Source organism: Acomys russatus, chromosome 14 (genome assembly GCF_903995435.1).
Source record: "Acomys russatus chromosome 14, mAcoRus1.1, whole genome shotgun sequence".
NCBI classification, from domain to species: Eukaryota; Metazoa; Chordata; class Mammalia; order Rodentia; family Muridae; genus Acomys; species Acomys russatus.
Window position 1 is genome coordinate 52,010,891 of NC_067150.1, and position 144,179 is coordinate 52,155,069.

The window sequence follows — 144,179 nt, forward strand, 5'->3', positions numbered from 1 at the left end:
TGGGGCTGTGGGTAAAGTACTTCCTCCTTTAGCAGGAGGATGAGTTCAAATCCCCAGGACCCATGTAGAAAACCAGACAGGCTGTGAGCTGTAACCCCAGCTCTGGGAGGTGGATTCTGGAAGCTTGCTAATTTAGCTGAATCACTGAGCCCCAGGTTCAATGAGAGATCCTCTGGAGAGAGAGAGAGAGAGAGAAAGAGAGAGAGAGAGAGAGAGAGAGAGACAGACAGACAGACAGACAGACAGACAGACAATAGAGTGAAGAGTGATCAAGGATGACACAGGATGCTAACTTCTGACTTCCACATGAAAATACATATTAACAATGTCATTTTTTTTTTCTTATGTTAAGGAATAATGTTCAGTGCTGGTGGCATCTGAGAATAGCAGTGGCTACTCAGGAGGGTGGGGTGGAGGGAGGGGTAGACTGCGTCCAGTTGAGCAATCAGGGAAGATATTGTTAGAGAAACACACTTGGGAAGGACTCTGGCTTTATTTTTTTAAATCGCCTTTTAATTGAAGCGTAGCACAAATGAGGCGGGTGTGGTGGTGCCTGTAATCCCAGCACTCAGGAGACAGAGGCAGGAAGATTAGAAGTTCCCAGCCAGCCTGACCCACATCTCAAAACTGGTCTCAAAACAAACAAACAAATAAGCTAACAAACTAACACTTAAGAGGGCACATGTCCCTGAATTGTGACAAACCGAGCATACTGATTGTGTGACAGGCACCTACACATGGGGGTGCAGACTTTCAGGGTACTCCTGTGCCTCTTGGACGTTTCCAACCACTCTTGAAGAATAGAATCTTGTTAGGTGAATGCAGACAGAGAGGAAACTCTTAGATAGTTGTCTCTGTGGACACTGGAAGCTGTGACTGAAAAATGGGCCCAGGGCAGTTTGCTTCCAGGGCCAGGTGGAGAAAAGGCTTAGTCTGTGCTGCAGAGCCTTGGGTGGCAAGCAGTTAGATTTTATTCACAAGCTGTTGAAGAGTCCCCGTGTGTGTTTCTGTTTACTTTTTCTTTTGTTTCTTCTTCTTCTTTTTTTTTTCTAATTCCCTTCTCCCTTGCCTCCATTACTCCTCCTTCGTCATCTGTGCCTTAGTGTGTGCCTCACCTTGAGCTCACAAGTCTCCAGCCTTAGTCATCTATGGCTGTTTGAATGAGACATTACCCATAAGTCTCAGGTGTTTGAATATGTGGTCCCCATTTGGTAGCAGTTTGGGGAGGATTAAGAGGTGTGGCCTTGCTAGAGGAAGCACATTGCTGGGGGACATGCTTTGAAGTTTCCAAAGACCCAAGGCATTTGAGTTGGCCATCTGTGGTTCAAGCAGTGAGTTCTCAGATGCTTCTCCAGACATAATTGCCTGCTACTTGCTACACTATTATGGCCTCCAACCCTCTGCAACCATGAGCCCCAATAAACTCTTTCTTCTGTAAGTTACCTTGGTTGTGATGTTTTGTCAGTAAAAAACAAAACAAACAAACGAAACAAACAAGCAAACAAACAACTAACATACTATCCTGAGTGCTATCTACAGGCACACACTCCCACCCTGAGATTCCACCTGAGGAGTCTTGAGCAAAGGGGGTTACTGTGTAAGCCTTTTTGGTGATGGATAGTTGTTTTGTTTTGTTTAGTTTTTGTTTTTTAGTTTGCTTTCTGTTGCAAAACAAGTTGGGGGAAGTAAGGGTTTATTTGGCTCGCAGGCTATAGTCCCATCATTGGGGGAGGTCAAGGCAGAGACTGAAGGCAAAAATCTGGAGGCAGGAACTGGAGCAGAGGCCATGGAGGAAATCTGCTTACTGGCTGCTTCCAAGCTCTTATCTTCTACAGCCCAGGCCCACTTGCCTAGGCAAGACCCTCCTCCGCCAACTAGGAATCAAGAAAATGCCCCACAGACACAGTCACAAGCTAATATGATGGGGGTAATTCTTCAGCCGAGGCTGCCTCTTCCCAAGTGTGCAAGTTGACAACCAAGATGGACGTCAGTTAGTGACTTGCTGTGATGGGCAAGGTGACAACCAGAAACTGGGACAGTGGTGGGGACCGTCTCTAGGAGCCCGGCATGAGATAATGCTAGCTTTCTCTGCAGCAGTGAAGACAGAGGAGCCTGCCACCCACAGACAGCTGGATCACAGTGACCTAAGTCAGAACAGCTGTGGCCCTTCACAGGGAGGGCGAGCCAAGGGGCCCTAAGTGTAACCAAGAAAAATGTTAGCCATTTTCTCAGGTGTTCATTATTGACTTTCTGCTGAGGACTCAGGGTCTCCGAATACTGTATCCTGAAGATTTTCTCATCGTTTTTAAAAAATACAACCTAGGGCCACTCTGAGGGAAAGCTGAAGAAAGACAAAAAGAGCCTTTGTGAGAAGCGTGGGCTGTTTGTCTTTTCATGTGGATGTATGTGAGAATAAATATTTTGCTGGGAGAATCTCACTCCAAGGAAGATTTTTGAAGCCATGCTGTTAACAACATTATTGGGTTTTGTTTCCACACAGTTTCTTCATCCTTCCTTTAAATGGTTCTTATTGACTCAGGCTTCTGAGTCGGATGAGCTAATAATGCCTTGGATACTTACATCTGTGTGTCTTCAAAAAGGACATGGCACTCCCCCCCCCCCCCCCCCCCCCCCCCGAGACAGGGTTTCTCTGTGTCGCCCTGGCTGTCCTGGACTCCCTTTGTAGACCAGGCTGGCTTCGAACTCACATTGATCCACTTGCCTCTGCCTCCCGAGTGCTGGTATTAAAGGCGTGCGCCACCATGCCTGGCCCAGACACGACACTTTAAAAAAATATATTTTTCATGTATTCTTTGAGAATTTCATATTCAATATATTTGTTATATTTATCCCTAACTTCTTCTCCTTCCAATTCTTCTTGGTCAATTTCTTTTATCACTTTGGCTACTGTTCTCTTTAACAAGGACATCTTTTCCATCATTTCCTTCAGAGCTATACCCTAACACCTAACACATGCCCTGAATTATACTACAAAGTTTGGGTGATAAGTGTGATTGCTTTTTAAAGAAAAGATCTAGTTTTAGGTGTATGCTTTATGAGTGTCATGTTTATGCACCACCTGTGTGCAGTGCACACGGAGCACAGAAAAGGGCATCCCTTGGGGTTAAAGAAGTTTGTGAGCTGCTATGTGGGTTTGGCGAACCGAACCATGTCCTCCACAAGAACAGCCAGTGCTCTCCTTCTCCTTCTCTTCCTTCTTCTTGGGCTTTTGAGACAGAGTTTCTCTATGTAATATTCCTAGCTGTTCTGGACTCATTTTTGTAGCCCAGGCTGGCCTCGAACTCACGAAGATCCTCCAGCCTCTGCCTCTGAAGTGCTTTTAACAACTGCTCAAGCCATCTCTCCAAGCCGCAAGGCATGCATTGCACCCCTAGCTTGTTAACCGTCCATCTGCATAACCAGCTCCCTTTTCTTACAGGCTTGTTTGTCCTAGAGTTTTCCATGTGTGTGGCAGTGAGATTTGGGGTTCTGGGGTTCGTGTTCTAATGAGGATCCTGGATGCAAGCTGGTTTGTGTGTAGGTAATCTGGAACTTGACGGGAGGAAGATAATTTTACCCTATAAAGGGCTCGCGAATGGGAAGAAGAGGGCAATCTAGGGAAATAAGAACCGGTCTAGGCTGGATCTCAACTTTAGGCGCCGAAAAACTGAAGTTCCCTAACTTTTCCTCCAGAGGGGAGAGGAAGGGTGTTATGAAGTTTAAAAGGGAAGTCCCGCCCTCTTCCCGGTTTATGATTGGTCAGGACCGACCCCACCCCAGCCAGGCGGTGGGCCCGATTGGCTGCTGGAAGGGACCGGGTCGAGCGAGGCCCCCAGGGCCCCAGGTGGCAGGTGGGGCGGGCCCGGCGCGCTCCGGGGCGTCCGCTGCTCTGGCTCTCGCGCTCGCAGCCCACAGCCCGCAGCCTGCAGCCAGCAGCCCACAGCCCGCAGCCCGGTGTGGGATCCAGAACCTTTGAGAGCTGTGGCCATGAAGAGCCTCAAGTCCCGGCTGTGGAGGCAGGACGCGCCCGCCCCCACGTCGCCCTCATCGCCCACCTCAGTGGCCAGCACGGTGAGCAGTTCTTGTGGCGGGGACCCTCTCTGTTGCGCCCCTCACCGAGGATCTGAGCTTCCTGGAGGAGTCCCACATACCCTCTCCCTTTGACTTTTGCGGGGTATCCCATTCCTACTCCTTTCCACGGGGGAAGGGGACCCCTCTCTCTGTCTTGCCGTGGTGCCACCCTGCTCTTCGCGTGTCCCTATCGCGCTAGGCGCCCGCGATTCCGGAGACCAGGTGGCCCCGGTCTTCCACCCGGTGCCGCCCGTGCGGACTCCGGACCCACCAGGCTCCGTGGCTTCCACTCCGGCCAGAGTTGGGAGAGACGTTACGTGTTCTCCGCTGGAGGGAGGCTGTCACAGGGGAAGTCTGGTTCTCAGCCAGGCTGGGCGAGAATAGGGATCTCGTCTGCAGACAAAGCCCGGCTTGTGTTTGACCCTAGAGGTGATTGTCCTGTTGGCTGAGTAAATCCCACCTATGGGGCAGGTGGGTGCGGAACACGGGTGCCGAGCCTGGCCTCTGGGTGCGGGCGGAGAGAAGTGGAGCTGCACAGCTTCTCTCTGTAAATTGGCAGAGAGAACAGAAATCTTGGGAAACATCCTGACTGCAGATGTTAGAACTTGGATAATTTGGCAGGTTAGAATGGCCGTATCATCAAAATTCTGTTATTGAGGAAGTTCCACTTTAAAAGTCTTACAGAGTCAAACACAGAGGAGAGGGAATGTGCAAACTGCCCGATTAGCTGGTGGTCGTAATTAAAATGGACCTTTATAATTTTATATATTTCACCAAAGGCTAATAAGCTTCTTATAAGAATACAAATTAATCAGTGCCTGGTTTTGAATTAATTCAGATCACTGTCTCTCTAAAGGATCACCCTTACTTAGTAGTAGTTTAGTTGGCCTTAAAGGAAACTGGAGAAACTAGACTTAAAAAAAGAAAAAACTAGGAAAATGATTCTGAGTCTGGGTGTGGTGATGCCTGTTAGTAATCCCAGCACTTGGGTGGCAGAGGCAGGAGGATCACGAGTTCAAGGCCAGCCTGGGCTATGTAGGAAGTTGGAGTCCTGGCTTATAGGAGAACCTGACTCAAAACAAACAAACAAGCAAGCGAGCAAGCAAGCAAGCAAACAAGGTGGGAGAGGCAGGGACTGAGAAAGAAATGGTAATAGAGTCAGAAGGCATGGCCTTTGGTGTTTGACCATGCCTGAATGTGCTTTGTAAATTCACAGGAAAAAAAGTTTTTCTTTCGCTTGACTTAAAAACTGTTTGGCAGGAAAATGTAGTGTAGCCATGGTTACAGATCAGCTTCTTCCCCAACATAGCAGAAGAGCTGCCTTTCTCCAGACTCCCCAGGTTGCTTTGCACCAAGGATTTATGTTGTCACTTGGAGGTTTATGTCCCTTCGTTTCACTCCTGTTTTCTAGAAGCTTCGAGACTGTAGCTGTTAGTGTTGTCAGTGTGCGCCTTGGCTTGGTACACTCATGAGTTTGTCTTCAACACACACCACACCGAGCGTTCTGCCATTTCTTAAAATAACACCGTTAACACTCAAATGCATGGTGTAAAAGCTGTTCTCTCCGAAGCAGCAGACACTTCTCAGTTTGTTGAAGTGCAGAATATACTTTGTAGGGGTTTTGAAATGAGAGTAGCTGGATGAAATGAAAGTAGCCCGGCAGGAGCCAGCCACCCGTAGTGTCATGTGGGTGAAGGGGAAGGACAGACCCTGTAGCTTTTCAGCAGGGATAGCCCAGAATCTCTGGTTTGGGGTGTGTGTGTGTGTGTGTGTGTGTGTGTGTGTGTGTGTGTTCTGTTCTGACTGATGGGCCCCCTGTCTTCATCTCTCCTTTTGTCCTTAAACTTTTTTGGATAAATCCAGCACATGACTTAATGTCTGTCAGGAACAAAAATATTTACAACGGACTATCAAAGCATCAGTCTCTTATCTTTCTCCTTCAGCCCCACCTTCCTCAGAAGCCACAGGGTTATTATACACAGACACACACACACACACACACAAACACACACATAAACATACACACACAAGCACATACACATACACACGCAAACACAAACACACACACAACACAAGCATACACATACACAAGCACACACACAAACATGCACACATACAAACACACACGCACAAGCACATACACACACAAACACACACATACACAAGTGCACACACACATAAACATGCTCACACACAAACATACACACATACACATAAGCACACGCACACACACACACACACACACAAACACACAAAAACACACACACACACAGTTTTTATAGAAATAGCAGCACGGGTGTCTGATAGGTAAGATGCAGTGTCTCCAGGTACTTTAATTTTTAAATTTTGTTTATTTATTTGTGTTTGCTTGTGTATGGGCACTGTGTGTCACAGTGTGTATGTAGAGGTCAAAGGACACTAGCAGGAATCTCTCCTTCCATGTGGATCCTGGAAATCAAACTCTGGTCAGTCTTGGTGGCAGAGCCCTTTACTTATGGCATTGTCTCACAGAACCTCAGGATACTTTCAATCTGTATTTCCTTTCTGAGTGAACTCGACTCTTTTTTCCTTGTTCTTCTGAACCTCCTTCATCTTTGCTAGAAACAGTTTGTCCTTTCTACCTTTCTGTGCGTTGTTGATTTGTGTATGGACTTCACATCCAGGAAACTGACACCTTTCGTACAAACATCTAAGATTAATTCTTAGTTATTTGTTATGATTCTTTATGGTCATAACATTCCCTATGCAGAAAATTGTTGTTTTTATACAATTTAACTTTTGGTTTTATGACTTTATGTTACATGTTGGTTTCTTAAATGGCAATATTGAACAACACAAAACTCTTCCAAATTTCTTGTGGTGTGCTTTTTTATTTTTTTACTTTGTTACATTTATTTATTTAGGCAGGATCTCACTACGTAGCGCTGGCTGCCCTGAAATGCACTCTGCAGACCAGGCTGTCTACATAGATAGACCATTTGCCTCTGTCTCCCAGAGCGCTGGGATTAGAGGTGTGGGCCACCCCACCTGGCTCAGTTTCATTTTTAAAGATTTATTCCCTGTAATGTAAGAGGGTGTACAGCCTGGTTTCTTTTTCCTGCCCCACCTCCAAGCTTCGAGTCTCCTAATGTGAGTCTTAAAACATTCATTTAACTTTCATGGCAATGATCATAATTGACTCTGAGCAACTTAGATATGTTTGTAGCGTAGCTGTCTTTGCTTCCATCTCAGCTTAACTAGCTGAGCAACAGACTGAGAGATGTAAATGTGTGAGTGTTTTATGGTGGTGCGCAGTACACAGCATCACTCCCTGCCAAGTATAGTTATACGTAGAAGTATGTTTAAATATTCTCAGCAGCAGCAGCAGCAGCAGCAGCAGCAGCAGCAGCGTTAGATCAGTGCCAATGGGTTAGAATTCACTGACTACGATGTGCCTCTCTACATAGTGGGAAGTGCACTTGACAGCGGTACATGTTGGTAGTATCTATTTGAAGATTGATTATTTATTCTTCATATTTGGAGATAGTACCATCTATTAACCACTAGCTTGGAAATCTCTGTGTTATATTTGTTTGTTCTCAGATGAGGTCTTACTTGATAGCCCAGGCTGGTCTGGAACTCACTATGTAACCCAGGCTGGCCTCAAATTCATGGCAATCCCCCTGCCTCTGCCTCCCAAATGTTGAATTAACAGGTGTGAGCCACCACACCTGACATATGTGCATTTATTTTCTCTCTTTCTCTCTTGGTTTTTTTCTTTTTCTTTTTAATGATTTTTTTCCCCCCATTTTTTGTTTATGGTAGCAGGGTTTCTCTGTGTAGCTTTGGCTGTCCTGCACTTGCTTTGTAGACCAGGCTGGCCTTGAATACACTTTCACCTGCTTCTGCCTCCCTGAGTGCTGGGACTAAAGGAATGAGCCACCATGCCTGTCTGCCTGTCTGTCTGTCTCTCTCTCTCTGTTTAAAGATTATTTATTTAATTATTTTACATTCATTGGTGCTTTGCCTGTATGTGTGTCTGTGTGAGGGTGTCAGATCCCCTGGAACTACACATTTATTCTTAATATCTAAATTGGAGCTTCAGCTTCCCAATGGGGTCATTAAATGACTGGCAATACTGCATCAGATCTATATCAGTTATGTGATGTACAGTAATACTAGGCTTGCTCATTTTCATGGAGTTCAGATTAGGACATTTGAGTAATAAAATTAAGGGACTGTATTTCTAGATGAAGTAGAGGTGCTGAAACAAATACTGTGGCATCTTTTGGCAGGACTATCTATCCCCTTTACATTTTATGTGTCTTCCGTGTTATAATTTATTAAGGTCTTTAAAAAACATTAGGCATATGTATGTGAGTTGTGTGGTTGTGGGTGTAGTGTCTGTAGAGGCCAGAAGAGGGCATCAGATCCCTTGGTGCTAGAGTTAATGAGCTGATATAGGTGCCGAAAACCAAACTTGGATCCCAAGCAAGAGCATCAAGTGTTCTTAAGTGCTGACTGCAGCCTGGTTTATTAAGTTCTTGATTGTAAACGTCATTTTGCTAATCTTTCTCTAGGCTATTTGTTATATAAAATTGTGGATTTTGTAAGTCAACTAAGTATCTTCTGAAGCATCTTGCTAGTCTCGGTCAGTACCTGTCCAAACAACTGATGTTTCTAAAGGGTTAAAGTTACAAATAGAGGAACTTGGGAAAACAAAAACCAAAAACCAAAACAAAAGACAAGCAAAAAACCAAACCAAAACCAAACCAACCAACCAAACAAACAAATCAAAACGCACTCCTTTTTGTTCCTGTCAGGGCTATTAGCTCCTGTGTATTAGAAAGCAGAAGGGTCTAAACAGGCATTTGTTTTAGTTGTGGTTCTGAGGATGAAGGCTTCCTGTCTTAGGCCCTGGGGTTTGAGTGTGTCTGATATGATGCTGATGTTAACACTGCTGTGACCTGGGGATAATGTGAATAATCAAGAGCGCAAATTGTTACGCTTATCCTAAATTTGGGATAAGCACAGTTTACTCACTGTCATTACAGAGCCCAGCCTTTAATGAAAAACGTTTACCTTAATTGATGCTTTGTTCAGACAGCTTATCATGTGTCCCCATGTTACTTCCTTGTGGCCCTGGAAGGAGGTTACGAAGGAAGAGGCTCTTTTTTTTTTTTTTTTTTTTTTTTGAGCTTATGGAGATGGCTCAGTTGGGGGAAATGCTTGCTTTGCAGGTATGGGGACCCAGAGCCCCAGAACCCAGGTAGGAAAAGCTTATAATCCCCATGCTGGGAGGAGGAGCCAGGCAGTTCCTTAGCCACTGCTGACCATACATACTAGCCCACTTAGAAACTCTAGGCCAATGAGAGACCCTGTCTCAGAACAAGAAGGGCCGTTGCTGCTGAGGAATGACAGTCCAGCTTGCCCTCTGATTTCACATGTGATGTTGGGTGCACACATGCATCCACAGAGCTCTTTTTTTTATAATTCAGCTTCAGGCTGAATGCTGCCTCAGGTTCACCCGGAAATGGATCCATACCTGAACCGCAGACTCTTTTCCCCACAGTGTCCAAGCTCTTTTTTCTTTTAGCTTTTAAGATTTTTAATTATACGTGTGTGTGTGTGTGTGTGTGTGTGTGTGTGTGTGTGTGTGTGTGTGTAGCACATATGAGTTTATGTGCTCTCAGAAGCCAGAAGTGGGAAGTGGGTGTCAGACCCAGTGAAGCTGGGTTTGCAGATAGTTGTGAGTCACCTGACATGAATGTTGAGAACTGGACTAACATCCTCTGGAAGGCCAGTCAGTGTTCTAGCCACTCTCCCTCCAGCCTCTTAAGCTCATATACACATATATACTTATGTATATGCATATATGTACTATATATACATACGGATATGTATATATAGTCTTTAAAAAATCATATATGTATACAGTGTATCTTAGTCACATCCACTTCCACTCTTCCCTTTAACTCTGTCCACATCCTCTCAATGTGTTTTCATCCCTGCTTCATGTCTTTTCCCCCATAGTCCACAGACTTGAGTGATAATTTAGGACTTTAATTACCTTACTACGCATACACATTCAAAAGCATCAGGTTAGAAACTGGAAGTTACTTTATTTTCTAAATCTCCACGTGCATGTTTTCACATATGTGAGGGAGCATGTGTTGAGTGTATGTGCTCATGCCTGTGGAGAGCCGAGGACAACATCAGATGTTACAACTTCAGGAGCGCCCTTTGGAGACAGGATTCATACTGGCTGAATCGAGTCCCAGCAATCCTCCTGTCTCCACTTTCCCAGGGCTGGGATTACAAGCACACGCTATTCTGGCTTTCTATATGGATTTGAGAGCTCAAATTTAGGCCTGCAGGCTTGCAAGGCAAGCACTTAACCACCCTAGCTATCTCTCCAGCCCATAGTCACATTATCTAGTCTTGAAAAACTATGGAAAACATGAGTTGGGATCAACAATGGGTTAATAATTATATCCTCTTTGGAGAATTAGATAATTCCAAGGCAGGGGCAGAGGGAGCAAAGATTGGACTCACTTTTCATATGGGAATAGAAGAATGCTATCAAAGATTGGACTTTGAAACCACAATGGCGAGGCCCTCCTCCCCAGCAGGGATGGGGCCTTTTAAGCATGATAAGGTCAATGGACTGCACTTTAACAATGATTTAAAATAGCATCATAGCCGGGCGTGGTGGCGCACGCCTTTAATCCCAGCACACTTTAATCCCAGACAAACCACTGTGACTTCGAGGCCAGCCTGATTTACAAAGTGAATCCAGGACAGCCAGGGCTATCACACAGAGAAGCCCTGTCTCGAAAAGCCAAAAACCAAACCAAAATAAACAAATAAAATAACATCATTAGTCACCTTGGAAGATGCTAGGGCACAGATAGATGCATATCTGGTTTTTTTTTTTTTTTTTTTTTTTTTGAGACAGGGTTTTTCTGTGTAACCCTGTCCTGGAACTCCCTCTGTTGACCAGGCTGGCCTTGAACTCATAGAGATCCGTCTTCCTCTGCCTTCCAAGTGCTGGGATTAAAGGTGTGCACCACCACTGCCTGCCTACAGACAGACATTCTTTTAAGCTAGAGAAAATAAAGACAGATAAAATGTTTCTGGTTCTTTCCCTTTGTGAACTGTATCTCAGCTTAACAACATCCCTGAAATGGAAAGCCCTTACAGCAGATGAATAAGGGCTGAGCTAGTTCATCACATATTTTGTTTTAGCTAATGAATGAGAAAGGGGTGATGGGCTTCATGTCTTACAGTTTTACAGTTCCTAATGAGTTAACGGATTTCGAGTCTGGATAGAGTGACCATTAGGGGCTACCAATGTCTCAATAAAGAAAGACCAGTTATTTATGTTCAGTGCCACACTGGATTTCCAATAAGAAGAGCCACACCCAAACACAAAAGCCCTTCACATTTATAGCCAGTGTCTTTAGAAATACACAGGACAGAGGATCATGGGAAGCAGCCATCAAAATTCTGCTTGTGTGAAACTAAGTTTGTTCATAAAAGGGAAGAGATGCAGGAGGAGCCTAGAGATCCCAAGAGATGTAAGGGTTTAGAAGCCATTATTAACCAATCGAAATGGTGGACGTTTGGAGCCCCTGAGTAAATAGCCGTACACCACAATTGTGGAAGGGTAACCAGCAGCTGGAAACTGCATATGGAATCCTTTAACAGATTTTAGTGTGACAGTGGAGGTGATAGGATTATGAAGACTGTCTCAGAGAGTATTTAGAAGAAACACTGACAGAAGAAATGATAGAAGTCTAGAGTTTGCTTCAGAATGTGCTGGGGTGGTGAGAGGGCATACAGTTGAAGTAGGATTGGTCATAACTTCGCAACTGAACCTGGCGCTCATAATGAATGCATTTGCTTTAATGGTCTTATTGAATTTAGCCAATGTTCTAAATGTTAGGTCTCAAAGAAACCCAGACAAGCCTCACTCAATTCCTGTGTCTCCACCCATCACTTCTCACCCAACCCTGTATCCTAAACCTCTCCCCTCCTAGGGGCTGGGCTTCTGTCCCTCCACCCCCACCCCCCCACCCCCCAGCTTCTCTTTCCTATATAACAGCCATTTTGGCTTTGCACTCTCTTGGTCCCTTGGCATCTTGGTCAGCTTGCCCCCCATCTCTCTCCTTCACCCTCATCATCCAGTCCAGTCTGCTGGCCTTGATCAGTCTACAGCCTTCCAGATGCCTCTGGCTAAATTCTCCTTCATACCTACAATAAACCTTCTCATTCATACCTTAGAGTGGTCAGGTTCTCATTTTTCACTCACTATAAAGTTTCAATAGTAAAGATCTAGTCATAGCCTCCAAGAATTTGAACATAAATTAGACATAAAACCCTAAAAAGAAATAGTGTCAGGACCCAGGCAGCACTCGTGAAGTAGAGGCAGCCAGATTTCTGTGAGTTCAAGGCCAACCTGCTCTACAAAGTGAGTCCAGGACAGCCAAGGCTACACAGAGAAACCCTGTCTCAAAAACCAAAATAAAACAAACAAAAGAGATAGCATCTGAACTATGACAGAGGTCTGTTTAAATCCGGGGTTGAGGAGATGCCTTGCCAGTAAGTGCCTGAAAGTGTCAGGACCTGTGTTTGATCTTCAAGCCCAGTCATGGTACATGCTTGTAATTTCAGCACTGGGGAGGTGGAGCTGGGGATCTCTGGGGCTGGGTGGGCAGCCAACACAGCGGGACACGTGGTGAGTCCCAGGCCCCTGGGAGTCTCTGTCTCAAGCAACTAGGTAAGGAAGGTCATGTGAGGTTGTCTTCTGAATTCCGCTTGCACACGCATGAGCATGTACGTACCTGTGCACACTCTCTTTCACAGTCTGTGCACAAGAGGTCTGCAGGCATTGCTGTAGGAGCATAGATGTGTAGGGTGGGTTCAGAGGAAAGACTGCAAGCTTAACAATTAGAATGGCCTTTGAGGCAGAAGAGCAGTGTGTGTGTGTGTGTGTGTGTGTGTGTGTGTGTGTGTGTGTGTAAAGTTAAACAGCCCTCTGAGGGGGCAGTAGGTTTGGAAACCAGCTCTGGTGTCATAGTGTTGGTGAAAGATAAGTATTAGCATTTAAGAATTTGGGGGGCAGTGGGGTGTGGTGGCACATGCCTTTAATCCCAGCTGTGAGTTCCAGGCCAGTGTGGTCTACAAAGCGAGTCCAGGATAGTCAAGGTTACACTGAGAAATCCTGTCTCAAAAAACAAACAAACAAAAGAGTTTGGGAGGCAGGAAAGTGGCAGGAGGCTATCTTAGAACATATAGGAGTTGTTTTGTTTTTTCCTTAAAAAAAACTTGAATTAAAGTTTTTAATTATTTGACACTTTAAACTGTTTTTTTGGAGAAATCTTGGTAGGGCTTTGGAGTTTTTTTTTCCTCAGAAATGATTACCGTAGCGACGTAACAACCTCGTCGCTCTCTCTCTCTCCTCTCCTAGAGAGAGCTAAAGATGAGCAGAATTAAGTTGTCAGCCATGCTGAACTTACAGTGGGGTTTCGGGAAAAGAGAGCTAAGAAGATAGGTAAAGCATTGCGGCATGCGCATCCTTTCCCCATCACAAGAAGCCTTTCCTGCTCCCCATCAGGGCTAGGCAAGTATTTGCCCTGCCTCCTAAGGGTGCTAATGTTTCCACAGGCATGAGCAGTCATGGGAGATAGGCCCACGTGGTTTCTTTAGGGAACTTGCTCTCAGAACAGATGGCTGGAGAGTGGGATGGCTGACTCACACTGCCTTGCCCCCATCCCTAAATGGTAAGGCAATGAAAGTTCTTGTTAGCTGTTCCATAGTTAAACAATGGATATATGTTCTTTTAGAGCTAGGAATTCAGTAAACCAGTCAACCAACCAGCCGAACAAACAACCAAACCAAACCAAAACCCAACCACCCCAGACCAGTTGGATGGTTTGTAATCACAGAGGGTTTTGTTGAGAGTTACATATGGTAGACGTCACCATTTGGAGATGCCCCAACATGGTGCCCCAAAGAGGAGCTAACATGTTAGTACGGCCAAAGATCCTGGAAAAAGAGGCTGTGACGAGCCTGTGTGAGGCCCTATCCTCAGTACCAGGAAGCTCCTGCCTGTAAGGCAGGCTTTCCTTCCCACAAGTTCATGCGTGTTTATTGAAGAAGACAAAGTATAGTTGAAAATAAACAGCCGAATAGGAGTCCGTTTACAGCACCGTTATGGTGACCTGGTGGACAGAGCTGGGTCCAGGACAACCAGGGCTATACTGAGAAACCCTGTCTCAGAAAAGCAAGAACAAAAAGTTAAAGCTGGGCCTTTGTACCTTGAACTGTATGAAAGTGGGGAGAGGAGGCTTATCTAGCTAAGCCTGGCCTCAGACTATGTAGTGGAGGCTGGCTCTGAACTCCTAAGGCTTCTGCCTCCAGCCCCCAAGTGCTGGGATTCCAGGCAGGTATAGCTGCTCCCAGCAAGAGGTCTCGGAACTGTGATTCATTTTATGATTCATTTCTCTTCTCTTGATAGATTTTTAAAAAAAAAAGATATCTTAATTTTTTTATTATTTATAACTGTGTGCCTATGGATATGTGCGTGTGAGTTTAGGTGGCCGAGGAGGCTAGAAGTATAGCATGCCTTGGAGCTGTAGTTATTTCAAGCCACCAATATGGGTGCTGGGAACTGAACTTGGTGCTCTGCAAGAGCAGGAAGTCCCCACCCCCACCCCCCCAGTTTTTGAAACAGGGTTTGTCTGTGTGATAGGCTCTTGCTGGACTCACTTTTAGACTCAAGAAGATCCACCTGCCTCTGCCTCTGCCTCTGCCTCTGCCTCGCAAGTGCTGGGATTAAAGGCTCGCACCACCACGCCCGGCTCAAGAAGTGCTTTTAACCACTTCAAAACAAAGCAAAAAACCAGCTAAGCAGCCAGCTAACTACCCAGCCCACTGTAAATTGTAAGCAGAAATCATGGTGAAGGACAAGTAGGTAAGTGAGGAAAGTGAAGGCACTTTTCAGTCACAGCAAAGGCCTATCGTGAGCCAAAGGCTGGCTGTCTACAGCCTCTGGAAGCGCTGAACAGCGGGAAGGGGCAGCTAGCACGCTGGTGCTTCAGGAGCAAGCTCTGAGGCCTGGGCAGCTTGACCGGAGTCTTGCCACTCCTGGTAATTGGTTTCATGACCTTTGGCAAACTACTTGCACATATTTGTTTCTGAATCTGGAAAATTCCCAACTAGTAACTGTTTTGCCAGGCAGTTGTGAGTGTTAAGTAAGAAACGGTATAATCAATCAGTGCTGGGCCAATGCTTGGTACCCGTCCTGTGGGCACCTCTTTCCTTGAGAGACTTTGTCACAGTCTGCAGCAGCAACCACTTGGCTCTGTTGCCTTTCCAGTTGTCCATATGCAAACACCTTTTCAATCTTTTCATTACTAAGGAAGTCAAGCACTTGCAGGCTCTTATGTAGCCTGGACCTTCCAAAATTCACCCACATCTGCCTCTGGTAGCTGCGTGGAAGGAGGTGACTGCAGTCCCTTAGTTATCAGTGACAGCGAAGTAATATTTCTCCATCCTTCAGTCTCCTAGGTTGAGCACTGGGAGGTGAGAGGCTCCCAGCTTTGTGAAGGAGCTCTGTCAAGATAAAGCAGCAAGTATGTGATCCAGGGCAAGCTACTGGCCCAGGGTGGGGCGGAGGCGTGGGAGCGGGGAGTCAGTCAGGTGTCCCTTTATTCTGAGCTGCTCCCTGACTCTCAGTGCACTCACAGTGCTATCAGAGTCTGCCTGCGTCTTCTTAGGAATATACCTAAGAAGTAAACTGCATGTCCATTAAGTGGTCTCTTCCTCCTTTCTCTTCCCTGTCCCCTGGCAACCACCAATCTGCTGACTGAACCTCTTAATCTGAAGCTTAACAGAGGTGAGTGGAAGCCGCCCAGGAAAGGGCAGAAACCATCCAGAGGGAGAGGCGAAGGCACAGAGAGGAGAAACAGAGGGGAGTGAGGGAGCTGGCAGTCAGATCGGCAACCCAGCATTGTTGGATCCTAGAATACTACCCAGAAGGTTGTGTGGGAAGTAGGCAGTGTCTTAAAAGACGCCATCTTTAAGAGTGTTGCACTTGGGGTTAGGATAGAGTGACGGATTGGTTGTCAAGAGCACTGGTTGCTCTTCCAGAGGACCTGAGTTCAGTTTCCATCAGGAGATCTGATGGCCTCTTCTGGCTCCATGGGCATCCAGATGGCCTGGTATGCCTGTGGTGCACAGGCATACATGCAGCAAAACATCCATAGACATAAATATACGTCTATATGTTATCTAGCATCTGTCTGTCTGTCTACCTGTCATCTGTCTCTCCAAACACATATATGTAAGTACACACACCGTTACCTCTATTCAAACACAAAAGAAAGAGTTGCGCTTGTACTGTGAACGCAGAGGTGGGAGTCCCATGTTCAAGTGCAGTTTTCATGGGTGGATCTTTGTGGACGCCCTGATGAGAACGGATTTGAGAGGATCAAGCTTGTGGCAGTCCCGAGCTGTTACAGACTGTTGCAGACTGGAGCTGGTGAGGGCCCAGAGCATGCAGTGCTGAAGAGATTGGAGAGATGGTCACCCAGGACCCACACAAGAGATTCACCATCCAGAATCCCACCCACTCCTCACCTGAGAGCTTCCCACAGTCCCCGTGTTTGAAGCTGGCCTGTGACTACCTGGTAATTGTGCTCTTAGCTGGGTAGAGACCTGATGTGTACCCACGCATCAGCAGCCCAGGTGGTTGTTTAAATAGTCTTATCTGTAGTCAGTTGAGATGAATGGTTCAGTGTGCTCTTAGGGTTTGGAAAAATACCCCTGGCAGCTGAAGTTAGTAGCTAATAGTCCCTGTAAGCTGGGGTTTTAGCAGACATGTGCTCAATTTCTTCCATTTCTATGATGAAAAATTGAAACTCAATTAAGGAGACTAGCACAGTGAAGTAGGGTGAGTTTGCTGGTTAGGTTCAGAAGTTGATATGTGTACGTGTGTGTGTGTGTGTGTGTGCGCGCGCGCACACCTACATGTGCATGGAAGTCAGCAGGCAACTTGAAGGAGGTGGTTCTTTCCTTCCGTGTGATTCAAGGGATTAAACTCAAACTAGCAGGCTTGGCACCAAGTGCCCTTACATGCTGAGCTCTCTCACAGCCCTGGCTATATTTTCTCTACACATGAAGATGTATACAGAACATATAGAGTTTATATACTATTTTTCATTGAACCATTTGGAGGTAAGATATAGAATTATATTTCAGCATAAATACTATAGCACATACCACTGGAGTAGGCCAGCTTTAGTTAAAGAGATGACTCAGCAGTTAAGAGCACTGGCTGCTCTTCCAGGGGGCCTGGGTTCAATTCCCAGCACCCACATGGAAGCTCATAGCTGCCTGTAACCTCAGTTTCAGAGGATCTGACTCCCTCTTCTGGCCTTTGTGGGCATTGCACACATGTAGTGTGCAGACCTGCATGAAGGCCAAATGCCCACATACATAAAATAAAAATAAATCGTAAAAAAAAAAAAAAAAAAAAAAAAGAACAGGGCGTCTTAAATATCTCCAGTGTGATGTGCTGTATGAAACTATAACTCAAAGATGAGGACATATAAAGGAGGTATAGATTAGAGTCTCAAGATGAATGAGTTTTGTTCTCAGGCTAGCTTTCGAATCCATCCATGCTAAGGCACAATGCGGATGGCTTCTACCATGCCCGTGGGACAGTCGTGCTGGCTGGTAATGTGTTTTTATATTGATTCCCCTAAGGCAATATAAATACCAGGATGCTCACTTAGGCAGGAAATTCTCTGTCGGATGCCAAGTCAAGGGGTGCTGGTGTTCCCCCAATCTACACAGTAGTCCTGATTACTGACAGGGACTAGTGAGAAGAGGGTGTTGGTGTCAAGCAGATGGCCTCAGGATATGTGTGAGCTTTGAAGCTGGCTCCCCTCTGGCCGGCCTACCTGCCTGCCTTTCTTTCATTCATATTTTCTCTCTCTCTCCCTCTCTCCTCTCTCTCTCCCTCCCTCCCTCCTTCCTCCTTCTTTCCCCCTCTCTCGCCTCTCCTTCCTTTCTTTTTCTTTTTTCCTAATGTCATGCTCCAGACCCTATTCCTGCAGCCCTCTTCCCTGCAGGTCACACCGAAAGATCTGAAACTTGGGATGGAACTTTCAGGAGACTGCTGTCTGAGAGCTGTATAAACACCACACTCAGGGGCTCTGTTCCTTTACTCTCTGAGAAGTAAATGCTTTCCTGCTGTGGGCTGATGTACGTGTGTGTGTGTGTGTGTGTGTGTGTGTGTGTGTGTGTGTGTGTGTGTGTTTGTTATATGTATATATTCTCATGTGTTAGAGAAGTGTGTGGCATGACCTCACTTTTTTTTTGTTGTTGTTGTTGTTGTTTGTTTTCAAGATGTATTTATTGAAGCTGAGCACAGTGACCCACACCTATAATCCCAGCACTTAGGAACGCAGAGGCAGGCAGTTCTCTGTGAGTTCAAGGTCAGCCTGGTTTATAAAGCGAGTCTAAGACAGCCAAGGCTAAACAGAGAAACCCTGTCTCAACAAAACAAAATAAACCCAAAAAAACAAAAAACCAAAACAGAAACAAATGTATTATTTATTTTTATTTATATGTGTATGTTGCCTAGGGAATGTAAACAAAAAATTCAGTGTATGTCTCTAAATATCTAAATAGATATATAAACTATTGAAATATTCAGAATAGCTCAAATGAATCTGGAAATTAGATTATTGTGTCTCATATTTTGACCATTAAAATAAACTTTCTACTTAATAATTTTAGCTAATAGAAGCTCATTTTCTGTTGGTTTATTTAAGAAGGATTTTTATAAAAATAAATTTTTCTTTGATGTAAATTATTCTATCGCTTTATGTCTATGAATGCGTCCCACAGGAGTGTCTGGAAGACAGAGTGGCAACGACCCACCATGGGGTGCTAGGGATTTAGATTCTCTTCAAGACCAACAAGCAAGCGCTCTTAACTGCCGAGCCATTTCCCCTGCATCCCTACTTTGTGTTTTTGTTTACTTTTTTAAGCAAAAAGAGAATTTTAGGAATGGCCAAAACCAGTGCCTTTGAGCTTTACCATCAGCTCTAGTGATCAGAGACAGCCTAGAGTGGCTGAGACCCATGGCAAGATGGAAGAAAACCTTGCTGTGGCTCCAAGCACAGTGCCTAAAATGCTCAGGTCTAGGGCAGAGCACTTTACTTGGGTAACCCTCTGATGTTTATCTTGCACCTGACCAGAATTTTTTAAAAAAGATTTATTTATTTATTATTATGTATACAGTGCTCTGCCTGCATGTGCCTATACACCAGAAGAGGTCATCAGATCACATTATAGATGGTTGTGAGCCACCATGTGGTTGCTGGGAGTTGAACTCAGGACCTTTGGAAGAACAGCCAGTGCTCTTAACCTCTGAGCCATCTCTCCAGGCCCCTGACCAGAAAATTTAAGGTATATAAAAGGAACATTTTGGAAGCTGGGCAGCAATGTGTAGAGAAATGTAAGCATCAGCGGCCAATCTGTCAACTGTTCGTTTTTTTTGTCAGGCATGTCTGAGGCCTGGATTGGCTCAGCTCTGAAAGTAGAAAATGGCGCTCACACCCTGAGGTAAAGTGAAGAGTGCCTAGATCCAGAAAAAAATGTTCCTGGGCTTTAGTTCAACCCGCTTTTCGTGTGGAGAATAGCACAATTTTTATTTCTCTGCAGAGCTGGTTTCAGTGGTTGACTGAACAAAGCCTGCTTGATATGGAACGAACTTCATAAAGGTGACAAAGGGCACATTTTTCCCTCCACTAACTTTCAGCACAGAGTGGAACACTGTTTGATGACGGGTTTTATACTTAGGACCGTCGGAGTGTCGCATTCCATGGTGTCATTCATAGCTGTCAATATGCTCTTTCAACTGGTTGACACTAATGGGCACAGTCCGGGCTCATTTAATTGAGAATGAGTCATTGGACCGACCTGAAGATTTGCCAGTGTTTAAGTTATAGTTCCTTTGGGAATAATAATTCCAGCAAAGATTTTAGGCTTTTTTTTTTCTTTTCTTTCTTTCTTCTTCTTCTTTTTAATCTCAACTCTTTATTGCCTACCCCAATGTCCTCCTGTTATTCCTGGGAACTATTTCTAGCCCCCTTGCAAACGGCCTCTCTCTGAGTATAGTGCCAGCATAGCTTGCTATTATAGGTAGGTTTTTCTTTCTTTATCTCACTGGCAGCTCTAGCTAGAGGTGAACCACCTGGGGACCACAGTGGTGTTCATGGCCTACCAGGCACTGCTTTCAGATAGCTTGTTGTATTTGCTAGCCGCAGTATGCCAGGGGTTTGTGGTGGTTTGAATAGGAATGGCCCCCATAGGCTTTGAATGTTTGGTCGCTAGGGAGTGGCACTACTTGACAGGGCTTAGGAGATGTGGCCTTGGAGGAGTGGGAGTGGCCTTGTTGGAGGAAGTGTATCACTGGGCATGGGCTTTGGTGTTTCAAATGCTCACACCAGGCCCAGTCTCTCTCTCTCTCTCTCTCTCTCTCTCTCTCTCTCTCTCCTCATCTCTCTCTCTCTCTCTCTCTCTCTCTCTCTCTCTCTCTTTCTCTCTCTCTCTCTGCTGCCTGCTGATGCAGATGTAGAGCTCTCAGCTCTCTCTCCTGCAGCGGGTCTGCCTGCATGCAGCCATAATGACAATGGACTAAACTTTTTGAACTGTTAGGCAGCCCCAATGAAATGTTTTCCTTTATAAGAGTTGCCATGGTCACGGTGTCTCTTCACAGCAATAGAAACCCTACCTAAGGCCCTGTTCTTTTCCTCCGTCTCCCTCCCTTCTTTTCTTCTCCTCTTTCCTTACACTCACTCCCTGATAGGGATGGGCTATCTCAAACGAAAGTCTGTCAGCTGAAGCCCTCTTTGTCCAGAGACCTGCCCGTCCATCCCCACTTGTGTCCTTTATTGTGGTTTTCTGTAACGACTTTTAGGCAGGATGCCCTACAAATGGCCTGGTTTCCATCACGCTCCTTTCTTTACCTTCTCTGGTTTTCACAGCTAGAATTGGGTTGAAGTTTGTACTAAGGAAATTGTCATTTTTGTCATTGGTTCAGAGTTTTGTGGTTCTGGCCTCTCCTGAGATACGATCTCTCTCTCTCTCTCTCTCTCTCTCTCTCTCTCTCTCTCTCTCTCTCTCTCTCTCTCTCTCTCTCTCTCTCTCTCTCTCTCTCACACACACACACACACACACACACACACACACCTCTATAGGGGTTTGTAGATACAGCTCATTTTTTAGGGTGCTTTCCTAGCATGTACAAAGCCCTGGGTTTGATTCGCACCACCATATAATTCCAGTGCTGTAATGTGCACCAGTGACCTCAACATCACAAATCCCAAATCATCCATGGCTACATAGTGCATTTGAGGCCGGCCTGGGCTGTATGAAACCCTGCCTTAAATACACGAGCGCGCGCAGACACACACATACATGTCTCTGCCATAAATAAATAGATAGATAAATAAATAAATGTGTGTATGTTTCCATTCACTCCAGCATCCTTTTAAATTCAGATCAATCTATTCCTTTTCAGTTTCTTCTTCTTCTTCCTTCTTCTTCTTCTTCTTCTTCTTCTTCTTCTTTTTTTTGGAGACAGGGTCTCTCTGTGTAGCCCTGGCTGTCCTGGACTCACTCTGTATGTAGACCAGGCTGGCTTCAAAGTCACAGTGATCCGAATGCCTCTGCCTCCTGAGTGCTGGGATTAAAGGTGTGCTCCATCACACCTGGAGACATACATACATACATACATACATACATACATACATACATATATATATATATACATATATATATATAATTTATTAAATGTTTACAATCTTATGATTTGAAGGGACCTTACAGTTTTCTAGAACAGTGGCTAGGTGACCTTTGAGCTTTTTGACTGCAGCCCCCAGGGTGTGATGTGGAGGTGATGGATGACTCTGTCCCTAATGCCCGCCCAGGACCTGGGATGAGGTGAGGACATGTGCTCATGGCTAGTGAAGGTTCCTAGTCATTTTGTTTCCAGCGAGAGGCTCAGGAGTCTTAGCTCTACTCAGATGAAGGCTAATGGACTGGGCTGACAGACTCAGAGGCTGGTAGCTCCAACTACAGACTTGTACTTATCACTCTGGGTGTTAGTGCCAGGCTTACTGCTCAGCGTGACTGACATCGCCAGAGGCTGGTGCTTGGAAACTACTGAGATCCCTGGTTATACACAGCAGCTGTTGGTACCAGCTAGCACTTTGGTCCTTAATACCAGCTAGCATCTTTGGATTTTGGGACCCTTACAGACCTAACCCCTCCCCCCCACACCCCCAGCCTCCAAAGCTGGGTCTTTGACTTTCAAGACTTTTGTAGGTCCTTGGAGCCTTCCAGCATCCGCAGCCTGTAGTCTCTCATCACCTCTGTCTTTGTTAGCCTGGACTCTGGGCGCTTGCTTTTTTTTATATACTACTGCCCTTTATTGTAAATGCCGTCTTTGCCCAGGCTGACCACTGTTTCAGCCACTGGCTTAGCCTGCACTATGTAGGGTAAAAAAAAATCACAAGCAGACAAAAATAAAAAGTAAAAAAATCAACCCACAGAAACTTTCTTGGTGGTGGAATGTTGTAATAATCTAGGGCAGCATGGAAGGGTGTCTCCCTACTGATGCCAAAAAACCAAAATAAAACGAAAACAAAAAACCAACAACAACAACAAAACAAAAAAGCCAAATGAAACACAGCCTCCCAAGTCACTGGTCCGCTGCTGAGTTAGTCGGGCAACTCAGGCTCCAGCAGGAGGGAGAATAGCTTCAGGTTTATCTGTAGTTCACCCAGGCTTGCTTTGCCTGGTGTGGCCTCCTAGGCCTCTGGGGTGGTCTGGAATGGTTGCAGCTTGGGTGAGGCCTCCTGAAGGAGCCAGGACTTATTTGCTGTGGGCTTTGCAGCTGGAATGCTATTAGAGTAAGCACAGAGTGTCCCGAACACCCAGCTGCCTTGAGGGGGTCTGGCTGAGGGACAAGGGAAGTGGGCTCCCATGTTATCTGAAAGCCTGATTGGCTCGTACTTGGCAGTTTCTCTCATTCATAGAAAACGAAAAATACTGAAGGAAAAAAAAAGCCATTATAGGGAGCTTGCAATAAAGACTTAATGAAAGCCTAACATAAAACTAACAGTCTCAATGTTTCCCAGGACCAACTCTTCCCCTGTGCTCTAGAAAGACTCCCTCTGATCCACTAGGACAACTTTCATGTAGCCAAAGGGGATATTAGCCGAGTGGGTCTCTTCTAAATACACCAGCCCTTTTAAAAAGGGTTTTGTAGAGATGGCTCAGCAGTTAGGAGTGCTTACTATTCTTGCAGAGGACCCTGGTTTGGTTCCTGGTACCCATGTAATGGGCTTATACCCACCAGTAATTCCAGTTCCAGGAGATCTGGCTCCCTTGCCTGGCCTCAGGCACCTGCACACATGTGGTGTACACACACACACACACACACACACACACATACACACACACACATACAAATAAATCTCTTTTTTCCCCATGTAAAGATCGGTGTACTCTTCTCTGCCTCCAAATAGACCTGCAAGCGAGAGAGAGAGATGAGAAGAGCAGGAAGGATTGTCCTCTTCTAACTGGGTTGATAATGTCTGGGACCATGCGACAAAGAGTGTGGCTGGCCTTCGGCGGCTGAGAGAGTTTTCTGGATCACAGTTAGTAAGGAAACAAAGACCTTAGTTCTGTATCTTCGAGGAACTCTGTTCTGCTAGCAGCCATGCGACCCCGAGTAGATTTTAGATAGGAGCTCATCCTCACTATGCCTTTTTAGCCTTCAGGAGACCAGACCTCAGGCAGAGTGTGTCCATCCTACCTAGACTTCCGACCTACAGGACTGTAAACTTATATATTTGTAGTCACCTGTTATACGGCATAGAAATTAATATGGGTAGCTTTCATACAAGTGTATAGAGAGATCTGTAAACAAATCTTTTAGGTTAGAAAATCAGATTAGAGGAAGGTATAGGCATAACTCTAAAAGAGTCAGAAAAATATTGCCCATTGACAAAGGCATGAAAAGATCCACAGATGATCAGAAAAAAATGTGGCAGGGTTAGAAAAATGTAAAAATTTTCTATTTCTCTGTTATAATGCATTTGTAATTAAGATAGATTTCTGTTAGTATAAACAATTTGTATAATTATAGGAATTTTATTTGGAGATTTATTACTATATGAAACACTTGCTAGAGGTACATATAAAGATACTATATTGATGATTTAATATTGTTTTATTATCAATAAGATAATTGGTACCATAATCTGTAGGTAATAAAAACCTTGCATTTAGAATATGGGCCAGTTCACTAGACTACCATTGAAATATATTTAAACACATTTTAGCACATTAAAAAATTAATTTTGTGTGTGTATATATAATTTTATGTGCCCACATGTCTGTTAGTCCATGGGTCACATGTTGGAAGGCAACTCACACAAATTGGTTTTCTCCCTCCACTATGTGGGTCCTGGAGATTGAGCTTTAGGCTTGGCTGCAAGCTCCTTCATCCGCTGAGTCATCTCTCCAGTCCCCGATGAGATGGCTTTTACTGCCCAACGTTGGTATGGAGGATACACAGGCCTGTACCTATTTTAAAAAGACATTCCATGTAGGGCTGTAAATGGTAGCTGGAATTAGCCATTTTATGGAAGCGTTAAAGCATGCTGTAGCTTCAGGTCGGCCCTGTTGATCATGGCCTTTCCTCATGAACAGCTGAGGATGTGGAATGGAAGTTTCCTGATTGCTCTGCATTGATTGAGTTCTAGCTGGGGGAACCTCTGGACATTATGGGTGAGGCTGAGTCAGGAAGAGGAAGGAACTGCACTTAGGACTTATTACAGACACTTTAGGGTGCGGTCCTGTGTACACCCTAGAAAATGCAATGTCTCATTTAAGTCCTGAGGCTGTCCTGGAGTTTTGTTTTGTTATGCTGGTTCTGACCTGGCAGACATACTTTGTTGTGGTTGCTTCTGACTGCTTAGATTGAGGCTGCCCCTTGAGAGGGACCGTGCTTCTGTGCTCTGAAGAGGACCCTATCTGTCCTCAGTTTTGCATGAAACTTACTGATTAAAACTAACATTCCTGGGCTAGAAAGATGGCTTAGTGGTTAAGAGCCCTTGCTGTTCATCCAGAGAACTAGAGTTCATTTCCCAGCATCCACACCGAGTGCTTCACAACCTCTTGTCACTCCAGGGGACCCTCTTCTGGCCTCCTCAGGCACGACACACACACACACACACACACACACACACACACACACACACACACACACACACTAAAGCTTCAATAAAGCAGAATACAATTTGAGTTTGCATAATTACTTCTTAATTATGAGATTTAGGTAAATATTAGTGACAAGAATATTAGCCACCAGAGGGTTTTAAACAAAGGAGTGGCATGATTTGGGTTGGGCTTAAGAAAATATTTTATGAGGCTAGACAGATGACTCATCTGTTTGTTTAAGGCCCTTGCTGCTCTTACAGAGGACCGAGGTTCCATTCCCAGCACCCACATGTGGATCACAGCTCTCTGTAACCCTAGCTCCAGCAGATCTTCCATCTGTACCAGGCATGCAATGCACACAGTGCATATACATGCAGGCAAAAAATAAATACATCTAAACACATAATAAAAAGAAAATACAGTCTGGCAGTGGTGACACATGCTTTTAATTCCAGCACTCGGGAGGCAGAGGAGGGCAGATCTCCATGAGTTTGAAGCCAGCCTGGTCTACAAAGTGAGTTCAGGACAGTCAAGCTACACAGAGAAACACTGTCTCCAAAAACAAAACAAAACAAGACAAAACCAAAAGAAGAGAAGAGAAAAGAAAATACTATACTGTGTGTAGAATTAACCTGTAGAGGAGACAAAGAAGAAGCGAGGCCAGGGAAATCAGTTAACAATTAATGTAGTCAGGCCGGGCGGTGGTGGCGCACGCCTTTAATCCCAGTACTCGGGAGGCAGAGGCAGGTGGATTGCTGTGAATTCAAGGATAGCCTGGTCTACAAAGTGAGTCCAGGACAGCCAAGGCTACACAGAGAAACCCTATCTCGAAAAACAAAAACAAAAACAAAAAAACCAAAAACCAAAAAACAAACAAACAAACAAAAAAATCCCAACAACAACAACAAAATTAATGTAGTCCAGGATGCAGAGAAAAGAAATGGTATGAGCTGGTACCATCCTTACTGCCATTCGATAATATGTTGGTTTTATTCTATGCTATTTTTAAAGTGTTCATTTGCATATTTCCATATATTTTCACTTGAAGTAATGAAAACGGTTGAGATGGTGATTAAATATAATATACATACAAGTTTAATTAAAAACTTATATTTTGAGCTGGGTGTGGTGGCTCCTGCCTGCAATTCTAGCACTCAGGGAGTCAGAGGCAGAGGCAGGCAGATCTCTGTGAGTTCAAGGCCAGCCTGTTTTACAAAGTCAGTCCAGGACGGCCAAGGCTACACAGAGAAACTCTGTCTTGAAAAAACAAAACAAAACAAACAAACAAACAAACAAGTCTAAAGGAGCAGCAAGCACCTCTGATTTAATGCCTATGATATGCTAATCTGCATACGTTCTGACACTGCTTCCAGAGGCTTCCAGGACACTGAGCCCTAGAACCTCTTAGCCAGGGCTCTGCTGGTTCAGAATGGTAACAATAGAAAAATACACAACTGTCTAGAATTCAGAGTTGTTCATTATTTTCCTTAAATATTTCCCTTAAACTTTAAATAATAATTAAAAAAAAAATCCAGACATGGTAGCTCATACCTATAGTCCCCCAGGAGCAGAGGCAGGAAGATCTTTGTGAGCTAGAGGACAGCCTGGTCTACACAATGAGTTGCAGGCCAGCCATGGCTATGTAGTGAGACCCTGTCTTAAAAAAAAAAAAAAATAAAATAAATATATATATATATATGTGTGTGTGTGTGTGTGTGTGTGTATTATAAAATACTGAATAGAAAAAAATAACATGGTGGATATGAAAGCTAGCCACACCTGACAACACCAGAATGTTGTTAGTCAACATGTGAAAACCCAGTGAGCTAAAGCTCCTGTTACACAGAGAACCCTACACCCCGTGGCCAGCCAAGACCATAACACTTGCCACCATCAGACAAGAGGTTATGAATGTCAGTACTTATGTTCTGTAATTGTGATACTCAGATCAATATAGGTATCTACAGCCCCATACTAAAGTAACAAGGACATTGAACTTTAGGCAATTTGAAACAGCAATTTGAAAGTAGGTTGAATTCTTTGGCATTCTCTGCTCCTCTTTTATTTTATTCTAATTACATTGTAAAATATAGAATAGTTTGATAGGGAAGAGCAAGAAGCTGGGCTACTCAAGGCACGTTAAGTGACTTGGGAATCACCGTTTGCCTTACGTCAGGCTTCTCAGTCTTACCTGCAGGTTCCCTTTGAGGATGCTCGTTACCTTCCACAGCTGTGTCCTCAAGTGCGAAGAGGAAGGTTTCAGGTGTGAAGAGCTGAACTGTGTTCATGAGCAAGTGTGTGCTCCCAGCTCCACGCTGCCTGACGGTGGCAGTGCGTCCTTACCCAACAGCTGTCTTTCCATCCACTAAACTCCCCTGTTTTGTTGTTTTTTGAGACAAGGTCTCTCTGCAGCCCGGGTACACCCGGACCTCACCGTCTAGCCTAGGTGGGTGTCACACTAGTGGCTGTTCTGCCTCGATTTCCCAAGTGATGGTATCCCAGGTGTGTGCTGTCATACCTGTGTGGAGCTGAATTTGGAAAGTCTGTCGTTTGGGTGAGGGTGTTTGTAGTAAGGTAGGAGGAACACGCCTGGCCTCAAATTGATGAGGGAGCCTGAGAGGGCCTGGGACAGCCACCCTATAAGGCCTCTTCCAAGCCTCCCAGCTGTAGCGCTCTGGCCATCTTCTGTCTTCAGACTTAGGGCTAACGGCCATGGTGGCTTCTACCATTATTAGCTTTCTGGAAGATTTCCTGTGTGGTTCTTTGTGTCTAAGATGTACCCTGTTTTTCTTATGGCAACTGAATAGTTTTTTTAATCCCTTCCTAGTGAAGAAGCCTGGGCAGCAATGCTCACTGTAGAAAATGTGGCAAACCCAGAGGATCTAAGGAAAACACATCTCTTGTCCTATACCTTACAGCTGTGAACTCAATGTTACAGTGCACTGTGGAGTATTTAATCTATTAAAATTGAGGTTGTACCTATCCGTCCAGTGTGCCAGGCTCTGTGATCTTAATCCTAGTTCAGATGAAAAGGAAACTGAAGCCAATTGAAAGAGAATTAGAGAAACTACTTAGTGAACATGCACACACACACACACACACACACACACACACACATTTGGTTTTTTTTGTTTTGTTTTTTCAAGACAAGGTTTCGCTGTGTAGCCTTGGCTGTCCTGAACTTTGTAGACGAGGCTGGTCTCAAACTCACAAAGATCTGCTTGCCTCTGCCTCCTTGAGTGCTGGGATTACAGGTGTGGGCCACTGTGTCCGGCTGTGAACTTATGTTTTTAAGATCTGAATTTTAGAGGGATTTGCTTGCATGGTAAATCTGCCGTTAGCTGTTGAGAAAGATCAGTACTAATAATTTTCAGTTTTCTCTGCTTCTTATAAAGTTGTAAAAAGTTTTATTAGGTGACACCCAATGATTGCCAGGAGAAGGCTGCTGCCTTAGCTCCATCACAGAGGCACTTGTTCAGGTTGAAAGGACAGTGTGAAAGGTGATGTGTCTCCTCCAGGAAGGCAGTATTGGCTGCCTCCTTTTACCATCACAATAAATTCACCTTCGTTTTGCTTAATCTAAGACTCAGTCCTGGCTGTGTTGTTAGGGGTAGCATCTTGTTGAAATTTTGCTGATGCGTTAAACTCCATCTTATTAATATGTAATGAGAGGTGGGGGTGCTTCCTTCAGAGCCTAGGGGAGAAGGAAGCTTGGGTGGTGAGGTGGATGGATCCCTGAGAGTCACGCTTTGTAAAGTGACCCTGTCAGCGGTGTGCTCGCTCCATCTTCCTTTCTCTGTCTCTGCGTGGCTGGAGCAGGGGTCCCTGAAACTTGCCCCAAACACCCTTCTCTCCTCGTCCAGGTACAGTCTGTAGTGCTCTGCTCTTGGTCCCCATGTCTTGGTTAAATGATAATTCAGGAAGTACATAAAATCAGGCCAGAGTCCACCACCTGCGCAGAGAGTGCTGACTTAGCTCCACCACAGAGGTGCTTGCTCAGGTTGGACGGGCAGTGTGAAAGGTGATGGGGTCTCTTCCCGGAAGTGTTGGCTGCCTCCTCACATAGCTGCTCAGCAGCCTGTGTTCCCTGAAACAATGTAAAGGACTCCGCCTTTCTGATGTGACTGACTCTTCAGGAGCCAGCGTGGTCTAGGGCGGAGGAATCAGTGTTAAGATTGAAATGTCCGCGTTTCCATCGGAGAGGCCCACACATTTACCACAGCCTCGTTCCTATAGCTGGACAAGATGATCCCCTAGGAAGCCCAATTCTGTCATAAGCAAATGTGAGCTATATTTAAAAGTCTAATGTCCTTTACTATCACAAGGGAGAGTTCTTAGCTACTCTACACATCACTGTGCAGCTTGTGGGGGGAAATAATTACTATTTTGAAGTCACTAAATTTGCTAAAGGCCCCTCGAGGCTTTTTTAAATTGAGGAATTTGGGTCTCCTTTCTCAAACACATTTTTTTTTTTTTTTTTTTTTTTGCATGTGTATGTGGGATGATATGAATGGGGACGCCTGGGTAGGTGAGTGGTGGGTGTGCATGCATTTGTATGCATCTGGAGGACCAAGGGTGACGTAGGGGATCTTCTTTGACCACCCTCCCCTTTGTTTACAGAGTCAGGGTTTGTCCATGAACCTGGAAGTTACTAATCTCAGTCAGCAGGTCCTGAGGCAGTACCTCTCTTCTGTCTCTTGAGTGCAGGGATTACAGGCAGAAGCCATGCCTCTCTGGCATTTTACTTGGGTTCTGGGGAATTGAACTCTGGTCTTTATGCTTGCGTAGCAAGTGCTTTATCCACTGAGCCATCTCCCTTCCTCAGGAGTCACTGTTTAAACAAATAGATGGAGAGTTGTTTGAGGCTACCCTCTACTATCTGCTTGGGGTTGCTTGCTACAAGGAGAAAATGGTAACGGAATAAGAATCACATTTGAGGCTGTCCTGGGTGTGCCTCGGTTTGAATAAGTGCAGGCCGCACACCTTCCATGAAGCTCTGAGGCAGACTGTTCAGCTTGGCATCTGTACCACTGCTGACTCCCTGCAGAAGAATAGAATCTCAGGGGAGCCTCCCAGCTCCCAACCACTGTTCTCAACTGAGTATTTATTATAAGAAGCACACTACTGCGCTCAGAAAGATGGTTCACTGCTGTTAAAGAGTGTGTGTTTGTAACACACCTGCAATAGCATAACGCTCCCCTGAAAGAGCCAGGCTTAGCAAGAATTCTGTAAGTTCAGGACTTGTGGATTTTAGCTCATCCAGTGATTCAACAAGTATTTAAATTCCTACCATAGGTTGACAAGTGCTAGATTCTGGGGCCAAGGGTGGGGAGCAGAGCATGTTCCCCATAGACAGACAAACGTGGAGGACAGAGTCACAGTGCTGCACATCTAAATATAAGGCTACAGCTCTGTGGGACAAGCTGCTCTGAGAGATGCTCCCCACACCATGTAGCAGGGAGGGAGGCCCGGCCTGGTCTGCAAAATCAGGAAAAATGTCACTGAAAAGGGTAAGCTGAGGTCTCAGCAACAAGTTAGAGCTGGGCTGCCAACGGGAAGCGGGCTCCGTTCTTAGGAACTCCATGTGGGGAGTTCCATACTTTAAAAATGTCACTGTGTGAGATAAAGACGGTGGTGCTGCCGGGGTGCACGCATGCACAACTAATACGAATCTTAAAAAAGAGAGCGCGCGCGTGCAAGAGAGATTGCAGGGCTGAAGGACACCCATCTTTGAGCTCGCCGTTCAGAGGTCAAGAGGACAAGACTGTGAAGAGCCACCAAGGCCATGTGGAGGGTTTTGGTTTTGAGAACAGTAAGAGGTCATTGAAAGGTTGTGAGGTCAGCGAAATTACACTCAAGTTCATTTGTTGGCATCAGGGCAGTAATCCTTTGTGCTATCTAACGAGCGTCTTGGGGTGCTGGTAGTGATCCCCTCTTCCATCAAGCCTGCATTTCTTCTGTATTACTTTGGAGCATCAATAAAGTACAAATACATTGACTCCGGTTCGTCTAATGAGGGAGGCATCTGGTGTTAGCTTCATCTAACAGCCGGGGAACCTGCTGCCCAGAGCATTAAATGATTAGACCAAGGCCAATAATGAGCGACCGAGCAGAGAGCTCCGTCTAGCTACGTATGCTGCCCAGTTTGTGTTGGAAAATAAAGGATATTCACTCAAAAAATGTCTATTATTTCACAAGGCCTGACCAAGTTATTCACCCAGATAATTCATGCAGATGCACTTTAGAGGCCACTAGAGGGAGCCAGAGAGATTGTTATTTTAATAAAAACTGGCAGTTTCCAAGTAGGTAGTATTTATCTATCAGCACTTCTGTTAAAGTCATATTAAGAATAATTAAGTGAAATGTGTACATACTATGGTCACATTTTGAGTTAAAGGTTTAATGTGTATTGAGGTATTGAAAAGTATGGAAGATCAGTAACAAAAATATAGCATTAATATGATCTTTAAAAATGATTTATTTGTAATTATATATATGCGTCCAAATGTGGGGATGTGCATGTGAGTGCAGTGCCCACAGAGGCCAGGGGCATCAGATCCCTCTGGAGCTATGGGCGGTTGTGAGCTTCTTGATGTGGGTGCTGGGAATCGAACTCAGATCCTCAGCAACAGCTTACACAGTCTTAACTGGTGAGCCATCATCTCTCCAGCCCCTAATATTATGATTTTCATGGCAATTTTCCTTTCTCCTTTTCTTGTCTTTCACCATCTTATTTGGAACATATAGGAGTATTTTCTTTATTCCTACTGTGAATGTACTATTACATAACAAAATTACCCTTACATGAAGTTTGGAAAGGGAGCTGAAGGCTTCCAGATGATTTATGGAGTGTTTAACATGCCTGAAATGCATCACCCATTATTTTGATTCATCATTAATTTGCCTCAAAAATATTTTTTTTTTCTTTTTCATTTTGAAAAGTTGCACTGAGGGCATCACTTATGTGGATCTGCAGAGCCTGGATTTCTGTGGCATAAAATTCAGACTGCCTGAGTAGAGGGCAAAGGTATACTATTTTAGATTCTTGTGCATCTATAAGGACAATCAGAGTGTAAAAAAACAATCTGTGATGAGAAATATGTTCCCAGCAGAATTCAGCCATAAGGTCTTGAGGTAGGCTGCCACACCTACCTGACTGGGTTCTTCGGCTTGTGTGCAAAAGCTTTATCCTGAACCATCTCTCCATTCCCCAAGTAGCCACATTTATGGACCAATTAGTTAATCTTTACCTTTTTTTTTTTTTTTTTTTTTTGACAGAATGACATAGAAAAAAATGAGCTTGGGGCTAGCCTTGGGTCAAAGTTTTAACTGGCATTTGGCAGCTGTGCAATGCTGACAGTCACTGAGCCGCTGCTGGATTCTTTCCAGTGCAGAGTGAAGGCACTAATAAAACTGACTTGGTTATCATTAGGAACCGTGCGAGGTGCTGCTGCTGTGATACTGTGCAGTGACTAAAGCAACGTAAGGGAGAAGAGATTTATTGTTACTTACAGTTCAAGGACACTGCCCTTCATGGTGGGGAGGTCAAGGCATGAAGCCTGGAAGCAACTGTTATGTTACATCCACAGTCAAAAGTGTGTGACGAATTCCTGCATGTGAGTGCTCAGCCTGCTGTCTCCATTCTTACACAGGCTAGGGCCCTCTGCCCAGGGGAATGGTGCCACCCACAGTGGGCAAGTCTTTCCACCTCAACTAGTATAATTATAAGACGCTCCCCAAAGACATTCCCAGAGATCTGTCTCCCACCTTCCATCCTTGATGACTGACACCAGCCATCTGCTCCAGCTTGGGTTAATTTTTGCCAGGGCCTCACTTCAGCAACCAGTTGAACTGATTTACCCTTTGAAGAACCTGCATTTACCGGTTTATCTATTATTGTGCTAATCAACTTTGCTGTAGTATAACCCCAAATCCTGGAGGGCTATCACTATATTCTGGCTTTGGCTGTCTTATAGAGTTGCTAAGACCCTGTGGTGTTCCAATAAGAATGGCCCCCACAGGCTTATACATTTTAAAGCTTTAGGGAGTGACACTATTTGAAAGGATTAGGAGGCGTGGCCTCATATGGGAGGAACTGCAGCACTGGCAATGAGCTTTGAGTTGTCAAGGGCCCAAGCCAGGCCCAGAGTTTCTCTCTTCTTGCTGCCTGTGGGTCTGGATGTAGAACTCTCAACTTCTCCGGCATTGTTTCTGCCTACATCCCACCATGCATCCCACCATGATAATAAAGGACTAAACCTTTGAAACTGTAAGCCAGGCCCAATTAACTGTTGTATTTTATGAGAGTTGCTGTGATCAGGGCATCTCTTCATGGTAATAGAACACTGACTAAGATTGACCTCCAACTGAAGAAGTTTCCCCTAAGACGACCTTCCATTTACATAGTTTGTGCAGAACTCTGGGCTGGCTGGAACTTGGCATCCTTCCCCCAGCTCCTGATGGGTGTGGAGAAATCCATCACTGAGGGCAGGGAGCTTTGAGGTTAGACATCAAAGCATGGTGTGCACGCTCTGCCAGGGATGGGGTCAGCAGTGCAGAGTAGTTCCTAAGCTCTCCTCTGGACCACAGATCCAACGTTCTTCCTCTCTGCATTTAAAATACATCTATTCAAGCTAGGCGTGGTGGTGCACACACACCTTTAGTCCCAGCACTCATGGAGGCAGAGGCAAGTTGATCTCTGTGAGTTCAAAGCCAGCCTGGTCTACAAAGCAAGTCCAAGACACTCAAGGCTACACAGAGAAACCCTTTCTTGAAAACAAAAAAAAAAACAAAAATACTACACAGAAAGACCCTGTCTTGAAAAACCAACCAAACAAACAAAAAACCACAACCAAAAACAACAACAACAAAAAACCACACACACACACACACACACACAACCAGAAATACATCGATTTCTTCCTGCAGGAAGCCCTCCAAGATTTTAAGTCACTGGGATCTTTTTTTGTTTGTTTTTTTTTATTTTTTTTTTTTTTTTTGAGGGGGGCTATCTTGGCATTTAACCTTCATTAACATTTTACACATTGACGCTGAGAGATGAAGCACTTGGTGCTCTTTTTGGTTCCTGCCATCTATGTTGGATGACTCACAATCACCTCTAATTCTGAATCCTTAGTATCAGACCCCCCCTTGTGGCCTCTGTGGGTACTGCACATGCATCCACATAGCCACTCATACACAGATATATGTGCACAGATGCACAAATTGAAAAATCTTTACAAAATATCTCTTATGTAGATAGATTTAGATTTTTCTGGAGCCAGAAAACATGGAAGGAGAAGGCCAGGTATAATCTGTTCCCCATCTGCTCCAATATGCCCTGGTGGGGCAGGGGTGGGATGGCCACCGTGCTGTAAATGTTCCTGTAAACAAAGAGGAGGTGGACAGCACATGGCAGCCCAGGTCCCTGCAGCTCTGAAAGTCTGCTGGGCACAGGTCACGATGCTGTTTTCCGTGTCTTGGCAGTGCCCCTAGGTCATTCACAGTATGGTTCTGTGAGGTCTTTTATTTAGGGTTATCATCCTTGTCCACGTTGGACAGAGGATTGGGGGACATATCCTTTCTGACTGGGAAGTGGAGTAAGGTTTGGGCAGCTTTCTCGGGCTGCTTCTTGCCGGAGAATATTGGAGCAACATCAGTTCAGAAGTTTTAGTTTGATTTATAGGTCTGATTTGGCCTCAGTTTTGGGTTTGTGTTACTTGGTGGGTAACAGACCCTTGTGGAGAGTTAACACATGGATTGATTTGATCCAGGCTAACAAACTAGGTGTGCTTGGCTGAAGACAGTGCATTGGGTACCTAAGACAGACATGCAAACTATGACCCACTGCCTGTAATATAACCTGTTAGTGGAGCCCAGGAAGTGATATACTGTGTTAGTTACGTGATAAAACACCATGGCCAAGGCAGCCTATAGAAGAAAAAAGTTATTTGGTCTTATAGTTCCAGAAGGACAAGTGTTCATTGTGGGAGGACAGAGGGACGGCAGGAAGCAGCAGGTATGGTGACAGGAGCAGGCAGCTGAGCGCTCACTTGGGGAACTGCAGCACAAAGCAGAAAGAGTGAACTGGAACTGGCCCGAGGCTTTTCATCTCAAAGTCCACCTCCAGTGTGGTCCGCCTCTAGCAACGCTGCACCACCTAAACCTCCCCAGAGACAGCATCACTGGAGCCATATGTTCCAGTATCCTAGACTACGGGGGACATGCTGCACACGCTGTCTGGGGCTGTTTTTATTTTTAATGGCTGAATAGAGAAGCTGCAGCAGAGACTGTATCTGTGAAGCTTAAAACGTTACACCAAGGAATTTGCCAGGCGATGGAGGATTGTCACAGAGAAGGGGAGAATTGCCTGTGCACCTTTGGGGAAAGAGGAAGAAGTGCTTTGTCTATAAGGGTTTATCAGCACACTATATTGTTACAAATAACTATTGAGGTGTGTCTGTTTTCTTCTTTTAAGTTGGGGGTGGGGCTGGAGAGATGGCTTAGTGGTTAAGAGCAAACACTAGCGTAATATCCTCAGTCGGTGTGCCCAGCGTCTGTGCTGTGATGCTCATTCCTGCCTGTAACTCTGTCACCCTCTTCTGCCTTCCTCTGAAGACGTAAAACAATACTTTATATGCAACTGGTCTGTAGGCCATTGCTTAGTCTGGACTCTGTTCTGTGCTTGTTGTGCTGGTCCAGGCCACTCTCATGATGACAGTAGTGCAGTGGGACCACGGGGACTAGACCAGCAAACATGGTGGCACTGATATTTCTGACACTAAAAAGTACTTGATTGTCTGGGTGGCTGCATGACTGGGTGACTGCATGGCTTCTTTTCTTTCATCATCTCTTATTCTCAGGGGTCCGCCTTGTCCAGTGGGCCGGTGATAATGTAAGACAGCCACGGTGGTGGCCGCATGTCCCTTGAGGCCTCATGTTAGAGTCCCTCGGGTCATTTCTGCTGCATTCCGTTGGTCAAGTAAAACAAGTTCCCAGTGCAGCTCATACTCAGTGGGCGAGGAGATGTATGCCAGGCCCTGATGGGAGGAGCGGGAAAGCCACTCTTCACAGGGATTAGCTTACTAGAGGGGAAGGAAGCAATTGTGTGTCACCATCCACCACTGTAAATGACTTGGTTTCCTTATATCTCATTTACTAGGGAGAAAAGAAAGCAATCGAACCCAAGCTAAGAGGCGTGTCTCAAAGTTTAGCAGTTAACTTTGCACCTAGAAGTTCTTCTCAGACAACTTTGAAGAAGCAAGCTGTTATAAATGCTGTATTTTTAAGGTAGATGTAAATATGACAGCAGGCCATACACTTTAATTTTCTTTTTTCTTTTTAAAAAAGATTTATTCATTTATTATGTATACAGTGTTCTGTCTGCATGTAATGCCCGCAGGCCAGAAGAAGGCACCAGATCTCATTACAGATGGTTGGGAATCATGGGGTTGCTGGGAATTGAACTCAGGACTTCTGGAAGAGCAGGCAGTGCTCTTAACCTCTGAGCCATCTCTCCAGCCCCACTTTAATTTTCTTATATGTGTTTCTTATGAATGCGTGTATGTGTTCATGCATATCCATGTGTGGAGGTGCACATACATGTGGAAGTCAGAGGTGGACGGCAAGGTGCTGTCCTCAGGCACTTCTCTGCCTTGTTTTATTTTAGTGCTTGAAACTGTCTCTTGCTGAGTCTATTGTTTGCCAATTATCTGGGCTGCTTGCCCCCTGCCCTCACCCCACCTCCTACCCCGCCTCTGCCTCCACAGCACTGGGATTACAGACACAGCACCTGGCTTTGTTTTTTAAGATGGGTGCTAAGGATCTGAACTCACTGCACAGCAAACCCTTTATTGATTAAGCTGTCTTTCCAGCCCTGGTCACATACATCTAAATATGTGAGGCGTATGCTAAGACTCCCAGGGACAAATCCTCTGTAAAACAGCTATGCAGAAAGAGCCAAACATTTGGGTAGAAATATTGACTCAATGTGTGAGAAGAAACCACTTTTTTACAACTATCTCTTTTCCTGTGATACTTTTTTTTTTTTTTCCGAGACAGGGTTTCTCTGTGTAGCCTTGGCTGTCCTAGACTTGCTTTGTAGACCAGGCTGGCCTCGAACTCACAGTGATCCACCTGCTTTTGCCTCCTGAGTGCTGGGATTAAAGATGTGTGCCACCACGCCCGGCTTCTGTGATACTTTTAATGTTTTCATTTAAAAATATATATTGGCTGGAATTACAAGGCTTGCTTTCAGCTTCATTCTTTTTAAAAAGAGTTTAGTTTTAATTATATTTGTGTGTGTGTGTGTGTGTGTGTGTGTGTGTGTGTGTGTTGAAGGTGGGTGTGTGCATGTCAGTGCAGTGCCCATGGAGTCCAGAAGAGGGCATCAGCTCCTTTGTAGCTGCAGTTTCAGGCTGTTGTGAGCTGCCTGTCTTGGATGTTGGCAACTGAACTTGGGTCCTCTGCAAGAGCAGGTCAGGATCTTAACTGCTGATCCATCTCTCCAGCCCCTCCACTTGATTCTTGAACAGTCTTTTGATTTCTTGGTACTGTATTTGTATTTCATTGTGGCATCTTTGCAAACTGTACCAAAAAGCAGCATGTGGAAGAATTAGACATTGCAATAGCCATTTTATTTGTTTGTTTTTACTGTGACCCAGTTTGAGGCTGTTTAGCTAGTGTTTGTGTTTTGCCTTTCACTTGGTGCTTCCTAAAACTGGCTAGTATTTGACACTGGCAAATACTCCATATATTTTTGTTGTCTGGTGGTGAAAGGGCGGAAGGTTTTAAAAGCCTCTTATACCCAGGCAGCAGTGGTGTGTGCACACCTTTATTCCAGCACTCAGGAGGAAGAGGCAGGGGGAGCTCTGTGAATTTGAGACTAGCCTGAAGTTCCAGGGCAGCAAGGGCTACAGAGAAACTCTGTCTTAAAACAACAGAACCAAACCAAACCAATACCCACCCCCACCGCACCTCGCCCCCCAAAAAGCATCAAAACAAAACAAAACAAAAAACTTTTGGTTTTTACTTCTATATTAAAAACAAGCAAACAAATAAGAAACTGCTCATAGGTTATTTAAGGCATTTTAAAGACTCTAATTTGAACATATTTTCTCAAAGTATTAAGTAATTTGCTTTTTTCAATTATCAGTTGCTAAATGTGTTAAAGGGGACACTGAACAAAATCTGACCAGCCCAGTTCTGTGTACTATAGTATGTTCTGTTTAAGATGCATGAGAGAATTTGCCTTGGAATTCGGGGGTGGGGGGTGATTCCGAGAGGTGGAATAAGTAACAAAGTAACAGCAACAACAAAACCCACAAACAACCCAAAAGCCACTTACTTGAATTGGAGAGGTACTGTGCTAGCTAATTTAGTTAGTCCACACAAGCTAGAGCCACCAGAAGAGAGAGAGCATCAGCTGAGAAAATGCCTCCAGAAGATGGGCTGTGGGGGGGGAGCCTGTAGGACATTTTCTTCTTTGGTGATTGATGGAGGAGGGCCCAGCCCATTGTGGTGGTGGTCCTGGGTTCTCTAAGGCAGCACGCTGAGCAAGCCAGAGAGCACGCCAGCAAGCAGCGCCCCTCCATGGCCTCTACATCAGCTCCCGCCTCCAGGTTCCTGCCCTGTTTCAGTTCCTGTTCTGACTTCCTTTGATGATGAACAGTGACGTAGCAGCTTAGCTGAGTAAAGCTTTCCCCCCCATGTTGTTCTGGTCATGGTGTTTTATCACAGCACTAGTACCCTAACTAACACAGGCACCTTCCAGTCTTGATTGGTCTCCTCACTTGTTTCTTTGTTTTGAACCAAGGGCCTCATACACCCTAATTAAGTGTTCTGCCTCTAAGCTATGTCTGCAGCCCTCTTTCTACTTTTCATTGTCCTAGCTAGCCTTAAATGCCTCCTGTAGCCTACGCTGGCCTTGAACTGTGTTCCTCCTGGCTCAGCCTCCAACGAGGTATAATTACAGACCTGCATACCAACCTGGCTGCTCTCTATTTTTTTAAATAAGCTCTTTTGAAGGCCCAGACAGTGCTAATAAAGGAGCACATGCCTGCCTCAGGGAGGGGTGGACAGTCTGGTATTTAAGCAGCAGCCTAGAATAGAATCGAGCCAGGAGGTCGGAAACTCTTGGCAGAGTGCTGCTTTCTCTTGATTCTAGTTCTTTACAATCATTTTCTTTCAGATTTCATGGCCACTTGAGATCCTGAAGAGGTCAAGCTTGTTATTTAAATCATCATTTTTGCCTATGTCTTTATTTCTATTGTCCACGTGCAAGTGTGGGTAGGTGCACAGGTACATGGGCATGTGCACATGCCTGTGCACTTATGCTTATGTGTGTGGAGGCCAGAGGTTGATGTCAAATATCTTCCTCAGTTGCTCTCTGTGCTGCTGGTTTTTATGTCAGCTTATCAGAGATGAGGGACCCACCATTGAGAAAATGCCTCCATAATAATTGGCCTGCAGGCAATCTGTAGGTTATTGTCTTGACTGATTATTGATGTGGGAGGGCCTAACCCACAGCAGGTGGTGCCATCCCTGGGATGGTCCTGGTTGCTATTTGCAAGTAGGCTGAGCAAGCCACAAAAGGGGCAATCCAACAAACAGCACTCCTCCATGGCGCCCGCATCAGTTCTTGCCTCCAACTTCTTGCCCTGCTTGCGTTCCTGTATTGGTTTCCTCAGTGATGGACTGTGACGTGAAACCGTATGTTGAATAAACCCTTTCTCCCCAAGTTGCTTTCGGTCACAATGTTTTGTCACAGCAGTAGAAACTCCCTGCACCCCATTCTTTGAGGCAGGGTCTCTCACTGAAGCTGCAGCTCTCTGGTTTGGCTGGCTGGCTGTGAAGTCCGAGGGATCCTGTCTTTGTTTCTCCACCACTTGGAGGACGGGTGTGCTACCTTCCTGGTGTCTTAAGTGGATGCTGGATCTGAACTGAGATCCTCGAGATTGTGTGCAAGCAATGTCCCCAGTGCGCATGTCCCCAGCCCTGCCTTGACAGTAAGTAGAGAAAGTCGGTAAAGTGGGTGAAATCTTAGTGCCTTGGTCAGAAAAAAGATAAGCAGGAACAACGCCCTTCCCTCTGTTGCTCCGGTGAGTCCTGATGGCATCCTGCTGGGTGTAGGGTGGCAGGATAGGCAAGCAAGGTACGGGCCATCAGGTGGGCAAGCAGGAACAAGGAAACAATCATAGCGAAGAGTCCCGGGCTGAGACAGATGCTTGCTTGTACAGTGTTTGTCTTCTTAGCTCACTCTTTCTCTTCTGTCATGTCAGCTCTAATTTGCTGTTATATAAGAGGGGGGCCAAATGACCTCTGGACTGAATGGAACCCAGGAAATATTTCTAACCACCAGCCCTGTGAGCTGTAAAGCAAGTCTTGCTGTGCAGCCTAATCCATGAGGAATGTCCACCCCCGTGAGCCCTGCTCTTGGCTGCTTGCTTCTGAGAAGTGGTGGAGCCTGCCTTCAATTAGACAGTTAGAGTCTGCCTAAACTTACCTGTTACTTAGCATCTTCATATATTTTCCACTGGAGAGAATTTTATTTACTTGTCTCTATAGTGTCCCCCCACCCCCTGAAAGGTTTTACCTTGAGAGTGTAAGATGCTACTGTTTTGTTTTTTCTTTTTTTTAGTGTAGTTGAACATTTTTGTTTGTATTTTTAGGGATGACATAGATGAAGGAGGTTATGACATCTAGTGTAAACATTTCAAGTGGTTATTATTCAATATAAAAAAAATATTGAAAGTGAAAACAGTATGTCAGGATAGGAAAGAAGTTTTGATGTGAGTTTGTGTATATGTGCTTATGTTATGGTATGTGGTGCAGTGTATATGGTATAGTTGCAGGTGTGTGTGATGCATGTGTGTGTGTGTGTGGTGCTTGTGCATATGTATGGTGCATGTGTGTGGTATACATGCAGGTATGTGGCGCATGTGTGTGGTACATGTATGTGTGTGTTGTAGGTATGTGTGTGTGTGTGTGGTGCATGTATGTGTGTGTTGTAGGTATGTGTGTGTGTGTGTGGTGCATGTATGTGTGTGTTGTAGGTATGTGGCGCATGTGTGTGGTACATGTATGTGTGTGTTGTAGGTATGTGTGTGTGTGTGTGGTGCATGTATGTGTGTGTTGTTGGTATGTGTGTGTGTGTCTGTGGTGCGTGTGTGTGTGTGTGGGTAGTGCATGTATTTGTGGTATATGTGTATGTGTGTGTAATGCATGCACTGAACCTGGAGCTAGGCTAGCAATAGTGAGCCTTTGTGCTCTGTCTGTCCACACCCCACAGTGTTAAGGTCACAGGTATGTGAGGCCACACCTATCTTTTATATGGTGCTGGGGATTCAAACCCACGCCCTGTGCCCTCAGTGTACCCCCTGAGCTTCCTCCTCAGCTCCAGGATGAAACGTTTGAAGACAATTCTGACATGTCCAAAGAGTGTCGTGAAGGGAGTCACTTAGTCTCTGCAGAAGTTCCTTTAGGAAAATGTTAATGCTAAAGCTGGGGAGTGCACACTTTGGGCCTGGGTGCCTGCCTGCCCCTCCATCATGTGTCTCCCCTGGGACACCTTCAGCTTCCTTTGGAATATACCAGGCTCCATCAGCAGTGGTGCCCTGTCTGGAATGCAAACCCGCATGGCTGGTTCTCATCACTCACAGCTCACTCTCCTCATGCCCGGCCTCAGAACAGCCTTGCCTGAGTACCCAGCTGTCCCACCCAGCTCTTCCCCTTAGTTCCCTGTGCTGCTCCAGAGCTCCTCGCTCTCCTGGTTTACCCTTTGTTTTTCCCCATTAGAGCATCTCCTTCAAATTGGAGGGAGATTTGGGCTTAGCGTTCCCAGGGCCATCCCTTCATACAGTATGTATTTCAGAAAGGTTCACTTACACACACACACACACACACACACACACACACACACACACACCAGTTTCCCCCCTTTATTTTGCTGTAAAGGACATCACATCTGAATTCAGTATGTTTGTTTATTTATTTGAGACAGGTTCTCACTATGTTGCCCTGGCTAGCCTAGAACTCACTATGTAGACCAGGCTGGCCTCAAATTCACGAAGATCTGTCTGCCTTTGCCTCCTGAGTGCTGGGATCGAAGGCGTGTGCCCAAATGAGGTTTAAATTTATATGAGATATTTGTATTTCTACATCGAGATTTTCCCCCGTTTGCTCAGGGAAGTGGAAATAGCCTAGCTAGTAGAAAGAATACTGGTCAGGAAGTGCTAAAGGTTTCTATGTGTTCTGTAGCTGCTACCCATGGCTGCCTCAGAACAGAGGGAATCCTGGAGGGAGGACCCAGGGCCAGAAGATGTGTTGACAGTCTCCATAGAAGCTGGACAGGACTGGGAGCGCTTCCTGTACACCCCAGGAGATGAGCCCACCCTGCGCATCTCTTTACCCTGACCATCCATCTGAACCTCTGGCCGTTCTCTTTCAAATGAACGAGTCAGTGTGTCCAAAGGGCAGCCACTTTGCTGGCTGCTCTGGCTGACTGACCAAGTGGAGGAAGGGACTGTGGAGACCGTGGCTTGTAGCCAGCCTGCCAGGAACACAGGCCATTGGGATGGCAGTTGGCATCTGTCGTAGTCTGTTTTTTTCTGTGGCTATAGAAGAATACTCGAGACACAGTGGTGCTTTGACTCAGTGCCAGAGGCTGGGGACTTCAAGAGCATGGAGTCAAGATGGCGAGGGCATCCTAAAGCGAAAAAGGAGGAGAGAGCAAGTGCAAGGGCGTGACCGCCCACACCTCCTAACATGCAGCTCTACTGGTGACTAACCCAGTCCTTCCAGAAGAGCTTAGCCCCTGTCATTGGCAAACCACCAGTCACACTGAAGACCAAATTGAGGGTGAACAGTTACACCTGCTTAAACCACAGCATCTGGGAGGTAGGGGCCGATGGGTTCTTAAACCTCCGAGAGCCAGAGCTACCTCTAAAGGATTAGCTACAGGACACCCAGGTGTCACCTGCTTGGCACGTGGCAAACTCCCCATGCATTTGGGCATAGAAGTGTTCTGTGGGGAGGTTGAGAGTAGCAGAGGAGGTTAGCTTTGCTTTGCTGCTCTCATAGAGTGCTGCCTTAAAGTGATGGCCGTGGGCTTCTGTATCCAAGTGTTAGAAGGAAAGGGATCCGAGAGTGTGCATGAGAAAGCCATGGCATACCTGGGAATGGGGCCCGAGAGGACAGCTTGGCTGAGTCAGCGCTCTCCTAACCCCACACAGATACTGGGGAGCAAGGCTATTATTGTTGGCCCTGACAGAAAGACTTTTCACCAGCTCAGCCCCTCACTGGCCCCAATTTGCCTGTATGTTAAAATCCTCCTATTTCTTTAAGTCTAGAGCTTTTTTCCCTCAGGAATTTCTATCCTAATCACACAGATTAAAAAACAAAAGAAAACAACAACAACAAAACAACCCTCCAGATTTGTCTTTAAGCAAAGATACAGATGAAATGTTTAATAATGGTCATTTCTGATGGTGGCTATGATATTTAGTTCTCGTTGCAGTCAAAACAACCTGAGGCTGTCAACTTATAAACAGTCTATGACCAGATAGATACCTGGAGGCGGGGCTGGGGATGGGGGGTGGGAGGGGAGGGAGGGGACACCCCCCACATGCCAAAGAATTTTCTAGCAACTCTCAATTGTGCATTGTGTAATTTAACTCAGTCTGACAACTGAGTACCTTGAGATAGTACCAGCTCCTACAGGCTGAGACAATCAACTTAGGCGGTTGGCTCAGACTTAAGAGCTTCATACTGCGGGGGGGGGGGGGGGGGAGAAGGGAGAGGGAGGGAGGTGGAGTGGGGGAATGAGGGGGTGGTGCATGCCTTTAATCCCAGCACTCTGGAGGCAGAGGCAGGCAGATCACTGTGAGTTCGAGGCCAGCCTGGTCTACACAGTGAGTCCAGGACAGCCAAGGCTACACAGAGAAACTCTGTCTCGAAAAACAAAAAGAAAAAAAAAAAAAAAAAAAAAAAAAGAGAGAGAGAGAGAGAGAGTGTTTCGTGTTATGGTTGGCTCCATCCCTTTTAGCTTAGCAGGTATCATATGGGCAGGAGTGAGTGAGCAGTGGGTGCACCCCTCGTTATTTTCAGGATGAGGGGCCCCTGGGAGAAGAGAAGAGGATGGGGATAGTGAAGGCCTTTAAAGGGGCCACCCTCAGTGATCCATTTCCTTCACTCACCCTGTCTGAGGTGCTCACTGCCTCCAGATAGCCCAGTATGTGTTCATTAATGGACAAATCAAATCAGTCACCTCTCCAAGGTACCACACCAGGGACTGTGCTGGGGCCCAAGCCTTCAACTCACGAGCTTTTGGGAACATTTGAGAACCAAACTGTAACAGGGAGATTATGGGTAATCTCCCTTTTCGTTTGTAAATATGGATATAATTGAGGGTTTTCTGTACTGAACATGCATTTCTTTTATTGCTGCTTTGTTTTTGAGACAGGGTTTCTCTGTGTAGCTCTGATTGTCCTGGAATGCACTATATAGACCAAGCTGGCTTTGAACTCCCAGAGATCTGCCTGCCTCTGCCTCAGTACTGGGATTAAAGGTGTACATCCCCACACCTGGCCAACTATACATTGCTTTAAAAATGTTTATATTTTATATTATTTCTGAAAAAGTTGTAAATTTGCACTAAGTATGAGTGAGGTATCCATGTTAAGACCTGGGAGATACTTACTTTGTGTTGGCTTAGTGCTTGTATTAGTTGCTTTTCTGCTGCTGTGATGAAAACACCAGGACCCAAAGTGACTTATCCAAGGAAAAGTTATTGGTCTTACAGCTCCAGAGGGAGAGTAATGGCAGGGGAAGCTTGGCAGCGGGTGGCTGGAGCAGGAAGCTGAGAAATCGCATTCCCAATCCATGTACACTTAGAAAGCCGAGAGTGTGAACTGGATGTGGAGTGAGGCTACACACTCTAAAAGCAGTGTGAACTGGTAGTGGGGCAGGGCTATTCACTCTAAAAGCAATGTGAACTGGAAGTGGGGCAGGGCTATCCACTCTAAAAGCAATGTGAACTGGAAGTGGGGCCGGACTATACACTCTAAAAGCAGTGTGAACTGGAAATGGGCTGAACTATACACTCTAAAAGCAGTGTGAACTGGTAGTGGGTGGGGCTATATACTCTAAAAGCAGTGTGAACTGAAAGTGGGCCAGACTATACACTCTAAAAGCAGTGTGAACTGGAAGTGGGCCAGACTATACACTCTAAAAGCAGTGTGAACTGGAAGTCGGCCAGACTATACACTCTAAAAGCAGTGTGAACTGGAAGTGGGCCAGACTATACACTCTAAAAGCAGTGTGAACTGGAAGTCAGCCAGACTATACACTCTAAAAGCCTGCCCCCAGTGGCTTGCTTCCTCCAGCAAGGATCTGTAAATGATCCATAACCTCCCTAAATATTGCTACCAAATGGGGACCACATCTTCAAATGCTGGAGCCTTGGAGGACAGAATTGGCCAGTTAGACCCACCCAGTGAACATGTTGTTTTGTGTTAGAAGGGTGTCTTTATTCTTTAGAGTGAGCTGTAATTTGGGTTTACTGTAGGTGTTTTGGACAGCTGCATTTGGAGTTGATCATCTCCTTTGCAAAGCAGCACAGTAACTAACCACGGAACCGGATTTGCTGGGGAAGATTCAAGCTCTTATTTTACAAGTCCAAAGACCCAAGTTTAGCCCCCCAGTGCCCATGAGGAAATACTGGGTGATGTGGCATGGGCCTGTTACCCCAACAATGGACAGTCAGAGAGGAGGGGCCCTGGGGTTCGCTGGCCAGCCAGTCTAGGAGGTGGGTGGTGTTCCTGAGGATGACACCAGAGGCTGTCCAACAGCTTCCAGACAGTGCACACGTGCAAACACAGATAAACACATATGTGCATACACATGCGCCTACAACTTAAAAAGAAATATATTTGTTATACTCTATGGTAAACACTGATGTTTCTCAATAAAGATGGGCTGCTTGATTTTAGGGGTGTCTCGGGGTTACTGTTACTGTGATAAAGACCACAACCAAAGTGACTTGGGGAGGAAAGGGTTTATTTCAGCTTACACTTCCTTATCACAGTCCATCACTGAAGGAAGTCAGGGAAGGAACTCTAGGTAGGGACCTGGAGGCAGGAGCTCCCGCAGAGGAGGCCATGGGGGATGCTTCTGCTGTTAGTGATGCGTTGTAGTGCTTCCCTGCTAGCCAGGTGATGAAGCAGGCGTGCGCACTGTATGCAGTGTTCGAGGTGGAGAGGCCAGCTCAGATCACACCCAGCAGTGAGCCTGGGCAGAGCTTTTACAGCTACGATCAGCTGGCAGACACGCTCACCAGCCTTGTTTTAAAAAGTTATATTTGTTTATATCAATCATGTTAATTGTATCTAAGATATCATATTTATTTTTGAATTATTGCTGGGCCAAAAATCATAACATAATATAAAATCACTCCACTATAAACTGTATCGTAGAATCCTATCATCATTAAGAGTACAGCTCCGTGCAGTTCCATGTTAAAGGTGTCATGTCCAGGAGCCTGCTGTGTTCTTAGCCTACAGGACTGAAGCAGAAACTCACCCTTTTCATCAGGCAGTCCCTCCCCCACCTCTACCTGACATCTGAAAATCACCATTTGGTTTTTTTTCTTGTTTGTTTGTTTCTATGAATTTAACTATTTTATTACTATGAAGGTGGCCTTATATAACAACTGTGTGTGTGTGTGTGTGTAAGAGAGAGACAGAGATGGAGATAGAGAGACAGACAGAGAGGTGGAGGGAGGAGGAAAGAGAGAGAGAGAGAGGGAAACAGGGAGGAGAGAGCCAGAGAGAGAAGAGGAGGCTGACTCATTTCACTCAGCACAGTGCTCCCATGGGACATGATTGCCTTTATTGTTAAGAACTGCATACTATTCCATTTCATCATCATCAAGGACGTCCGCAGCTTCTGCTGCTGGCTGTTGGGAGGGATGCTGCCGTGGGCATGGGGTTTCTTTTGAATTGATGCCCAGCGTGGAGAGGCCGATGCTCTCTAACCTCCTCTTCTTTTCTCTTTTGATACTAGTTATTCTAATGAGTATAAGATCACATCTCAACGAACTGATTATCTACCCACAAAAGAATGAGGCTAGACTCTTACACTACACTCAGTTGGAAAAACAACAACCCCCCCCCCCCTCCAGCCGCATTCACATGCTTACAGACATAGACACAGGCCTTATTACTGTAACCCAGGAGAAATACAGGAGAGACTTTCTCACATATGACACTAAAGCAAAAACTAGCCAAAAGAGTCCCCTCCAGTGTAAGCCCTCTGTCCAGTACAGGAAGCAAGCCGCCGAGTGAAAAGGCAGAATGCTTGTAAATTATCTGCCTCATAAAGGCAGATTTTTATTGCGTGCATGCATGCACAGTGCACATGTGGAGGTCAGAGGACAACTTGCAGGAATCTGTTCTCTCCTCCACCGTGTGGGTCCTGGCATTGAACTCAGATGCCTCTACCTGCTGAGCCGTCACACCAGCCCAAATAGGTCCTCTGTATTAGTTGAGATGCAGTTCTCTGTCCATTCACATGGTGTGTGGCACTGCCTTATTTTCATATCACTCGCCCTCCTTGCATTCTAGAGATGGGATATGTCAGTACTTCACCATAGCACTTAATCAAATGTGCTGCTGAACGTGCTTTGCCCTGATCATTTTGGCTGTGTTCAAAGCATGTAATAGATATCTTATTGTATCTGAACATGACATAATGTAGAGTTTTTTTTTTAAATGGGGCTTAACAATTATACAGCAACATTACCACACCAGCACCCTCCATTTTTTATAATTGCTTAGTGTCCTCCAGTGTCTAGTCAGTAGTCACACTCCTAAAAGAATGTGTTTTCTCAGGGACTGACATTTACTGTCTGTGTGTTCAGCTATTAAGATTCCAGTGTGCCTTTAATCTATCCACTTCCATTTTGCTTGCTGTATTTTTTTTAGATTTATCTTATTCTATGTATATGAGTGTTTTGCCTGCCTATATGTATGTGCACTATGTGTGTACAGTGCCCATGATGGCCAGAAGAGGGTGTCAGATCACCTAGAACTGGAGCTACAGTTGTGAGCTGCCACATGAGTGCTGGGAATTGAACTCAGATCCTCTGGAGGAGCAACAAGTGCTCTTAACCTGAGCCGTCTCTCCAGCCCTTTTTCTTGTATTTTAAGAACCCATGATCTTCCCTGTGCTGATCTTCTTCCTCCTCCTCCTTCAAATTTCTATTTCTGTGTGTACTGGGGAACAGTTTATAACTGAGCCTCAGGCCCTCAATTACAAAGCAAAGAGAAGCCATCTGCTAAAACAAACAAACAAACAAAACAAAACAAAAACAAAAACAGCTCACATTGCGACACCCCACGATGCATCTATGGTTTATTATATTCCTCTCCCCCTGTAATTCTTGTAAATTATTAGCTTAATAAAAAAAAAAAAAAGATTTGGCTAGGTTTTTATTTTTAAATTTTCCCTTAGACTACTTTAAAGGTGGTGGTGTGCTTGGCCACCAGAAGATGCAAGTGTGGGAGGTCACCTTTGTGTGGTGCCAGGTCCTAAGGATCCTGGCCCAGAGACACTGACTGAGTGAAGATTGAAGATTCTGTCCCCAATACCCATATAAAGATACTCTAAGGGCTCAGTTGGCAGTGTTTGCCTAGCATGCAACAGCCCTCCCCCCTGCCCCCGAGTTAGACTCCCAGTACTCCACACACTGGGCATGGCAGCACACACCTGTACTCCACACACTGGGCATGGCAGCACACACCTGTATTCCACACACTGGGCATGGCAGCACACACTGGGCATGGCAGCACACACCTGTACTCCACACACTGGGCATGGCAACACACACCTGTACTCCCAGTACTAGGGACGTGGAGGCAGGAGGGGCAGACGTTTAAAGTCATCTTGGGCTATATAGACTCCCAGGCCAGCCTGGGCTGTGTGTCTCAAAAGAATAGAACAAACCAAAGAAGGTAAACCACCCTAAAGTGACATAGGAGAGAAGGAGGGAGCACTTGATTTTGTTTTTCTTTTATTTTTCCTTCTTTGTTCATTTTTTTGTGTTAGTGTCCCTGGTGAGGAGCACTCGTAACTGACCAGTCCCTTCCACTTTGGACGCTACCATCTGCCTGCCCCACCAGCAAGCTTTTCAGATGCACCCAGTGTTTGATTTTTTAAATTTTATTTATTTATTTATTTATTTATTTATTTATTTATTTATTTATTTAGCAGATGGCTTCTCTGGTGTTTCTCTTTGCTTTGTAGTCTAGGGACAGGAGGCTCCAGGTATAAACCGCTCTCCTGGTGCACACAGCAAGTGGGGAGCCCAGCTGGGCCCTGAGCTCAGCTTTGTTCAACCCCAAAGGTCCAGACTGCAGCTGATAGGTTTCTGAGGGGCCCATCGAGGTCTGCCAAGCTAGAAGAAAAGGCAGACCCAAGGTGCATGGCCCAGGAGGGGGGAAGGCCAGGAGAATCGTCTTTCAACTGGAAGCTCTGTGGACCTACTCGCAACTAGCTGAGACACCCACAGCTTCCCACTATTTCTCAGGGCAGCACAGACCCTGCCCAGTTAATAGGGAACGTTAGGGGGTAGGGGGTGAGTGGGTAGGGGGGAGGACTCAGGGACTGCAATTCTTCAGGCCCTGATCAAGAACCCAGTGGCTGCCAGATTACTTATTTAAAAGTCAGTTTCATGGCTTCAAGATAGAACAGAGACCCCTGCTGTGTCATAGAGTTGGAGGGGCTCATGAAGGCACGGGTGGATGTAGGCTACAACGACAGAGGTGGTGTGGGTGTCAATAGGGCTGGATGATGGTGGCATCTGGGGCAGTCATCTGCATGAAGGCACACAGCCCATCTCCTGAGCCAAGAGCCCCTTCTCTCTCTCTCCCCCCCCCCTCCTCTCTCTCTCCCTCTTTAAATTTTCTCTGCCTTTGCTGGACTATTTCTAGAAAGAATACGCTTGCTTTCTTATCCAAAAGGCCAGAGCCTGAGTTTTAGCCCAGATCTTCCCTGAAGAAGAGTGAATAGGCTGGGCGGAGTCTCTGGGGCCAAGTGACCCCTTCGTATCTCATGTGGTCTGAGAGGAAAACACCCCATTGTTTCCAAAAGAATCCATCAGGGTGTGTGACTGTATATGCTTTATAATTAGAATATGGGCCTCATGGTTTACATTGCAACCGGAGGGAGCTAGCTTCTCGTTGGAGTGCATGTAGCTTTTCAACAGGCAGCGTGATCTATGGTGGGACAGTCACCTCCTTCCTCTAAGCTTTGGGGAATGTGTCACATTTCCACAAAACAGGTTTCCTGAATATGTCTTTTTAGAGTATCTATAAATTATTCTCATGATGTTGTGGCATGTAGAACACAGTAGACAGACAGACAGACAGACAGACACACACACACACACACACACACACACACATCCTGGCCTGGAGGAGGGAGCAGCCTAGGCACTGTGTAGAATCTTGGTATTGCAGGGATTGCTGAGGGGTTGTCACCTTATCCTTCTCACATAGCTATGTTTATAATGAAGCTTGGCTTTGGGACAGATTTGCTTCCTTCAGTTTTAATCAGTTTATTTTACTGTTTTTGCTTTTATTCATGAATCCAGATCATTTGCCTTTCCACTGAAAGCCAGTCTCACAGGCAGGGCATTAAGCTTGGAAATGCAGAGAACTGAGTGTTAAATTTAAACTTTTAAATTAAAATGCTGTCTTGGCAGTGACCTCGTCCCTTCTTGTTTGACATATGAGGAGACAGACTGGCAACAGTTGTAAGCTGAAACCTGGTTGTAGGCAGAACTATCCTGCTTGGGGTACTAACATTCAAGGTTGAGAGAGAGAGAGAGAGATAGAGAGAGAGAGAGAGAGAGAGAGACAGAGAGAGACAGAGACAGAGAGAGAGACAGACAGACAAGATAGACAGACACACACAGAGAGAGACAGAGAGACAGAGTTTCCTTAAATGAAAACATGACACATTTGCTTTAAATAGGATTTTATATTCTGTTTGTCCTGGCTAGTCTAATTCCATGATAGATGGCCCTAAGATTGAAACCAACTTTAAATACTGTTGTGTTGAACAACCAGATTTGTCTGTGCGCCTCCTGGTCTCTTCGTCATACACTTGCACTGACTGTACTGAAGTGGTCAGCGTGTTTCACAATGCGCTTGAGTCATTTCCTCAGGAGACCTGAGTTTAGTTACTCAGAGGGAAGGCATGCATTGACAACAAGTTCTCAGCCGGTCTCTGTCACTCAGCTGTCAGGTTCTATGGAATCTAAAATAGAACTGCCCTAATGTGATGCAGGCCACGCACTGTTTACTGGTCGCTACGGAGGTGGCCAGGCTTGTGCACGGCTGTGTCCAGACTGTAGGGTGGATGAAGCAGCATTTGAGGTGACTTCCAGTGGAGTCCCTGAAGGGGGACAACTTTGAAAGGCAAGAAAGTAGGAAGGAGGAGGAGAAGAGGAGGAGGAAGAGGAGAAGAGGAGAAGAGGAGGAAGAAGAGAAGAGGAGGTAGAGGAGGAGGAGAAGAGGAGGTGGAGGAAAAGGAGAAGAGGTGGAGGAGGAGGAAGAGGAAGAGGAGGAGAAGCTACATACCTGACTTGGGCAGCTCTGCATCCAGTGACAGGCAGCAAGGAGGAGGAGAGCTTTTCAGCTTTTTCAGCTTTTCACGATCCAGAAGATGTAGAAATTGTCGGAGATCCAAGCTTTGTGCAGCCCAGCATATGAGGGCTGAGTGCCTTGCTAGGAGTCCACAGAGATTTGTGACTCAAGGCAGGCTCGTTCACTGCTGCCACACGGATCAGAAGCCTGGCCATGAACTGTTGGCACAGAGTAGGTATCTTGTGGAACAGCGACCTGCACACAGGCTTCCCGTGTGTTTTAAAGTGCCCTGTTTTATTATTGACAGTCTCTGTGCTGATGATCTTCTTCTGGTTTTCCACAGTGATTAAGGCAGCTGACAAAAGCTTTTGTTTTTCTGGCCTTGTGAGGGTGGGACTGGGAGGAGGGAGGGGACTGAGATCAGGCTGTAAGTGATTAAATAAAATAATGAAAGAAAAGAAAGAAAGAAAGAAAAAAAATAAAAGCACAGGATAGAATGTTAGTGACTGGGCAGTAGGACTGTTAACTGACTCTGGGCCAGAACTGGTGCTTAATGAAGTCGAACTTAAAATTACTCATATGAGTCTTTAATCACATGGATTTCTTCTCCTCTCCTTCCCCCCCCCCTTGGTTTTTGAAGTCTTTCTTTGGGGTTTACAATGGTTTGTGAGCTATGCAGAGCCTTTTCCTACCCAGCAAGTATCCTGGGGATCATGGCAACTGAATAAACTAGTCAGTTTGGGGCAGGTGTTTGTGCAGCGAGCAGGGCATTTGACAGCCAGTGTCTCTTCCCCCTAAACCCACAGCCACTACAGCCGGCAGCGAGCCCCTCAGCCATGCTGGGCTGTTTTGCCTCTAAAATGAAAGTAAAATGCGGTTGGGGTTTGAGTCAGGAGGCAGGCATTGCTCCGTGTCGGCAGTTCAGACTTTTGAAGTTAGAATAAGGCAGACTAGTAACTAAATTTAACCCCAGTTTGTCATTTCTGAAGTCTGTGGGTGTTCAAACCAGGGCTGTTAAAATACACCTCAGGAATGAGCTAGAAACTGAGTTTTCACATTTGTCTTCATACTCAATTTTTGTATTTTCTCTTTCAAGTTCTTTGTGAGTCTGTAGAATTTGCTATAGAAACTTAGGATGTTGGTGCTTTCTTCTTCTTCTTCTTCTTCTTCTTCTTCTTCTTCTTCTTCTTCTTCTTCTTTCTTCTTCTTTTCTTCTTCTTCTTCTTCTTCTTCTTCTTCTTCTTCTTCTTCTTCTTCTTCTTCTTCTTCTTCAACATTTAGAGGGTTTTGTGGACAAAGGATTGATTGACTTTGCCAATTATGTGAAATGCTTAGATCTTGTAGAGTTACAGAAATCACACTGATTTTATTTAGCAGTGATGGAATTTAGCAGTAATATTTTATTACATTTTAAAAAGCTTTATGTATACACACGTGAGAGTGTCATGGCTCTCCTGCTGAGGACAGAGGTCCTCTCCTTCCGCCTGTGGGACATGGGGACTAAAGTCAGGTTGTCAGACTTGGTGTCTAAGCCATCTCACTAGTCTCAAGGTGATACCTTACAAGATTAAATCTTATATACTTAAAATTTTTCTTTGTTTTAGTAATTTATTTTAGTTTATGCACATTGGTATTTTGCCTACATTTGTGTCTATATGTGTGAGGATGTTGGATTCCCTGGTACTGGACAATTGTGAGTTGCCATGTGGTCTCTGGGAGTTGAACCTGGGTCTTTTGGAAGAGCAGCCAGTGCTCTTAACCACTGAGCCACCTCTCCAGCCCCAGATATTTATATTTTCAATCCATGCTCTGGCACATCTATGTACTGAGGAAAGAGCCAAGTTATTAGCCTCATGGTATGATCTCAGAGCAAAGCCAATGTAACCTTGATGGGATTGTAATATATATTGTGTGCTGCTGCTTCTGGTTTTGAAATTCTCTTCACCTTCCCTTTAAGTTTACTTGTACTGTTTCTGCAAAATATATACAAAATCTGCTGGCAGTGGTGGTGCATGCCTTAGGAGACTGAGGCAAGAGGGTAGCCTCAGGTTGAGGCCAGCATGGGCTCTATAGGGAGACCCTTTTCTTAAACAACAAACCAACAAACAGATAGGACTTGAGAGTCTTTCCTCTTTAGTTTTCTTTTCTGCATAAAAGTTTCTTTTTATCCTACTGTGCAGGTATCATTCCTTATTCTACTGAGTATTGTGTGTGTGTAGTTGTGTTTCTAACGACACCTTTGGAATAGGAGGAGTTACAAGTGTGCTAGAGAGTCCCACTGCTCCTAAGGGTGCTCAGAGGTAGTAACCAGAGACAGCTGTGGAAGTATGAGCCCCGGAGGGACAGGGAGCTGTCAGAGCCAAGCTCTACCACTCTTGTCATTTGATGCTGGGAGTTCGACTCTCTCCTCTTAAGACTTGTCAGAGTTGTAGTTCTCTGGGTGGCTTGAGGTGTTGTGCCTAGTTTGGGGTGGGTGTTCAGTAATTATTACTTTTCTTTGTCCCAAAGGTAGCTGACAGGACACTGAACATACAAAATACACATTTTCTCATAAGTTTAAGGTAAATAGACTTTGCATGGTCATGATTTGGGATTTACATCCGGAGGCAGAAGCAGGCGGATCCCTGTGAGTTTGAAGCCAGCCTGGTCTATGTAACGAGTTCTAGGCCAGCCAGGACTATGTAGAGAGACCCTGTCTCCAATAAGTTAGTAAGTAAACAAACAAAAACAAACAAACAAACAAATAATCTGCTATTCTGGTGAAGTGAGCAAGGCAGTGGGAAAGGAATTTGGGGTGCATCTGAAAACTGATAGACTGAGGGCTTCCCCCTTTTCTTTCCCTTCCTTCTGAAGGAGAGCTGACTAACACATCATGCCATGTCTCCTTTCTCCTTTCTTTCTTTCTTTCTTTCTATTTTTTTTTTTGTAGCACTCAACAGAGTGGAATAAATACGATGACCGGCTGCTGAAGGCTGCTGAAAGGGGGGATGTGGAGAAAGTATCCTCCATCCTTGCCAAAAAGGGCGTCCATCCAGACAAGCTAGATGTGGAAGGCAGATCAGTGTGAGTATGCCCTTGTCACAGAGGTCAAGGTGGAACCTTGGGACCCACCGCCTGTGAACTGTGACTATCCCCGTTGTGACTTTAAACGGCTGACCCAGAGTTATTTACGATGACTACTTTAGACACACCAGGGAGTGTTGTCATTCAGTACTGTCCCATGTCCAGCTGCCTAGGTAAAGCCCAGCCTGTGCTATTTGGGGTATCTTCACTGGCAACTTTTCTTCAGTCCTTATCTTATTTCATCTTTGAAGCAGGCAAGTAGAAGAAGCAGGGAAAAGTCTGTAGGACTTAAACAGCTTGTTCTGACCTCAAGCGTCCTGCAGCTGGGATGTGGCCCCATTCTGTAAAGGACAGTGGCCTTTCCTCCGAGCCTCAATTTGACTTTTTAATTTAGACCATTAGTTTCAACAAGACCGAGCAGAGCAGAGAGGGGGGTGGGGTACCTAGTGGGCCTTAGAGAGACCCAGTGAGGGAGCCCATCCTCCATGTTTGTGTGAACCGACTCCCATCTTGCTGTGTGCCTCTGAGCCAAGAGTTTCTTCCCCTCCTGTGCTAGGTCTGCAGCGTTTCCTTTCTTGTTGAGCATAGGAGGCAGCTGGGTGAAAGGGCAGATCTTGATTCTGTTAAGACTCTAATTCCAGCCCTGGTAACCATAGCTAGGCTTCCAGCACCAGAGGTGAAAAGTCTCATTTCCTAAACTCCCTGTCTTTGCCTTGCAGGGAAATTTCCCCCTCCCTCAGTCTTATAATTGGAAGCCAGATGCTAAATATAGAAGTAAATATTAGAAATTTAATCACTAATGTTTGATGTCAATCATGACTTTGGAATGTTTACTATTTCAATAGAGCAAAAATATGATTACAAATTCAGTTTTAATAGCAATAAAGCTTGAAACTGTTGGCTTCACAGTCTTTCTGTTTTATCCAGAAGCATTCTGGTTGGTTGGTTGGTTGGTTTTCACCGAGATAGGTCTCTCCATGTAGCCTTAGCTGACTTCACCAAAATGACCTCAAACCCATGGACACCCTCCTGCCTCTGCCTCTCAAGTGCTGGGACTAAAAGGAATGTACTTTTTAAGTACAGAAATAAATTATTTTTAGTCTTCTCCTATTTTTCTTTCTTTCTTTTTTTTCTTTTTTTACAAACCTTATGCTGTTTGATGTGGCTCATGGTACAGATGGTAAAATAGAATCTCGGTAAGTGAGCTGTCTTTCTGCTCTCTTCTTTCCTCAGTGCTAAGATGTTGAGCGGTAAGCCCTGTGTACTCCCGTATTTTTTTCTGTGTTTGGAATGGGCAGCTGCTTGGGTATCTGGAGGGCTCTCTTTGGTCAAAAGTTCAGTCATGGCGCTATCTTTGCCAACTGAGCAATACAGAATCAGCGTCATTTGGTGAACAGGTGAGTCCTGTTGATCTGTCAGGTTTTCTTTGTAGGAGGTAGCCTTCCTCCTGGGACTCCAGAGGCAAATTTCCCCCTATTTATTTAAATGTATGAGCTATATCTTCTTTCTTAATGAAAGCATTTTGTATTTAGTTAGCTTTAGTGTGTGTGTGTGTTACAAATATATCTTCTATGTTATCTCTAGTGGTAAAACAATTTTAATTTGAAAATTTTTAATTTCAATTTTGAATTTTTGTTTTGTTTTTTTGAGACAGGGTTTCTCTTTGTAGCCCTGACTGTCCTGGAACTTGCTCTGTAGATTGGGTTGGCTTCAAAATCATAGAAATCTACCTCTCAAATGCTGGGATTAAAGACATGTGCCACCATTGTCTGGCTCAATTTTGAATTTTTTTTTTTCAAGACAAGGTTACGCTGTGTAGCCCTGGCTGTCCTAGACTCTGCTTTGGAGACCAGGCTGGCCTTGAACTCACAGAGATCTGCCTGCCTCTGCCTCCTGAGTGCTGGGATAACAGGCATGTGCCACCACCACCTGGAAATTTTGAAAATTTTAAGGAATTTTATTTTGAAAATATTTTGTTTTCAATTTTGTATTTTTATTTTTGAAAAGATTTATTTTGTGTGTGTGTATATATGTGTACATACATCCGAGTATATGTGTGTGTGTGTGTGTGTGTGTGTGTGTGTGTGTGTGTGTGTGTATGTATGTATATCAGAGGCATATAGGAACTCACAGAGACCAGAAAAGTGCATTGGATCCCCTGGAACTGGTGGTACAGGTTGTTGTGAGCAACCATATAGGTGCTGGTAATTGAACATGGGTCTTCTTTAGAGCAGTAGGTGTTCTTACCCACAGAGCCATCTCTGTAGCCCCCAGGTTCTGAAATTCTTTTAAGAAAAGAACCCACAAGTGTTCTTGAACTCACTGTGGTTCTAGAAGGACAGGGCATGACGGTGCTGGATAGAAAGCAAACTTAGTGGTCCAGACTACTCATGTCAGGCAGCACACAGTTGCCTGCCACTCCAAGGGATCCAGCACCCTCTTGGCCTCCAGACATCCTCAAATACATGGGTGTACACATACATAGACACACACACACACACACACATACACAAAGATACACACACAGACATATACAGACAGACATACGCAGACAGAGATATACACTACATACAGGCAGACACACAGATATACACACACAGACAGACAGACAGATATATACATTTGGACATACACAGACATATACACACAGAGACATAAACATAGACAGACACCCAGGCATTATACATACAAATATATACAGACAGATACACACACAGACACACACAGACATGCACAGAGACATAGACACACACACGTATACACAGATACAGGAAGACACACATAGACATACACAAAGTCACACAAACATACAAAGACACAGATACATACAAAGAAACACATACATACATACATACATACACCACATATATTTTAAAAGAAGAGGTTCTCTTGGTTGCAAAGGAGTATTTCTGTAAAGCTCTTCCTCATATGTCATGTATAGCCCTGTACATATGTTTCCATGATTGACATGTCTTCTTCCTCACACACGCCTGTGCTATTTATAGCTCAGCAGCCGAGGCAGTGCTTCTGGATTAGCTGGGACCCCTGCCCTCTCGTGTACTGTCTGTGTCGTGTTGGGCTACTTTGAAGACCACAGTCTTTCAAAGTTTGTGAGCTGAGGAGTGAAAACAAACGACCCTGAACTGGCACTTGTGCGGTCTTAGGAGGTTATGCCCCCTGGTGTGGGGAGGTGCTCTGGGTCTGATTGACTGCTTTCATGTCTCAGGAGAGTGAATGATGCCCATAGCCCAAATCTGTTGTCCTCCCAAAATGGAGAATGAATTTGTCTCATAAGACTACCTCTTCTCCTCGGTCTACTTTAAACTGTGTGCAGCTCTGCTGTCCTTACGGGGCTTGGTCTCTAGTTTGCATCTCCTCTGCCATAGGATTACTAGAGTCACGTGATGACCTGATACCTGGAAATGAGCTTGCAAGCTATTGTGGGTTTTTGTTTCTTGGCATTTTACTTCTTCAGACATTTGAGAGTAACTTTTGATACTTGTGTCTGGGGACAGAACAGAAAGTAAACAGACATATTAACTTTACTTTTATTGAGTTTGCAGTTGAGTGGGAAAAGAACTACAGGCCACAAAGAGAATCAGTATTGGACTTATATGGTATAAAAACGTTACTTCAACAGAGACTGGTGAGGGCAGGCGTGGGCCTCCAGGAATATGAACTCCTGCTGTGGCCAGAGAAAGTCTCCTGCTGAGAGTGAGCCCAAGGGAGGGTCTTGTACGTTGATGTCCTCCTCCTGACGTCTTCAGGGAGGTGTCTTCTTGTCTTGTCCAGGACCCCCCTTTACCCGCAATGCCCGTCTACACATGGGTTTGGATTTGGGTGAGTTCTAGTCAGTACCAGCTCTTAGCGCACACACATAAAGCTTCTAAGTGTTGGCTGCTTAGTAAACTACTAGATGCGGAAAGAGAAAACGGGACATCTGTTAGCTGATGCTCCAAGTACTTGAACGCTTAGAGTTAGCTTCTCTTTTTAAGGAAAGGTTTTATTTTATGCATGTGTGTGCACACGTGTAGATGGGAGCCTGTGGAGAGCAGGAGGAGGGGCGGGGCCTTTGAGTGGGGTGAGTGGACTGATCAGGATATCAGGAGCCCTCTGGAAGAGCAGCCAGTACTCTTAACTGTGGGTTCCTCTCTCTAGCCCCAAAGTTAGCATCTTAAGGAGGCTCGGCTTACCTTGCTAGGGAGCTTGGTCAACAGAGCTTCTGTGAAATTTCAATCACATGGTGGGAGGGGCGAGGGGAGAAGAATTCAATGTTGACGTTTGTCCCTGTGGAGGGAGAAAGCATGGGTTAGGTTCATAATTCTGAAGAAAGTCTCTGATCTGCTTTGGTCTTAACCCTCTTCTGTAGCTTTCCTTTTTGGGGGGGAGGTTAAGGGTGGGAGGGGAGTCAGTTTCAGTATATTTTAAATCAAACAAAATAGCCTTATAGAAATGTTCCACTGTGGGTGCTGGAAAAGTGGCTTAGTGAGTGAACACTTGCCACCCAATACCAGAGTTCTCATTACTGAACTTATGGCAATGCGGGCTGTATGTGGCAGCGTGCCTATCATTTTCTGAACTCTTCTAGCTCAGAGAGTAGAGATGGGTGGTCCCTGGGCAGGCTACCTTGTCCAAATGAGAGACCCTGCCTCGTTAAATAAGACGGAGCCTGATCAAGGAAGACTCCCAATGTCAGTCTTGGGTTTCCACATGCATTCACACATTCTTACACACACACACACACACACACACACACACACAGACACACACACACACACACACCCCCCCAAAACAGGACAAAAGGAAAAATTCTAGGGTGCATTTATTCAATTCCAAGCATCAGGGGTTTTGATAGAAAAATAATACATTACAGGGCTAAAAATATTATATCATGACATTTTCTCTTTTTTTGTTTTGTTTTGTTTTGTTTTTCAAGACAAGGTTTCTCTGTGTAGCCTTGGCTGTCCTGGACTTTCTTTATAGACCAGGTTGGCCTCAGACTAACAGAGATCCTCCTGCCTCTGCCTCCCAGAGTGCTGGGATTACAGGCATGTGCCACTGTACCCAACTAATACATTCTTATTAAAGCTGTTTAATATTAAAATATTTTATACTAAGCCAGGCATGGTGGCACATGTCTCACACTAAGGAGATCTTTCTAGAATGCCTTGCCTAGTTTTGGGAATCAGACTTTTAACCATTTCAGGTCTGGGAAATAAAAATGTTCTATTTGTAAAGTTACTCTATCAAAGCAAAGGCTTTATAACACTGGGTGTGTGCGAATGCGTTTATGCTAAATGAGGAACGATGTAGGTAGAACACCTTTTTAAATGTGTGCAGGTGTTTTACATGCTTGTGTGTCTGGGTACCACATGCTTGCCTTGTGCTCAAGGAGGCCAGAAGAGGGTGTTGGATCCCCTGGGACTGGAGTTACAAATGGCTGTGAGCTACTATATGGGTGCTAGGAATTGAACCCAGGTCCTCTGGAAGAGCAACCACTGCTCTTAACCACTGAGCCATCTCTAGCTCCATGAACATTTAAATTGCCTTGTTAGTCTCCGTGGCCTAACAGATGTTCTCTTTCACTTAGCTTCCATGTCGTGGCCTCTGAAGGGAATCTGGAGTGTCTGAACGCCATCCTTACACATGGAGTTGATATTACCGTCAGGGACAGTGCAGGTATGCTTCCTCCATGAGGGCGTTGCATTGCCCACTCATTATTATCCCCTCCCTCCCTCCCTCTTTCTTTTTTTTTTTTCCTTGCTAAAGATTGAACCCAGGTCCTTTCATATGTTGGGCAAGCACTCTACCAGTAATTTATACCCTCAGCTACTTCTCACAGACCTAAATATAACTTAAGAAGCAAAATCGCTAAGTTTATGTTGTACGTTATTTATTTACTTACCATTTATTTCTAGATTTATTTTACATGTATGTATTATGTGCCTGGCTGTATATATGTACACCATGTTGAGTTCAGTATCTGTAGGGGCTGGGAGTGGGTATAAAAAGGCTGTGAGTTAGCTGATGTGGGTGCTGGGAATTGAACCCAAGGTCCTCTGCAAGAGCAGCAAGCGCTCTTAAACCATTGAGCCATTGTTCCATTGTTCTTAGTGGAGAAAACATTTATTCCTGAGTATCAGCGCGGGAGAGGGTCAAGTCCAGGAGCTTTAGGGTGGAAGGGCAGTAGACCTGCCATCTAGTGCTGGTCCTGAAATGCCCAATTTTAGAGACTTTCGGGGGCTTTTGTCTATGTTCATAGCCTGTGCCCTGTCCTTTCTGTGATGAGCTCATTTGCTATTCAGTTGGGTGCCTTCTGTGCTGGAGACATAACTGCCTCAAACAGTAGCAGCCTCCATGATGGTAGGAATGGTGGCAGCTCCTTTCTGTAACATCTGGGTGGTTGTTCTGCCCCTGCTGAGCGCTTTATTTCACCAGTGCTCATCTTATCCTTATCTCAGCCAATAAAGGTGTGGGGTCCTGAGCACTTAGTAACTTGCCCCAGGCCCTGCAAGAGACAAGTGTCCATAGGGAGCCTGCCCTGGGTTTGGCTGGCTGTATCACAAATTGTTCTTTTTTGTTGTTGGTTTTTTTGTTTTGTTTTGGTTTTGGTTTTGGTTTTTTGAGACAGGGTTTCTCTGTGTAGCCTTGGCTGTCCTGGACTCGCTTTGTAGACCAGGCTGGCCTCGAACTCACAGAGATCCACCTGCCTCTGCCTCCTGAGTGCTGAGATTAAAGGCGTGCACCACCATGTCCAGCCACAAATTGTTCTTTTTTTTTTTAATTGTTCTTATAGACTGTTAGAATCTTATTTTTTTTCCCCTCATTTCTTACTTCCCTCTGTCTCTTTAAGTCTCACTGTGGCATTTGCACACTCAATGAAAACATGCAAGTGTTTGAACCCAGCTGTTGGTTTTTCTTCAATGAGAGCACTAGACTTTAATTAACTAGGACAAGTTAGTTTTCTCGGACTTACTTTTATATTTTTAGTTTGTTTGTGTGGGTGTGGGTGTGGGTGTGTGTGCACACCCACGTGCATGTGCAAGTTAGCACTCACATGGCTTAGCAATGCATGTGGAGAGCAGACTGAAAAAGCAGAAATTGATTGTCCCTTTCTACCGTGTGCATCCTGAGGACGGAGCTTGTACCATCAGGCTGGGTAGCAAGGGCCCTCTTGCCAGCCCTCTGAGCTACATCTCCTGGACTGAAATGTGAAACAGTCCTGTCTGGCCAACTGGAGATGTGTGGGTTCCGTTGGCAGTGCTGTATCTGGACCTGCTCACAGATCTGGCCACCCCGTGTTTTGTGTTGGAACCCGCTGATCAGACCTGGGGAAGCGCACAGCTGACTTAAACTCATATAAAACTGTATGCACATTGACAGCCCGTGTATTTGTCAGTCCAGGGTAATCAGGATGTGATTTCTTTCCCAGCCAATGTGCATGTGGAATTGAGCGTCACAGTAAGATATTTGTGATGTTGAAGCGAACTACAGAGCATTATAGATCAGATGCTGCTGTAGCTGAGTGAAACCCTAACCCTTCACCATCTGAGTGACGTGTATGAGTAAGGAGGCCCAGGTGGGACAAGATGGCTCAGTGGACACAGGCGCTTGATGAATTTGAGCCCCACATGGGTCACATGGTGGGAAGAGACAACTACAGTTATCCTCTGACACTTGCTGTGGCGCATGGGCACCTCCACCCACAAATAAGTTAACGAGGAGAGAGGAGGGGGGGAGGAGGGAGGAGAGAAAGAGGAGAGAGAGAGGGGAGAGAGAGGAGAGAGGGGAGAGAGAGGAGAGAAGGGAGAGATTCTTTGCAAGTTTATCTTCTTCAGAGTCAGTCTCTCACATTCACAACCTCCCCTCCCCACCTCTCACACCCACAGTCTCCCCTCCCCACCTCTCACACCCACAGCCTCCCCTCCCCACCTCTCACACCCACAGCCTCCCCTCCCCACCTCTCACACCCACAGCCTCCCCTCCCCCTCTCACACCCACAGCCTCCCCTCCCCCCTCTCACACCCACAGCCTCCCCTCCCCCCTCTCACACCCACAGCCTCCCCTCCCCACTTCTCACACCCACAGCCTTCCCTCCCCCCTCTCACACCCACAGCCTTCCCTCCCCCCTCTCACACCCACAGCCTCCCCTCCCCACCTCTCACACCCACAGCCTCCCCTCCCCACCTCTCACACCCACAGCCTTCCCTCCCCACCTCTCACACCCACAGCCTCCCCTCCCCCCTCTCACACCCACAGCCTCCCCTCCCCCCTCTCACACCCACAGCCTCCCCTCCCCACTTCTCACACCCACAGCCTTCCCTCCCCCCTCTCACACCCACAGCCTCCCCTCCCCCTCTCACACCCACAGCCTCCCCTCCCCCCTCTCACACCACAGCCTCCCCTCCCCCCTCTCACACCCACAGCCTCCCCTCCCCACTTCTCACCCCACAGCCTCCCCTCCCCCCCCTCACACCCACAGCCTCCCCTCCCCCCTCTCACACCCACAGCCTCCCTTCCCCAGCCTCTTGAGCATTTCCTGGATAGCACACATTTTGGGGCCCTTGAGATGTGTAAAGCACTTGTGATTTAGTGTCCCAGGACCCCCAGAAGGAGACAACCAATTCCGTCAAGTGTCCTCTGACATCCACACTCACAACATGGCCTGTACATGCCCCTCCTCATATAAGTATAAATACATGTAAGAACATTTTTAATCTTTAAAAAAACTCATATATTTAAATTAGTTATATTTGAACAAGTTGGTTTTCAGAGCCATAGTTTCTTAAGCAACACTGAAATTTAGCTGAAGCTGACAAATGAGAGAAAATCATCTTGGGACATCAATTTTTTTAAATTTATTTTTTAATCTTTTAAAAAAGATTTATTTATTTATTATTATGTATACAATGCTCTGTCTGCATATACACTTGCTCGCCAGAAGAGGGCACCAGATGTCATTATAGATGGCTGTGAGCCACCATGTGGTTGCTGGGGATTGAACTCAGAACCTCTGGAAGAACAGGCAGTGCTCTTAACCTCTGAGCCATCTCTCCAGCCCAGGGCATCAGTTTCTTAGTGTCCTCCATTCTTTGTACCCTTGCTAGCTAGCCAGAAATGTAGGAGTTTCTTTTCCTTTCTGTACTCACTTTCTTGCCTTAAAAAATGTATTTGTTTTTTATTTTATGTAGATTGGTGTTTTGCCTGCATCTATGACTATATGTCATGAGGAGGCCAGAAGAAAGTGTCAGATCCCCTGGGACTGGAATTATAGGTGGTCGGAGTCACCATGTGGGTGCAGGGAATTGAACCCAGGACCTCTGCCAGAGCAGCCAGTGCTCTTAGCCACTGTGGCATCTGCAGCCCCCTCCTCTTCCTACCTCTCTCTCTCTTTCCTTGCGTAACTGTGTCTCAGGCACTGCTCTTGGTGATGGAGGTTGGGTGGCACATGAGGACACACTTCTTCCCTTTTATGAACTTGGAGGATTCATTTTTCTTGCTGCCTTCAGAGTTTTGGGGGTGCGTGTAGTCCATTACTAAAATGTCAAACATCTTAGGAACTGACAGCCCGCTTACAAATTAAATACCCTGTCAACCAACCAACTGGGACGAAAATGGTGTATTTCTATGAAAATTCCTGTAGGAAGAAAATAATCCTCCTCACAGACTTGAAATGTTTGCTTTTGTAGGGAGGAATGCGCTTCACCTGGCGGCTAAGTATGGACACGCGCTGTGCCTGCAGAAACTTCTCCAGGTACATGGGATGGGCACACTCGCTTCAGTGTGAGTGTGTAAAGCTTGAGCGTGCTCTTGGTGTATTTGGAGTCTGAGAAGAAGGAGTGGCAGGCCAGTCCTAACCGTTCACTTAGCTGGTCATTTTTTCATCCTTTGTGGAGGAATGTGAACAATAAGGAACAAAAATGCAAGGGAAGTGAGTCACATAACTCAGTGTATTAAAAATAAACAATAAAGACTTGACCTTCCTGTTGATGTTAGCTGGGAACCAGAGGTTTCTGTTGCCTAGAACATGGCCCGAGAGAGAGAGCATAGCACAAGGCTTTGGTGTTTCTGGGTCTCTACACAGATGACTTTATACGACATGATATTAGCATCTCGAGTTTTTAACAGGCAGCCACAGGACTGTGCTAGCCATGTGGCTGTGTGCAGGCTTTTGGCAAAGTATTCAGCCCTGCGCTGTTCTCCTGGTTCAATAGTTCATTTTACCTCTTGCTGAGAAAAAACAAAAAACCAAAAACCAAAGCAAACCAAACAATAACATCTTTTCAATTCTTTGCACTATTGTAATGGGCATATGTTTCCTGTTGGGTGAAGTACTGCTCAGTTCACAGTTACGTGGCATTATTTTATTTGTTTCACGTCAAAATATTTAGTGGATTGTCTGGATGTCTTTACTTTCTTTGATAAGTGGAATATTTTAAGATTAAATAACAGCTGTTCAATCGTGCATGCTTCTCGCATGTTAAAACAAAGCCCTCCCACATCGTCACGTCGCTCTGTTTTAACAGTACAACTGCCCCACTGAGCATGCGGACTTTCAAGGACGAACTGCCCTTCACGATGCAGGTGAGATACGTTCCCTCCCGGACTCAACACTTTCTGAAAACATGGGGTCCCTGAAAGTAATTTTAAGAGTTTAACATTAATTCATCTGGATATTGTGGAGAAAAAGTTTGAGCAAATTTGTATGCTGAAAATTGAAACGTACTAATTGCAGGTGAAGAAGATTCGTTCAGGGGCTGGTGAGATGGTTCAGCAATTAAGGGTGTTTGCTGTTCATGCAGAGGCCCTGAGTTTAATTTCCAATGCCCTGGTGTTGGGTGGCTTACAACCAACCACCTGTAACGAGAGCTCTAGGCAATCTGTTGCCCTCTTCTGGCCTTTGTGGGGACTGCATGGGCGTACATATTCCTCTACCTCTTCCTGTAACTGAAAGTAAAATAAAAATTAAATCTTATAAAAATTTCAGTCAGCCAATATTTACAGGTTGGTCACTATGGTAGATAGGGAAGACATGAGCAGGAATAATGCATATTTCTGTTGGCCAGGAGCGCTGAGCATGGTGTGTGTGTGTGTGTGTGTGTGTGTGTGTGTGTGTGTGTGTATGTGTGTGTGTGTAGGTACCTATGGAGGCCAGAGGAGGGCTCCACAGCCTGAAGAGCAGCAACAAGTGGTCTTAACCACTGAGCTATCTTACCTCTCCATCCCTTCCATTTTTATATATATATAAAATTTCAGTTTCTTTTTCCATTTTTGGTACTTGTATGATATTTTAATTTCTCGTTCATTGCCTTTTTATCTCTCTCATTTGTATGCAGCATGATATTGTTTGCAAAGCAAATGACAAATTGTACAACATACAGAGATCCTCTTTGATCCATTTTAAGATACAAAGTGGATGTTTGCCTTGCTAAGCTGGGTGTGAGGGGTGTGGGCTTTGGTAGTTTGAAAAGGGAGGGATTTAGGTTGCCTTACTTGAACCTAGGAATGCGCCACATGTCTGCAGAGGTTCACCGTTTGTGATTGTCCCCTTGTTTCTCAAAGCGATGGCAGACTGTCCTTCTAGCATCCAGCTGCTTTGTGACCACGGGGCCTCCGTGAATGCCAAAGACATAGTAAGTCGGCTTGTTCTCATTTCAACTCACGCGTTGTAACACACACATTCTGGAAGACTCTCTGCCTTAACATCAGTTTGTTTTCTTTGTTGCTTAGGACGGGCGGACGCCGCTGATTTTGGCGACCCAGATGTGCAGGCCGACTATTTGTCAATTGCTGATAGACAGCGGGGCAGATGTCAATTCGAGAGACAAACAGAACAGGTAGGTAATTCTTTTCAGGTGGTTCCTTGTAGCAGCTGGAGGCCTGTGACACTTGCTATGACCTGGTGTCTTCCCACCTGCCTTGCTCTCCTTGCAGGAATGCTGAGCGAATGCAGTAGCTACGGCCCATATTTGGGTCAGAAAACAAAGAAGAGAAGACTCCTACTTACCCTGGCTATTTAAAGCTTTCTTTAAAATAAAATCGGTACAAATAAAGACAATTTAAAAATTATATCTACAGTCTTTCTTTAAAAAGAGAGAATAACCTTGAGATTAAAGTGGTTCTTGGGGACCCTGGAATTTGACAGTGAGCCACTTTGGGTTTGCCTTGGGGTTGCTCCTCAGCCTGCCAGGGCTCAGCCTTGTTGCCTCCAGGTCTGAGTTCGCTTTGTGCTCTGGTTTCCTTTCTGTTGCTGTGATGGAGCACTCTGACCAACAGCAGCTCAGGAGAGGAAGGGATGGGTTTATTTTAGCTTACAGGGTGCCATCCCATCTGCTTAGGGATGGTGCTGCCCCACAGTGGGCTGGGACCTCCTATATTAATTAATCCCCCACAGATAATGCTTGCTGGCCGATCTGGTCTAGGGAATTGCTCAGTTGAGGCTTCTCTCTCAAATGACTTTAGGCTGGCTCTGTTGTCAATCAAAGCTAACAGTCTCTTTATTGATATTTACTTCTGTATTTAATGCCATTTCAGTTGACATGGTCTGGTAATTTCTATCCATAATTGTCTCCTTTCTTGACCAATTATGTCACAATGCTTACTTATAGTAGAATTATGATGATTTTTCTCACCTACTTTCTGATGACAAACTGAAAAATATTCCCCCAATTAGTTTATTTATTATAATATTTTATAACCCAAATATCTGGGCTTTTATAATTACTAAAACATGCCCCTTTAATTTTATTCTTCTAAACATGCATAACTCATTGGATGTAGACAGATACAATAAAGTAGTAATTAGGTGTCACAGTTTTTTGCTTGAATTTTTATTCAGATATTTTAAAATACTTATTTCAGATATTCTTATGGTACATATTCCTTGAACATGGTTGCTACATAAGGGCATCTTCATATATAAGGGCATTTTCACATATTTCAAAGGAGGGGATTTCTAAGTCACCAATGTTATTGAGAAAGTGGCATTCCTGTATTACTTTGTTTGCATAGATATTACACTCTGGTTTCAGGCACGACTAAGAAGATTTGGTTTTAAAGTTGAATTTTTTTAGTCCTAAATTTAACTTTAAAACCAAATCTTATTAGATGTTGGATCAGTCACTTTTGCAGATATAGGATCGGTCACTATTTCATCAAGGGTCACTTCCCTAGCATTAAGGACGGATTGGGAAAAACTGTTTCTAGAAGGCCCTGCTGCCTCTCCTTCAGAACTGAGTTGCATTGCCACCTGGCTGTTCAGTGCGGACACACTAGATTCATGATTAGTAAGGGGGTGCTTCTGAAAGGCCTGCACGTGGGGAAGAAGATGCTTTCATCCTAGCACCTTTGCTTTGTTTGTTTGTTGACTCCCTCCTGATTTAGTGCCTCCTGTATCCCAGGCTGGCCTCACATTTGCCATGAAACTAAAGGTGACCTTGGTCTTTTGATCCTCAGGCCCTTATCTGGCGGGTGCGGGGAGCACAGGCATGTACAGCCCTGCTCACTGGGTACCGGGGATCAAACTCAGGGCCTTCTGCATGCTAGGCAAGCACCCTGCAACCAAGCTGCATCCCCAGCCCAGCAAGGCTCCTTTAAACAGGATATCAAGAGCAGAGTTTGATTTCCTCAGCTGGGGGAGGGGCTCATAGGGAAAGTTTGTGTGGCTCAGAGTTAGTTCACCAGATGCCTTGGAACTGTTGTGTTTGAGCACATCGGGTGACAATCTAGGGAAGATCTTTGCAGTAATTATTTATCGGCCATTAAACTGGAATACGCTAGGTTGGCTTAGTGACTGACTTGGTTAAAGTGTGTAAGATGGCAGAAGGACAGGTGTGGTGTGGGTGCTTCCCGCCAGCACTGAGGAGGAGGCGGTAGTGTCACTCTGCTACACATTGAGTCCGAGGCTGGTAAAACAGCAACAAAAAGAAGTTAGGATTTCCTCTGTAGCTAGACACAACACAATTTTTGTTTACTTTGGAAATGTGATGAGTTAAAAAATACAAAAAGATAGAGCATGCTATCTGGATCCATATGAAATAATAACTTCTTGAGGTGGTGCCTGCATCCTAACAGGGTGTTTCTTGACTTTTTCATGGACTTTTTTCTCTGTTTTCAGGACAGCTCTCATGCTGGGCTGTGAGTATGGCTGCAGAGATGCTATAGAGGTCCTGGTTAAAAATGGTGCTGACGTGACCTTGTTGGATGCCCTTGGCCACGATTGCTCTTACTACGCAAGAATTGGTGACAATCCAGAGGTCCTGAATCTACTGAAGACGGTGGCAGAAAACACCAACAAAGGTGCAAGCGGGTTTCTATAAGGGACAGAAGTGTTGTTTTGTTTTGTTTTGTTTTTTTTTTTTGGTTTTTCAAGACATGGTTTCTCACTTTATAGACCAGGCTGTCCTCGAACTCACAGAGATCTGGCTGCCTCTGTCTCCCGAGTGCTGGGATTAAAGGCGTGTGCCACCATGCCCGGCTGGGACATAAGTTTTTTTTAAGTGCTTGGAAGTTTCTATTTTTAATTATGTGGGTCTATGCCCCTGTTTGTGCATGTGTGTGTAGGTAGTGTGGAGGCCAGAGGAGGGTGTTAGATCCCCGGAGCCAGAGAGGTGTGAACTGAGCTCCTGTTTCAAAGCCACTGGGCCACACTGTTGTCTGATTCCTCAGGCTGCCCCTGACCACTGTGGGTTGGCTCAAGCTGAGGAGGAAGAGACAGCAGGAGTGTCCTGCCAATAAAAACTGCCGGTGCTAATGTATTATAAGGGGGAGTGAGGTGATCAATTTTTATACTTACCGAGCTTCTTTTTTCGTTGTTTTGAGACAAGGTCTTAGTATGTAGCCTTGGCCACCCTGGAACTTATGTAGAATAGGCTGGCCCCATGGAGCTCTTAAAGTTGTTTTGGGTTTGCTTGTTTTAGATTTCTTAAAAATTATGTGAGCCAGGCGTGGTGGCGCACGCCTTTAATCCCAGCACTCGGGAGGCAGAGGCAGGCGGATCGCTGTGAGTTCGAGGCCAGCCTGGTCTACAAAGTGAGTCCAGGATGGCCAAGGCTACACAGAGAAACCCTGTCTTGAAAAACCAAAAAAAAAAAAAAAAAGTGTATATATCTGTGTCCTGGGAGTGGGGAGGTATGTGTACACTAGTGCAGTTTTCCATGAGGCCAGGTGAGGGTGTCAGATCCCCCGGAGCTGGAGTTTCAGGCAGTTGTGCGCCATCAAAGTGGGTGCTGGGAATTGAACTTGCATCCTCTGCAAGAACAGTAAGTGTTCTTAACCACTGAGCCATCTTTCTACCCCTAGACTGTCAAAAAAAAAAAAAATAAATAAATAAAAAGTTTTGAAGAAAGTATCAGGATATTTAAAATATTCCTCTGACCTGTGCCAGTGGCCTGTGCCAAATATGTGTCTGTTTCTTAGGGAAAAGCTAGAGCCTACAGAACAACCCAGTAAAGTTAGCAGCTTGCTGTGCTTCCGGGAGCTTCTGTTAACATTTTGAAGGCTACCCCTTTCAGTCTGTTCTTTACCTGTAAAGTGACATGTAGACCACCCTTAGCTGTTCCATGTGATTGCATTTGGAAGGCTATTCCTGCATAAAATTTGTTGGTAGCATAATTTTTAGTGATGCACAAAAATTCATTTATTTAAATTTAACTTAATGAAGCAACTTTAGATAGGTGGTATTTAAGTTATTTAGGTTTTTACTAATGTGTATGTGAAATACTTCTTACATGTTTTATAATCACCTAGATTTGTCCCTGGAGGGTTGTAGAGAGATGGCTCATCAGTTAAGAGCACTTGCTGCTGTTCCATAAGACCTAGTTCAGTTTCCAACAGCCAAGTCAGGTGGCTCCCACTGCCTATAGCTATAGCTCCATGGGATCTGCTGAGCACTGTATGCATGAGCCCTCCCCCACCCCCCACCCCCGCATACTCATAAATAAAATAAAATAAATCTTAAAAAAAGACCATTCCCTACAATTTGAATTACTGAATTTCCAGATATGTGTATTTATTTAAGCTTTTGTATAAGCTGACAAGTTTACCTTTCTATTTATTTGAATATCAACATTTTAAAAATCTTTCCTATTTTGGTAGGCAAAACAGACTGTTTCACTACTGTTGCAAACATAAGTTTTGGGAGTAAACTAAAAAGTGGCAAGCTTTAAAGGAAAAGTAAAGCTGTGAAGGAGAACTGGGTGTTGTCTTGGTGGTGCGGGGGCGGAGCCAGGGGAGAGCCTAAGCTGTTCTGCTTCTGTCTCATGGGTTTTTTCTTTAAATCCTTAGGGCGAGAGCTTTGGAGGAAAGGACCGTCTGTGCAACAGGTGTGCCCTCATTTTAACTTTTAAAAACTATTTTTTTTTTTTGTACCATTTAGCTAATGTCTTCTTTAAATCTGGCTAGTGGTTACACACAGGGTTGCTTTGATTTTAACCACATGCTGTGTGCCCTCAGACAGTCAGTGCCCACAAAGTAGGTGTTCAGGGTATTGAGGTCCTGTTAATAACGCTGTGCTATTCAGCCTCAGACAAGGGGCTTTAGTTCCCAGTTTCCAGGAGGAAGTCACATCTGCCTGGGGCCTGGCACATCCCACCTCTTCCTGTATAAGATACAGGCCTTACTGAGGTCTTCAAGGGAATTTGGCCTTAACAGTAGTGCTGATTATACTGTTTTGGAAGATGCTTCTAATGAAATAAACAGAAAAAAAAAAGTTTGTTTTTGTGTTTGGAGACAAGAGCCTTGCTATGTAGCCCAGGTTGTCCTCGGTCTGGCTGTCCTCCTACCTCAGCCTCTTCTGAATGCTGGATAACAGGCATATACCAGCACACCCTGCTGAAAACAATTCAAAACTGATCATATGTTGTGACTGAGATACTACTGTTAATGTTTTTATTTCTTTTTTATCATCTTTGCTGTGTGCATTTAACTGAGGGCTTAAGTTATTTAAAAAGTAGCAGGATAACACAAGAAACCACTTTACTTGGTATTAGTTTTAAGAGGTCATTTAACAAACACTGTGGCCCGCTCTCCCCTTTGGCCTCCCGGTTTGAGTGAAAGTCTTACATGCTCCTCTCGTCTCTCCGAGTTAGAGCTGGGTTTGGTTCACGACACCCTGGCCCCAAAGCTAACGCTGGCAGCTGGCAGCCCTCCTTGTCTGCTGGCCACTCCCTCCCAGGCTCCCCACTTGGCTCTGGTCGGGGAGTGTGGAACCAGGTACTTTGCTGCCATCTTTCCTCCTCATTGGATCATCTCCACCTCTCGCGTCATCTGAAGGCCGTGCTGAGGCTGCACAGGGCTCCCATTCACTCCGTCAGAACGCAGCGCACACTCATGCATGGGCCTTGTCTGCTGCTCACGTCTCTGTCTGGAGCAACTGCTTCTAGTCTCCCCTGTTCCTCAGATAAGCTGACGAGTAGAGGTCTGAAATGCACATCTACTTAAAAGAAAGTTATTGATTATCCATATGGAAACGGAACTTTGCTCCTTGGATATAACAATTACCTAAGCAAATGCTCGGAATCAATATATTGCTGGGAACAGTAAGACAAACGGCAGATCCGTGAAGACCAGCTGCATGGAGGAGTTGAGATGCTGAGAGTGGAAGCTGTGGGGGGAGACTTTCTGAGGGAGGGCCTGTCCCAAAGCCTCTGCTGAGAGAGGGTGTCTAAGGCCAGTGTGACAGCAGTGGTGTGCACACAGTGCAAAGAGGCCAGATGCCAGATTAAGAAGGGTTTTGCATGCTCGGGATTTTGGAAGTATCTCACCAGAGGACTAGTGACTAGCAGAAGACAGGATGGAAGCCCCCAGTCTGTGTGCAGCACTGCCACAGGCAGCCAGAGGTGCCTGAAGAGGCTACCGAGTCTCAGTGGGTGGAGTTGCTGTGGTATATTTGAGCCTGGCAGGGTGAGAGTGGTGATGCAGGGCTCAGGAAGGGGAGGAAGGCAGAGAGATGGCCAAATGGCACTCCATTTGGGAATGCCGTGTACCATCTGATGGATGAAGCTGGGAACCTAGTGCAACTACTCTGCAATGGAGCCCTGCCTTCTAATTCTCCATCCAGACCTGCTCAGATGATGGTTAAAAACTTGATTAAACAAAACTCAAACCAGTAGTAATAGAACATTCCAAAGAAAGAAAGAAAGAAAGAGAAAAAGAAAAGAAAGAAGAAAGATTCTTGGAGAATTTAACCTTGAACCAGTAGCTTTAAGACAGAAAAGCAATTCAAGAACAGAAGAAATAGCTTGCTGGATTAGCTATTGTGCAGATGGATGTGAGGGAACGGCAAGGGAGGCTATTTGTCTTCAGCTGCCGCATTGTGGTTTTGGTAACACTAAGCTGGAGTAGAGTTTCAAAGCAGCCGGTGTACAGAGGCAGACCCATACCCAGCTTGGCCCTGTGGAGCTCTGTGTGAGCCTGGGCTGCACCGTCCCCCACCTCTTCCCTCACTGGCTTCTGGAGGTTTTGTTCCAGCCACGCTCAGAGAAGCAACGAGGCCCATGCTGTCTGTCTTTCAAAGCTACCGTGATCGCTCCCTCCACCAGTGTTTTTAAATGGATTTCTTCCTGTGAGGTAGTGGGTGGCAGTCTATAGAATGGCTTTTCCATTTTGTGTGTCTCTTATACATTTTTATTTTAAACATTTGTGACTTTAGTTAAGCAGCATCTTTAGTAGAAGTTTAAAAATCTGATTTACTTAATGCCTGTGTCTCTGAAGCTGTCCATTTGGGGATTTTTAGTAGAAACACTGCCACCCTGTGGTGTGGATGGGGAAATGATACATTATATGAAGCAAAAGACACTTATGAGTGTAAAACCCATTAAGATAGTGGATCTCAACCTTGGGGGTGGAACGACCCTTCACAGGAGTCACCTGAGGCCATCGGAAACCACAGCTATTTACATAACAGCTCATAACAGTAGCAAAATTACAGTTATGAAGTAGCAATGAAAACAATTTTATGGTTTGGGGTCACCACAACATGAGGAACTGTATGTGTTAAAGAGTCTCGGCATTAGGAAGGCTGAGAAACACTGCATTAAGAGAAAATATATTTTTATGTCACCTCATACATTCTAACCTGTATTTTTTTAATGTCTTACCAAAGCGGAATTTGTCACACACTCAAGATGAAGGAAACATGAAGTCAAATCAGAGGGACCACCACAACTTACAGGTAAAAAGAGAAAAGCATGTCATGTCACCCGCCTTACAAAGCACTGCAGAGTCTGTGGCTCAGCACAGCTAGGTGCTTGCTGCCAAGTGTGATGGCTTGACTTCAAACCCTGGGACACACTTTCTGCAGGTGACCTCCCTGGGTGCTTTGGTCCCCCACCCCCCCACTCATCTTTCCCTCTCTCCTCTTTCCTCTCATTAAATAAATAATTTGAATGTTGCTTATAGTGAGAAGAAGAGAATAAACAAGATAGCAGGTGAAATGCATGAGGCATTAAGGAAAATCATTATGGTTTCTTGCCCTTCCTTCCTTAGGAATTGACCTTTCTTACAAATGCTATATAATTAAATCTTAGAGCATTGAAAATATGTATATCTGGGGCTGGAGAGATGGCTCAGGGGTTAAGAGCACTGTCTGCTCTTCCAAGAGGTCCTGAGTTCAATTCCCAGCAACCACATGGTGGCTCCCAACCATCTATAATGTGATCTGATGCCCTCTGCTGGCGTGAAGGTGTACATGGTCATATACACCATACATTTATATTTATTTTAGAAAACTGTGGTGATAGAAGTGAGAGCCACTAATTGTTAAGGAAATAAAGCCTGAGCTTAAAGTAGTATTTGTTTTGATTAAGAAAAATAATTACACTTCATTAACTACCCTTTCACTTGGTTACCAGAAGGAATTATTACATGGGTTATATTGGAGAAAGAACCTTAATTAGTTTCCTTGATTGAACTGCCATCAAACTAAATTGAGCAGCTGCTTTCAGTATGATAGAACGAGGGCATTTTATTTGAGTGTTTACTTTGTTCTGTAGCATTAAAGTAGACTCTAGCTGGATGTGGTAGCTTATGCCTGTAATCCCAGCATTTGGGAGGCCAGGGCACAAGGATTGTCATGAGTTCAAGGTTAGCTTGAGCTACAGAGGGAGACCCTGTCTCAAAAAACAGGCTTGGGAGTGGGGGTGGAAAGACAGCTCAGTGGTTAAGCACATGCACTACTTTTGCAGAGGACCTGAGTTTAATTCCCAGCATCCATGAGAGGTGGCTCACAGCCTCCTCTACCTTGTGGGGATCCTGCACCCTCTTCTGGCCTCTGGGTGGCATTGCATTCCCCCCACCCCACCCCCAAATAAAAGCAAAACACGTGAACTGAGCCCTTATGTGTGAGATGATAATGTTTTATCAGAGACACCTTAAAAGATCAGTTTAGGAAAAGGACTGGAATGTTCTCATAAGTTTGGGTTTTATTTTGTTTTGTTTTGTTTTTTTGAGGCAGGGTTTCACTGTGTAGCCTTGGCTGTCCTGGACTCACTTTGTAGACTAGGCTGCACTTGAACTCACAGAGATCTACCTGCCTCTGCCTCCCTGAGTGCTGGGATTACAGGTGTGTGCCACTGTGCCTGATTAATTCTGAGAATTCCTAAGCAAAAGCTAAAAGTGCACATCTTTTTGCTACTTTCTTTCCATAAGTTCCTTTTATTTCTCATTGATCACAATGACAATTATGTGCTCTTGTTTTGCTTGTACTTTCCAGCTATCATACAGTGAATTTACTGTTGGCTTTTAGATTTCTCAGTTGTGTTTGGAGGTGTTGAAACTGTCATGTTGTGAGTGAGAATGGCATGTGCAGGGCCCTGAGCTTGAAGCCCAGCATTTCCAACAAGACAAAATGCACAGAAAACTTTTAAAAATATTTATTTTTTTGTCGTGTTTATTTATATTTATTTATTTGTGTGTGTGTGCATATGTGTGCGTGCACATGCATGCTCATGCATGTGAATGTGGGTGTCCCTGAAAACCAGAAGACTTCAGCTCCGCTGGAGTTGAAGTTGCAGGTGGTGTCTGCCCAATGTGGGTACTGCAAACCTAATTCAGGTCCTTTGCATGAACAGTGAGCACCCGACTGCTGAGCCATCTCGGCAGCAACCACAACACCCTTGTTGTGTCGTTTATGTTGCATCGTCTAAAGACTCCTCTCTCCGTTCACGGCTGTATGTGATAGCAGGGCGCTTCCAAAGTCTCCCTGTGCCACTGCCCTGTCAGGCTGATGGTGTCGTCTTTATGATTAAAGGTTCTAGAGATTGAAAATGAAGAGTTGAGAGAGAAGTTGAGGAAAACTCAGCAAGAGCAAAGAATACTCCTGGATAAAGTCAATGGCTTACAGTTACAACTGAATGAGGTAAGGAGTCTGAGTTAAAAGAAAAAAATCCAAAATCTGTTTACCATCCAGAACAGTCATCCACAGTCTGGCATTGCCCGTGGCTCATCTCTTCAAGTGAAGGTACTGAAGGAGGTGACATTGGGTCATGCTCCTTATTGGGTGTTGTAATCTTATTGGGGCCAAAACCTTCACTTGACACACACACACACACACACACACACACACACACACACACACACGCATGCACACGCACATTTGATAGGCTGACATTTAGATGAGAGGATAGGTCACCTTGGGCTGCTGTACCTGAGGGGCTTTCTGGCGGGAGAGCTTGCTTTGTTGAATTTTGTAGGAAAGCCAAATGGGGTGAGGAGGTAGACCAGGGGCATTGTTCCAGGCAGAATCCCAGAGGCAGTGACATGTGGTGCCTCCTCTGGCATGTACAAAGCTGGACATGTGGGCTGGATAGGTGGTTCAGCAGTTAAGAGCATGTGCTCTTCCCTCAGAGGGCACAGCGCCCACACCCAGCTGCTTACAAACACCTGTTACTCCAGCTCCAGAGGATCTGACACCGTCTTCTGACCTCCACAGGCACCTGCACTCATGTGTACACATGCTCACACAAACGCGCATCAGCAAAACAAAACCCCTTTTCAAATGGATGTGTAAGAAATGTCAAATGTAAGAAATATCCACAAGCCATTGTTTTTAGGGGGGAAAGGAAACAGTACTTGCAGTGTAGTTTAGCTGCGCTGCTCCTTGAGTGCACATCTTATCCAGGATGAGTTGCCATGGCGAAGTCTTGAAAGATGCTTCTGTTGGTGAGGAAGAGGCATGCCATGGCTGTTTTTTCGGTGCTACTGTTCTCTAATGTTGCAGTTGATTTTAGACACTGTAATGAGGAGCCCTTTAGCTGGAAGGTCCAATCAAATCGTCCCGCAGTGAAGCTGCCTTGTCACACCCAAAGTGTCAGAAATTCCTGGAGAGCCTCAGTCCCAGGTCATGGGTACCAAGCACACACTGGAGAGGCACAGATGCAATGGATTCTGGAGGGAAAGGAAATCCAAAAATAAAACTCCACACTGTCCACTGTTAGTATTATCCATGAGACAAGAGGATGTTTTATCTATGTGTTAAAAATAAGATGTTTTAAAGAGGGAACATTCTGACTCCAAAAATAAAATGGGGAAAAATGTCCCACAATCTAGGGGAAGGTAAGGCCTTGGCAAGTATGGGAAGTAGGAGATGGAGAGCAGAGGAGTGCCTGGGCTCTGAGCTAATAGGTACCCAAGAAAGAGAGACCAGGGTGATGCTCATCAGCACAATGACCGAAGACTGTGGTGGAGGAGGAGGAGGAGCGTGAGTCTGAAGACTCTTGGCAGTTAGCGAGTAGAACCAATGACAGCACGCAGGACACACACGTCTCCTCACATCCTTGTCCCCAATTTAGAAGACATGCACCACTCATTTTCAGGTTACTTTCCAGGCTCATGCTGTTTAAGGTAAATGTTCAAGAATGAAAACGTGCTTCTTCTTCTTACCCTTAGGAAGTAATGGTTGCCGATGACCTGGAAAGCGAGGTAGGGTGCTACGCTTTATTTTAAAGCCTACAGGTGCCTTGTGAATGGAGGGTGGTACAGAAGTGAACATTTGCGCCCTGACTGAGAGGGACAGGAGCACTGTTTCTGGCTCTGCTTACATATAGACTTTATATATATATAAAACTCTACATAGTATAGGCTTTACATACAGATGTTACATATAGCCCTGTTCATAATATACACTTTAGGTATAGATTTTGTACATGGAACTCTACATAAAGGCATGACATATAGACATTTTACATATAGACTTTACACACAGACATTCATAATGTCGACTTCAGGTCTGGCTAATGGAATTGCATCATGTTTTCTTCATCTGCACGGTTTAGAATAATCTCTCAATTACTAAAGTAAAATTTTAAAGGGGAAAAGAATTGGTGTGTGACTGGAAGACTGTTTTGTTTTGTTTTGTTTTTTTTGAAACAGGGTTTCTCTGTGTAGCCTTGACTGTCCTGGACTCACTTTGTAGAGCAGGCTGGCCTCGAACTCACAGCGATCCACCTGACTCTGCCTCCCGAGTGCTGGGATCAAAGGCGCGCGCCACCACGCCTGGCATTGGAAGACTGTTTTTGAATGTAGCTTTCATGAAACTTGTTAAGAAAACAGACAATTCTAATTAATTATAAAGACAATGCCTGAAAACTACTAGCTTAAAACAATGAAATTTCAAATATTTGACACTACTGCCTCTAGAGATACATTTTGTTGGAATATTTCTATGAATTAGCAACTCTGCTAATAATTAAAATCCACCAGATTGGAGAATCCCTCCAGCCAGGTCCCAACATAACTCCAGTTGCCACGGTCAGAGGAGACAGATGCCCCCTGCATCCTGAGCTCAGGGCTGGTTTACTCTGCACTCTCCTTCCCGTTTCAGAGAGAGAAGCTGAAGTCCCTTTTGGCAGCTAAAGAAAAGCAGCATGAGGAAAGCCTAAGAACCATCGAGGCTCTGAAAAACAGATTCAAATATTTCGAGGTACAGAACGGTTAAATTCTTTTCTTTTGTTCTTCTTTACAGCGGGCAGTGGGAAGAGTCGCTGTCAGAACTGAGCTTGGGTTTAAAATCCGCTCTCTGTTCAACATCCCTGCACCTGTTGCCACTTTGCCAGCACTGGATGGCTTGCCCTAACTGCATGCCCCTTGTAGGCCTTGTGAGAGCATTCAGCTGGTGGTGTGCAGGTGCCGCGCTAGACTTCTGTTTCCCCTCTCTTTAGGAGTTCCCTTCCAGGCCCTCTTCCTCAACCATCTTCAGTATCTATCTGTACTTTTTTAAAACCACATACATTATTTTTACCTGTGAACTTGTGGTGGTGTGACTATAAAAATAGGGAAATAGCATGTAAGTGAGCAGTGCCACCCCAGGCCTCTCGGAGAAGGCTCTCTCTCTCACTGCAGTCGAGGATGACGATGCTCCTGAGCTGCTGCAAACTTGTCTATGTTGATCTGGGTTATGAGGAGACAAATGTGTACATCTGGAAGGCCATTGCACGACACAGGCACATTGGGACACTTATGTACATTTTAAAAATTAGGGCATGTTAACAATAGGCTGAGGATATTGCTTTCTGTCTTTCCTCATGTTCATGGATGACACTTTGAGGTTGCCTATGAAACCGAGCACTAAGCAATGTATTCACAGCTCTGGCGTAGGCGCTGCTCTGTGCACTGTGTGCGCATTGATACACATGTAATCCCCTACAAAGACTTAAAGGGCTGCAGGAGAGAGATTTATCCAGTAAGGCGCTCATGTGTAGGCCTTGAACCAGGCATCTTTGACTTCTCTGTGCTTTCCGCTGTCCTAGGGCTGCTGACATGTTCATCAGCGCCCGGCATCTGGGATTTGGATGCCATTTGTTTTCCAGTTCTAGTATGTAGATTCAGGAAGGCATGAAAATCACACTTTTCTAAAGTTTTGGACAAAGGAGTCAAGTTTAGAACTCTCAATAAGGCTATGATAAACTAGAGAAAAGTAATTTTTCTTACCTCAAAATCAGTATGTATTTTTTAAAAGAACTGTATTTCTGTGTATGGGTGTTTTGCCTGCATGCACGTCTATGCACCACATACCAGCGGCCCATGGAGGCCAGAAGACAGCATTGGGTTTCCTGGAACTGGAACTACACGCAGTTGTGAGCTGTCATGTGGGTGCTGGGAATCAAACGGGCACCCTCTGGAAGAGCAATGAGGTGCTCTTAACAGCTGTAGTTATGTTTTCAGATAAAAAGTTCAGTTACAATAAAAGTGTAGGTAATGTAAGCTTAGCGTTGAGAGCACATGGCCAGTGTCTTTTATTTCCTTACCATAATTTGTGTGTTACTTCCTCCTTCAGTGGGTGTGATTATGTTGTGTGCCCTGTTTAGTCACTTTCCCGTCAGGACAATGGCGACATTTTCCTCAGTCAGTACGTATTCATTGTGATGGATTTTTATATAAGCAATTTTTTTTTTTTTTTAGGCAAAAAGAAAACCCCCGGGCCTACTTACGAGTAGTTGTGAAAAGTGCCATTTAAATCCAGGACTCATCATGTATAGTTCACACTCCATATCCATGCTCCTGGGCTCTGCATCCATAAATTAAAGGGCAGTAAATAAAATATACTGGGAATATAATGTATGTGGAGCAGCCTTTTGGCTTAGCTGGTAAAGGCAGCTGCCTGCAAGCCTAACGACCTGAGTTCAAACCCTGGGACCCACACAGTAGAAGGAGAGTAGCAACTCTGAAAACTTGTCGTCACACCTCCACAAATGCGTGCCTCACAAAACAAAGAAACACGCAAACAAATACATAAATAGAAGTTTAATAGTATATAGTTCTGTGAAATAATCCACACATTTAAAATGCAGTTTTTACTTGGGGGTTCTGATGGCTTGCTTTAGAGCCTGAAGTTCCAGACAGGTCTATATTATAACATATGGAACAGTAAGTGTGTTTTGTTAGGACTGGTATTCTTATGGAGTGGAGGCATGCTGATTGGAGAAAGGAAACTGAGACCAGGGGCCGCCACTATTTTCTTTAGAAACTGCCTTAAAAGAACTCTCAAAATGTTTTGAGTGTATTAAGGAAATCCTACCCAGAACTGTTTTTCCTACTATAAAAATTGCTCCTTTATTTCCCCCTTCCCATCTCTCCCATCTTACTAATCTGGAAACCCTTTGATTGCTGACATGGATACTGTCTAGAACCCTGTATGAAATACTAGTCAGCACAGTGTCGTCTGTGGGCTCTGAGGTTGATGTCTTTTTTTCCTTTGCAGTGTTCATCTCCTGGCGTCCCCACCCATATGCAAAGCAGGTCTATGTTAAGACCTCTGGAGCTGTCTTTTCACAGTCAGACCTCATACCCTGAAAATGAGATTTTAAAGAAAGAGTTAGAAGCTATGCGAACTTTCTGTGACTCGGCCAAACAAGAACAGCTGAAGCTCCAAAATGAACTGGCTCACAAGGCAGCAGAGTGCAAAGCCTTCGCTCTGGAATGTGACAGAGTCAAGGAGGAGTCGGACTATCAGATCAAGCAGCTGGAGGACGCCCTCAAGGATGTGCAGAAGAGGATGTACGAGTCTGAAGGGAAAGTCAAGCAAATGCAGACCCACTTCCTTGCCCTGAAAGAGCACCTGACCAGTGAAGCAGCCACAGGGAGCCACCGCCTCACCGAGGAGCTGAAGGACATGAAAGCCAAGTACGAAGGTGCTTCAGCAGAGGTGGGAAAGCTGAGAAACCAAGTCAAACAGAGCGAGATGCTGGTGGAAGAGTTTAAGAGGGACGAAGGCAGGCTGAAGGAAGAGAACAGGAGGCTGCAGAAGGAATGTAGCACGTGCAAAGTGGAGCGGGAGGGGAAGGAGCGAAGGGTGGTGGAGTTGGAGGGCCAGCTGAGAGAGCTGGCGGCAAAGCTGGCCCTTTGCATCCCCAGAGAGACATTTGAAGGCATGAAGACCTCGTTATCAGATGAGGTCAACGAGAAAGCGAAAAGGCTGGGGGAGGTGGGGCGGGACTATGAAAACTCTCTGGGGGAGATCCGACAGCTGAAGAGGGATCTGGAGAGCGCTCGGGCCAAGCTCGCCCAGCACGTCAAACCTGAGGAGCATGAGCAGCTCAGGAGCAGGTTAGAGCAGAAGTCGGGCGAACTGGGGAAGAAGGTCACCGAGCTAACCCTCAAAAACCAGGCGCTGCAGAAGGAAGTGGAGAATGCCCGCGCAGACACCAAGCGTCTCAGCCAGCAGGTGCACAGCCTCACAGTGGAGATGAAAACACGCTACGTGCCTGTAAGGGTCAGCGAGGAGATGAAGAAGTCGCATGATGTAACCGTGGAGGACCTGAATAAGAAGCTTTCTGAAGTGACACAGAGATACACGGAGAAGACGCTAGAAGCAGAGAGGCTGCTGACGGAGAATGACAGGCTGACCAAGAGTGTCAGCCGCCTGGAAGCTGTGTTCGTAGCTCCCGAAAAACATGAAGAGGAACTAATGGGTCTGAAATCCAATATTGCCGAACTAAAAAAGCAGCTGTCTGAACTTAATAAAAAATGTGGTGACGATCAGGAGAAAATGCGGGCACTTACCTCCGAAAACACCAGCTTGAAAAAGACTCTGAGTAGCCAGTATGTGCCTGCCAAAACCCACGAGGAAGTGAAGGCCTCACTGAACAGCGCATTGGAGAAAACTAACCGAGCCTTACTTGACACGAAGAAAAAGTTTGATGACACGAGCCAGGAGTTTTCAAAAATAAGAGATGAGAATGAGGTCCTGAGAAGGAATCTGGAGAACGCTCAGAATCAGATGAAGGCTGACTACGTGAGCCTGGAAGAACACTCGAGAAAGGTGAGCGCGCTGAGTCAGAGCCTGAAGGAGGCACAGGATGCCAACACGGCCGTCCTGGCCGACTACCGCCGAGGCCAAGAGGAGATCGTCACGCTGCATGCTGAAATTAAGGCCCAGAAAAAGGAGCTCGACACCATCCAAGAATGCATCAAGCTGAAATACGCTCCCCTCGCCCGACTGGAAGAGTGCGAACGCAAGTTCAAGGCTACAGAGAAGGGACTGAGGGAGCAGCTGTCAGAGCAGACACACAAGTGTCGCTTGAGGGACGAAGAGGCCAAGAAGGGCAAACAGGAGAATGAGAGTCTGAGGAAGGACCTCGCCGCCCTTCAGAGGGAGCTGCAGGATAGGAGCGCTCTGGTGGAAGAGGCCCGGGAGACGCAGCGAGCCCTAAGCGGGAAGACAGAGGAACTCAGCAAGCAGCTGCAGGACCTGTCCCAGAAATACAGCGCTGTGAAGAGCGAGAGAGAGAAGCTGGCAGAAGAGAAGGCCAGGCAGACTGCCGAGGTCCTCGCAGCCCAAAGCCTTCTGCAGAAACAGCCCGTCCCGTTGGAGCAGGTGGAGGCACTAAAGAAGTCTCTCAATGACACAATTGAGCACTTAGAGGAGGAGCTGAGAAGCAAGCAGAGGTCTCTGGAGAGCCAGCTGCAGACAGTGGGCACGCTCCAGCAGCGGCTGGAAAAGCAGAAGACGTCCTCCATGCCCCTGGCAGACCACCTGAGGCTAAAGGAGGCCCTCGAGAGGGAGATTGGAACCTTGAGAGCCAGCCTGAGAGAAAAGGAAGAGGAAAGCCAGGACAAAAGCAAGGAAGTCTCCAAACTCCAGACAGAGCTGCAGAACACCAAGCAGACGCTCAAGAATTTGGAGACCCGAGAGGTCGTCAACATGTCAAAATATAAAGACACAAAGAACGATCTGGAGACCCAGATTTCCAACTTAAACGACAAGCTGGCCAGTCTGAACAGGAAGTACAGCCAAGTGTGTGAGGAGAAGTCCTCTGCTAAGGATGAGAAGGACTTGCTCCATCTCAGCATTGAGCAGGAGATCAGGGATCAGAAGGAGCGATGTGACAAGTCCCTGACAACGGTCATGGAGCTGCAGCAGAGGATACAGGAGTCTGCCAAGCAGATCGAAGCGAAGGACAGTAAGGTAGGCATGACACAAACTGCGTCGCTGTGGGGCTGCATGGTAGGGTGTGGCTCCTTAGCATACAGTCCTGCAGACAGGCCTACAAAACCATTGCTGAAACACCACCTTCCACTTTGACTCCCGGTGTGTCCAAAAAAAAAAAAAAAAAAAAGTAAATTTAAAAAGCACAAAGATCAAAGACATTTTTTTCTGTCCCCTCAGCTCACAGGTAGGAAAGAAGAGAAGACTAAGGCCCACTTTCCTGTAGTGAGGAGACAGAATCTAGTGGCTTCTGACTGAGAGAACTTAGGTCACTGGGGAGCATCCAGCCCCCACCTCCCTACTCACCCATCCCAATACCCTGAGCCCAAGCCAGCATGCATTCCAGCCAAAGGTGTTTCCGTAACCCTGGCCTGGCAAGCTCTGTTCATTTTGTGCTCTGCTGTGCCCTGTGCACCCATTGGCATCTCATCTTTACCCTGAAATCCTCAGTGCCCAGTCTAGCCCAGAGCCACAGTTCCTCAAAAATCGCAGGTTTCATTTTAGCTTTGCCACTCATTAAAACATTTTAGGAGCAGGATTTATCATTTATCTTTCCCTCTCGGCTTTCTTCTGTATGGCCGAATTTTACAGAATAGGTGCGCAGTACTGTTTTTGAAAGTGGTAAATGTCTAGTTTGTGCCATGGAGATGAACTAGGAAGACCGCTCGCAGCTTAATGCATTCACTAAGTGATTATGAAATGGCCACTCCCCTCTGGGGGAATTGGAATGAGGGAAAGAAGCCTCAGACCCAGCCCCCGTCAGCAGCACGCCTTCCCGTAAGACCTAGTATTTAAATCCACTCCGTTTATGTGCAAGGTTGTTAGGCTGCAGCAACCCGTCATTGTGATAGCTAATTCCAGCCTCTGCTTAGACACGTGGCCAGTTATTAAACAGCGCAACTCTTGGGACTGCAGAGATGGCTTAGCAGCTAAAAGCACTTGCCAGCTGTTCTTCCAGAGGACTAAGCACCAGTGTTGGTTAGCTCACAACCCCTGTCACTCCAGCTCTGGGGGAACAGGCACCATCTGCTGGCTTCTATAGGTACTGCACACATAAGTGTGCTTTTGTGTGTATGTGTATTTGTGTGCATGTGTGTATACATACACACACAAAATTTAAAAACAGGACAATACACCATTGAGATGTAATAAGAATAAATTAATAAAATATATTAAAAATAAAAAATAAAAAAAAAACCACAACTCCCCCCAAAAAAACAGGATAATACAACCTTTGATGAGAAGAAAGCATATAAGTTAATTCTGTGTGCAAATGAGTCAAGCTCTTTTGCTTTCATCTTCCATCTAATAAAACCCCTTTTCAGTGTTCAAAACATCACCTGGAAGACAGTTCTTGTGCCTCAGGCCCTTTCTTATGCATAGATAATTAAGTTCATGCTCTAGTCTTAGGGCGTACATATTTATTCTCAATTTGGTATTGTCTTTGGAAGAAATTCACTGAAGGGAATTAAGTTCAAGAAATTGTACAAATCGTATGCCGTGTATTCTGTTGGTGGGGTCTTGGCAGCTGTTTAAAGTTTCTGTCTCAAGTGGGGAGTGATTTCCGTGCAAGGATGGTCATCAGAAATGATGGTGTATGTTTTCCTACAATGTCAATTTCTCTCTGTCTCTCAAAAGATAAGTGAGCTTCTGAACAACGTAGAAAGGCTAAAGCAGGCGCTCAGCGGCCTTTCCCAGCTCCCCTACGTGAGCGGCAGCCCCAGCAAGCAGCGGAGCCAGCTGGTGGATACTCTGCAACACCAAGTGAAAGATCTGCAGCAGCAGCTGGCTGTGAGTGTCCCGGGCACTGAGGGGCGGGGCCATCTGAGTGTGTGTGTGTGTGTGTGTGTGTGTGTGTGTGTGTAGCCCCCATGGAGATCAAGTGCATCTGTGGCTGACTTCACACGGAAGTGTGTAATCTTTGTTTAATGGTGCCATTACTTATAGAATGACAGTGTCCTTTATTTGGTGCCTACTGTATGCCACTACAGTAAGCATTGTGTTATTTTCTCCCTGAACTGTGCCTTCGCCACCGTTCTACAAGGCAGAATAGTTTAAAGAGACTTACTTGGCTCATGGCTCTGGAGGGGCTGCCTCTGGTGACCCGTCTGGCTGTGTCACAGAATGGCGGCAGTATCACACAGGAACGCAGAAGCGAGAGGGGCCAAGTTCACCTCTCATACAGACTCCATTCTGGCAGGAAGAAGCCTGTGACAATGACGCTAATCATGTCACTATTAATTAGATCTAATCTAATTAGATCTCTTACCTATGGGCACTGGTGACAGGGAACTATTTCTCACCCATGGAGTCGGGGGTCACATTTGAACAGCCGTTCCCAGGAAGGAAAGGCTAGCATCTATTGGGAACTGGTCCTGAAGAAGGATGAACTTGGCCTGAACCTGTAAAGCATTTGGTGGGTGAAAGGAAGGGAGAGGGTCTTCCAGCCCATGAACATGGTTGTGAAAAGACTCACAGAGGTGGCACCTAGCCAACATGATCAGAGAGTGACAGGAGGCAGGAGGGTGCAGCGGTGCAGAGGTGCTGGGGACTCATGATAATTAACAACAGCAACAATACAAGCTTTTTGTTTATTTTGTTTTGTTTTGAAGGCCTGGGCTTGAGAGATGGCTCAGCAATTAAAAGCATATATTGCTCTTAAAGAAGACTGAGGTTCAGTCCCCAGCAGCCACATTGAGCAGCTCACAAGACCCATAGTTCCAGCTCCAGGGGATCTGATACTTCTGGCCTCTGTGGGCTCTGCACAGACACACACACACACACACACACACATGAACACACACATGAACACACACACATGAACACACATGCAACACACACACACACAGAAACAGACACACACACAACACACAGGCACACACACAGACATACACACCACACACAGAGACAGAGACACGCACACAGCACACACAGACACACATAGAGACACGCATCCAACACAGGTGCACAAGCACACACACACACACACACACACACACACACACACACATATGTACTCACACAGACTTAAAATAATGAAAATAAATATAAAAGAAGATACGGCTTTTACTATTTGTGGGGACTCCAAAGGCCAAGCTAACGAGTTTAGATTCTCTCACACATGAGGAGGCACCCTCCTGAGGGCTTTAAGCCAGCACTGGGAAAGGGAAGACCTAGCTTAGAACTAGCATTATCACAAAGAGGACATAGGAGACAAGCTGGGAAGCTCTTATGGTGGCCTGAAGCATAAGATGGCAGACAGGTTGGCAGGTTCACGGCAGCAGAAGTGAGCTGAGGCAGTGACCCTCTGTGACTTAGGGCACGTGGCCTTGCTTTCCCAGGAATAGTACTATGGATTATGGGAGAGTCTTACACTTGCCCCATCGCCTGTCATTCAGCATCTGTGGTTTTGTTCTAAAGTGGTAGGAGCCCTTTACTGAGCTGCCAGTCTGCGGGAGGTCTCGGCACAGCGTTGCCATGAGCCTCCTGGTCTTGCTGATGTGCGTGCTAATGCCCTTGTCTGCCTTCCTGTGGCTCTAGGATGCTGACAGACAACACCAGGAAGTCATTGCTGTCTACCGGAGACACCTCCTCAGTGCCGCACAGGTAAGAGCAGCGGCGTCTCTGGAAAGACTGTTCGTTTTTTTAAGAAAAAGAAATAGTGTTTTTATGTTTTGGATAAACTTAACATGAATGTAATTGACATTTGAAGTTGCTCTCGTCCATATGCTTATTTAAAAATAATTGTGTTTCTTTTAATCATGGCTTGCATATCTCCCAGAACAATTTACAAAGCTACACAGCAACACAACATCTTAAATTTAGTGTTGCCTCCATCTGCTTGTCACTCATCCTCCAGACAGTTTGGCAACACATGATGGCAGCTCACGTTAACAGTGTCGCTCGCTGGGATGGTGCCTTGACATGGCACGTGGCTGTCAGCAGGAAGAGTGAGGGTAGAGGGGCTGCATACTTTTCCTGGGGGCTGAGGGGGGGCGTTCTTTGAAGTAGGGGACACTTGAAAAGTCTGAAAAGGACAAAGGGGGTATGCACAGAGTTGTAGTAATTTAGAAAAAAAAAGAAAAGAAAAGGTCTGTTATGAGATAATTGATTACTTACTTCTGGCGCCTTAAACTCGGTGAAACAAAAGAATGTAAATTCCTTCTTTTGTGTTCCCCGGGAAGGCCTGTAAGAAAAAAAATGTATGCTAAGAAAATGTTTAGGGTGTGAACGATGGGTTGTGTCTGCTGGGTGGCAGCCATGTGAATATTCTCCCTAGTTCTCAGAATAGATTGTTCAGGAAGATGTCCTGAAAGAAACATGCTGGAATGACAAGTTGGGGTGGGGTGGGGGTGGGACTAATAGAAATTGTTTGGATTTGAAATGTGTTAGGCACGCTGTTCTGTAAAAGACCAGGGGGAAATAGGAAAGATGGGTGCTGAGAACAAATTCCAAAGAACCTTTTTTAAATTTTAAACAGAGAACTCAGTTAAATAGTAAACATACTTTCTGACATTGGCTTCTTAAAAATCACCAGTCTCCTTTTTCTATATGGCTAGAGGAGCACTGAAGGAAGAGGGTTGACATGGAGGGTGCTTCCCGGCTGCTTCTTGGAGGGGTAGGACGTTTGCTGCCATCTGAAAGATGAGTTCAGTTTTAAGAGCCATCGGTGGGCAACAGAATAGGAAGCTTATGAGGGAAATAGAGATGCACAGATCAGCCTGGAGAGGTGGCTTACTGAGTGGGAGCCAGAACCCATGGAAAGAGACAAGCATGACTACCTAAGTGCCAATAACACAGCTCCCAGGGTGGCCGAGACAGGAAGGCCGCTGAGGCTGACCACCAGCCCAGCTGTGGGTTCAGTGACAGATGCTATCTCGCGGGGATAAGGCAGACAGTGGTAGAGCAGGACACACGCGCGCGCGCGCGCACACACACACACACACACACACACACACAGAGACTTGATAATAGAAAGGATGGGAAACATCTTGGTCTTGGCCAGAGGGGGCAGAACAAGAAAACATGACAATTTCTCAGACCTTTCTACTATGTATAATGTACGCTTCTGAAATCTAAAGTTGTCTTCTGCCGAGTCCTAATGAAGCAAGCACAGCAGCTGGCATCTGAAGTCATCTTGCCCGTCTGGCATCTTACAGTTAACTATGGATCCAGTTTAGTCAACTGTGGCTAACGTTTGAAATTTAAACACCCTGCTGCTGTAAAAACAGATTTGGGAGACAAAACTTTTTATATTCATAGACGTGTCCTCCCGAAACCTATTTAGACACTCCAGTAATACATTAATAATAAAGATGAGGCGTGTGAGCCTACCACAGACTCACATCTGCTTAGCCCTGATACTTAAAAAAGTGTGTGTGTGTGTGTGTGTGTCTTGTGCACACGGGAGTATGCAGGTGCACGTGGAGGCAGAATAGGACATTGAGTGCCTTTGTTATTCTGCGCTCTGCGCTTTTTGCTTTGAGACACTGAGCCTGAAGCTCACATTCAGCTCCCTTGTGTTCAGCCAGGCTGATGGGCCACAGAGTGCTTGGGATCCACCTGTCTCTGCCCTGCAATGCTGGCCTTATAGGAACTTACAGCCTTGCCCAGGGTGTTTATGTGCGTGCCAGGACCTCACATTTGCACAGCAACCATTCTTATACACAGAGCCATCTCTCCAGCCCCCACTTTTAAACTTTTTAAACAGTTTCCTTTAAAATATAAATGCCTGACACACTCAACTTTGCCACAGGGACGATGCAGATGATAAGAGGCACCTTTCTTTACCTATAGTTTTGGCCGAGTGTTTGGAAAATGGGTCTTTTATTACCCTGTTGGGTGCAAGTGTAAATTGTTACTTCTAGTAAGGAAATTTCTGTAGTACTTTAAAAAATGAAACATTGATCTGGCTTTTTGTTAATTGTATTTTGTTTTGTTTTTGAGACAAGTCTCATAAAGTCCAGGCAGCCTTTGAATTCCTGATCCTCGTGCCTCCACTTCCTGAGCACTGAGCACTGAGCACTGAGCACTGAGCACTGAGCACTGAGCACTGGCATAATAGTTGTTCAGAATACACCCAGTGCTGAGCCTGCCTTATGAGCCAGTTATTTCTTCTCCAAGTGTCTGGCTCTAAGGATTATACATATATATGTTGTAGAGTTGCAAAATTATATATATATGTATATATATGCATACATGGATATGGATATAGGGCTATGTATGATGCGTATCTATCATCTATCTATATCTTAAATGTCTGACATTAGGGAAGAGGCAAAGAAATTTAATATGTGTATATAGTGGATATTACATAAAAAATTAACAGTTAACTGGCTCTGTAGAAAGACTGTTATGATACTGAGTGAAAAGGCAAGCTGCAGAGATGTGTCATCCTGCTTATGTAAAAATTTTAAGTATGGAAATTATTTTCTCCTCAGTTGTTTTCCTCCTTGAAGGAGCAGGGCAGGGAGACAGCTGAGAGGGCAAAGCACTTTTCATGTGCACTTGAGGACCAGAGTTCAGATTCCCCAGCACCAAGGAAATGCTGAGTGGGTATGGCAGCCAGCCTTTAAACCCAGCTGTCAGGAAGTAGAGCTGGGCTCCCCAGAACAGGCTTGTTAGGCCGGCAGGCTCTGGTTTCAAGCAACAGACTCTGCCTCTGTGTCGAAGGCAGACAACGGTCGAGGATACATGTGCACATGCATGCCACACACACTTTAAAAAAGACCCACAACAGCCATGGGAGATGTTTTGTAGCTTACCCTGTTTCTAATGCATACAGTGCTACTCAGGAGAGGCCATTGCTGTCCATTGGTTTTCTGGTCTTAAGGTTAAGAGCCCCTCCTGTGGGGTCCTCTCACCAGGACGATGGGCTCACCTGGGAGGCACAGCCAGGCATGCCCTAGGTAGGATAAAGGCTTCACCTTTGGAGTTAGTAAAGATGACACATGGCCTCTTCTCCTCGTCCTTCTCCCCAGGGTCACATGGATGAAGACGTGCAGACAATCTTGATGCAGATCATACAGATGCGACAAGGCCTTCAGTGTTAGCATCAGCTGACCCAGAGCCTGTCCTGCTGGTGCTATGCATTCTGGGTGCAACTCTGTGGCTCTTCTGGGCCTTACTCTGATAATATAAATAAAATAAAATATATTTTGTTCCATTGTTGAGTTTTCTTTTCTTTTCTTTTCTTTTTTTTTTTTTTTTAAGATTTATTTATTGTATGAGTGCTTTATCTGCATGTACCAAGTATAGATGGTTGTGAACCACCATGTGGATGCAGGGGATTGAACTCAGGACCTATAGAAGAGCAGACTATGCTCTCAACCACTGAGCCACCTCACAGCCCAGAATTTTATTTTTCTAATGAGATGAGTATGTCACTGAGTTTCCAGTCAGTTCAAAGCTTATATTCTATGTACATTCAGTTCCCACAGTGACATAAGCATGGGCTTTGTCTTGCCTCAACTATATACATTTTTAAAATTCTTTTTTATTGCTTTTAGAGACAGGGTTTCTCTGTGTAGCCTTGGCTATTTTGGAACTCACTCTATAGACCAGGCTGGGCTCACACTCACAGAGATCCACCCTGCTTCTACCTCCCAAGTGCTAAGATTAAAGACTTGTGTCTCCACGCCCTGGTTATTATACCTTTTTAAAACTATGTTTTAAAAATGGTTGAGTCCTTAATAAAATATGAGCCATCTGAGTGGGTCCATATAAAAAGTGTAAGATGAAGTAAGCACTGAAAGATGGATTTTGGAGAAATTAATTTAGCTGATAGCTACTTTTAAGTGGATCAAAAGACCTTCCAGGGCTCTGTGAAGTGCTTTCCAGGCAAGCATGAGGATCTGAGTTCAATCCCCAGGATCCAGATTTAGCCCCCCTCCCCCCGCTCCCCAGGCACAGCAGTGCAGTGTGCACCTGGATCCCATGTGCACCTGGATTCCATGTGCACCTGGACCCCAGCACCAAGGAGGCAGAGGCAGCAGAGTCTCCAAGCCTCACTGGCCAGCCAGTCCAGCCGGCCAGTGAGCTGCAGATTCAGGAAGCAACCCTGTCTCAAAAAGTAAGGTGGAGAGAGCCTGCGGAAGATGCCGGATAGGCAGCCTCTGGCCTCCACATGCACACAGGAGCACACACAGACTTACAAACAGAAATCACTTTTCCTCGTGCGACCCTCAAGCCTCACCCCCATGCTTTGGAGTAGTGGATTATGTGGCTGGCCGAGGTGCATCTTTATCGAGCAGTGCAACGAGTGCCCTCGGCTTTTCATTTCTTCTTATACGAATACTTTTTATAGTAGGTTCCTCTTCATGCCTGTTTGGCAGTGCTAAATTACACAGCTCGAGAACGGATGGGGTCAGGATGTGTGAGGAAGCGGTAAGAAGATTGACTCCTGGTATCCTCAGTGGAGCCTTAGCCTTCTGTTAACCGGTAGTTGGCCTGTCTCGCATGGGTCTTTCAAATGAGAACAATGAGAAGTGATGTGCGAAATTTCTCAAAAGTGTCAAAAACTTGACTTTTTATTTTTTGGTTTTGCAATTGCTTTGACATTTGCGACTGTTGTGAATAAGCACTCATTATACATGCGTCCTCCAAATGTTTCAGACTTATTTATAGGACCGTCATCCGAATGGGATTAATAATGTGAGGTGCAAGGGTTTTTTTTGTTTTTTTGTTTTTTTTTTGTTTTGTTTTGTTTTGTTTTTCAAAATTAGCATTAGAGAATTGATCTGGGGAAACATCTTGAAGTCTTAGGCAACAGGACCACAATGCAGTGTGCTGCCAGAATAAGACAGCAAGGAGATGCCGGGATTAGACATATTTATGATAAATTCTCTAACCAGCTATTTTGACAAACCACAGCTTTCTACGGAGAATTTATGTCTTTATATTGATTAATAGTTTGTTTACTGTCCACACTAAAAGGCACTAATTTGATGGTTAGCAAGTAATTGCACAAATGGATTTCAGCTGAGCCTGTGTGTATTATTGTACATATGGATGTTCATGTGTGTATGGGCACATGTGTGTGCATGCACAGGTATGTGCACACATAGAGACCCTAAACTGATGTTGGGTATCTTCATCTATTGCTCACCACTTTACTTATTGAAGTAGGGACTCTCAATAGAATCCAGAGCTTGATAATCAGCTAGATTAGTGAGCCAGCTTGCCCTGAGGAGCCCCTGTCTCTGCCTTATTGGTGCCAGGCTTATAGGTGGCCACTATTCCTGTCTGGCTTTTATAAGTTGGTTCTGGCGACCCAAATTCCACTCTTGACACGTGTGTGGCAAGTGCTGTTTTCACTGAGCCATCTTCCCAGCCCCTGAGTTTGCTTCCATTGCAAATTGTGTCTGAATAATCCCTGAGCATTCTGAACCAAGCTTTTTTTCAACTCGATCTTTGTAGAATACAGTTAAAAAAAAAAATCACTCATACCAAGGTTCTGTCATCATATTTCTTTTTTTTGAAAAAGCGCGTGTTAACACGAGGTTATGTAGGGGCACTTCCACATGAGCACATAGTGGATGTTAAGCATCCTCGCCTCGTAGCCTGATGCCTGCCCCCATCAGCAATCTTGATTACACCGTTTCCTTGCAGATGGCACAACTTCATCCTTTATAAGTCAGCGTGTTCCACATTTCTTCAGTGTGTAAACAATGAAAAATCAGAATTGATTTATTTTTAATTCTTGAGGTAGATAAAATTTACACGAGTGACATCTGGTTCCGTAGTTATGTTTAATAGTGTTTTTTTGTTTTGTTTTGTTGTTTTTGTTTTTTGTCCTGAATTCCATTTTAAAGAGTTTTGGGCCATGCATTGTTGTTCAACAGAGTGATGTTTTAAACTGAAAACATGTTCAGAACTATGTTTTCCTTGGTAGTTGGGGAAGTAACCTTATGCGTATTTTATTTTGTGTTTTACGTTTTTATTTTTAATTTCGTGTTTGTGCACATGAGTGCAGATGCCCATAGAGGCCAGCAGAGGGCATCAGATCCTCTTGTAGCTGGAGTTACAGGTGGTTCTGAGCCTCTAGACACAGGTTCTGGGAACAACCTGAGTCCCCTTGCAAGAGCGTCATGTGCTGTCTGCCACTGAGCCGCCTTCCTGCCCGTTTCTGCATTTCTTCACCTGTCAAAACTCTTTTCTTTAGAATTGCCTTGAAGTGTCCTTATAGAAGGCTGGAAAGTTAGGGCTCTGTTTCTTACCTTTGGAGAATTTAGAGTAAAAGCTGATAGGGTCCCGCACATGGAAGATGGCAGTCGTCTTTGTTGTCTGTCTGAGACCCTCTCAGGCCAACCCTATAGTCACCCACCCACCTGTTGAAGTGCCAGGCTGAAATGGCACTCAAAGCATTGATGACTAAAGTATTTTAGTCATAAGTCAATGGAGCATAAGATCATGGAAGATGCTTGCCTTTGCCACTTACGTTCAGAAAGACAGGTGACCAGTCATCTAAGGATCTGCACGTTCTCTGGGAGAGTCGCTGAATTCTCACAGGAATGTGGTCCTTTATTCTTCAGTCCTTAGGGTTATTTTTTCTTTTCTTTATCATTACTGCCTCATCAGGCAAGCTCAATTTTTTTTTTTCCTAACTTACAGTCAATCTTAAGGATCATCTATTGGAACTGGGCCAGTGGAGGGGCTAGAGAAGTGGCTCGGTGCTTACGAGTACTCATTGCTCTTGCAGAGGACCTCGGTTTGGCTTCCAGATCATTCTACACAAAGAGGCAGCTCGCATCAGACTGTAACTCCAGTTCCGGGGGGATCCAGTGCCGCCTTTTGGTCTTTGAGGGCTGCAGGCATGCGCATGGCACACATACATATGTAAAGATACTCTCACGTACACAAAAGTAAAATGTTAAAGATTGGTCTGGCGAGATGGCTCACCAGGTGAAGATGTTTACCACCAAACTTGACTTGCCTCCCTGAAACCTACATTGTAGAAGGAGAGAACCTGTCCCCTCAAGCTGTCCTCTGACCTTCACATACTTGCAAAAATGGGGCATGTGCCCCACACAACACACACCAACCCCGCCAAGTCTCCATCTATTAAAATTAAATATTTGTGCAGTGACTGACCACTAGGTATACCTATATTCTAAAATTTCTGGTGATATTAGTGTAGCTTTTGTTATGGATTGGATCTTAAATGTCCCCTTAAACTCATGTGTTAAAGGTTGGTTACCGCCAGGTGCAACACTCAGAGTCAGAGGCAGGCGGATCTCTGAGTTCGAGGCCAGCCTAGTCTACAAAGCAAATACAGGACAGCCAGGACTACACAGAGAAACCCTGTCTCCGGAAGGGGGGAGTTTGGTTACTAGCCTGTGGTGCTATGGGCGTGGGTGTAAAGGAATCATTAGCAGGGCCCAGTAGAAGGATGTTAAGGCATTGGATATGGTACCCACAGACCACTCTCCCTGACCTTGTACTCACCTTCACCTTAAGTGAGTATATAGATTTTCAAATAAAAAGATGAAGCCAGGACAGAGACCGCCTTCCCACAACCCTCCTCCCCGGGCAGTGGAAGAGCTGTGGTTAGCATAATTGGGCAGCCCTTATGTATTAGAGGGTGCTTTCATTATTTATGCCTGCTTGGACAAATACCACCAATGAATGGATCCGACCAAAAGAAGATAACAAAAGTGTCATATGTAAATGAAAAAGAGGCAGACTTTTTTTGTGTGTGGTTTTTCGAGACAGGGTTTCCCTGTGTAGCCTTGACTGTCCTGGACTCACTTTTCTAGACCAGACTGGCCTCGAACTCACAGCGATCTGCTTGCCTCTGCCTCCCAAGTGCTGTAAAGGTGTATGCCACCACCACCTGGCCAAGAGGAAAACTTTTTAAAGGCTGCTTTCCTTATATAGATATGACATTCAGTCACATACATATGTATACATATTTATGTGTATATATGAATTTATATTCAGTGAAACAGAGGAGGAGACATCAAAAAACAAAGCCCCCATAATTGATATTTGCTATTGAATTGTCTTATTTAATAGGCAAGACTCTTATTTATTGTATGCAGGTTTGCAGATTTATTTTTTATGATAGCAGACCTGGGAATATCATGAAGTCTGGCAAGAGTTTAGAGAGGTTATTGCCTTCTTAATAATTTAGAGCGTCTATGGCTGCGTCAAGTCAGAAGATTAACATTTAATAGAAAAAATTATATATCTGTAATTCAGTCACGGCTATTAGATCAGATGGATTTTACATTAAGTGAAAAAGATGTTGAGCATTTAAGGACCATTAAACTACAGGACTCTTTTATTAGGTTTTAAGGCCTCTGAGCCAGGGTCCTGCTGTGAGGAGTATTTATTTTACATATACAGAACGCATTAAGGATGGGGAAAGGGCACACATTTTCAAAGAAAACAGGCCATGAAAAATTGAGATTTTCCACATTGTGAGCAGCTGCCGTGCGGAGTCCGTCTTATTTTATAATAATTCGTTTTATGCATCATTAAGTAGCTTTCTCTGAGATGAGGAGCACAGGGTGAAGGCCATTTTCAAATGGTACCTTGCAAAAGGCTGAGTGACAGCATCGCCTCGGTGGGGATGGGACTTTTTGGGAAAAAAAAAAATGGCATTCCCTCCTGAGTGGGTACTGAAGGTTACAGATCAGTGTAAGAATAACAGAGGTTAATAAATGCGCGCTCTCTCTCCCCTCTTCTCGCGTGTGTGTGTGTGTGTGTGTGTGTGTGTGTGTGTGTGAGCACATTCGCCTCTATGTGCATATGTGGAGGCCAGAGCCTCCATTGACCTCACCCTTACTTTTTTGAGTCAAGTTCTCACAATGAAATCTGGAGCTCACGGTTTTTTCTGCCCAGCCTGACTGTCCAGCTAGTCCCCAAAGATCTGGGGCTACAGGCACACACCACGAGGCCTGCTTCTTTCTGTGGGTTGCTGGGATTGGAATGTGTGCCTTATGTCTCCCCTAGTGGCGTTACCTTCTACTGGCACCTCCACGGTCATGAAGGACTAGAATTTGGCCCAGGCATGCTAGTGAAGAGAGAGTCTGAACCACCATTTTTATTACAGACATGCTCGGAACATATTTTATGTTGCTGGAACAAAAACATGTCATATCTGACATGCTTTTCTTACTCCTTATACCATTGCTACCCCACCCCACCCACCCCCCCCCCCCCCCCACCCACCCCCACCCCCACCCCAAGCTGGGAACCAGGTTTACAGAAGGGACTCGGAGACAATGTGGGAACGAAGTTGGTCTCGTCGGTAACCTTTTCCCGCTACAGTGTCCAAATAAATTTTGTGCTCCCCCCCCCCGCCACCCCGCCTCCGGCCCCCCCTCCCCCCCTGCCTCCCCCTTGCTTGCTATTCTAAGCATTTTTTAATTGCCTGAAGTGGGACCTTATGGGCTGTTTAGGCATTTTCCTCAGGATTTAAAAATGAAGCCAATTTATATTCTCAGTCTTCTTGCTAAAAAATCTGTTAAACCACAATAAAAAGGGCTGCTACTTAAACCCTCCCCACTTTGTCGTTGCGAGAATCATTGTCTCCGTGGGGCTGCAAGGTCTCATTTATGCACAATTAAAAAGGTGGGCAAGTGGAGAGTGCTGACCTGGCACAGGTGAAAGACTCAGGGCTAAGGACCCGGCATCGGTTAGAAGCCGAGACACTCTCTCTAGCTTGGAGGCCTTTTTTTTTTTTTTTTTCCTTTAAGTAAATTGTTCCAGTTGGCCCTAATCCCTAAGCAGTTCAGCGCCTTTAAAACCATCTTTATTCATTCACACCAATTGACACTTAAAAAAAAAAAAAATCCCCAGCGACTATTCATCTGCGTCTAAATATATCCGTCAGAGCTGAATGTGTTTAAGGAGATTTACCATCTGCTTATTCAAAATACTATTTGTTGTCAATATTTTTAGTGTAGCGGCGGCGGGCTTGTTATTGTAATATGCATTGCCACTTTACTGCAGCAGAGCCCAGAGCCATAGCAGCGTGGGGAGGACCTGGAAGGAGGGCTTTTCCTCCAGATCTGCTCTGCCGCCGCCTGACATGGCTGCCGCGCTGTGAGCACCAGAAAGAATTCCTTAATAAGCACTTGCTCTCCTTCCAGACCCTTTTGGGCAATCGCACCCTCCATGTTCTCTAAGCAGCAAGCAGTTACCAGGACAACAGAGACTTTGAGGAAGGTTTAATTGTGACTTGATGTCTAACCGGAATAAAGCGCTTAGTGCCTTTCTGTGTGTATTCTAGGTCCCCAAACAAATGCCACTGTGTTTATTTTATTAGGTTAAAGTGACTTGCACTTTTCCCCCCTCAATATGAGAAAGGAAAAGGTGGGGATAGTCAGTGCTAAAAAGGGTAGGGAAGCAAGCAGTGACTTTGACCCAGAAAACATTTGATTAAACACATCCTGTCCTGCTTGCTTTTCTGGAACTGACCTCAGTGTGAACTTCCTTGTACCGAACAGGAGGATGAGAACTTACGCTTGCTACACCGCATGCCGCATCCATTAGGAGCACTTGTTCCTAGTTTCTGCCCCTGTGGGTCCAGCACACCAGTTGGCATCTTCTCAAGCTGCTGCCGACTTCTGAGGCCACATGCTATGGATGGCACAGCTTGCCAAAGTGCTGCTTCTGCTGGCCTTGCTGGAAAGAAGGCTCCGCAGCTAAGGGCACCTGTTGCTCTCTCAAAGGACTCAAGTTGAGGTCCTGATACCCACCTTTATAGCTCACCAGCAACTCTAACTAGCTCCAGAGGATCGGTGCCCTCTTCTGGCTTCCACGGGCACCTACATGCGTGTGACAGACAAGCATATGAATAAAAATAAATACAAAAACCAAAACAGGTTCTTTGGAACAACAGGCATGGCTGCACATTCATGAGATTGAACTCGGGTCTCTGTGCAGTCTCTTGGGCTTGTGTGTATGTGTGTTTTCTTGGAGGGGTAGGTGTCTATACTTTGAGTCCGCTTGGGTGCACAAGGAAATGTCATCCTGTTTCTCACTTTTCAAACAAATTCCTAAAGTCCTACATATTGGATATACTTTCCACCACCAAAGTCTTCCCCTTTATGCCTCTGTGCTAAAAAAATTTTTTGGGGGGTTGGGGGCTTGGCCAAACTAAAGGTGGGCTCCACAAGCTTTCCCTGGGCCCCTCCCCATCTATGTCCTGATAACTTCCATTACAGCTAAGAGTGCTGCAAGTTCTGTCTCTCACATTAGAGAGCTGCTCAGACCCCTCTTTCTGGATTTTCCCAGGTGAGGTCTGGATCTTCAGGAAGAATCGGGTTTAATCTAGTTGGCTGAAATCCCACTGAATCCCAATGCCGCCGCCTCCTCCTGATTCTCTGATCCCTTGACCCCACCCTGGTGCTTTGATACCAAGTGGTTCTGGCTCCTCTGGTTGGAGCCCATCTCCTTTCCAGACCCAGTGGCTCCTCGTAGAACCTTCCCTTGCTTTAATGAGTGTCACCCACACCTTTTGCTTTAGTATACTCGGCCATATCCAAAATTCCCCCATTTTTTGTACCACCCTACCCTGTGCTGTAGTTTCCTTCTGCTCAGAGATAGAACTCTGTAACATTTTCTGAGGCAGGAACCAAAATGCATTGTGTCCAAATTAATCTATATTGCCGAAAATTATCACTAACACATTAACAGTTATAAACAAAATTTTACTTTAAAAGTGTCTAGCCACCAATAATAGATATTTAGAAAACCCTCTGCTTTATGAATCTGGGGAAGATGAAGAGCCATCTGCCTAATAAGAGGCTGAAAACGCCAAATAGGTGCTTTTTCCTTGACCTAGTTGCTCCTGGTGCAGGCATGTGACGCCAGTTCATTCTGCCGGTCTACCCTTAGTTGATGATGGGACTGGGTAGCATTAAGAAGCAGGGACGGAGCTGGGGAGATGACTCTATGGGTCAAGCGCCAGCTGCCCAAGTGTGAGGACCTCCGTTGCAATCCTTAGCATCCCCGTAAAGCTGGGTGCAGTGGCACATATCTAGAATTGCTGTGTTCCTCTGGTGAGATGGGAGGCAGAGATGGGAGAATCCTTGGGCACTCCCAGTTCAGCAACCCTGATGTACACACATACAAACAAAGAAAATTAGACGCACGGAGATGTGCACATGCACAGGCCATATATACAAGATCATAGACATGTACGTGTGTGCGCACGTGCACACACACACACAATGAGAACAGTGCAAAGAACCAGCAGTGACAGTAAGAATCCACTTCTCTGATAGGGATAGTTGGGGGTCACACCAAAGTTCAGCTCCTGGCGCAAAGGGCATCTCATATAGGGTGAGACCACCGCTGTGTTCTCACCAGGCACGCTTTCCGCATTATCTGGAAGTTTTTTTCTGGTTGCCCTGGCCCACGCTTGGTCCCTTGCCTTCTCAGCACATCCATGAATCAGCTGGGATCACTTTCCTGGTTAGGTCAACCAGAATCAGTTCTGTCGCATCTAAGCAAGAGCTTGGCTGGTCCTCCCTGTGTTCAAAGCATGGGTATCCCATCTTGTCCCATTTGTGGATGTGAGCAAGAAGAGAAAGATGAAGGAGGTTGTCTTGGCCTCTGCATCTAAGAGCCATCTACATAAGGCTGCCAACTTTCTGTTATACAGTTGCAGTGTTTTCCTAGTTTTGTTCCCCCCCTTAAAATTTTTCTTTTCACTCTGAGGTTTAAAAAGTAGTTTACAGTCAAATCTGTCAGTCTTTCATTGCATCTGGCATTGGTGTCACATTGTCAACACTCCATACATTGGTACAGCATTTTGTCTATGTGTGGGGTGTATGCATGCATGTATGCAATGCATGTTCATGTATGTGTGCACATGTGCAGAGGCCAGAGGTTGACACTGGGTGTCTGTTGCTTCAGTAAAACACTGACCAAAAGCAGCTTGGTGGGGGGAGGGTTTTTTGGCTTACATGTCCTGACCACTGTCCGTCTCTGAGGGAAGTCATGGCGGAACTCAAGGAACGCTGCTTACTTGCTTGTTCTCCGTGGCTTACTCAGCCACCTTCCTTACAGAACCCAGGCTCACCTGCCTCCATAGCAACACCTGCCCTGATAGCACCACCCTAGTGGGGTGGGCCCTCCTACATTAATTAGCAATCAAGAAAATGCTCCACAGATGTGCCCATAGGCCATCTAAGGGGGACGATTCCTCAGGTGAGGGCCTCTTTTCCCAGGCGTGTCAAGTTGACAGCTGAAGCTAACTATGACATTTCCACTTTATTCAAGGAGGCAGGTCTCTCCCCGAACTGGACTTCTCTGAGTAGGCTGGTTTAGCGACCTAGCTCACACAGGAGGTCCTTTGTCTCTGCCTCCCAAACTCTGGGTGACAGGTGGCTTCTGTACCCACCCAACTTTCTACATCTCTTCTGAAGAGCCAAAGTCTGGTCCTTGTGCAGAAAGCACTTTATCTCCCCTCCCCCCAAGGTGTCTCCATGGCCCCCTGTATCTACGGTTTCCCTAGTATTTATATATTATTGTTGATTTTTTTTGGGGGGGGGGGTTTCGAGACAAGGTCTCTCTGTGTTAGCCTTGGCTGTCCAAGAGTCACTTTGTAGACCAGGCTGGCCTCAAACTCACAGTGATCCGCCTGCCTCTGCCTCCCGAGTGCTGGGATTACAGGTGTGCGCCACCACACCCGGCTCTATTGTTGATTCTTAAACCATTTTTTTGATGTTTGTTTCATAGTCTGCCATCTAAATTGCTATCAGGTTTGGTTAATCAGACATTAAAAAAATTTCTTTTGACTCAATGATCTTTTATTTATTTATTTATTTATTTAGGCTTTTCAAGACAGGATCTCTATGTGTAGCCTTGGCTGTCCTGGACTCACTTTGTAGACCAGGCTGGTCTTGAACTCACAGTGATCCACCTGCTTCTGCCTCTCGAGTGCTGGGATTAAAGGCGTGTGCCACCACGCCCAGCCCTTGATCTTCCTTTTATTTACTGACTTATTACACAACATGAAGCAGTGAGCAGATCTCTCCCATTGCTGATGACTGGGGCTGGTTTGTCTGTTTGCTTCCACCATCATTTTCTAGGAGTCTTTTATTTCCATTTCAGAATCTATTGTTTTCTCTCAAATATTTCCACAGTTGTGTCTGAAAACAGTAAATGACAGCCTGGAACAGATGACAGGGATTTAGGAGAACTCGTGAGTTGAGGGATGCCCTTAAGGAAAACGAGAGGCTTGTTTGTTTGTTTTGTTATTTGTTATTGTTCTTGTTTTTGAGATGAGGTCTCATGTAAGCCCAGACTGGCCTGTACACTGTATCCATGAACTTCTGGTCCCCTCACTTTCACTCTCAGAGTGATAGGATGCAGTGTGACTGCCTGCGACCTCACATGCTTGTAAAGCTCCGGGGACGGAACCTGGTGGTCCATGCACACTCGAGGCAAGCCTCACCCGACAGAGCTCCGTCATGTGGGAAGCTGAAGCTATCGCCCTTGCTAAGATGGCGCCTGGCAACCTGCCAGGCAGGATGACTTGCAATTCTGCTCCTGGTAAACAAGTCCTTATTTGGGTTGTGGGCCGTGCTTTGCTCTGACGTATGCATCCCGCCTTGTAGGGAACCAATTGGAGCTACCGACATAAGGGCTGCTGATTGGGTGAGGCAGAGGATATAAAGGGGCGCGGAGGTGTTGGGGGAGGAGAAGTGAGCGAGCAGAAGAAGCTTGCTGAAAAGGTTCCTGTATAAACTGCCTGGAGAAGAGCGCTCGGGTCGTGTCCTTATTTTCCGCAAGGGACGCGACACCGTCGTCCTCCAAAACTAGTTGCTAACATGTGGTTGCCAACGTGAGAGGAGAAAGTGTGTTCAGACCATCTCTGGACTCTGGTGCATTAGCAACTGTATGAAAGAGACTTGGTTTGTTTTTGACAACCTATCAGCTCAGCTGGGACCTTCGAGTGACATCACAACACGCTCCAACGTCAAGATCACTGAGCTAGAGAGCGATGTGCTTCTCTTTAGGGAAGCCAATCCATCTGACTGCCACGTGGGTCACTATGCCCACGTCAAGCATGATCTGCACGGCTCAGGACTATCCCACAAAGGTGAGTAAGAGAACTATAAACAGTTGGTCAGTCATTCACTCTTAATAGCTCTCTCAAAAAGGAGCCAAATGGACTCAGAGAGGTGGGACTTTTCTGCAACGCATCAGAACTCTGTGGCTTGTTGGCAGGCAGCAAAAGAGCAAGCGGACACCATTGACACTATTAAGTGTGTTTAAGGAGAGCCTGTGGAAGCCGCTGTGTGGACCGAGCAAGGAGCCAAGGTACAGCAACGCCCCACACAGTTCTCCAGTCATTAATCACCATATCACCCACGTTCTCTGGCCTCCTTGCTCTGCCCAGCTCATCTCTCCAGGTGAAATATTGACTGTTCCCTTCATGAAATTCCTTTCTATTGTAACTCCCTCTGTCTTCAAGGAACAACTCAGGTTGTACTTCCGGAAGCCTCCTGGGAAGTTCCTTGTGAGGGAATTTTCCCTTTTATTCTGAACTCCTTGACTAGGCAGTATGTTAGTTTCCTATGGTCAGGCTTAATATATTACCCTGAACTTGGAGACCCAAAACAAAAGAAATTTATTCTCTCACAGTTCTGTCTGAAAGTCAGAGATCAGAAACCACTTTAACCTAGGTTAAAAGCAAAGTGTCCATGGGTGGCAGCTCGCTCCAGGGCGGCATCCAGTCCTTGCCTCTCAGCCTCTGGGAGCCGCCAGCATTCCCTGGCTTGCAGCCCGTGTCTTTCCAACCTGTCCTGATGGTCACACTCAATAACTGATCTTGGGTTGAAAACTCAGCCTTGAACTTTCCAAGGACCCCAGAGAAACCTGAGACTGTTGGGTTAACATAGAGGGCGGCATCTTTAGAACTGTGGGAACTAGAGGCTCTCTGTGGGTTAGCACGTCACTGGGAATGCTGAGCACTGTCCTCACGGACCAGTGTCTTCTGCGCTCCATTCTGGTATATCAAGGACTCTATCTCCTTGACTCATTCTCCCAAAGGGCAACAGGAGAAGCCGAGGCCCACAACGGAAAAACAAATGCAGTAGAATTCCCAAAGAGAGAAGCTTGCCAAGAACCTTCTAGAAGAGCACTGGACTAGTGGAAACATAAACGGATGGTGGGACGACATCACTTTGAAACAAGTGAGAGATGTATTTTCTGCTTCAGTGGGCTCACCTGGAATTTGGGGGTTCTCTTCCATTTTTTTTATTGTTTATTTTTATGACACACGGGATGGGAGCTCAGGGCCTCAGTCGTGCTAAGCAAAGGACTTGCCTTTATGCAGGAAGTTTCTTCCTCACAGTCCTATATCCTACATATTAGAGGCTGAGGCAGGAGGATTGCTACACAGTGAGTTCCAGGTCAGCCTGAACAACTTGGTGAGACCTTGTCTCAAAATAATAATAATAATAATAATAATAATAATAATAATAATAATAATAATAATAATAATAATGGGGCTGTGAGAGAAAGCTCACTGGTAGACATCTGCCCAGAGCATGCAAGATCTTGAGCTCACTTCCCTCACAGGACACCCTGTGAGTGAGTGTGGAGTAGGTAGAATCAGTGGACTTGACCTTAACCAAAAGCCAAGAAGCAATTTCTCCCACCCCAGGACATAGTTAATGATGAGGAATTATAAAGCTCCATGAAAGGCAAAGCATCAGCAAGATTCTGTTCTGGCTCTAAGGTAGACTGGTTATTGGCATGACCTTGAATAGCTAACTTAACCGGGTGTCTGGACCTGAATAAAGAGAGAGATGCTTTAATATCACAAAAACACTTTTTAGAACACCTGTGTTATGAGATTCTAATCTTGCTGTGATTATCCATTCTCCGCAATATTGAACTAATAATATTCTCATCCTTTTCTCTGAATCACCAACCTCAGAGTCGCCGTTTCTGCCACTAAGCTTGGCAGAGATGTACATGTGATCACAGAGGTCTTGAACCCTTGAGCAGAGCAGAATCCAGCAGCTCTAGAGGTCAGAGCCCCATGTCTTGCCCATGACAGCAGTGGGAAAAGACACTGCATGAAAGGAGAGACTAAAGACAGGAAGAGCCAACCGCACACTAGAAGCAGGCTTCTGAACAAAGCGGCCCTGCTCCACTTCAAGTGGTTCACCTGTGGCTAGTGCGCTACTTCCTTTCAGTGTCTACTTAGTGGGAGCTAAGAGTTTCAGATACATGAATTTTTATGAAAGAGGAGAAGTATTTGTTGAAAATGGTTATCACACAGTTAATGGGATAACCAGAAAGACACAAGACTGGCTTTAAGATCTGTGCAGCCAAGCCTTAGAAGTTGGTCATTATACAGACCATGGTTATTACTAGATGCTAGGCCCAGGGAAAGCTTGCCATCCTGGTGGCTCTGGGCTATATGGCTGAGACACTAGTTTCAAAGGAGTCCAGGACAGTGGGTGCTAGAGGTTATCAGCAGGGTCCCCTAAGATGGGAACCCCCAATTAGAGAAATCAGCTAAGATCTGGAAGGCCAAAATTAAATAAACAAAACCCACTTATCTTTGAAAGTCTTCTTATATAAACAGTTGTGAAATGTGGGCTGTGTTATTGAGAAATGGGCTTAACAGCAGGAGCAGCTTGGGTACCTGAATACAGGCTCCGAGAGTCCCACACAGGACTTACTTGTATCTAAGTCCTGAGGGCTGTGTCTGGCCATCTGGGGGGGTCTGTTGGCTCCAGTTTAAATGTCTGAAGAATGGCCGGTGTGGTGGCACACGCCTGTGATCCCACCACTTGTGGAGGCAGAGGCAGATGGATCTCTGTGACTTCAAGACTAGCCTTGTCTACAAAGCGAGTCCAGGATAGCCAGGTACCTCAGTGAGAAGGGATTATGGGAGAGTACAGTGATTCTAAAACTGCCCAACTGGGCTGGTCCTCATCTCTTTGACCTGCTCTGGGAAGAGCAGCAGGGATGTGGGCCACACTCTCCGTCTTGTGTTTTCCACTTGTAGGTCACCTGCCATTGCCCTCCTTGCTTTATTCTCAGCCCCACATTCCCTGGTCTTGCTGTAGAAGTAGGAACTAAGAAAAGGATCAGTAGAAGGTCACTAGGGGGGGTCACAGCCATCACTCATTCATTGTGACATATATGAATTCACAACATTGGGATGGTGCTTGTGGTGGGATTTTCCTGAACCAACAATGTCCACATTTACACTTCAAAATATGCAAAAACAAGACCCTAACCTTGTTACCCTCACGCAATAAGAGATTTAGCCCTATCTTCAAGGGAGACATCCCAGTGTGTCCTCAAAGCTGTGGCCAGGTTCTCTGGGACTGACCAGCCCGTCTCTAGTTCTGTCAAGTTCTTTCTCAGAATTCTATGTTCTGGTCTAGCGACTTGATTGTAAAGTCAATGACACCAAGATGGGGGTATGATAACAGGATAATAAGGGAAATTAGTTAATATTTATGAGCATAGTGGAAGCCGGCCCAGCTGTAATGCTTGCAAGTGGACTCAAGGCTACACCTAGAACTTTGGCTCATCCGCACCATTAGGACTCACTTTAACACATTGGCGACTGGATTCTTCAACCAGGAATAACAACCCTGGTCTCTATTGAAGAGGGATCTTGGCCCCCTAAAGTCCTTCTCTGTATAGAATTGCTGCACCATTAGTGGTATGCTGGGCTTGTTTTGGGTCAGTTTGTGAAAGCAGACTAGTAAAGGTGAATAAACTGTTCTAGAGCAATGGCTCCCCATCTGTGAAACTGTGTACCTCTGAGTGCAGAGGGCTGACCATGATCCACCCTGCTCCTACACCAGATGGTATCCACGCTGCAGCATCTCCAGGTAGACACCTCTCCCCTGAGCCACACACCATGGTGAAAATCTGGGTGGGAGCCATCCGCGAGCGGTTGTCTCTACAGCACCAGGAAGGAGTCTTAGCAGATTGCCTTGGGACTGAGGCTCTGCCACCATCATTCTCTTTCTCGCTGTGTTCCTGCCACTGTCCTCCGTGGCCTTTGCGGTGACACCCAAGTCTTTAATGTGCAAAATGAGAATGCGGAACACTGTCTCTGCCTCTTTGGCTTTGTGTTCTACTTTGCTCAGCCTGTGCGTGGCTATGCAAGGCCACTGTCTCATCAAACTCCTGTCCCAGTCTCATGCCTTCTCATGCCTTTATGCCTTCCCCTTTGTCCCCTTCAGGAATCTGCTTTCTTCACACCTCTCCCAAGTCCAAATGGAACTGTCCGTTCAGGCACTCACATGTCATCTCTGTTGGCCATTCTCTGCACTAGACTAGAAGGAAATGAGTAAGTGCCACATGGGTGTCTATTGCAGTAGCTGTGGTGTGTATGGGTGCAGGGACAGGGGTGTTGGCAAAGGATCATGGGAGTTCAAGCCTTTGGATTTGGCTTGGCTATGGCTTGCAGAGCATGGAGCACACTGTGATTGACCCAGTGACTCCAAATATTGCTGCTTTTCTCTCAGGAACAAAGAGCCTAGGACTCTGTTCCAGGACTCACCTTACGAAGTAACCACACATCTCTCTGCAGCCTTCAAGGCCTCTATACCCCCAAGTGACCCCAGTAGAGAGGGCCCACAGAGGTTTTGGTTTTCTGGTCACCTCTTAAGAAGAGGGGACTACATCTCCACAGTCACAGTAATGCTGCCTCTTCTCGAACCTCACCACGTCTGGTAACTGCCCAACAGATCAGCCCACGGAGGACAGCTCCTTTTACAAAGCCCTTTCCCCATTTTGACCTGAGCTGTCTTCCCGAGGCTTTTCTCCCCAAGTGCTGAGCCTGACAGCAGGACACAGGAGTGCCTAGATCGGGTCCTCTTTGTCCTCTCCCTCCCTCCCTCACCCCTCCTTCCATTTCTGTCTCTCTTCCTTCCCTCTCTCCCTCTTTTCCCTTCCTCCCTCCTCTGCTCTCCCCCCTCCCCCTTCCCTCCTTTCTCCCTTTCTTTCTGTTTATTCAGACAGCCTCATTCCCATTTGAATCCTTGCTCGGTGGCGATTACAGACAAAGGCCTGTAGCTCCGCTTTGGCATGGCTAGGGCGAGTCTGTTTTGGTGAAGTGTTCAGTCGTAGTTTGTTGAGAAGAAACTGCGCGGGGACTTTACTCCTAAGTCCCTTAAACTATGCTGATTCAAACTTGTCTTCTCCCTCCTTGTCCTCCCAGCTGTGGGAGGGTGGTGTTAATGGGATATATATGTATATTACAAGTGGCCAGGAGGTGGCAGGAGAGAGCCATGGTGGCCTTGGCAGGACTGTGCCGCCTTAGAGTCACAGGAACCAGTCCATGGGAGTAACGAGGAGCCAGGGCAGAGCTCACCCTTGATGTGTGAAGGGAGGGTGCAGACACCCTGAGAAGGCTACCAGAAGGGACGTGCAGGTCCGATGAGAAGATGAGGAGACGGGAAAGCGGCATGAGGTGTCTGGGGAAAGATTCTTGAGGCCCACATGGCAATGCAGCCCCAGACTTAGCTGTCACCAAAACCAGACCCAGGTCCTGAGACACTACAGATGCTAGGACAGGGAAATAGATAGACCAGCCACCCTGATTATAAAGGGTATCGTGAAAGACTCCATTGTGTGCTCGTGTGTTCATGTGTGCATGCATACTTGTGTGTGTGTGTGCATGTGCGTGTGCATGTGTGTGTAGAGCAGTGGAGTCAGGAGGTAAATGACTGGTATCTTCCTCTATTGCCTGCTGCAGTGAGCCTGTAGGCACTTCCCCAGGACTGGGATTACAGGCACGAATCACTGTACCTGGCTTCTGAGTGCCTGAGTCCTTGAGCCTGTGCAGCAGGCATTTTACCAACTGAGCCGTCTCTTAATGATAGAGAGCTATTTTTAATTTTAAGCTGAAAATTATACTGTTGATCCCAATTTATGTAGTAAGAAAATCTGTGGAGTATATGCATGTTTATGTGTATGTATGAATGAACGAATGAATATTCAGGCCATACAGTCTGTATGGAGAGGAAAATGAAAATGATCAAAAGTTAGCTATGCTTATTTTTCTAAATCTGGCCTCCCGAGTTCGTGCTAATTGTGTAATTTAGAAAATGCAATAGATATTTCGAGGGTGCTCTTCTTTTAAGGATGAGGGCACAAAGAACAGAAGGCTGAGGTTCTCGCTTAAATACTCAGAAATCTGAATAGACTTTTTTTTTTATTTTTTATTTTTATTTTTTAATAGACTTTCTTAAAGGAAGCTGTCTATTATCCTAGTGGTCTGGACATTCTGTGGCCGCTGAGTCATTCCTCCAACTCTGACCAAGGGCTGGCACCCCGCTGGTGTCCAGGGCTTGCTCTCTCCTCACTCTCCTACCCGCCAGCTCTCAGAGACTAGGATAAACTTCTGCCCCAATGCAGGAAGGCTAGGCAACAGGTGTCACTGTAGAGCTGCAAAGTAAAGGCTAGGGCTGCGCTTCGAGTATAGAAGGCCAGTCTTGGGTGAGGCAGTTTGGGGAGGCAGTGCACCTTCAAGTAGTGGAGGTGAGTGAGAACTAGGCTGTTGTGGGGAGGGCAGCGTCTTGGAACCCTGGTTTGTTCTAGCAGAGAACCATAGTAAGAAAGAGCCACCGCAGTGCCTACATCTTACTGGCTTCCTGCCTCTCTATGTGACCTCTTCTATAGAATGGCCAGCTCTCTGTTTCTTGACTAGGCCATGCCACAGCCAGGAAGTCCTCAGCAGGATGCCAACACCATGCTGTGTCAACACTTCAGCCCCCAGATCATAAACTTAAAAAAATTCATTAACTTGTAAGTAACCCAGACCTAGCCCTTCTGCTGCAGAAGCACAAAATGAACTAAAACAGTTTGCACAACAAAACAAAACAAAACAAGAAGTCCTGTCATTTCAGCACTCTGTGGGGAGGCACGCCAGAAACTAGCTAATCTGTTGGGCTTGCTTGATAGAATCCCCAGAGGAGTGGACCTAGCGAACAGTGGCCATGCACTCGGGGATCCTGGGGGTTCCAGCAGGCACAACTCCTCCTCCTGGGGTGAAGACGCCCTCCATTTTGCAAGCAAATGAGCAAAGCTGACTCTGCTAACCCAGAGCATGCCTCGAGTCTTGGGATGGTTTTTCCTGTATGTCTATAGTCACAACACCCTGGAAGAGAGTAAGTGGTCAGAGCAACATTGGCCATTGGGCCTTGACAGCATGATTTAGCTGTGGCCCATCATTTGAACCTGCTGAAGTTGATTAGACTTGTGTTATCTCCAGCCTGCTGTCCCGCACAGAGTTGTGTCATTTTTACATCCCACAGACTTGTTACTCTTATCTTTCTATCAAAGCCCTAGAAGCCAGTCTCCCAGCAGGCCACCATCAGGGCCGAGCCATGCTTGGATCTGGTGGATCAGCACCAGGTCCCTTCACATAGGTATGGATATCTCTGGTGCGCCCTTCCTTTTCTTAGTCCTGTGGGAATCCAGCTCTATCCTAGTCTTCTCTGCCCAGACAGACCTGCCCTGTGAGCAAGCCTCCTGGGTTGCCCTACTGTTAGCTACCGCTAGGCCCTGTTGCTTCTTACACCATCCCTCTTGCTTGATGTTCAGTCATCCTTTCTCTCTGGCCACCACAGTCCCCTAACTGGTCTTTTAGTGTCTTCTCTCTCTCTCTCTCTCTCTCTCTCTCTCTCTCTCTCTCTCTCTCTCTCTCTCTCTCTCTCTCTCTCTCTCTCTCTGCTCCATCCTTCATTCTATAACCAGCACAGATTTTTAAGTGGGCATGGGACTGAGGTGTCACTCAGCAATAAAGAGGGACTGACTACTGATTCATACTAAGCGAGAGAAGCTACGGGCAGGAGAGCATGTAGTGTATGATTCCATTTATCTGAATGGTCTTGAAATGGCAGCTCTGAAGAGACAGGCAGCAGATGGGTGACTGCCTCAGGCTGGGCTTAGGAACGGTGACTGAGTACAAGTGCACACAGGGGACTCTTTGGGGTGACAGAAATATTCTGAAACTGGATTATAGTTATCATTGCACAGTTCTGCAGATTTATTAAAAATTACTGAATTGTACTTTTAAAAAAATCTGACACATCTGCATGGGCAGAGTGTTCCAGTGTATTCTCCAAGGTTCCAGGATATTCTACTGTTTGGTACATGAGGTCATCGTGGTAGATTTATGGGTGAGATTCCTGTGCTAATTCTTGGCTGGAGGGAATAATTCTTCAACCGGAGCTACTAAGTATATTTACCGTGAACAAGATCAGGTCATGTTACCATGCTCAGTAGCCGTCCTGAGCCTTGTGCCTGGACGACAGCTCCTAGTGTCTTATTGCAGCACCCAACGCCATCCGAGGCCTGTCTCAGTTGCTCTTCCCAGTTGCTCTCCAGGCACACTGGGTTGCATGTGGTGTCTACAACTTGCCAAGAACATGCCATGCCCGCGCTGATCGTCCATCTCTGCTTCATGTCTTAGCCTGATTTCCATTCCTTCTGCTCTGCAGTGGGAGCTCTTGCGGGGAGAGACTGTGTTACCCACCTGCATTCGCAGGACTCACAACAGTCCTGAGTCACATTCACTCACACCTTCAGCTCTGTTATCACTTGTTTAGACCAAAGATTCTTGAGTCGTGCTGCTACTGATGTGCTGGGCTAAGTCGGTTATTGCTTAGCCTTATGGGAAGTAATGCAGCCCATCCAGGTTCTATCCACTAGACACCATCAGTTCTCCCTACACATCTGTTGTGATAGCCCCAAATGGTCTCCAGACATTGGCCAAAGTCCTTTGGCAAGGTGTGTAGTAGGGAGGAAGAGTGGGTGTGACACTGTCCCGTGTTGACAGTAGCTGGTGTCAAGCCTTGTCTGTGCTGTGTTCGGTGTTGAGCCTCATTTAGCTGTTCAGCAAACCTGCTGGGACTGAGAACAAAGCCTGGAATCGGTCCTTAGCTACCAAGAGCTTCTCAGCCTAGGAGCCCAAGGCCTTGCTGGCTGCTCAGCCAAGAAGCCTGCTAGGCTCCTAATCTGGTGTTGATTTCTTCTTCACTCTGCCTGTCTTCACCTTTTGTGTTCTCGGCCATTGGCCTGATGTGGAAGACGGGAGGTTCAGGGCGTGGCTTTCTCTGCCACCTTGAGCAGTGCACACTCAGTCCCAGCACTGGAATGCCTGTTCCTCCTTCTTGGCTTAGTGTGGAGCCTACCCTAACAAAGCCCTGTCTACTGCTCTCGGGGATTTGCAAGCCACAGCACATTCTGGGGTTTGGCCTGACCCCATCACTCATCTTAAAGGCTGAGGGTGGAGAACTTTGTTCTCTGTCTCTTAAGGCTGCATCTCTTGCCCTTTGTCAAAAACAAAAATCTGGCTCCCCTGAAGCATCATGGGAAAACACAGCATTTCTGCAATTGCTTCTGTAAGATGACTTATTTCTGTCTTCTCATAATTGGAAGATGTCACCCATCCTTCTGGAAGTATCTTTTCTAGAGTTCCCAGCTCTGCTTCTTCTCTTGAACCTCTTTTCAGAGTCTATAAATAGCAGTCATGTTAGTATTAAATATTTGCATAGTAGTGAGGCAGATTCAAACACAGACTGTCTGTCTCCCCAACCTGGGGGAATTGCATGGCTATTTGTTGTGAGAATTTCCTTATGTGGAATGGGGGTCCAGGGGCGGGGCGACACATTCTACACCCTGTCTACTTCCCCTCTTCAAAAGGCCCTAATAACAAACAGGTACGATTCAAGCAAAGTTCATTCTGAGAATGCGCTTATTAGAATTACTAACAGATCAGTAAGTGAAGGGCTATGGGCAGAGTGGGTGGCCTTACAGCTACCGTGCTAGAAAGTCTGCACCCGGCAGGGATCATAACTCCTTCGTGGAGACATAGATTGAGACGGTCCCTAGTCCCTCCCAGCTGTGTACTTCTAGCCCCTTCTTGAGGTCATGGGTAATTAGTGCAGAATTGTGTATGCAATAATAGTGTTAAAAGAATTGTGCTAGAATTGAATGTAACAACTATGTATATAACAAAAAATTATATATAACAACAAATATTTCAGAAGAAATATTCTTTCTTCTCTGCCCCTCCTTCTATGAGGGATAGTCAACCATTTACAAGCTCACCTGTGATAATCTTACAAAGCAGGCACAGCTGAACTCATGAAGGTGGTGACAGTTTGGTTTGGAGTATAGTCCTGTACTGGTCACTACAGTGGCTCTGGGTTTCTAGAATTTGCTTTCATGGCTATCACATTGTCTTTGTTTGAGTCTCATCAGACATAGATCCCAAGAGAAGAGTTTGAGCACAATAACGGTTGGGACAGGGGCTGGAGGGATGACTCAATGGATGCAGTGCTTGCTCCGCAGAATGGGGACCTAAGCTGGATTCCCATGGGCCATGTTAGCCAGATGTGATATTGAGCACCAGTAATCACAGAGCTGGAGATAAAGGACCCTGAGGGATCGTGGTCCAACCAGCCTAGCCTACTGGGGGAGCTCCAGGCCAGTGAGAGCCCCTGTCAGAAAAACTAAGGTGTATGGGTCCTGATGAATGGCATCTGATGTTGTCCTCTCTCTCTCTCTCTCTCTCTCTCTCTCTCTCTCTCTCTCTCTCTCTCTCTCTCTCTCTCTCTGTCTCTCTCTCTCTCTCTCTCTGTGTGTGTCTGTCTCTGTCTCTCTCTCTCTCTGTGTCTCACTCTCTGTCTTTCTGTCTCTCTCTCTCTGTCTCTCTCTCTCTGTGTCTCTCTCTGTCTCTGTCTCTCTCTGTGTCTCTCTCTGTCTCTCTGTCTCTCTGTCTCTGTCTCTCTGTCTCTGTCTGCCTGCCTCTCTGTCTGTCTGTCTCTCTCTCTCTCTCTCACACACACACACACACACACACACACACACCTACATGAATATGGAAGAGAGCTTAGGAAACAATGGGAAGTAAAGTGAGGCAAGAAAGAAAAGAAGCTGACACAGCGTGTGTGTTACCCTGCAGGCTGCTGCTGTGGGCAAGCCCAGGGAGAGCCCTCAGACCACACCCCAGAGTCCCCCTGCAGGCTGCTGCTGTGGGCAACCCCAGGGAGATCCCTCAGACCATATCCCCAGAGTCCCCCAGCCAAAGAATAGGAAAGGATTACCCAATTCCCCAACTCTAGATGGCAGAGAGAAGCTTCCAGAAGCATTGACTCCTAGCTGTCTTGGTTCACAGTAGTAGGTAACAGGGGAATGCAGCAGACATGGGCCTGGTCTGTGTAAGTGTTGTGGGCTGGTCATATTCAGGGCCAGCTCTGAAGGGCGTTTTGAGTGCCTGTCCTCCTGGTTGGACTGTCTTTGGACCCGATTGCATCTGTTCCTCATCCTCTGCTAACTCCTGTCTCCTGTCCTGGAACTCCCTCCACAGATGGCTTTCCAACAGCATTCTTCAACAGGCATCTTGCCTACTAGATTCTAGCTCAGGGTCAGCTTTCAGTGATGTTCATCCTCGTGCCTTCTTCTTTGCTGTGACAGCAGCCCTTCCTAGCCACAGACGGTGAGTGAGTGTATCTGCACCTCTCTAAGCCAATCTGGCTTCTTGACTTACTTTGACCAAGGCAGTGTATCATACCGGCTTTGGAATCCTAGTCTCGGTATATTTCAGCTTCACTTATGCTCCCTGAACACCCTCCCTCTGGATATTAACAAAATTCCTCCAACCATCTCACTGGAGAGCTGTATGGGGGTGGGGGTGGGGGTGGGGAGTGGTGAAGTGGTGGGTGCAATGAGGTACCCAGCCAGTGGCCATCGCCATCTGAGGTCCGCTCAGCTAGTCCTACTGTGCCATCCTAATGTGTTTGTTTGTCTGTGGGCAGAGGCTAGAGCTTGGTATCAGATGTCTTCCTCAGTTGACTGCTACCTTATATTTTGGAGAGAGGTCTTCTTGGGATACCATGACTTCATCTGACTGATCAGCAAGCTCTGAGGATCTGCCTTGCCCTACCTCCTGTCCCTTTCTCACCCCAGTGTGCTTGGGGTTATAGACACGTGCCACTGTGTCTGGAAGTCCCTGGTTCCACACTCGGGTTCTCGGGCTCGTACAGCAATTACTTTACAGACCAAGGCACCTCTCCAACCTTGTGGATTATGACCCATGGAGTTGTAGCTAAAACAGTGTGGCTGTTTGAAGCCCCACTATCTTGGGGGGTGGTGTTTGGGATTCAGAGATAACTAACAAAATGAAGGGCCAATGGGTTGTGATCAAGTAGGGTGATTGTTCACATACTGCCAAACCTCAGGGATACCTTACTCCTGAGCAGATCTTTTCCACACCCACAAAGTGGGGTTCTGTTCCCTTGTCTCTGGGGAAGACCATAGATGCTATTCCCACTGCCTTTCTTGGAACAAGGAAATTCCAGCGTCATTACCTCTTAAACTCCCAGTGCTGAGAAAAGCAACTTGTGGTCAAAAGAGCATGCGGAGCCCACCCTACCCCAGAAGCATCCACTGCCTGCCGCTGCTCCAGGCAGAATCCCAGCATGAGTCCCTTCTGTGGGAGCTGGCTTAGAGAGCATCTATCTTCACAGGCTCCTTATTCATCTGATTATCCTCATGCCGGCCCAGTGGGGACTCCAAGTCATCAATAAATGACCAGATTGCTGAGGGTTATGCTAAATGAGCTGGGCAGAGGACTGGATGTGCTAGTTGCTATGACCACGCAAGCCAGAGCCACTCATATTGGTGCTCCCCTGGGGCTGGAGGATGTGCTCCTTGTGCAATGATCTACCACCCTCTTGTCCTCATCTGCTCTTCAGCGATCATTACCCATGGGATCAGGGGCTCTCAGATCGTCAGATGACCCGAGGTTAGCCCCTGTGTTAGCTTTGCGTTATTTGGGCCATGTGGTCTCTCTGAGGCTTCTTATCTGTGAAATGGTCAGAACTTCTGGTTGTGGGAACTAAATGAGGAAAATAAGTGGGAGTGCCATACACTAAGTCCGTGTGTGTGTGTGTGTGTGTGTGTGTATGTGTGTGTATGTGTATGTGTGTGTGTTTGGGGTGGGGGCAGGAATCATGATGGCCATTCTTTCAGGGTGACCCACACCATGTCAAGGGCACCATGGGAAGAGTGGCCAGGACTGGAGGCAGAACTGTTGCAAGCTAGCACATCGGAGCCTATGTTAGTTCTCTTGTGTTTCAGGTAGGCTTAGTAGTATCTGGCCCCATCGGTTTCACAGATTGTAACTCTGGGACCAAAGCTCAGTATTAAGAGCCCTTTCACAAAGATCTCAGTGCACTGGTAACTGAATTGCTCCTTATCCGGGCTCATATTTTCTTTGACATGTATTGTTTGCCAGTATTCCTGATTCTTTGGTTTCTGGCATTACTGAGAGCCTTCCCCAGGACTTCCTTAAGTAAGGAAGGAATTGGGGTCAGGGGTTATTTTTTTATTTATTTTTTTAATTTTTTAATTTTTTTTTTTTTTTAAGCAAAAAGAAATGTCACTGAATGTTTACTATGTCACAGGTCTTCCAGTACATGCCTCATTCGCTAGACTCTTCTAGGTGGGCTTAACTTGCCCCGTTTTCCACAGGGGAAGGAACAGGACCTCTGTGAGGCCGGGTATATCTGCTCTAAGTCATAGCGTGTGGGTGGAAGCTGTGCTCTGTCCTGCCGCTTCACACTGGAAACTCTGTTTTATATGCCCCTCAATTTACCCCAATTTTGATATTTTTACCGCTCCTTAGTTTGGGCTTTCCTTATCATAATTAAGAATCTCATAATTTAAACTCATTTGTGAATTTCAGAACCATATGATGTTGTTCCTGGTTCAGGCAATCAGTTGAGACAAAAATAGATAGATAGATAGATAGATAGATAGACAGACAGATGATAGACAGACAGACGATAGATAGATAGATAGATAGATAGATAGATAGATAGATAGATAGACAGACAGATGAGCTAATTCATGAGGTGGGAAATGAGATTTTATTTCAAGGAAATTCAATGAAGAATACATTACTAGGTCTATGTGCCTCTGAGCCAAAGACCCTCTTCAGTAGATCCATGGTCTCTTTATGGCATGCTTGAGAGCACGGGACTATTTCATTCTAAGACAATGGGCAGATGCATCATTTTAGGAAGAGGTTGGTCCAACTGTTGGATTCAAGGAGTCCAGTAAGTGGTGCTCTCCACCCTCCTTCAAGCTCTGAACATAGTGATAAGTAAAGAATCTCTCACACACCAGGAGAATAGCTACTTATTAACAATGCACCTGGTGTCTGGGCCTTCTTGTCCTGACTCTCAGATATTGATGGATTGCACAGACTTGGAGCTATTGCTTTGGGAAGTGAAACTCTTGGAGGAGCCTAACAGGTATACTTCCTCAAGGCAGTGTGTTCTGAGAAGAGGCAGAATGGAAGTGACCAGTTTCTTTTTTCTGTGTCACTGATCTGGGTGGGACTGGAAGTGTTACAAAGAATGGTGTCTCCTCTTCAAAGACATGCATGGCTGGGGAGTTAACAATGACATCAAGGTGTAGGAAAGCTATAGGAGTACCTAGAATTGTACAGAAATTTCTAGAAAATGCTTTTAATTGTTGAAGAGAAATGTAGTCCCCAAAGAGATGTTTAGGTTGATAGGTTGATAGAACAGGAATCAAATAATATAAGAAAAAGAGGAAGAAATATAAACTGAGCAGAAAACAAAGACCAACTGGAATGGAAGACCCCACTTTGAGTATTTCTTGAAAATCCTCATGGAAGCCGGGCATGGTGGTGCACCCATTTAATCCCAGCACGCAGGAGGCAGAGGTAGGTGGATTGCTGTGAGTTCAAGGCCAGCCTGGTCTACAAAATGAGTCCACTAAAGCCAAGGCTACACAGAGAAACCCTGTCTTGAAAACAAAAACAAAACAAAAAACAAACCAAAACAAAAACAAAAACAAACAAAAAAAAAAGAAAAGAAAAGAAAGAAAAAAAGAAAATCCTCATGAAAAATGTCTGATCCTGAATTTTGTACCAGAAGAGGGAGAGGGAAAACAAACAAACAAACAAACAAAAAAAACCCAAAAAACCAAACAAACAAAACCAAAATTAACAAAAACAAACAAAGACCAAAAAAACCTTGGTGCCCCAACGGGCTCATATCTCAAGAGCAAAGCCAGTTCACTGGATTTGGCAAAGATCACCAAGGTCACTTGTAACAAAGCTCTTATATTAAAGAATTGACTTTGCTGAATCCCACGTGACTATAAAAGCAAAAATGCAACACGGGGCTGGGTAATTTGGATTAGCTCCCCGCCTTGGAACAATAAGAAAAACAAGACAAAATATGTACTAAACATCAGACTGAAGATCACAGTGGCTGGTGGGGTATGGTGCAGCAAAGGTCCAAAGAGGGAATGTGATGGTCCATACTGATTGTCAACTGATTCGATGCACAGTTGCCTAAGAAAGGAGTGTCTGGGCATGCCTACAGGTCTGTCTAGGCTGGGTTAGCCTCCGCATGTCTGTCTTAACCAGGTTAATTGAGGTAGGGAGACACACACCCAAAATATGAGCAGCTCCACAGCGTGAATGGGGTCCTGGACGGAAGAACATGACGACAAGGAATGGCATGCAAGTGAGTGTCCATCCCTCTCTGTTTCCTAGTTACTTCTGCCTTGTGGCCAGAAGCCTCACTCCTGCCGCCAGAACTCCCCATCAGGATGAACTGCACCCTCAGAGTGATCCACAACAAGGTGTTTGTCCCTTAAGTTGTTTTTTTGAGGTGTTTTTATTACACCAACAGGAGAAATAGCCAAGACAGATAAACTCAGAATTGGAAACTTTTAAGATGTGTTCGCTCATACAAATTGAATAAAATTAAAATAAAACATCTAAAGCCAACATTTAGAGATAGTATCAATTCTATGTAACCTACACTTTGGAAGAGAAATCCCAAGAATATTGAAAAAATATATTTGATAGGTTATCTCCACTGACAAAATTTAAGTCAAAACTAGAGTATAGAAATGCAGGTTTATTGGGGGCAGCACTCAGGCAGGTTCCCTGATCTCAAGAATGGAGCCAAGGAAGTCACCATGCAGAGGGAGACAGAAAATCAGGAGCAGGGGGAGTTGGGAGTGGGGGGCATAGAGAGAAAGCACACACACAGGGAGAAGAGAGAAAATGCAGAGAGAGAGAGAGAGAGAGAGAGAGAGAGAGAGAGAGAGAGAGAGAGAGAGAGAGAGAGAGAGAGAGAGAGAGAGAGAGAGAACAAAATGTCTGGATTATATAGCGAACAGCTCTTGGGGCGGGAGGAATTCCAACCCCTGGGATGGAAAGTTCAGGGGAGAGGGCTGAGTATGCTAGCCATGTCCTGTAACAGGTAGGTAGGACTGAGGGATGCTGGGAGAACCTGGGGGCCAGGTCCACTTTGGTTAAAGGGGCACCTCAGCTGCTCGTCCTGGGTGTGAATGCCAACACTACTGCAGACCGCAATCTGAGAGAATAGATCTAACTGTGAGAGACTTGACTGAAACATCTTATAGAGATGCTTTCAGTTCATCTGCTAGAAGTGATGAGAGGTCCAAAGTCACCTTTAAAGTCTAAAAATAACACAAAGAGAAAGAGCAAAGCAAATCTCTACTATGTATAAAAATATAATAAAGATGAAGGCGAAAATCCACTTAGAAGAGATGTGATAAATAAAGATGAACTCATAAAGCCATCCTTGAGAGGATGGACAAAATTGATAAACTCCAACCTAGCGAGACTAAGCTTGAATACGGAGTGGACAAATGACTGGGATCAGGAATAAATGAGAGCTATTTCTCTAGACTACAGGCCTTAAAAGATGGAGGGAAGTGGGTATTATCAATGACTTTATAACAAAAGACTCATGATCACTGAAAAAAAAAATCAAATGTTCAAGCTGACAACAGTGAAACAGAAACTCAGAACAGACCCTCTATTAAATACATTTCATTTGGTTGTTTTTTTTTTTTGTGTGTGTGTGTGCATGCACACACATGTGCACACACATGCATGCATAAGTGTGTGTTCATCTAGGCCAGAGGTAGGGGTTGGAGAGCCTTCATGTTTTCCTCTGTCCTAGCTGCTTTCTCTTGTGATAAAAACACTGACCAAGAGCAACTTAGGAGGAAGAGTTTCCTTCAGCTTACAATTTACAGTCTACTACTATGAAAAGCCAGAGAAAGAACTGAGGGCAGGCACCTGGAGGCAGGAACTGAAGCAGAGACCATGGAGGAAGGCTGCTCACTGGCTTGCTTCCTCTGACTTGCTCAGCTTGCTTTCTTATATAGGCCAGACCCTCCTACCCAGGGATGGCACCACTGAGAGTGGGCTGGGCCGTCTCACATTATTAGCAATGAAAAAAATGCCACATGCTGGGCAGTGGTGGTGCACACCTTTAATCCTACCACTTAGAAGGCTGAAGCAGGAGGATCTCTGTTTGAGGCCAGCGTGGTCTACAGAGAGAGTTCCAGGCTAGCCAGAGCTACACAGAGAAACCCTGTCTCAAGAAGGAAAAAAGAGGAGGAGGACGAAAGAAAAAAAAAGACAAAGAAAGGGGGGGGGAGGAGGAGGAGGAGGAGGAGGAAGAAGAAGAAGAAGAAGAAGAAGAAGAAGAAGAAGGAGGAGAGGAGGAGAAGAAGAAGGAGAAGAGGAGAGAAGAAGAAGAAGAAGTCGTCGTCGTCGTCCAGACAAGCCACAGGCTAAACTGATGGATCGAAGGTCCTGTCATCTGGATTAGGTGTGTCCAGATGACAAGATTAGCCAGCACACCTGCCACCTTCTTGTTTGTTTGAATAAGACGCAGGCTCTCCCATGTGAAGCCCATCAGTTCTCTAGACTAGCTGGCCGGTGAGCTCTGGAATCTGCCTATATTTGCCTGGCCCCATCCCTAGTGCTAGAAATACAGATGTTGCAACACCATGCCTGGCTTTTATGTGAGTCCTGGGGTCTAAACACAAGTCCTCACCCTTGTACAGCAGGCATTTTACCAACCAAGGCACTCCAAAATCCCTCATTTGTTATAGTCAAAGAAAATTTCCATAGAGGAAACTCTAAGATCAAATAGCTTTTGGTAAAGTCTATTGAAAAATACAATTTTTTCAATAAAATGACACCAGTTGTACACGTTACTCTTTCTGTTGTTGGGACCATATACTAGAACAACATAAAAGGGTGGAGATTATTTTGGGTCCTGGTTGTCATTGATACAGTGTTTGTGGCAGGAGAGGCATGGCTTTGGGAGTGTAGAGCATTTGGTGACCTTGTGTCCGCAGTCAAGAAGCAGAGGGTAGTGACAGCCAGTGCTCAGCTCTCTTTCTCCTGTCCTTTCTTTAGTCCTGGACTCAAGCCTGCAGATGGTGCACTCCTGTTTAGAGTGGACCTTCACTCCTTTAATCCTTTTTTTTTTTTTTTTAAGAGATATCCTTCAGGGCATTCCCAGTGGTGCGTCTCCTAGGAGATTTTTTTTTCCCTAAAGATTTATTTTATTATTATGTATACAGTGTTGTCTGCTTGTTTACCTGCAGGCCAGAAGAGGGCACCAGGTTACATTATAGATGGTTGTGAGCCACCATGTGGTTGCTGGGAATTGAACTCAGGACCTTTGGAAGAGCAGGCGGTGCTCTTAACTACTGAGCCATCTCTCTAGCCCCTCCTAGGAGATTCTAAGTGCAGACAAATTGACAGTGAAGATTCACTGTTGCACCAATCTTGCACAAAATCCTTCGAAAATGTAGAATCTGGGACCATTATATAAGTATTAGAAATCATCATAGCTCTAATACCAAAAATTGGCAAGAACGAAAGCACTTCATAAGCAAGATAGACCATTAAGAGCATCAATACCCACTATAATGCCAGGGCTCCAGGGCTTCAGCCTGGGTCACAGAATGAACTGGAAGCCAGCCTAAGCTGCATAGCAAGACAGTGTCAAGACAAAACAGTTGATCAAACAAATAAACAAAGAAGACCAATATTTTTCATTAAGCCCAACAACATAGAAAAGGGAGAACACACCAAGACTATATAGGTTTTATGCAGGATTAATTAACATCATATTTGAGAATTAAGCAATGTAATTTGTTATATTAACATAATAAATAAAGAGATGTATAACTTCAATATTTATATTTTACTGCATAAAGGCTTGAAATGAATGACTGACAGTGTCTCTAAACTAGAAGAGGACCTTTCCCTAACTGTAGTAGGTCATTTTGGGAAACCCAATCAAGGATGAGGCTCACTGTAACTGTTCAGCTTTGAACTAGAGATCTTAGATATTGCAATAAGGAAAAACAAGATCTTTATGTAGATTTTCTAAAATTAAGAAGTAATTTGCCTTCATTTGTAAGTGACATGCTCATTTATACAGGATGCTTCATAGAATCTCAAGAAAAGCTACCACAATTAAAAAGTGGACACAGCAGTTAGGTATGAGCCAGAAAGGTCAGGAGTTCAAGTCCAAATTCAGCTGAATTCAAGGCCATTCTGGACTCCATGAGATAACTGTCTTATAAACCAAACAATGAATTTAGCCAAGCTACAGATACAAATACAATATATAAAATGATCGTAAACTTACATATTAGAACCAAACAACTGGAAAAGGAAACTAAAAGATTCTTTTTACACAATGTCAGAAAACATAGGAAATTGTACTAAATGTAGTAAAAGACATACACAAAACATTGCCAATAGAAATTAAAAGTCTAAACACATGTACATGCAGACCGTAGTTGTGTGTTACAGAGCTCATAGTGCCACATGTCAGTTCTTCCCAAACAGAGTTGATGAATCTGTGAGTCAACAAAAAATCCCAGCAGAGTTTTTTTGTTTTTGTTTTTGTTTTTCACTGCTTTGCTTTTCTTTTCTTTTTATTAATTGAACATTTTATTTACATATATATTTATATTATTGCACATTTACACAATAAACTACCTATAGCAAGAGGAACCATAACACAATCAGGAATTATATAAATGTTATATTCTTATTCTTTTCACTATTTGTATTTGACAGCCTTCAAGATAACATCATTCCTATCTTGATGAAACTAAAATTCTGAATGTAAATCTATCTTCATTACATCTTGTCATTATCAACTTAAAACATCTATCTAGACACAAAAACATCTTTTTTTTTCTTTTTATTAATTTATTCTTGTTACATCTCAATGTTTATCCCATCCCTTGTATCCTCCCATTCCTCCCCCCCCCCCATTTTCCCATTATTCCCCTCCCCTATGACTGTTCCTGAGGGGGATTACCTCCCCCTATATATTCTCATAGGGTATCAAGTCTCTTCTTGGCTACCCCCAGCAGAGTTTTTAAAACCAGAAATTGACAAGATAATTTGTAAAAAAAAAAAAAAAAAAACAAAAAAAAATTACAAAAGAATTAGGAAGACAAATATAATTTTGAGAAAAAAAGAAAGAAAAAAGAAAAAGGAAAAAAGATAGAGGTCTGTTGCTGTGATAAAACACTATGGCCAAAAGCAATTCTGGGAGGGAAGGGTTTATTTTAGCTTACACATACAGGTTACAGTTTGTCAGTAAGAAAAGTCAAGGCAGGAACTCAAGGCAGGAACTGAAGCAGAGACCATGGAGGGTGCTGCTCACTGACTTGCTCCTCATGGCTTGCTCAGCCTGCTTTCTTACACTACCCAGGATTACTTGCCCAGGGCTAGGCACCACTCACAATGGGTTGGGCCCTCCCACATCAACTATTAATGAGGAAAATGCACCAGAGGCTTGTCTACAGGTCAATCTTATGGGGGCCATTTTCTCAGTTAAGATCCTTCTACTCTAATAGGTTTGTGTCCACTTGACAGAAACCAACCAAGACAAGGCCTGGCTTCACACTACAGAGCTAGAGTGAAGACGATGGGGAGGTAGGTGGATGTGCAGAGTGGAGGAACAGAAGAGAATCCAGAAATGGAGCTACACGTAGGTGAGTGATTGAGTTTTGTCAAGGCAACCAAGAAAATTCAATTGAGAAAGGGTTGTCTTTTTGCAAACTCATTCTACATATGCCAAAACTCATCGAACTAGACATGTCAGATGAAAGTGGAGTCTCATATTCAAAGTATGTTCAATGGTATTAAAATAATGTAATGATATGTTAAATTCAGTGAGAAAAAAAAAAAACTAAACAAGAACCTGATGGGAAAATATGAGCAGACTAGACACTTAAAGGAAGACTAATAAATAATTGCAGATGTGTCCAAATTCACTGTCAGGGGAAAGTAACTTTAAATACAAATGAGTGTTCCCTATACACCCATCAGAATGCCTGAAGTGCAAAGGCTGATTTGCACCAGTTGTAAAGATGGAAATGTGAAGTAACAAACCCACCAGTTTTGATTCTTTCCTCCTAAACTGGAAGACCCACGTGCCGTGACTCAGCAGTTCTCCTTCCGTTATGCAGTCAACCAAAGTGAGCAGGTGCACTAAGAGACAGATGCAAGAGTGCTTACAGCAGCATTATTCAAATAGTCCCAGTGGACAGCCCAAATGTTCAACAACAACAGGATGCAAGAAATTAACGGTGAGCTATTCAGACAAAGAAATTCTCAGCAGAGAAAGCAAGCCACAGCTTCTCATAACAACGTGGATAATAAAGCTTGCAAACGTAATGTTGAGTAAACAAAGCAAGACAAAAAAATAAAAATAAAAACAAACCAATTTTACTCACTTCAAAGATAGGAGAAACACAACCAGACTGCTTTGTTTAAGGAAGTGTGCCTACCTAATAACAATACTGTAGGAAAAGGAAGGGAGTGGTAACCGCGGAAGTCCATGGAGTTGTGTTCTAGCAGGGAAGTGGAGCCTGATGGATGAAGGACCAATTAAAGGAATGAGACCTGTAGTCATGGGGGAAGCTGGGAAAGACTAAGTCTGGGAAAGGGTTCAAGACATGGAGAAAAATCTTTGGGAAAACATCCTACAAGACTGTCAGGATGCAGTGGATGCTTCAGACCTTCCTGGGAGATCTGGTACCCAGGCCCTGCATCTGCCGGCTAGAGCTGTGGAGAGCTGCGGAGAGCTGCTGGAGAAGTGTCTTAGTTACTTTACTGACCGAAGCAACTTACAGAAGAAAGAGTTTATTTGGTTTTATGGTTCCATAAGGTTAAAGTACATGATAATGGGATAGAGGCAGCAGGTGACAGACAGAAGGCATCTGGAACAGAAGCTGAGGTCCCGCATCTCGAACTACAAGCGCAAGCAGAGAGAGGCCTGCCTCTAAGTGACACACTTCCTCCAACAAGGTCACACCTCCTGAGCCTATCCCAACAGCACCCCTGACTGAAGACCAAGCATTCAAATGCCCAAGACTATGAAGGTATTTCACTGAAACCATCACACGGGAGGGAGGAAGTCAGTAGAAGAGCGTGCCTCTACACAGCTACCACAAGTGACTGCATAGCCAGATATACAATCATGAGCTGTGGCGTGGAGTTAATTAGAAGGAAGAACTGGCTGTGGAACATAGAAAGACAAGAACCAGTCCCCCAAGCCCAGGATCTCCCTGAGTTATATGACTTTCCCTGGGGAGACATGAATACGTGTTTAATAATTCCAGATAGGGCACCAGTGACGCACCAAGGAAACCATCCTACCCAAGTCTACCCTGGCAAACCAATGAGTTTACTGGGCTGACTTACAGAAGCACAGAAAGGGATGACTAACAGGAGCCCGTGTGAGCTGTATCACTGGAAAGCCCACCTTAGGCAGAGCGATGACTCCTGAAAGCTGTATCCCTAGAAAGCTAGCCCTTCCTCTGCCTCTTAAATCCCTCCCCATTTCTTTCTTTTTTTTTTTTTTTTTTTTAAGCTTATAAAGAACCTTTTATTTTTTAGTATGTGCATTACAGGAAACAAAACACAAGAATCCAAGAACTAAGTCATGCAGTCACAAGCAGCTCAGCTGGTGTGTCCTTCTAGATTCTGCAACTTGTACATACACTTGGGTAATTGAGATTTTACAACATGTACTATGCTTCCCTCCCCATTTCTATGATGTCCCCTGAGTCTTGGCATGGGAATATAGCAGATGTCTGATTACTTTCTACCATCAATGGCAAAGCATTGGGTTCTATGCTACAGCATAGGCGTGGCCATTTATGCATCTCATCAGCAAACCCCAACACACACACACACACACACACACACACACACACACACACACACACACCACATTACAAAAAGAAGTTTTCTTCCATGACTGAGTAAAGTTAATAGCAGCATTAACCTATAGTCATCCTTGCTAATGATTAGAAGGCAATTTGACAGACATATTACATCCACTTAACGAAATATTTGCATTGCTTTTCACTGGGGCCTATCACCTCCCAAGCCGTAGGCTTCTCTCTGGGTTTACAGTGTTAAACATGAGTTACTGTACATTAAATGGGCCTTAGGTACAATCTAACGGCCATACCACTATTGCACCTTAGAACACATCTTACCTGGCATGTTGGTATTGTAGCACTCAGAGTCTGCAGCAGAGCAGGGCTCTCAGTGACAATTTCCCACTAATAGCACGCATGTTAGTTGCTATTAGTTGGCGTGCATTGCTAACACCATGCATGCCAACCACATGGAAGGGAGCTTCCAGCTGAGTCCCAGACTCTTGTCCTACAACCAAAGTATACAGTGTCTTTAGCACTAGAGTCTTACCATCTAACTCCAGCATCAGCTAACAGCTGTGACAATAGACTTATAGACTATGTGGCCCTAGCCAAAAAAAACCCAGAGAGGTAGGCACTGGGATTTTTATCCAATTACATTATGGATCCTGGGAGTGTCCTTCCTCCCTCACTCAGGGTGCCTCATTCAAACTCCTTAATTGTTATTTTTTTACTGTCCTTCCAGATGTTTTTCTGTATCTGTAAGGCACCCAAGGGTTATCATTATATACTGAAAACATTTTCAGAGGGCAGGCAGGATCTCTGAAAGCCCACTGTCGTTCATCCTAAGTGCCTGTTAGCCTTGGGTGGCTAAGAGAATACTAAAATAGAAACATTAACAGGGCCCAGCACAGCATGGACCAGTCCTATCAGCCATATCGATTGTTTCATCAAAAGGGCCCTATTGAGTACAGAGGTGTTGACACGTCTCTCATTGGCTCATATGTTTAAACACTTGGTCCCCAGCTGGTGGCATGGTTATTTGGGGGGCGGGGGGTGAAGATGGAGAACCTTTAGGAAGTGGAGCCCCCTGGAGACAGTGGGTGCCTAGAGATGGGGCCTTTAGGCTTTATACCTTGGCCCCACTTCCTGTCTATTCTCTACTTTCTGAGCTCAGGGTGATCAGCTGCGCCTCTTGTTGCTGTCATAGTCACACTTTCCCCAAGACAGGCAGTATCTTTTCTTAAACTGTAAGCCAAAAGTAACTCCTTTCTTCCTGAAGCGCTTGTCTGTCCATCAAGGCCTGGTGCCATGTCCCTGCGCGCCACCCCCCCCCCACCCCCGCAATGTCTTGGATCATGTAGCGTTTGTCTTGATGGGAGATGGGGAGCTACGTGACTCAGTTTCTCAGCTTCCTGGCACTCAGGCTGACCTCATCCACACTCATGCCTTGGCCATTAGGCAGGCTGTGAGAAGAGGACCCTTTGCTGCTTGTTTGAAGGTTTTCCTAACTCAAGCAGTTAAGATGCATAGTGAACTCTGATTATCAGAGTTTCCTGAACTGGGCCATACTAAGGCCTCTGACTACATGTGGAATCATGGATTTTCCCCTTCCTCAGGATCAAAGGTTGGGCCTAAGGGGTAACTCCTATGCCTTCTGTCTTGCCCTCTCTCTCTCTCTCTTCATTGTCTCGTTCTTCCCAGAGGACTCAAGTTTCCAGATTCCCAGGAAGGACTCTGTAGCACACTTCTAGTCTGGACTCTTCCTTGCAACCAGCCATCTGTCCAAAGCCAACACCTCCAACTCAGCTTCTGTTTTCCATCTTCCCTGCCAAACCAGAGGCTAGTGCAGAAGATAGTAACTGCATGCATTTCCCCACCGGACACCCTCTCCGACACAGGCAAGCCGTTTCTGGAGAGTCAATTCAGCCTCTGCTTCATGCCCCATTGCCCACAGCAAAGGCTATGCAACAGCTGCCAGAGCCTCATGGTTGACCCTCACTTTGTGGAGTACCCATACTTGAGAGGTGGACCCCATTAATTAAGAAGGCACACTACCCCACACTATTCAGAGAAGACAGAAAAATCCCGGATTCCCCCTCTCCTGCCATGCTCCATCAGATAAGTTGGCCTTGGTCATGTGCTTATTACCTGTCGTAGGGCACATGCCACCAATCACTATAGTCAGGAGGCACTCCATCCCAGACCACATCGGGAGCAGGGTAGAGTTAGTTTTCTTTCTGCTGCTGTGGTTAAAACACCATGACCAAAAACAGCGTGGGGAGGTAATGGGTCGATTTCAGTGTTTACTTCCAGGTCACAACCCATCAACAAGGGAAGTCAGAGTAAGAACTCGGGTCAGGAACTCCAGAGGAGGCCATGGAGGCATGCTGCTTACACGCTTGCTCCTCATGGATTGCTCAGCTTGTTTTCTTATACACACCAGGACCACCAGTCCAGGGATAGCACCATCCACACTGGGCCGGGTCCTCCCACATAGATCATTAATCAAGAAAATGCCAGAAAGACTTGCCTACAAGGAATCTGATGGAGACATTTTCTCAATTGAGGTTCTTCTTCCTGCCCCACTCCATATTGTGTCAAGTTGGCACAAAACAAAACAAAACAAACAAAACCAAAACAAAAGAGAACAAAAACTAACCAGGCCGGCAGCCATGACAAGATTATCTTTGCAAATGCTCCACAGTCGGAGAGATCAGCTTTAGTTACACGTCTTGTCACCCACTTCAGAGACCAAGTAATCGCTCCTCCCAATACATCTTTGGTTCTGTCTGTCCTGGTTTAGGAGCCAGTTCTGCTATGTGACTTCCAAGGGACACGTGGACAAACGTATACTCATCCAAGACAGGGCCCTGACAGCAGACCAAAGAAATGATGCAATCCATAGGTAGCTCTGCAAGCCAACACATTTCCAGGGGTTACCTATAGGAACAGGGTAAGAGAGAACTCATAGGACCACGGGTGAGTCTGAGGCAGCGGCAATCACAGGAATCCCTAGCCCAGGATGGGAGATGACTCGCAACAGCTTCCTCCCCGAAGCTCCGCTAACAACCCACAGCCCAGTCAGATGCCTGGCTAGAGAGTCACCTCCTCTGAGTAGCGGTTACTGCTTACAAATCCTCAGTGAAAGTCCTTGCAAGTCTTGTAAATTTCTGGTGCTTCCTGAGCCTGCTAAGTTTTACTTGTTTCCTGACATTGCCAGACTCTTCCTGCTGGGAGGGGACTGTTTCTGTTCCAGAGAAGCCGCCACACAACACACTCAGTGCCTATGCTGAAAACCAGCTATTTTACCTCGGCTTTTGAAAGATTGCTCGAGGAGGGAAAAAATAGAGCACAGGGATGGGCTAAGAGAGGGGAAAGCTCTCTGAGTTATTCTCCAGGTAATTCAGAGCTTCTTAAAGTCCAGTGGCAGCTTACAAGGTTGGTACTGAGCCCAAAGCCTCAGTCAGCAAGGGGAAGAAGATGCCTCCGATATACAGGGATTTCTGACTGTGTCCTACTTCCTGCCCTGTGTAGTGGCTGCGTGGATATCTACTCTGTAGCTGCCTGTCTTTAGTCTGTATGCAGAGTACCAACCGATATATAGTCACGATATGATGTAATAGTTCAAGGCCACATTTTAAAACAAAACAAAACATGAAAACCAAAGCGTGCATGTGTGGCCTACATTAATCTTTTTGTTGAGAGAGGCAGGATGGAGCTAGAAGTAGATGCCAGGTGTCCTCATGTGTTTGTCTCTACCTTATGTTTTGAGGCAGAGTCTCTCACTAATCCAGAAGCTCACCAGTTTAATGAAACTGGTTGGCCAGCAACCTCAAAGATCCTGCCTCTCTGGGAGTCAGGGTGTACGCTGCCACACCCAGCTTTTCACATGACTTCTGGGGGTTTGAACTTGGGTCCTGGTTCTTATGCAGCAAGCGCTTTACCCTCCAATCTATCTCCCCAGTATTTTTACTCTACCTTGAAAGAAGCAACCAGGCCATTGCATGCTGATTCCTTCTAGGACAGAAATGACAGCAAAGACGCAAGCAGAAGGATCCCCCGCCCCACCTGTTTTTACATTTTAAAAGATAAGCTCTTCAGGTAACAGGAAATTGTACAAGTGCTGTAGTGTGTGTGTGTGTGTGTGTGTGTGTGTGTGTGTGTGTGTGTGTGTGTGTAAATGGTAAATGTCAACAGTGGGCTTGGATGAAAGGAAAACCCTGATGCAGACATCACTTGGGTAAACCAAACAGTATTTACTTACCTAGAGTAAGCAGAGGAAGCTATGGAGTGAAAGTGGGACAGAGATGAGCATCATTATCAGACAGGCAGTGGAGCGCCTCACACCTGTGCATGGCCAAGTCTCATCTGAGGTCTCCACAGACCTTCATGAGGCTCCGTAGATGCTGAAGGTGAGTGCGGCCCTGCCTTTGGCTGGGTGTCATTACTTCATCAAGGCAGATATTTCCAAGCTTAAAGTATGAGCAGTGCTGCAGTGGGGTAATGAAATGATATACCCAGGGCTCCTCAGGCCCAGGGATCCCTCATTAGTCTCAGGACCAAGAGGAAACCCCAGGGCTGCAGTGGGATCCAGTCTACTTATTGAAGAACAGTGCTTTTCCAACATTGCTGCTCACTCCCTCCAAGCCGGAGCAGCCCAGTTTCCACATGTGGCTCAGCCCAGCCCGGGCACAGGCTAGAACACGGTTAGTCACCCAGCGATCTCTAGAATCACGCTACCAGGCACGTAGACAGCGGAGAGATCTATGGTGGAAGTAAGTGTAACAAAAATCAATTACTCGTCAGCGAACACAAGTAAAAACAAGATTTGTGCCACGTTAGGCCTTATCTCTCTTGTTCCCACAATGTGCTCACCACACCCCACAGAGGTACCAGCTAGTCAGTGGCACGTCCTCCTAAGAGGCTAGAGCCCCACCAAGAAGAACCTTTCTTCTGAGGTCCTGTTGTAAGTCAGCATTTAGCCCTGCCAACATCCCCTAACTGGATGCCTACTCTGTAGACCCCCGCTTCCCAGAATCCCAAATCTGCTGATACCAGCAGGCTGGTGTCCTCTCTGAGGTGTTAATGTCCCAGTTCTGTGTGGCTTATCCTTCAAGGCCCCGGGTTCCAGCAACTTTCACATCTTCCCTTTGTGTCCCCAAGCTCCTGCGGAGGCCTTGACATGTGGGTGAGATCTGAGGGCACCTGCGCCTGGTTTTCTTGGCAAAGCTTTATAAAGTCCTAAGAGGCAGAGGATGAATGGTTTGGTGGAGTGTGCAGGCAGGTGGAATCTCCTTGCCTTTCTCAGGTTACTTCATGCAGCCACAGGATGACTGCAGGAGTCTGAGAGAAGGATAGAAAGATAGAAGGAGCAGAGGAGACTTGGGGATCGTTGACAGAGACCATATGAGACAAGGGAGTAGCTCTGTGACACCTTCCTGTCTCCGTGGTACTCTGGGCTCTGGAGATCTTCTCTTGGCCTGGAAGCTATGGTTCCCTCCAGTGCTCAGATGTCATCCAAGAGAATTGGAGAGAGCAGTCCCCCAAAATAAACCAAAAGGAAATTTCTTCCCTTTGCTCTCACAGCAGGAGAGGGAAGCCTAAAGGGATGTTAATGGAGCCATCTTTGTTGTTTGGTGTTTTAACCTGTGTTGGCTTTCAACTCATCACATACATCCCTGTGAACCCCCGATTCTTCTGCCTCCACCTCCCAAGGGCTGGAGTTGCAGGCTGGGGTCATTCTGCTTCACACATCTGACCTTGTACATGGGGACTCACAACCACTTCCAGTAGGTGAGCTTTTATTTCTTTTCAAAATAAGTTAGGGCAAGTTTTAGTGATATGGAGTGATATTAACCTCTCAAGAACAGAATGTTCATATATAACTTAGTGTCCAGGAATCTGTCAGGTAGAAAGACCAGGGGCAGATGCGCAACTGTGGGTCAAGGTGACTACGGAAGCTGGCTACAGATGCAGGGTTTGGAGAACTGAGGAAATACTACCTAAACGTTTGTCTGGAATTATAGAAGACCCTCCCCTCCCCACCAAGCTATTAAGGCTGAAAGTGGAGAATCCAAAGAGAGACGTTAATGTGGGGGACAGGAAGATATGCAGGCAGGAGGCAAAGATACAGACATGAGGTCGCAGGCCTCACGGGCAGCAGATGCACTGGAGGGAGGAGCTGGAGGACAAACACACCGGCAGATTTTTTACTAAAGCCCCACTAGCCGCCTAGGAGAACACATGACATTGGCAGAAATGCATCCACTGTGAGGAATAAACTGAGTGTTCACTTCCTGCACATAAGTGAAGCCATTTAGATGTAAGGTCTAAACTTGAAAGGTGAAACCGTAAAGCTGAGCAGAAGAAGTTGCTGGAAATAACCTTTGCCATTTGGAAATGGCCAATAACTCATGGCCCTCAAAACCTCTATCCTCAGGGAGGAAAAAAAGAAAAAAAAAACACATTTGATGACAACAAAATTAAAGATTTTGTTGCATGAAGGTCTTCAAGGATGAAACTGAGGAGGTAGCAGATGAAGACAAGTTTTTTAAATGTCAAAAAATATTGAGATAAATAAGGATGCTGACTGTGAGAGTGAATTAGAAATTAGTGCTGCACATGTGGTATTGTTGTAATGAGATTTACATGAAATCCAAAGTCTGCAGCTTGCTTTCAAATATGTTGTCACCATACATTGATACACTTTACAACAATGTGAATATACTTAACACTATTGAATGGCACACTTAAAGATGGTGAGGATGGTAAATTTTGTTACATTTTTTTGAAAAACCAAAGCAATGAAAAAGCAAAAATAACTGACCAATCATTGCATAGGATTATAATCAATTAAGGACTGGGTTATCTGTCTGTCTATTATCTACCTGTCTATAATGAAACACATGGAAAATGATTGACAAATCAATTGTGCAGTAAGATTCATATAACTTTTACCTAGTTTGAAAGTCTTTGAAACAAAATTTTGAAGATGACAGCAACAAAGTAACATATAAAATATATAAAGGACTGTTAAAAATTGATAACAAATGATATAAAACTGAGCAAAGCATATGAACTGGCAATTCACAGACCGGGGAGACACTTTACACCACCAAAAATCACAGGAAGAGGAAACCAAAGCCAACATGGGAGGCCTGCGCCACTCAGCAGGGTGGCACACTTTGGGAAGCTTCCTTTGCCAGGTTTGGGTGATGCCGGGAGCTGATACACACTGTTGCCAGTCCATCGGCCGCAGAAAGCGACGGGCTGTCAGAGTAGAATGGAGTGGACAGTTCTTTAGGGCCTGGCCAACCTCTCTTGAATACCAAAGAGCCCCAGAGAGTCATGTGTACCAAGATGACCACCATAACATCGCTTGCTGGGCTGCTTCGTTTAATTATCAACTTGATACAATCTAGAGATCCTGGAAAGACAGAACCTCAACTGAGGAACTGTCCAGATTAGATTAGCCTGTTGTCATGTCTGTGAGATGCCTGACTGATGACTGATGTGACAGGGCCCTGACCGCTGTGGGTAGCAGCAGCCCTAGGCAGGTGTGCCTGGGCTATATAGGGGCAATCCAGAGAGCATGGTAAGTAAGCAGCATTCCTCCGCAGTCTCTGCTCCAGGTGCCTTCCCTGACTAACTATGGTGATGGACTTTGATCTGGAAGTGTAAGTAGAGAGAAACCTGTAGGAACCAGGCCCGACTGGGCTGCCTGCCTGTCTTGCTGTTTCATGTCCTGTTTCTAGCAGCTTCCACGTCTGTGTTTATCTTGGTTAGCTAGTCATGTTTACTGCTCTGAGAACGCGCCCCTCCCTTCCTCGAGACTTTTCCTCCTGTGTGAGATTACCTCTTGAGGGATTTCACCTGGGAGGAGGATTCCTGTTTTGCTGCCTATAAGAAGGCTCTTTGGAACTCTGGAGAGGAAAAAAAAAAAAAAAAAAAAACAACTCAATGCCGTGGCTGCTGCTGCGGCTGCTGCTCTCTTAGCACAAAGGACCCGCTGTGTTAGTGTGTGTGTGTGCATGAGTTAAATCCGCAGCCCTCACCCTCGACTCAGTACCGTGGTGGCGTGGACGCCACAAGTGGAGGTTCCACCGAGATCAGGGAAAGAAGGGAGGAAGCTGAAGGATCACCCAGGGAAGCTGGCCAGCGCCTCAGGGAGGTAGGAAATGGGTGTATTGGAAATAGGTGCAGCAGGTTCGTCCAGGGTTCTGGTGGGCTAGTGGTTAAGGCACCGGGAAAATGGGTGCCGCAGGTTGATCCACGGTTCTGGTGGATCAAGTAGTGAGCTTATTAGAGGATCAAGGCACCGGGATTAAGCATGACAGTGTTAAAGATTTTATAAAAACAATAGAATTGAGTAGTCCTTGGTTTATGGTATCGGGAGAGCTAAATATTCAAAATTGGGATCAGATGAAGTCTGATCTCCAGAGGACTTTACGAAATGAAGGGTCCAACAGTGTTCCTATCGCTACCTTTTCGTTATGGCGTCTTGTTAGAGATGCGCTTAGGAGCAAGGATGAGAAAATAAGAGAGCAGCTAGGAAGTTTGGAACTTGCCCCAAATGAAGTACAAAGCCTTTCCAATGGCGGGTAAGATAGGAAACCAATGTCCTGGCAACCTAAGACAGGAGCTCATTTGTATTTTATATAAAGGAGGGACCTGTAGGAACCAGGCCCGTCTGGGCTGCCTGCCTGTCTTGCTGTTTCATGTCCTTTTTCTAGCAGCTTCCACCTCTATGTTTATCTTGGTTAGCTAGTCATGTTTACTGCTCTGAGAACGCGCCGCTCCCTTCCTCGAGACGTTTCCTCCTGTGTGCAATTACCTCTTGAGGGATTTCACCTGGGAGGAGGATTCCTGTTTTGCTGTCTAGAAGGCTCTTTGGAACTCTGGAGAGGAGAATAGTAAACCAATGCCGCAGCTGCTGCTGCGGCTGCTGCTCTCTTAGTACGAAGGACTGTGTGTGTGTGTGTGTGTGTGTGTGTGTGTGTGTGTGTGTGTGTGTGTGTGTGTGTGTGTGTGTGTGTGTGTGTGTGTGTGTGCGCGTGTGTGCGCGTGCATTAAATCCGTAGTCCCTCGCCCTCGACTCGGTACCACGGTGGTGTGGGCGCCACAAAAACCTTTTTCCTCTCCATGTTGTTTCTGGTCATGGTGTTTACCACACCAACAGAAACCAAACTGAACTGCTTACTTTCAGGAGGATGTAAGAACACTAACTTGTTCTCTGAATCAGGCAAACTAGGTGAATACCTATCCATTGGGATTTCCTTCCTAACCAGCAATCTTGGTTAGAATAGGAAGCCAGAACTTCAACAAGGACCTGGATAGAGGGACACAAGACATCAGAATGGGGTTGGGGGACACTATGAAAGAGTCCAGGATTCAGAGGGGACAGAAAGCCCATGGCTCAGCACATTGAGACATTTCTGCACAGTGTTTAAAAAGGAAAAATTTCAAAAGCTACTGATACTGTTTTCTTTCTTTTCTATTTATTATTTCATTTTAAAGAGATAACCTCATGTTTCTCAGCTGGCTGCAAATTCACTATGTTGTCAAGAATGGCTTTGAGTTTCCTGACTCTCCTGCGTCTACTCTTGAGTGCTGGGCTTATAGGTGTGAGCACTGCACCCATTTTATGTACTGGTGGGGCTGGGACTTGGGGCTCCATGAATACGAGGCAAGCATCCTACAACTGAGTAATAGTGCCAGCCTCTAGGACAGAGGTCCTCAACCTTCTGGATATTGAGACCCTTTAATATAATATCTCACATTGTGGTGACACCCCCCCCCCAACCATAAAATTTTTTTGTTACCACTTCATAATTTTAAATTTGCTACTGTTATGAATTGTAATGTAAGCATCTGTGTTTTCCAATGGTCCTGGGTGACGCTGAGAAAAGATTGTTCAGCCCCCAAAGAGCTCGAGATGCTCAGGTTGAGAACCACTGGTCTAGTACTTGCATTTCTTAAGAGTATAATGGTGGCCAGGCGGTGGTAGCGCGCGCCTTTAATTCCAACACTCCAACGAGCCAGAGGCAGGTGGATCGCTGTGAGTTCGAGGCCAGCCTGATCTACAAAGTGAGTCCAGGACAGCAGGGCTACACAGAGAAACCCTGTCTCAAAAAAAAAAAAAAAAAAAAAAAAACCAAAGGGGAAAAAAAAAAAAAAGAGTTATAATGATGTCTACAATGTAATCAAAGGAAATCTCTATTGGAAAGGTGCTAGCAAGGTCTGAGCAACCATGTATGGACGTAGCCCAAGGGAACCTGGTAAAAGGGTGGGTTGGAAGGCAGCTGCTTCCATTCTCCTTTCCAAGGGTAAGAGGTCTTTCCAGGAAGAGAAATAAAACATATTTAGAAATTTACTATTTACTGAGAAGAAACCTCACGGATAGAAAAGATATTTACCGCTTGTGCTGGCTAGTTCTATGCCAGCATGACCCGGGGTATAATCATCTGGGGGGGGGGACCTCAATTGAGAAAACAATTCTATGAGATGTGGCTGCAAGCAAGCCTTGGGGCATTTTCTTAATTAGTGATTGATGGGGGAGGTCCCAGCCCATTGTGGGCTGATGGTCCTGGGGTCTATAAGAAGGCAGACTGAGCAAACCATGAAGAGCAAGCCAGGAAGCAGCACCCTCCATGGCCTCTGCATCAGCTCCTGCCTCCAGGTTCCTGCTCTGTTTCAGTTCCTACCCTGACATCTTCTATGAAGGACAGTGATGTGGAAGTGGGAGCCAAAATCAACCCTTTCCTCTCCTAGTTGCTCTGGTCATGGTGTTTCATCACAGCAACAGAAACCCTAACTAAGGCACTGCCGTAGTTGATTCACTACATCCAAATATAATCCCTCCAGTTAAAAGCCTTAATATATCAGTTCTTTGTTGTTTATCTGGCTGGGAGTCTTAAACACCAGTGTCTCTTTTCTGGTAAGGTGAGGGGCTGCACTTGGAGTTGCTCTAACCATACCTAAGAAGATGTAGAGGTTTTCTCTTCTGCGTATCAAAGGGTGTTGCCTGCTGAACTTATGCATGGACGGAAGGGTGGCGAAGGACTGCTCTAACTGTGACATTACAATCTTCCATTACAGTGCTCTGACACTTCTGATCAGGCTGAGAGGGACAGACCTAACTCAGACTGACTGGCCACCCTGGTCAGGAGGCCCGAGGGGCCTTAACTGAGATCGCCTTTAGCTCCTCTGCCTCTCTTAAAGAAGGGGCCATCCCTGACCCGGCTTATGAAAAAGAAAACTGGGCTACAGGAGCATTAAAGCGTCTTTGCCAGCACTACACCACACAGCAGGAATCTCTGTTGCCAGTTGATGGGCAGGCTAGGATTCCAAGTCCAGTCACTTCCACACCATCACCTACGAACAAAACTGGAAAAATATTCTGAATTTACTCTCTGGTTTTGAAAGGACTCCATGTAGTTTGAGGTCATCTTAAAACCTATCCTGTTTTCCCTACAGTACTCTGACACAGACACAGTCCTCAGGGGAAAAACAGAACAGAAACCAAAACCAACCAACCAAAAAACCCACACAACCAAACATCCTCCCCAAAAAAACCCAAAACACACACACACACACACACACACACACACACACACACACACAAACCCTAAAACCATTCCAAATCATTTAGATTGACAATCTGCATGCAGACTTTATTAGTAGCTCAGCTTTGAGTTCAAAATGTTAAATTTCCTAAAAAAAAAAAAAAAAAAATCTCCCTTCCAGCCACTGGAGAGCAGGAAGGTCTGTGCTAGAGGACTTTGCAGGCTGGAAAGGGCAGTCTGGCTCCCCAGTCTTTAATAAGAAGCTGTGCCATTTGAGCCTGGCTGCTCCTAACCCTTCAAAATTCCTGGTCTGCAGGAAGGAAGAAGGCATGTGTGGCTGACCCTGGCTGAGGAGGCTGAAGATTTAAACCCCCAATCACCTAGAACGCCAAGGAGGGAGTTGGAGTAGCCTAACAAATGGGTCTCCTGAAAGAAAATGTCAGGCAGCCTATTTTTCCTCTCCTTGGCCTTTCTTCCTTGAATGCCCAGCATCCGCCCCCACACACTTCAATTCTGGCTTATTTAAACTTCAGGAGAGTTGCCAGGCAGGCGGGAAGAAGAAGTTAAATTAGATGGATTTCAAAGCTTCGGTTTTCAGACACTAATAAATTAGGCGGATGACAAGACGTTGGTGAGAACGTGTGAGGGGCCAGCTGGAGAGCCATTCTTTCTGCCTGCGCCAGCCTTGACCTTGGTGGGGCTGGGAATCCTGCTAGCTGGGGATGGGCAAGGGCAGCGGGGGCACATGGGGTGTATTATGAGTCTTCTTGCCCTATCTGGGGTTGAGATGGAGGAATCTGATGCAGAAGTAGATTCTGGGTAATTAGGGCCAGCGGAATTGTCTGGCTGCCAGAGAAGAAGTTTGTTGCAGACAGACCAGCTAGGCAGCATGTTGCTGAAAACCCTGGTGGGCCCTATTAGGAGATAACAAGGCTGCAAGAGCTGTTAGTCTGTGGCTCATTTGGCTTGGCCTGGCGAGCGGCTGTGTGATCACTGGGCCCTCCTTGTTGCTTTTGCTTCCAAACAGGAAAGGACTCTCCTGTATGGCTTGGCTATTTTACTGGAAGGTGGTACAGTCTCATAACGAAAGTTCTAGATTGCAATCTTCTAAATTGAGACTAAATTTTATTTTTACGGTGGGTTCTATCTGCCTATCTAACTATATTCTATTTGCTTGTATATCCATCCACTACATATCGTTTATTTACCAACTCATCTACTCTGGTGCCTGTCATCAAATTATTCAATAAATAGGTCTAATATTTTGTATATGTGCGTGTGAACCCATGTGTACACATGTGCGTGAGTGTGTGTGCATGTGGAGGACAGAGGTCAACCCTAGGTATTGTTTCTCATACCCATCCATCATCCTTTTTGAGGCACGCTTTCTTACTGGGACTTGGGGCTCACTAGTTAGCTTCAGCTGGCTGGCCCCCAATCCCAGCTCTCCTGGTCCCACCTCCCTGGTGTGCCTGCCACTGTGCCTGGCCTTCTCAGATGGGTGATAGGAGTCAACCTCTGCTCCACAGGCTTTCATGTCAAGCACTTGGTAGACAGAGCTGTCTCCCCAGCCCCTCAACACACACTTCTTAGTCTCCTCATAAGTGCCAGGTATAGGAAAAGCCCAAGACAAGCTTCCCTGGTGGGGCCAACACTGAATCTCCTCCTCCCTGGTTGCGTTCAAAATAAGCCCCTTTTCCAGAAGTCCTGATCTCCTAGCTACTATCCATTGACCATGTATTCACTACGAAGCTAAGTACGCAGTATCTTGTCATCCAATGGGAAGGCCCATTCCCTTTAGCTTAAGGAGAGGCCAACAAAAATGGAGCCCTTCCCCAAGACTACTGGCTCTTCGCAGTGGGATTCTAACCAAGATTCATGAGGACTCAAAGCCAGCACCCTTTCTGTCATCTCCCGTTCCACAACGCATGACTCCACCCGAGTCCCCAGTGCCATCCCTGGCATCACACCTAGCTGGCCTTGAGGCCACATGCTCTAGCATCCCAACCAAACCGCATCTCAGGAGGAACTTGGAATCCCTCACTTTGGCACCAGAGCCTCCGATTTTTGGCTCCCATTGGTTTGCTCAACCTTTTCTCATCCACTTCCCGCATGCAAGCCCTCGGGGGCCATCTGGTTGGCTCTCCCATCTTTGGGACGACGGCAAGCAGGTACCACGAAGGGAGCTCCTTTGCTGCTGTGATGGTTGGTTTTAATGTCAACTTGCCTCAAATTAGAATCACCCGAGCCGGGGCGGGGGGGGGGGGGTGGCGGAAGAGTTGCTCTGGATGCCTTGATTGATGTGGGAGCAGATCGCCCTCCTGAAGTGCGGTGGCCCAGATAAAAAGGGGCACGGGCTGGTTATTCAGCTTCTGCTTGCTTGACAGTCCAGCTTGCCCGCTCGGTCTTTCCTCTTGCTGCCTGCCAGTTGGTTTCTGGTGCTGTGGCTGTGGCTGCTGCTGCAGCATCTGCTACATCCTCCACTGACATCAGAACCAGGGTTGCCAGTCTCCTGTCATGACTGAGGAAGAAGGCTCCAAGAAACTTCCAGCTGCAGTGCCAGATGGGAGTGGCTGAGGTGCCCATCCTGACAGACTGAGCGACTACCAGGTTCTTGGCCTCTTGGGTGTGAGACAACCTGTTATTGGTTTTCTTTGTTTGTTTGTTTGTTTTCCTTCTGTTCTCATATATTACACCCTGAACACGGTTTTCCCCTCCCCCCTCTCCTCTGAGTCCCGCCCCACCTCCTCTCTCCCCCAGATCCACTCCTCTTCTTCTGTTTCCTTTCATACAAGCCTCCCAGGGTTATCAACTAAACATGGCATAACAAGTTAACAATAAGACTGGCCACATACCCTCATATCAAGGCTGACGAGGCAACCCAATAGAGGGAAAAGAGTCCCCAAAGCAGGCAAAACAGTCCCTGTTCCTACTGTTAGGAGCACCTCAAGAACACCAAGCTGCATAAACATAACATATATGCAGAGAGCCTAGCTCTGACCCATGCAGGTTCCCCGCCCCACCCCCTGCCCCGACTGTTGGTTCAGTCTCCGTGAGCCCCAGTGAGCCCTGGTTAGTTGATTCTGTGGGCCGTGTTTTTGTGGTGACCTGTGGTGATGTAGGACCTCTGGCTCCTACAATCCTTCCTTCTCTTCTCAGGAACTCTGCCTGATATTCGGCTATAGGTCTCTGCATCTGCTCCTATCAGTAGCTAGACGGAGCCTCTCTGATGGCTGACTCCCGTATATGTGTATAGCAGAATGCCATTAGGAAGCATTTCGTTGATTTTTTTTTTCCAGTCATGTTTGGCTCTATCCTAAGTCTCTGGACTGTTCAGCCTCTGGCTCCTGACCATCCAGGCAGTGCCAGGCATGCATTCCCTCTTGTAGCCTGGGTCTTAAGTTGGATCAGCCAACCAGTTCCTGTACTGGTTCTGTTTGTCCAGAGAACCCTGACTAATACAGCTCCTTCCAGAGGCTCACCCATCCCCCCCACCATGGATTCTCTTCCCTTGGCTCCGAGGACTTTTCTCCTGCAGTCACCCCATTTGTCTTACGTTATTAACCTCCTCTGTAAAGCGACCCTTAGGCAGGCAGAATGCCCTCAAATCTCCTGTGTCAAAAGTCCCTCTTCGGGGCCAGTTTTTCTCTCTAGATAGAATATCATTTCTCTATTGTTCTACAAGAACTTCTCAAAAGAGTTTCCCAACCACCCAGATCCCTCATCCTTCTACAGAAATTGCTCACACTGAGGTCCTGAATGCTTTCATGCTGACAAGTCTGCGGTGCTTCGCTACTCTCATCTTAAACTTTCCGCAACGATTGACATCGTTGGCTACGCCTTCATTGGATAGAGATGGTCCCTGTGGTACCATGGCTCAGCTCAAAACAATACAAAAGTAATACGCAGTCAATAGAAAATCAATTTCAAATTTTGCATTTTGATTATACACCATGGTATTCTTTTGTAAGTGTGCGTGTGAAGGTGCACACAGATGTGTTGGTATGCGCTTGTGTGAAGATCAGAGAACAACTTTTGGTATCATTCCTCAGGTGCCATCCACCCTTGATTTTGTAGACAGGGTCTCTACTAGTTTGAAAGCAGGCTGGCCTGTCTGGTTGGCCAGCCCCAGGGATCGGCAGGTCTCCGCCTCTCCAGTGCTGAGATGACAGGAGCATGCATAGCATCTAGTTTTACAATAGTACTTGATGCTGGATGGACATCTCAGAAAACCGTAGCTCTCAGTAATGAGGGAAAGCAGCTCACAGTCCACAGTACATAGCAGTGCCAGCATTTTTTTTTTTTTTGATGCAAGCACTTGATAAATTATACGAGATGCTTGATCCTTTAAAATAGACTTTGCTAGATAACGTGTGCCCAACTGTAGGCTAATGGACGTGCTCTGAGCACATTTAATGTAGTCTGGTGCTGAGCTATGATTCTTGGCTGATTGCTGTATTGAAAGCTATTTTCAACTTGCAATGGACTTACCACCATCCTTGTCTGTCTGCCAAGAGACACGCCACCAGCCCACAGCCTGGGCGAAGTTTCTGGGCCTCTCTCACCATTGCAGACAGCAGAGCACCAGTGTGTCGGCCAGAGACTTCCTAACAAACCTGCCTGAGCTCTGTGGAGCCCCGGAAGCTGAAAGCAGGTTCCTCCCATGAAACCTTTCTCCTTTCCTCTTCCTCACCCTCCTTTTCTCCTTTGGCTTCTGACCTTGTCATAAACTAAGCATCCATACTTGCTTTCTTTGGCTTCTGATTCAGGTGAGTGTCAGTTTCTTAAAAAGAATCTACCCTAGGTTTTGTAGGCAGAACAAGATACATGGGAAAGAACCAGGTGCATGTAAAGACGTTGGAAGCCAGCTCATCTAGGCCAGCAGATGTGCCTCTCAGAGCCCCGGAGAATGGGAGCTATGCTGAGGCTGGGAGGCCATGCGGGACTTCTGGCTCCGGGTCTATACTGTCCCTGTAGACACACCTGCTGGGAGAAAGCAAGTCATACAGCAGAGCTGTGGGAAGGTGGGGCTGGGCGGGGCTGGGCTGGCTGGGCTGGGCTGGGCTGGGCTGGGCTGGGCTGGGGGTGAGGGACACTGTCTCCAGCTGTAGCCCCTAGTGGGCAGTGAGGAACACTGTAAACAATGAAAGTGGACTTGGGGAGCTATTGCTGCTCCCAAGTTATCCTCTTGGGCATTGCTTTCTTCATCTTACTCCAATTCTATACCCTCCCCCCCTGACATCCCCCCCCCCCCCCCCCACCCCCCCCCCCCCCCCCCGTCATCAGGACTCTCACCACTGCAGGGCCTCAGAGCTTGATCCCACACACAAGGAAAGGGGAGTGGTCTGATGCTGAGGTGCAGGTTCAAGGCGGCAGCTCCAGTCTTGGAAAGTGCAAAAGTCTCCAGCCAAGGCTACATTGGCCTACCTGACTGAGCTATCTCCATTTTTGGCCACCACAGTATCAGTTTTTAGTCTGGCGTCCTGCCCACCCACTCTGCCTTAGCCTGCAGTTCACTCTAAATGATCGTCTCCAGGGGTGTGGCAGAAGCTACTACCATTTTGACCCAGGGATTGTAAAATAGGATTGAGGGTGCCCATCCAGGTGGTGCCACACACGGGCTACCTCCCAAAGACTGGGTATCTAAGAAGCTGGCGGGCTTTTAATTCGGCTTGAGGTTTGTACCCCAACCTCAGGTCTTACCTGGTGACAAGATGCAGCCCTTGAAAGCTGCCAGTCCCCAGGGACTCAGGGCGTTTAGCCTCCTAGGCCTTATTCCTCAAGAAGGTAGTACACTGTCCTTGTGTCCCTGTTGAGGGACTTGTCACCAGCCGGCCCAGAGGCTGGGCGAAGCTTCTGGGCCTCTCTCACCATTGCAGGCAGCAGAGCACCAGTGTGAAGGCCAGAGAATTCCTAATGGGCCTGCCTGAGCTCTATGGAGGCCTGGAAGCTGGAACTAGGTTCCTCTCCTGGAACCTTTCTCTCCTCCTCTTCCTAGCCCCTCCCCTTCTCTTCTTTGGCATCTGACTATGGTTTTCTTTGAAGGAAGAAATTATTTTGCCCCAGGAAACTCATTTATAGCAAAATAAGTGAAAGGTGCGGGCATCTGGCCCCACGTGGGGCTCATTTTCGGGTTATTGCTTTCACATGCCTTCATCGGGCTCTGCCAAGCTTGGAATCTCTCCCCGCCAGCATCACACCTGGTTTCGGCTGGAAAGGAAAGGATTTTAGCTTTTCATCTTCTGAGCCTCTTTGTTATTATTGGAGCCAAATTTTGGCCTGGGATCAGATGGGGAGGGATGGGGTGGCAAGGCGAGTTAGACAGAGGGAGGCGGGGCTGGGAAACACAGAGCTGGAAAGTGTCCTGGAGGTGGGAGAGAGAAAGGTCTGTTGTGGATTTGAACAGCAGCTCCTGCTGAGAGCATGGAGCCCTCAGCTTGGCCAGAGACCTGCAGCCAGGTATAACTAGAACCTGGACGGAAGAAAACAAACACACACACACACACACACACACACACACACACACACACACACACACACACACACTCACACATACACACACACACAAACCAAACT

General features: G+C 45.7%; 1 protein-coding gene across 1 annotated transcript; it reads left to right on the forward strand.

Annotated features, from left to right (window-relative positions):
* The first annotated feature begins 3,829 nt into the window (after window positions 1-3,829).
* Uaca (uveal autoantigen with coiled-coil domains and ankyrin repeats) lies at window positions 3,830-91,161 on the forward strand. The gene is made up of 17 exons (XM_051156601.1): window positions 3,830-4,071; window positions 54,937-55,070; window positions 60,661-60,749; window positions 64,760-64,824; window positions 65,597-65,654; window positions 66,633-66,703; window positions 66,801-66,907; window positions 69,187-69,368; window positions 71,355-71,392; window positions 74,173-74,241; window positions 76,318-76,425; window positions 77,955-77,987; window positions 78,889-78,987; window positions 81,265-83,970; window positions 85,630-85,782; window positions 87,532-87,597; window positions 90,972-91,161. Exons 1-17 carry the CDS (start codon window positions 3,988-3,990, stop codon window positions 91,041-91,043), a joined length of 4,134 nt encoding a protein of 1,377 aa, XP_051012558.1. The 5' UTR covers window positions 3,830-3,987; the 3' UTR covers window positions 91,044-91,161.
* Window positions 91,162-144,179: the final 53,018 nt, after the last annotated feature.

Coding starts and splice junctions, on each gene's coding strand:
- Uaca (XM_051156601.1), top strand. CDS start 3,988: ATGAAGAGCCTCAAGTCCCGGCTGTGGAGGCAGGACGCGCCCGCCCCC. Junction 66,704..66,800: donor CCGTGAATGCCAAAGACATA/GTAAGTCGGCTT, acceptor TTTGTTGCTTAG/GACGGGCGGACGCCGCTGAT. Junction 69,369..71,354: donor GGCAGAAAACACCAACAAAG/GTGCAAGCGGGT, acceptor TTAAATCCTTAG/GGCGAGAGCTTTGGAGGAAA.